The sequence below is a fragment of the Phaethon aethereus genome (genome assembly GCF_964289735.1).
Source record: "Phaethon aethereus genome assembly, chromosome: 4".
Taxonomy (NCBI): Eukaryota; Metazoa; Chordata; class Aves; order Phaethontiformes; family Phaethontidae; genus Phaethon; species Phaethon aethereus.
This window is the reverse complement of record NC_138578.1, coordinates 54,476,375-54,620,553: the sequence shown is the minus strand read 5'-3', so window position 1 is coordinate 54,620,553 and position 144,179 is coordinate 54,476,375. Positions and strand designations below refer to the sequence as shown.

The window sequence follows — 144,179 nt, the reverse complement described above, 5'->3', positions numbered from 1 at the left end:
CCTTTCAAAACCTTAATTTTCTACACATCTGTGTTGGTGCAGAGGTACATTAGCGATCACAATCACTTGCAGATGCGTGTTTCATAGCGTGTTGTAAAGATTTTTTTCCCAAACATCCTTTTGCTCTGCAGCATGCGTCAACCGAACTGAATGGATTTCTCAGTGTCTTACTGGGCTCAGCCATTGAGGGTAAAGGCTCTTCCTCTGTCTTCGCTGCTGCTTGTGCATTGAGCATTGTTGCTGCATTTCTATCTTTCACAGATGGATTGCTAGGAAATGTGTGAAACTGCCTCGGGCACCAAGAAAACAGGGGCATCAAGCCAGGACGTTAAAAGACTATTTCCAACAACTGCAGCTGCAACGTGCCTTGCTCCACACTGAGCTCCACTCTCCTACCCTGGCTGGCTGGCTTCTCCTTTATCTAAGAGAGAGGACACATTTCAAGCACAAGCAGGTTGGGGAATTACAATAAAAATGCAAAATGCAATCTCCTTTAAAGCATGTGCAGATTCTTTACTCGGCGCTGAAAATCTATGTATTCCCACACATGAGATGAGCCATGAAGGTGCTTAGACCTGAGCACCTTTCATCAGATCCCTCCCTGTTCCTGCAGAAGCGCAGAGAAGTCAAAGGGCCCTACATAAACACCAAAATTAAATAGTAACTGGATTTCAAATTTTTTTTAAACCCTATTTTTGATTTCTTATTTCTCATCACTCAACTGGAGTGATTCGCCCCAAAACACTTTGAGAGGAGAAATTTGGAACAGGAGAGCAGATGAGCCAGCTCAGCATCGAGCGGTAAGGAAAAGGCAGGAATTACAATGCCATCTCAATGCCCAGCAGACCTGAGGCACCTCAGAAGCGGACGCAAGCAGTACAAATTTGGCTGTGAATTAGAAGCGTGGGGGGCTGCGAAACCAGCTGATAACAGGCTCTAAGAGGCGTACCTGTCCCTGGAGAAAAACAGAACTGGGATATAAAAGAAACCTTGCAAAATGGTAGCTAAATGACAAAATTACAAATACTACTTGAGCTTTTAAGGAATTCTTAAGAAGACAGAAAAGGATATATACGATGCCAATAGAAAGGGCATAAATGCAATGTATATCCCTGTAAATTATACTGTAGCAAGTCCAGGGCATCATTTGTCTGTCTTACAATACCATCATCACTGTATTCTCTGCATATTGCAATTCATGTCATCATTCTGCATCTGGAATGCAAAGAAGCCAAGGATACCAAACTGGAAACAGATGGTGTTCTCCACCTAGATTAATATTTACATTTCTAGCCACTTAATCTCAAAGAAACATGACAGAAATAGAGGGACCACAGAGAAGTGACAAAAGTGAGAAGAGTACAGGGAAAACTGCCCTGGTAGGAAAGCTGGATTGTAGAGGAAGTCAAAAATATGGAAAAAAAAACGGGTAAATCCTGTTTCATGTTACAAGGACAAGAGAGGGAGCCAATGGAACTGAAAATCAGTAATCAGAAAACTAATTAAATCACCACGCTTTGTCTTTACACAATGCATAATTAATCTATGTCACAGATGTTCTAGAGTCAAGAGAGATTAGATGATTGTATACATAATATGAACATCTGCAGCCATGTGATATAGGATGGAAGCCCTCATGTTGCACGATATCACCCAGGTACTCACTGCTGGAGTTTTGGATCAAACTTCTGTTACTAACAGGTTATTTTCCATCTCCTCTTCACTGGGTTTGCTGTATCTTTAAAGCAGCTGGCAGACAGCTGTCACACTGAGTTCCTGATGTGCTAAACTATTTGGGTTTTTCTGACCTGTGTCATTTATTCCACTTTGATTTAAAGTCAAATAAGTATGTATATCAGCCTCACGTCATAAAAAACAGTGTCCTGAAAGAAAAGTAAATATGACTTATTTTTTGGTGTGGCTTAAAGCAAAGATTGCATTTTAAAGACTTTGATTTAAAAAACTATATATTAATTCTGCATATATTATGCAGAATTAATCATACGGATGCAGATCTCTTCCCTCAGAAGGCTGGCTGCCTTTAAGCAGCTTTTGACTTTGAAAACCCTGAACTCTGGATGTGACAAAACCATTAGTTTGTATTTTAAAAGAATTACAATGAATGCTAAAGAGAGACCCCCACTTCCCACATACAAACTTTCTAGCGATAAAGAGCCTTTTCAGACTGTATAATCCTATTTACTGTTCTTAATTGGAGAACCGTGTTTGTCAAAAAGTACAGAAGTCTTCAGTTGTTTGGAAGTGAGTTTGGCTCATCAGCTCCCAAGGGAAGAAAAGAACTATTTATTTTAACCGTTAAGCCTAAACGCAAACTGCACAATAAATCTGTCTATCCAAATACTGACCTTTTTCATGTAATGTCAGGATGAGGCTAGCCTTGCTGTGTAAGGCTATTGTTGCTAATAAGAAAAAGGAAACCCTATTACGGAGCCCTGGAACCAACTTCTAAGGAGGTGGCAGGGTGAATGGGTGCCAACCCCACCGCCTCCCTCGGCTCCTCCGGGACCCACAGCCTGCAGGAAGGCTGGAAACGAACCTCAATTACCCAGCTCCATCTAGTGTTTGGGAAACAAAACACCCCTCGAAGTTTATATTAAATGCCACTGGTTTTCTATTTTCACGAGGAGAAAGAGTTTTGCGGAGCAGGCGGCAAATAGTGGTGCGGGGATGGGTACGGGTGCCCACGTGTGGATGATCATGGCCAAAATCACAGTTTCTCCTGTCTGGCAAACCCAAACCAATTATGTTTCTGTGCCCAGGAGCTTACTCTGTGACAGTGGCGTTTTGCCCCGGTCTGTAAATCCCTGGATATCTGTAAAATATTTCCAAGGTGAGCAGGCAAAGCTAGCTCATACGAGGAACATATCGATCTGGGCATGCTCAGCTTCTTAAGGGATCTGCATTTCCACTGGAAAATTTATGAGGGTCAGCAACAGAAAACCGCTGTTCCACATCCAAAGAGGTGGTCAGGAGGAGGTGGTTTTGAAGCTCCTCAGAAATGCACCGAGGTGTGGTCTCCAGGAGGAAAATGCCTCTAGATTTCTAGACAAAAGGCAAAAAGGTCAAACCCAGCCTTATCTCCCTTTAATTTCTCAAACCGAGGCCAGCCTGTAGAAAGCAGAACCTGAAGAAATCACAAGAGAAAGGGTTTCCTTTGGGTCCTCCTAAACCCAAAGATCTCCTTTCTGAAACTGCCAGTAGATCCCCTCTGCCCACTTTCTCTGGCTCACAGGTGGTTCCTCTCTGACAGCCACTAACAGAGTTCCCAGAAAATGTGCAACAGCTCAGCTGCCAGTCACATTTCTCTCATTTGACATGTTTCAACTGTATTTCTTTAAGAAGAGACAACTTAGGAAAAAGAAAACCATGGCACATCCCTGTCAGCTCTCCAGTCTGAGCACTTTGAATAGTGCTGAGATAGAGCAGTTTTAAATAAACAACGTGACACCGTTTTCAAGAATGAACCACCTGTAAGGAGTTTCCAGCAAATACTTGTAAAATCTAATTAAAAATCTCCATTTAAAGCCGCCAGTCCTCGTTCTGGTCAGCGCAGAAATGAAGTTTCTTGCTTTTTTCTCTCCTTAACACTTTTATGTGGCTTGATTGGCAATGCACTCCTGCCAAATTTCCTGGGAGATCTGTGGTTTGGTCCGGCAGAAGCAGGACTGTCGCTGCTCCAGCTCTGCAGATCTGCTGGCCATCACGCTGGCCTTCTGAAGTGGCTGCGGATGCTTCCGTCAAACCTTGCCCTCATGCTGCGGTGGGGTTACTTCACTGGATGCAGAGATGCTCTTTTCCTGAGCCATAACAAGAGTTGTAACTCCACAGCAGCGGTTGTGTACTCTTTGCTTCAGGGTATCTGATTTGCATAATAACTGGGGAGATTGTTATGGTGGAAAAAAATGGGCCGTATGCAAATCCCCGTACTGCGAGAGGCCGGCAGCCTTAGGAACCAATTTCAGAGGAGGGATTTGAGTAACGGCTGCACGTACATGTATTTTTTAGGGATATGTGGCCTGTGAGTTATTTTAAGGTGGCACAGCAACAGGCCACCAACTCTCCAGCCTTCTGTTGCCTTCCCAGGCTCTCTTGCTGGTCCTAGCCCCCATGTTGTTTAGGAAAGCCCAAGGAAGCCCAAGGTTGCTCCCCAAGGCACAGCTGGCTTATGCACTCGGTGAGCCTGGGTGCCTCCTTGCCTCATGGAGGAGCCTCTGAGCTCCAACTCCCAAAGGCCAAGAGGTGCCGGGGACCCCCACCCCACCTCCAGGGCTTACATGCGATATTGCAGGACTATAAGCCTCTTGCCACAGCAACACGTTGCTCAATCTCCTGCAGCATGGCTGGATCTGCAGCACCTCCTCCTTCACCCCACACCGTCCCCCATTGCCTCCTTCTCTGTAGTCTCCTTTAATCAGCCTGCAGCTAATCCCATCCCTGCCTAAATAAACGTAAGGTAGTATAAGCTGCTTAGGTTTACTTAATGGCCCATACCTCCTCCTCCTCCTAGCTTCCTTCAAACTCTCTCAGCTAAAAGATAATTCTCCTCATGGTGACCCATAAAACAAAGCGTGTTTACAGTTCTTTAGTAGTTAATCTTTACAGATTTCCAGAATTAATATTTTGCCTCTAAAAAGTGAAAATCAAAAGGGAACATTCTTTAAAAGCATAATTTTGCACTCCTGCTTCTCTCTAGGATTAAGCTAGCAGACAGTATTTAGTCCGGTGAGACAGTAGCATGGGACATTTCAGGAAGGATCTTTTTTTGGCAGAGAATATGGAACAAGTTGCAGATGTTGGCATCTGGACTTGCATTTAGCTTTGAACTGACCTGCCATAAGCTTAAGCAATGTACAGCTGAGGAACAGTCAGCATTACTAAGCTTTTCTAACTATTATATCTTTCTGCAGATACAAGCATCAGTATATTCCTTTATCTAGCAAGCTACTGTAGGTATCATGAGACCTATTGACTCATGATCATTAGTAAAGTCACAAACCCACAGTTACATTTATCTACAGTAAAACATTTTGCCATCTCTGCTATCAAAATATAGCAGAAGTCAAAAGAAAATATGTAAATCATTATCAGAATCCAAAATGTTTTGTAGTAATTACAATCCAGTGAAAACCAGGTTGGAAAAAGGCTCCTTAGGTTGTTGGGAATTAACTTGCTTACACAGAAGACGTCAGAGCATCATGTTAACGTGGAATATGATCATTCTTGGGGACAAGTTTCTGCAAATTTGTAAATGATAGCAAAAAGTGAAATGAAAGAATAAATCCGAACCTTTGACCGGAACATATTCAGAAGAATTTCACCTTTCACTGTCCCCCCACTGTAATTTTCTCATTTCTACACTTCCTGGTTTTGACTAGCAGTGGCAAAAGCACACTGAGAGGGAAGAGAAGTGGGTTTGCTGGTATTTTGCTTAGAACAGACCAGAAATCTAGATAAAAAATAAAGTCTGAATGTAAGAGATTTCCAGACAGATTTCTCAAGCTTGAAGTTTCAGATCAGTGCGGCTAACCTTAAGATAAGTATGTCAGCTTGTCTTGACAGATAAGGTCTCTAACCTGTACCCATTAAAACTGAATGGAGTGTTTTGGTGTGTTTTGGATTTGTCTCTGGACTGGAGAATAACCACTGGAAAAAAACACTTCATCGCACTAATCAGCATGAAGGGTACATTTATTGCTATTTTAATAATGTTTCCTAAGATCCCCGCTTTCGTATAACAAGGTGTTGGGATAATGAGTCAACTGAAATTCTTAAACAGAACGAAATATTCTCCTTTTAATGAGAAAAGTGAGGTGTCAGGGTGGCTGCCTGTGTGCCAGCGCAATCAGCCGGGCTGCCTGGGGGCTGCTGGCTCTCCTGCCTGTCCCTCTCGGCCCCTGAGCCGGAGGCACGGCATCGCTGCGGGAGCAGGGGCAGCCGCCCCAGCCTTGGGCTACCTTCATGCTCTGAGCACAGATCTCAAAGTACAGCAGCTTTTCCAACATTTAAAAGAAAATTGAAGCGTTTCTAGACACCCTGAGGGGCTTAGTCACACTCCCAGGATCCTCCAGGCAAATCCTTCAAATTCTGGCATGTGGCACCATTTCCCAGGATGTTTCTCTAAGCAGAAAGGAGGGGAGTGCTCTGCTCTGCTTCTCTCCTTGGCAGGAAGGCTCATTAGCTGGACATGAGGGGAAGCATCATCCCAGTAACATCTGGAGAGTACCTCCATAAAGGAAGAGCAGCTGAATTCATGCAAGGTGTAAGGTCAACCACTGGATAAGATTTTAGCTCTGGCAGCCAAAAACTCTGTCTGTAGGTCTGATGACTGACTTCCCCGGGCTGGGTACCAGAACCAGCTGATGGGGTGAAGTTTTCTGCCGTGCCAGTGAGAAGGATCGGCGGCCGATGCCAGAAGGCAGGGAGACACTTTACCAGATTTCCAGAGGGCTCAGACCCTGACTTTGCAGCGTTGTACCTCCTTCCCCCAGCCTGCCATTCTCCAGGCTACTCTAGGAAATCATTGAAGCAGCATGTGGTTGGGAAGTCACCGCTGAGTGCTGTGCTGGCGTCGTGCAGTAGCAAAAGCACCAGAGCTTCAGCTACTACCACTCCTAAGCTCTGCCAGAACGAAACTCTTCAGTGAAAACTATGGAAAGGCTGAACTGGCCATGAGAGGATGTTTGTCTATTAACCATCCTTCCAGACTTTGCAACTTCCTGCAATTGCTGCTCTGATGCAGATGGCAAAGGGTCAGAATAAACACCCATGCACCTGAGGGCCAGCAGAAGTTGTCCATTGTTGCATCGTAGCATGTTCATTTTGTCCTGGTTCATCGTACCCACACTGAGACGCCGACTCCGCGAAATACTCGAGGTTCAGAACAGAAGCAGAATGTGACTTTGGGAAGCTACAAGGAAACTGGAGGTGTCTGCTCGGTGACTAATGTGCTGATTATAATATCTGCCTGCTGAATTTTGCATAATACATGGGAGAGAACTACAGAAAAGGAAGTCAATAGATTTGGATCAATTTGTATGCAAACAACGAGGTGATCTGTTGCCGCTGAACTCACACAGATTTGGACAAGACAAGGGCATCGTGGTGCTAAGCTGGGCTTGTTCCCTACATGTATTTTCAGACCAGTGCTGGAAAACAGGAGATACACGAGTGAAATTAATGTTACATTTGGTTTAAATGGGAAAAAAAAAAAGAAAAAAGAGAAGGAATTATATGTTGCTGGCTTGATCTATGCTTTACAAATTTGCGTTTATGAATTTTTTTCTCACAATTAGCAATTTCTATTTGAAAGGGTGAGGAAGTGCTTGGAAGAGTGAATTACTGCTCACCACTGCTGCCAAGTCTCATGTTTTAATTTCAAGTTTCATGATTTTTGATGCATTTCTTAAAACTCACATTCTTGGAATAACGATTCTATAACATTTCCAGCTTCTTTAACATGTAAAACATGAAGCAATTTCACCTAGAAGATCAGATCCTATCTAAAAGGCAAATAAAAAGAATCCAGAAGGTATTATTTTAAGCATGCTTCCCGATTTTAGGTCAGTCTGATGGGATCTGGGAGGCATGATTCCTGAGGCTTTAAGGAAATTTTATGTTTTATTCGTATGAAAAATAATACATTAATTATACAGATACTTTTTCAAAACCAGTTACGCTATCCAAATGAAGCAAAACATTTGCAATAAGTACAATGGAAGTGTTGTTTGGTTTACATTTCCATACAGTCCATTTCAGTTATCTCTCAATTTTCCTCTTCAGTATGGTAAACTGTCTGAAGGAGTGGACCTGATATGGTCAGAGAGCAGCGGTTCAAGAATTGTCATTCTGTACTTGTTCTGTACTTGGGCAGGTGACGACGGACCAGTTGGGTAGACAAGTTTTATTTTCCATTTAACAAATCTTTGGAATTTTGCAATTTTTCGTTCTGGAAGCACTTCTCAGCTAGTTCGCTCTTTTCTGTCTAAAGCTCTTTGTTCTTGCAAAAATGGCTTATTCAGAGAAATGCTTTTGATCTGAGCTCAGGTTCATCCTGTCAATGAATAGATAGGAATTAGGCTTTTATTTTCCTTGGATTTGAGATTTCTTTTCTCCTTCTGTTAACAGATCCAATTTGTCTACTCAAACCAAGTCTATTTGTCAGTGATTACTACAATGCATCAGGCATTACCGTGTAACTGAATAAATTAATGCAGATTAAAGAGTACATTGCCATAGGAATATTCCATTCAGTCCTAGAAGGACTAAATGAGTGTAATAGAAACAGCATCTTCAGGCCAGTCTCAGTTTCTTGCAGCTCCCTTTTCCATTTCATTAAAGGTAGAAGAACATTTAGTGTAGCATATGCAAGAATGCAAAAGAGGTTTGCAAAAAATAAGATGAAAGGAATGAATTAAAGGAAAGAAATAAGATGGGGGAGGCTTTCCTCTTATCTGGGCTGGTTGTGTGAACACAGCATGGTGTGTTATGAGAGTCAAATGACTGTTAGTGTTGCAAATTTCTCCAGTGTGTGTCAGACTGAGGTCAAATCCTCAGTTTCTAACAGACGGTTTGCTCTAGCGTTGATTCTTCATGCAAACAAACTCAGATCTTTTTTCTTCTTTTTATTCTGAAAGGTCAAATATAGATACTGTAAGCTTTGCTTCCCTATGTCCTTAGTATAAAAAAAGGCTCTTCTGCTCCCCTCCCCGTCCATACCTATTTCAGCAAGCTTTTCCTCTAACTTCCTAACACTTTTTTTTTTCCACAGCAATAGCGCGCTAGCCCTCAAGCTGGATGCTGTGCAAGCATGTGATCTGACGTGATCCTTGTTCCCAAGAGCTTACAGTGTAGGTAAAGCAGAATTATGGTACAAGAAACACACTTTGGAGAGCAGTTATAAAAAAAACAAATTCAAGTTCTCCTTCAGTGAGGGATGACTGAAGTGAAAAGGACGGTGTGTGGACAGATTTGGTCCCTGAAATACATCTGTCCCGTTTGCTGGCTCTCTTCTGAAGGCTCAGAAGGGAGGTCACTTGCTGTTAACAGGGCTGTATTTTGCCATGTGATTAGGCATGTCCTGAAGGCTACAGGTTTCAGGCTTTTCTTATGAAAACAGAGCTGTGATCTTTGTCATTTGGGACCTGAAAGAAAAGAGATATATGTGTGGTAAGAAAAAACACGGTGAAATACTGTAAATATGGAGATTAGGACACATAAGGCTCATGGTCACATGAAGACAAGGATGGTTCCATTCGAACCAGGTGCAATGTTTTCTGCCCTGTTTACAGGGAGTCACCAAATCCAGGCTTTTACCTTGGAACTAAAAAGTCACCAAGCCTACGGTTATTTAAAGTCCTGTGTCATGAAAGCAGTAGTGAGACTAAAACAAACAGATTTTAAGCTTGTTGGCTTCTCACCTCCTCTGTTAAATTATGAGGCTCTATATTTTCTTTTCTTTAAAGGCTCTTTTCAGGCCCCTTTTTTGTTGTGTGAAAGACCCACACAGAGCAACAGGGGAAAACACGCCAGATAACGGATATACAAATAACACTATCTGATGTGCAGATATAAAAATTATCTTTTTATATCATTTCTCAGAATAGCCTAAGCTTCAAGCAGCAGAATGAGGTTTTTCAGAAGTCACAGGAGGTCCTGTGAGGGTGGCCAGTGCAGAGCCTACTTCTCCTGCCGTCCTCTCGCTATCCGGAGTGGGAACAAGGCCGATGGGGCTCCCAAGTCCTTCCCCTAATTTCTGAGCTCCAGCAGCAACCCTACAACGACAGGCAAAGGAAAGAGAGCTAACACCATTTGATATTCTTAATGGAGAGCTTATAAAGCTAGTAGAAAAATATATCACAGAACAAAGGGGTAATAAAGGAATTAAGTCTTCATACCCGTCTCTTTGGGCACCATATTCTGTGACCTCGGGATGCTGCTTTTTTCATCCCCAGCATAACTTTCCAGACTATATCTTACATTGTTAAGTGTATAATTACGATGGCAAACACAAATAAAAAATTTTAGCGGAACTAGTTTGGAATTGAGCATTATTTTTTTTTAAACTTTGGTGCCTGCATGTGCTGGGGTATGCGTTGTGCTTTTGAGACAGGGAAGGGGAGATCACAGTTCCTACACAAAAGGCTTGTCTGTCATGTTTACACTGCTATTCTTGCCTGCAGTTTGCTTTATGTTGGGGTGTAATAGCAACAGCTAAACTTAAAGGTCACTTAACACAAAAAAAATACAACAAAAACCCCTACTTGGAGGATCCCATGGTCTAAATGGCAACTAGGACATGGGAGGTAGAAAACATCATTGTTACTCACAGCGTGTAAGCATATTTATAGACAACACATTTTTAAAACAGTGAAATGTCAGAACATGGCATTTCTTGCTCTAAAATATATTTGACCCCTATTTTGCAAAGTGGATGGAAATGAGGGATGTTTCTCCACTGGAGTATCCACACAGAGAGATCTCAAGTAAAACTGATTTTTACAAGGTAGCAATAGTCAGAGTAGCTTGAATATATCTCCATGTCAGCATCTGGAATAGCTCAGCCTGTCTTACCAGCTTTCTGATGTCTATCAGCAGCGAATATACTTCTCTCATGCCTGTTGCTGCTGATGGTATTAACACTTTACTGAGCTGAGCAAAGTTCACCTTGTTTGGCCTACGCTGCACTTTACAAGCTGTTGGCTGCATAGATGTCAGATAGCAATGTGAAAAAAATCATATCTTAACTTAGGAATAGTGCTGAAAACTCCACTGTAGATATAAGCCCACAATTACAACCGTCCTTTCGCTAGCACAGTTTATTCTGACTGGCAAAAAAATATGGCCTGGACTGACACAAACCCTCTTTTCTGAACATAAGCTGACCCACAGCAAGGAAGATATACTGCTCTAATGAAACAATATTAAACATTTTCTAATGTAAACAGGGTTTGGAGGCCAAACGCAGAAAGATGTCTAGGTACTCAACTCCATTGAAATTAGGTGGAGGAATTGTTTAGCATCGTTTCGATCTGCAAAGTCTCATGTGCTAGCTAAAGAAGGCACGCCAAAGGTTATTTCTGCAACCAGAAAATACTGTTAAAGTAGAGATAGCAGAACACATACAAGCTTAAGGAAATTCATCAGGAGACCTTAAATCTTCTGACAACACATATTTTTCGAGCTTGCAATATCCTTACAGTATCCGCATAGGCTGCTTCGCATCCTGTTAAAGACAGCGTCGCAGCCTGGGTTTGCCTGATGGGAATAATATCACGGGTACCTGCGCAACCTCAGCAGAGTCCTGTCGTCTCTTCTGCTTATTCCCATTCCTGCCCTAAGACCGCATTTTCCCTTCTCTGTCACTGCAAGTCATGACTACACCAGGCATGATTTTCTGGCAAAAACCCAATCCCCAAACCAACATAAACCAGCAAACAGGGTGAGAAGAGGCAGCACTTGCGCGCCTGAGGCTTTAACCCCCTGCTCCGTGAGGGTTAGTGGACTGAGCGGAAATGCCACGTCCACCGGTTTCGGAACGCGGACGAGCATCTCCTCAGACTGCGCTCCTGCAGCCGCTTCTGATTTGTCAGCCATTTCGCCAAAATTGCCTGGAGACCCTGAGAGGCAATAAACTCAAAGCTAAGCAGGAATGACTGAAACAGAGAAATGAGAGTAATCGTGCACTGTGGCTAGGAAATCCTGGCTGAAGTTATATCTGAGTTTATCTGATGACTCTCTGTTTTCAGTGTTCAAGTGTAATTTAAATGGGGAAATTCAGGTACCTAAACATAATGCCTTTGGAGATGACGGCAGTTGCTGGAGTCATCTAAATGTGTTGGCAGCTTTGACACAGGATTTATGGCAGGATTTGTGCCCTGCTGGAGCAGCAGCTGCAAGCCAGACGGGCTTCTCGGAGCGTCTAAAATGACATTAGACAGCTCTTCTTATATTTAGGCACCTGAATCTCTCTAAATGTTCCTTTCTTGGAAGTAAGTGTTTTAGAATACGTTCATGGTTACTTCTAAGTTACAGGAACGGTGCAGTTCTGTAATCAAATACAGAACAGAAAATGACTGAAAAAAGGCACCTCAGGCAGACTTAACATCTCTTCTCACAAATACGTCTCTTGACACAGTCCTTAGGTTATCAGATAATTTTTCCTACAAATCTCACGTTGCATTCAGTCTTCGAAATAAAAAGTTAATACTTGTTCAAACCTTTCCATCTTTTAATTACTGTGTACCTTTCAGACTCTGCAGCAAATATGAAATTATTAATTTCCTCATGGAAAATTATTAATGAATACTAATGAATACAACTTTACAGCGCCTCTCCCCAAAAAATCACCTCAATTCCCAGTTTACTGTGATAGTTGTGACGTTGAAATCTTTAAACTGAAAACAGGGACAGGTAGTGTGGACAAAACACCTTGACGTTGCACCTGTGTTGTGTCCATATGGGTCTCACTGAGAACTCACTGGAGTTCATAGATTAACAGGAGGCTTGTCCGATTAATATGTTTCACAGTTGTATGCCGAATGCTATCGCAACTTAATAAAGGTGTTATATCACCTTATCCTAAAGAGGGCTTCTAATAAAAAATTATAAAGTTCAAGTCATTAAGTTTACATTTGCAGCATAAGCAAACTAGGAGAGGGAAGACAAAATAGTGCAATATGAGAGCTAGGACAGAGATAAAGGATTCAGGGGAGAGGAGGTGGGCAGGGAGAGGGGAGGACAGGAGGTGGATGGCTGTGGGAATGCCCACTTCCCATCTCCGCAGCCTGGACACGTTAGAGGACTTGGCGGTGAGGCACACTGAAACGGCACAGAGCGGGTTTAAGTGCGGAACGGTACTGTGTTTTACCTCTGATTCGATCTTGGAATCTCTCTTCCTAATATTAAAATGATTAGTCCTAAAAGCCTAGCCTTAGGTCTACGATGTGTATTACCCTTAAACGTCAGGGTGAGTCTCAGGGAAACCGGAGGTGGTGGGGTGCAGTGGCTCAGCGGCAGCAATGAATCAGCAGAGAGGCAGAAGCCGAAACGCCTGCTCCTGGTGAAACAGGAGAACCTGCCGGGCATGGATGCCCCCGCGTTGTCCCCGCTGCTGCCAGCGTGAGGCACTGAGACCTTCTGCAAGGCTCTGCATGAAGCCCGAGATGCCACAAACATCAGGGCCGGGGGGCACGGACATGGTTAGTACACACAAGTTTGGAATCTTTTGTAGGCTCAGTCCCCAGTCCTCTAGGGCAACATCCAACCGCTTCAACCATAAGCCTGTCCTTTCTGCCTGTAAACTACTGTCTGCTTCACAGTATGTCTTTCCAGTATCTTCAATGAATGAATAGGGTCCCGTGGGGTAAAAAGAGTGTTGTAGAGACCAAGTTATAAAGTATGTGCCTAAAGGGAGTCAAATGAAGACTGTATGGGAACTCTTAATTTTCCTATTTCCTAATTTTTTCACTTAACTTGTTTGTAATGTGGTACTTGAAAGAAAAAAAGCCGTTTCCTATTTTCACTCAAAAAAATTCCAGGCAAACCATAGAAAAAAAATTAATTCCATGATGTGACTCCCATAGCAAATCCTCTGCCCTCTTCCTGCTTTTACATTAGGGTGAAGGAAGGCATGTTTCGTCTGCCTCTGTACACCTCTGAGGCAGGAAAATATTTCATTCTGTGTCCATGAGGGCAATATGGTCTAATGGCCATAGGATCCTTGTATCTCCCCTTCTCCCCCATCCCGCCTACCATTCCTGCACGTCTTGCACTCTCCCTGCCAGTGTCTACCCCATCCCTGTTTTTGCTGGTTAAATTGCTCTGATAATTTTTGTTGCATTTGTGAGGATTTTATGCCTATTGAGAAAAGACTATTTGTTAGATTCATGTTTTCTTCACAATGCTACGTTGTTGGCTTGGCGAAGGGCACGCATTATTTCCTCCAGAAGCACATCTCCTGTGGCAAATTTAATATTGAATTAACAGGGGACTAAATCCATGCAGAGGCTGAAGCTTCCCAATGCTCAGTGTTGCAATGACTGACCAAATCCCAGGCTTTTCCCAAGACCCGGAACAAGGGTCCAAACTGTTTCCGCAGCCCAGCATGCTCTTAGACTCTGACGGCAGCCCTGGAGTGGTCCCCCAGACCCTTGCAAGGAGGGGCCATCTCTTCTGCCTGACGTGAGTGCACTGGGATGTGGGAGGGCTGGAGGCTTTGCAGGGTGTCAGGGCCATTTATGCCACCTGTAAGTGTGCATTAGTGAAAGGCAGACGGACACACCGCAGATTGATCCTGGGAAAGATGATGCTGCTTCTTGCTTTTAAAAAATGACAGTGCTGGAGATACATTTCCTTGTGGCTTTTATCAGACTCTCCTTTAGAAGCTTAAAGAGGAACTGAGCTCTTTAAAGCTACTGCACGTGGGTGTTAGGTGCCTTCTCCTGCCTTAGCAATTTTTCGCTTGGTCATGCGTCGCAGTGGTTGCTGGGGTCCTCCAGGGCTACTGCCAAGAGGACCTCGGAGCTAAACCACCTCCCAGTGCTTGCCTCAGTGTCACAGTATGTGTAAAACTATAGTTGCAGCTGCAAGGTTTGGCACGCACATCCCTGAGCAGTTGGGGAACTGCACTTATTGCATCCTTGAGTTTAGGCTCCGAGCCAGCTTCCTCGTCAGGGGTGGCACCCTCACCACAGGGCTGCACATCCCTCTGCGTCAGAATACAGCCCTTTTGGTGGAAGAGGTTGAGCAAAGCATGCTCCAGCCACCCTTCACTCATGGTTGGTGTGGGAGATGTGGAGGCATGTCTCACCCAAAGCAGGGTGGGGATTTGAAGCTAGTGCCTCACTGCCTCAGTGGTGCAGATAAAGTTATGTTCCTTGCTGTCATTTATATGTCACTTAAACCTACCAAGACAAGGTAGGAGAGGCTCTGCAGAAACTCTTGTTGGGACTTTGCTGTGAACTAGGGCTGATTCTGGGCAACTTCTGGCAATTTGTACATGGCCAGTGGGAAACGTGGCACTGGCAAAAGCTGAATGTGGCTTTTGACATTCATCAGCAGGCTTCAAACTAGTAGATAAATATGTAATAAGATCCAGTGGCAGGAAACCGATGGTCAACTTGGTAAATTTTGAAATGTGCAAGCTTTTAAAGGTGAAAGTAGTAATGGCATCATCAGCTGATCGTAGCAGTTCTCACTATTTGGTGTTGGTATACATTGCAATGCAGGGGACAGAACAGGGCAGAATGCCTGAACCATTTAATTAGCTTTCTTGCAATCATGCAGTCACATTCAGAAATGTACAAAGTTCTTTTTTAAAACCAGTTTCCTCTTTCCCATCAACTCAGTTGCTGATGGAGGTTATTGAAGAACCTCCCTCTGCCAAACATCAGCTTTCTTGCCCTCGTTTAGCATCTCTACCAGCCGTGTCAGCCTTAGCGAGTTGGTGTGAAACAATAGTACAGTTTGATGTGAATACTCTGGTTGTTCCCATTTACTTGGTGTGACTTTGGTTCCTAAAGGGAACCAAAAGCATGTGAAGGAAACGATGCATGAGAAGAAACTTAAATGAAAAACTCTGTTACAAATGTATTCAAACACTTGTGCATCTTTGGTCCAAGGTACGTGCATGAACTACAGCATCATGAGAACCTCTAGGAGGTAAGTTCTTGAGAGTTGCTGTCACAGCTGATAGCATGTGCTACAGCACAAGGACCAAGAGCCCCCATGCACTTTATTTGCTCCTGACTGCCAGACATCAACTCTTCATTGCAGTTGGGTTTGCTCTGTCACATTTGCCAACCAGACATTGAACCTAAGAGAATACCTGCATCATGCCATGTTTCTATGTGCGGTAAAAAGGCACACAGGCACATTTTAAAATAACAAATTCCTGTTGGTTGTCTAGTGTTGGGCAGGCTGGAGAGGCAGCCTGTTGCGTACAGTGAGATGTTTGTGTGTTACCATTCCCAGCCCTTGGGCTAGATGGCCAGCAGCACAGCATGGATGAGATGCACAGCAAACACTAGCAGGGTTCCCTTGCTGCGCTCAGAGGCTCCAGTACCTTGCTGCCTTGCAGCAGTGGAAACAACAGGAGATTCTTGACTTCGTCAGTGCACGCTCCAAAAAAAAGGGATCAATATTGCCATGGAGGCATCTCTCTGGCTTCCCTATCTAGACCCAGAACTCCATGATCACAGAGAGGACATGATGGATGGAAAATCTAACTCGACCCTAGAGGCATTGGTATGTGAGTTGCAAGTAAAAGCAATTACAAAAGGGGGTTCGGGTTCTTCCAGGAAAATTGCTGCTTTACTTTCTGTCGGGCAGTTCCCCAGGACAGAGTAGAAGGGATGATCTTCTGATCCTCTTGGAGGGACTTCTGGTACATATTTACAAGAAGTGAGTAGTGAATACTACTACCGGAGTAGTAGGTGCATAGTGTACTCTAATGCCATCAAGCTGTAAAGGGGCAGAACCCATCTGTATTTCTGGAGTGATGGGGAATCCCAACAGCTGACTGTACTGGAGGCCGAAGTGAACCTAACTGGGAATGAGTGGCAGAAGCATCCCATTGTGACTGGCCCAGAGGCCCCGTGCATCCTGGGCATAGACTGCCTCAGGAGGGGGTATTTCAAGGACCCAAAAGGGTACCGGTGGACTTTTGGTATAGCTGCCTTGGAGACAGAGGAAATTAAACAGCTGTCCACCCTGACCGGTCTCTTGGAAGACCCTTCTGTTGTGGGGCTGCTGAGGGTTGAAGAACAACAGGTGCCGATCACTACCACAACAGTGCACCAGTGGCAATATCGCACCAACAGAGACTCCCTGATCCCCACCCATAAGCTGATTCATCAGCTGGAGAGCCGAGGAGTGACCAGGAAGACTCGCTCACCCTTTAACAGCCCCATATGGCCAGTGCGAAAGTCTAACGGAGAGTGGAGACTGACAGTAGACTATCGTGGCCTGAATGAAGTCACGCTGCTGCTGAGTGCTGCCGTGCCGGACATGTTAGAACTTCAATATGACTCAAAGGTGGCCAAGTGGTTTGCCACAACTGATGTCACTAACACGTTTTTCTCAATCCCTTTGGTGGCAGAGTGCAGGCCACAGTTTTCTTTTACGTGGAGGGGCGTCCAGTACACCTGGAATTGACTGCCCCAGAGGTGGAAACACAGCCCTACCATCTGCCATGGATTGATCCAGACTGCACTGGAACAGGGTGAAGCTCTGGAACACCTGCAATACATTGATGACATCATCATATGGGGCAACACAGCAGAAGAATTTTTTGAGAAAGGGAAGAAAATAATCCAAATCCTTCTGGAAGCTGGTTTTGCCATAGAACAAAATAAGGTCAAGGGACCTGCACAGGATACCCAGTTTTTAGGAATACAATGTCAGTAGATTTGATTTTGGGTGACAATAGCCAATGATTTGAATTGTGTGATGTTAATTGCTACACAACACTGTATGTCATCACTACTACGGTTGCTATATGCCATATCAACAGTATTACAGTAAGAATCACCCAGATGAACGAGGAATGAACTTTAATGAAATCGAGCAAAGTGCAGCGATGATGGAACCAGAACTGGCTTCAGCAACTTGTGCCTTAGCAACTTGCTCCAGATCAACATCTTCAGCCCGCAGACTGCAGGCATGGGCTGCCCCAGATACACCAGCTACGAGGTCCAGATGTAGCATGCAACAGTACAACACCACACACCATCTCCCCTGCCCTGAGAGACCATTATGACAGATGGAGCCCAAAGTCATGGACCAAATGAACTTGACAGACATTTTAGAGGGACGGCCCATACCTTAAGGGAGTGATGTCAGGAAGAGTGGCGATGATTAATTGTAATGTATTGAAAAGTGTAGGACCTGGGCATGATGTAGATGGTATGGGATAAGGGGTGGATAGTGTCCTACTTTCAGCTGGAATAGAGTTAATTTTCTTCCTAATAGCTGGTATAGTGCTGTGTTTTGGATTTAGCGTGAGAACACACTGATGTTTTAGTTGTTGCTAAGTAGTTGCAGTGCTTATACTAAGTCAAGGACTTTTCGGCTTCCCATGCTCTGCCAGTGCAGGGGTGCGCAAGAAGCTGGGCTGGGGCACAGCCAGGACAGTTGACTCAGGCTGGCCAAAAGGATGTTCCCTACCAGATAACATCATACTCAGTACGTAAACTGGAGTTGGCCAAGGGCAGGAATCGCGGCTTGGGGACAGGCTATCGATCACTGGGTGATGAGCAACTGTTACATTGTGCATCACTTGTTTTTGTGTATTCCTTAAAAAAAAAAAAAAATTATTTCCTCTTTCTTTGCTGTCTGATTAAACTGTTTTTACCTCAACCCATGAGTTTTTATTTCCGATTCTGTCCCCCATCCCACCTGCGAAAGAAAGGGCGAGCGAGCAAGCGGCTGCATGGTGCTTAGTTGCCAGCTGGGGCTAAACCATGACAGATGGGCGTGCAGGGTGTGGGCCAGGCAATTTTGGGAAGCTAGTTCTTGATCTTTGCTTTACTGTTACAGTTTTTTTCCTTACCCGTTCCTCTTTCTTCCATGCAGCTGGAGAACCTTTTGCTTTGTCTTTTAATATCCTTCACAGGTCTGACTCAGCTTGACTTTTGGCAATACTCCTTTTACTGAACACAGATTTCTTTGTTGATCAAATGCTTTTGCAATACTTCTGAGCTCTCTGCTACTCTTAATATGACTTCTGAGATGCTGACTCAGTTTGCTTAGTCTGGAGCCCTTCCTGAAAAATTTTATTTCGCTTGCGATAAAAGTTGAAGATACTATGGCACCTTTGGCTTTAATGCGTTTCTTTCCATTCATGTCTTCTATATTCTTCAGCTGTTAGACTTCATTACACAAAAGTATCCTTTAGAAATTGAAAAAATTTGTGTCTTCCACTGAATTTAAGCTGAATCAGGTTGTAATCATGAACCATTTTATAACCAGAGAATATAGAGGATACTCTACATTTTCTGACATCTTCCCTATTATCTGAGCACCATTCCTGAGCAAAACATGAGGATCTCCCTGGGACCCCCTTTCCTCCTTTCCTTGCCCCATTGCGAGTGGTCCAGGCTCACCCATGATTGCTCTTTGCTTTTCCCAGAAAATCCTGCCACACACACCTGGCCATAAAACCTGATGAAAAACCTGCTGTCCTTCCCGCTGGCTGTAAACTGGGAGCATTTGATCGTTCACCTGTACGCAGAAAATCACGTCTCTCCGTAACACACCTCGCAGTTGCACGGGCCAGCTGCAACCCATACTTGCACGCTGACCCAAGCCCACCGGTCTTGGAAGGCTGAGCTACAGGAACCGCCTTCTTCCTCCCCGCATGTCTCCGACCCAAACATACCCTTATCCAGGCTTTTCCTGCTTATTTCCTGCAGTCCAGTACAACAAGGAACGTCCCTTCCCACCCGAGGTTGGACTGGAACCGGGGCTGGGGGGCACTGGGGACGAGCGCTCCAGCTGTAAGACAATGCCGAGGGGCGCAGGACATTTTAATCTTATTTCCTGATGTGTCTACTAAGTCCCGACGGAAGATTGTGATTCTGAGGATGATGTCTCATCATTAGCAAATTAGATGCTGTAATCTGCTTCTAAATGAATCTGCTTAGGGGGCATTACTCAGGGTCAGATTAAAATTAAGTGAGGGGAAGACTGATTAAAATGTAAGGTGAGCTTCCGTTCTTCGCTTCTGGCGGGTGTGACACAAAACCCTTGAAAGGGCAGAGGTATTTTTAAACCACTTTTTTGTGACCTGCCCCTGAACCATCTCTAAGTTACGATTCCTCACAGATCCCATGGTGATATGCATCTCCTCCTCTCCTCCGGATCCCGCTCCCCAGATCTGTAGGAGACCAGGTCTGAGCAAGACCATACCTAGAGAGGAAAATATCTTCACCACTGAAGGGGACTTTGACAGCTGCTGTAGACACTTGTCCTGGGGTTGCAATCAGCAGCAAGAGTCCTTCCCATACTTTTCTAGCCACCCCAGCATTACTGTGCAGGGTTGTGAGAGCTTGGGTGAGCCAAGGATTTCAGCTGCGCTAGTGGTGTTTCCTTTAAAATACAGGATCCCAAGTTAGATGATGCATTGCTCAGGGAGAAAAAAAATCTAATTCAACATCTTCCTGGCCTAGCTGTTCATTTGTTCAGTCTTGCTCTGATTTTTGAGAGGGAAATTACCCAAACCAGCAAACAAGAGGCTGTGAGAGGCCAGTTGCACTTTACCAAGGACCCAGCTTATCCGGGGGCGTCTCATGGCAGCTTTCATGCTCCCTGACCTAGATCAACCTTTATTTACCTTTTGTAATCTCAGATTAGCTCTGACTGGGTTCAGATGACTGGGATGCCACGCTGATGCCATTAGAGTAACATGGAACTCTGCAAATGGGCCAATAAAAAAATATTTGCTTTTAATTTTGACTGAAATAAATGACTTGGTGAGCCACTGTATTTCAAAGCTTTGCTACGGTAGATCAAAACTGTCCTGTTAATTAACTGCCATGTTAATTAATTAGACATGTGTGAGCTGATGTTTAGCTGCAGTCGAACAGCAGTGTATTTATTTTTCTCATGCTTTACAAACGGCATTACCGTTTCTAGCTTCTTGTCTCCTATCTGTTGCCTCATTTCATGACTTGAACATCAAGGGTGTTCATGACAAATAGTGGTTTAGACTGTTCTGACGGGCTCTCCTTTCCACTCCTTCCCTTTCCACAAGCACCAGGCTTGTGGGCTATTTCTGCTCCATGGCCACTGCTCATCCCACATGGCCCCAGTGCCACCGGGACGGCCTTACTGTGTGTGCTGAAGGAGAGCTTCCCCAAATGCCGGAATACAGCATCCTTTCCCCAGGTTCATTCCTCCAAGGCACCGATTCCCACTTCGGTTCTTAACTCTGCACTTTGGTTTTCGATTCTTCCGTTCCAGCCACTAAAGCTCCTTGTAGTCTTGGTAAATGTGGGAGAAGCTGCCTTTCCTCACCGCCGGCCGGTCTGCACGGGGCTCTGCCAGCCAATTACTGCTGCCTTATTTAAAGCCCACTTAATCTAATTAGGTGTCTCTCTTGAACGTACTAACAACAAAGGCCACACATCCAGAACTATTATTCGATGCACAGAACAAAGCCTGTTTGGTGATTTTTCCATTCAGGGCTTCTAATAGCTGAGCTCCACATCTTCTGGGTGATACATTACATTTTCATGCCAGGGAGCCATGATCCAATTCCTGCCGGAGACCATGAAAAGGCCCCTGCTGACATTTGGCTGGGGCTCACGGCCGACATCTTTATCAGAAAGCTTTGTTGTCTGCCAATTTTTTTGAGCCTAATGCACAAATTCAGGCAAATGCAAGGACAACTGTGAGAAGCATGCTAAGGAAACCAGGCAGGTATATCAATAATGCAGTTTCATTTTTTTTTACCTGAATATTTGATACAACAGATTTTAACCTTTTCTCTGAAACCTCTGAAACCTCTGAAACATGGGTTTAAAATCTGACTAGTGTTCTAGACATCATGACAGCATTGCTATTTACTTCCAGGCTAGAGGATAATGTTTTTGCATTTAAGAAAAGGCAAATACTTGAAAAATTTCTGTGTTGTCACTTGGTCTGGTGCTGAAATGAGGTGTTGGAAAACAAAAGCAAGATCTTACCGAGAAATGGTGATAGTTATTCGATATGCAGTGTTTCCTTCTCAGAGTCTGCTGGAAGTATATATCTACATTGGGGAACGCCCAATAGTTTCTGATATTCCTGTTGTCTTTCTTTTGAGTGTGGATTTGAATTATATTAAAAGTTAGCTGTATCATAATCATGTATATATGTATGTAAAGTACATGTTATAAGATGGCATCAGAGAGATAACTAGAGGTGTAGATGTGTGTGTACATCATAAGCCTCTCTATAAATCAATTTGAAGTGCAAAAAAAAAAAAAAAGGCAGGGATATCAACTATCAGGATAGGACGAGGACGGGTTCAGATGAGCCTGTGCTCATGAAAGTGGGGAATAAATGGAGAGGGACAAAACAGGCTGAACTCAAAGTACGGAAAAGTAGTTCTTCTCAATAATTTTAATGGTGAGCGAAATGGGTTGCAAACCTAGTCCAGGATGGGCAGTTATGTCCTGCCAGCTATATGCAAAATGGCTATGGCTTTGAAAAAAGCCCATTTTGAATGTTTTTGTTTGATTGCATGTTTTTGTGAATATATGGAGGAAAGCAATTGGAGAAAACATGCAAGAAGCTTTCATGGCCAGGTAATAAATGTTTCAGGATAAATTAATTAACTCTGGTAAATAGTTGGAAGAAATGATGGATTGGTTCACCTCTGATTTCCACTGGTATGAAATAGGAATAACTCCATGAATGTCAGTGGGCTAAATTAGTGAGAATGGGAGAAGAATTAATGCCTCAAGAACATTTCTCAGTTTCAAAGTCCTACTACATTTCAACAGTGCTTTGGGATCCAGTGAGATAAAATGTGCTGTACAAATGTAAATGTGGTTTTTTATTAAGTGTCTGCTGATTTTATTCAGGGAAATAACCCTTGCTGCGCTGCGTTCAGCAGTGATTTGCATAATCTCAGGTAAGTCAGTCAATCAGAAATGCTTTTTAAGAAGGAGGCTAAACTCTAAAGAATTTAAAACTAGAAAGGACATTAAACTGTTCAAACCCATCTGAATTGCCAAGTGTTTTTCTTTATATTTTATCTTTCCAGGGACATCTTACTTCAGCTGGGTGAAGGGAGTGGGGGAGGGGGGAATATAGAAAACATAAACAAAAACCAAACAGAACATTTGAAGGAGAAGTGGCACAAATGAAGATTGAAGGACTACAAAGTAAAAAAAACACCTCTGAGAAAAAACATTGCTAGCTGAGTGTTTTAGTATGTCACAAGGAAATTACTTTTACAGTGTCATGGATAGATGGAGAATTTTTTTTTAAGGCCAAAAAAAAATCCTTGAGCTCCATTCTAATACCATCACTTTTGTTTTGGCATGTTTCCTGTTTTTTAGGGCATAAATACCCCTCGATCATCCTACCAGGTTCTGCCTCTTTCTCGGAGACTTGGTGACTAACAGCATGCATGAATGTGTGAGTGTCAGAAACACTGAAAAAAAAAGCTGGAAATCAAGGACAGTACTCACCTTGACTTCACTGAAGCCAGGTTTTCATCCAGGGAGTGAGATTACTGAACACAGTACAACCTTTCATGTAATTGCTTTAGATTGTTTCCCGCAGATTTTACAAATGGCAAAGAGTATCTATGAAAAGCCAGAGAGGAGCTGTCTGGCTTCAACTTGTTCTTTGATGGTGTTTGAGAAAAAGAAAAAAAAAAAGAAAAAGTGTGTGTGTGGGTCTAGATGAAAAAGAGTGTCCCTGTCTTCAGGCTCTAAATATGCATGAATGCTCTTTTGGGTTACTTTTTCCATCATTGACAAGTCCTTCTTGTCAACAAAATGTTGACCTTTCCTTTTTGCCTGTATTCTTTTAAAAAGCAAATGCAGGATACACTAGGAAGCTGTCTACTGTCACTTAGTCACAAGCCCATCTTAAAAACCTTAGACATCTTGCTTCCCTACTGCAACTGGAAATATGTTGTAGGGCATCTGAGGATGAGAACGTGCTTTTTTATTCCCACCCTGTTGTGGTTTGACCCCAGCTGGCAACTAAGAGCCACGCAGCCGCTCGCTCACTCGCCCCCGGTGAGACGAGGGAGAGAATCAGAAGAGTAAAAATGAGAAAACTCATGGGTTGAGACAAAGACAGTTTAATAGGTAAAGCAAAAGCCGTGCACACAAGCAAAGCAAAACAAGGAATCCATTCACTGCTTCCCATGGGCAGGCAGGGGTTCAGCCATCTCCAAGAAAGCAGGGCTCCATCATGTGTAGCGGATACTTGGGAACACAAATGTCATCACTCCAAACATTCCCCCCTTCCTTCCTCTTCCCCCAACTTCATATGCTGAGTACGATGTCATATGGTCTCAAATATCCTTTTGGTCAGCTGGGGTCAGCTGTCCCAGCTGTGTCCCCTCCCAGCTTCTTGTGCAAACCCAGCCTGCTCACTGGTGGGGTGGGGCCTTGACTCTGCGTAAGCACTGCTCAGCAATAATGAAAACATCCCTGTATTATCAACACTGTTTTCAGCACAAATCCAAAACATAGTCCCATATTATGAAGAAAATTATCTCTATCCCAGACAAAACCAACACACAGTCAAAATTATTCATTCATTGTCACTTTCCTCTCATTTGTCCTTGAGCCAGTGTTGCCATCTTACTTAAATAATTCTTATTTTTTAATGACTACATGGTGACAAGCCGTTTAACAGATACATACAGAGCAATTGTAACTTGATTTTCTAGTCCAAGCTACCCATGCTCTTTTATTCTGTTCTTGTGATATGAGTGCTCCACCTCTCTCTTCTTTTTAATTCTTTCTCCTACCTGGAATTCATATTTTTGCGTGTGGACTTGTAGCATAGATTGGATCATAACAGTCACTTGTATAACAGCATGAGCACGTCTCCATCTGCAAGAAATACTGAGTTAATGCACCCCGCAATTACATCTGATTTTTCTGTCTGCATCACACCGATTGATCGCATTCATCTTGTGACTGCCTAAATATGCAGGACTTTATTTTCCTCAGTCTCTTCACCCTGACAGTTTTGGTTTTGTGCGCCCAGCCATTTCATTGGGGATGAAATGAAGTGTGCAATCACTGAGTTAGCTCCTTCCATACAAGTCACCTGCCAGTAATGTGGGTCTTGAAAGTTGAATCCAGCCTAAGGAGAAGCTGACTGTGGAATATGGCATTTCCTTGTTTTGCTGTACCTCTCATAAAGACCACACACAGTTCCCTTTTCTTGGAGCCATACGTGGAGAAATCACACACCAGAGGAAAGTTTCTGTGCTGGCCACTCCCCTCCTTGCAGAGTTCTCTCCCAATGCTTTTGCTGGGTTTGCACATCAAGTGTTGTTCATGGGGCTTTTTTGCAACTCTTCCTTGATTATTTTGGCTCCTGCTGTGCTAAACATGTAGCTCCACCAGAACAATATCCACCTCCTGCACTTGCATGCATCCTCCCCCCAGGGAAAACCTCCTGTCCGTCTAGATCTGAGTAACCGTGTCCCTAACCTGTGTTTGTGTCTTTGGGTCTTAATGTGATGCAAAGAGGAGGTTTGTTATTCTGACTGAAAAAAAGTCTATTATGGGAAACCATAGAGGTCAGCCAGGCTTCATTTAACTTTCACAAGGGCAAATTTGCAAACTTGGGGGAAGAACCGCAATCCCTGTACTCAAAATGCTACTACTGAGCCTCGTGTACCTGGAGAGGAACTGACGTAAGACCATGAAGAACTCAAGATGTTACAGTATCAGGCTCTACTGGTCATTTTAGAAATTGTGTTGGCACTCAAAGTGCCAGTGTAGAAGTCCGGGGCTTTGGGGATGGAAGTTGTCACTAGACTAAGAAATAAGAAGAGGTTCTTGACTGTAAGACACTAGCAACACGGAGGTTGCTTCTACAGCTATCTCTAAATCCTGCTGCCTGATACAATTCTCACAAAGATTGGCAAGTCCCTCATTTACATTGCCAGCGTTCACATTGTTTAAAAACCCCATGCATGCAGAGACTGTACGCTATCCCTGTTAAAATCCCGAGGCAGTGCCCCTGGAACTGCAAGTGATAGATACTTGGTAGTTCAAATATGTTTTAGAAGATTTCCTGTTATCATCCTTCCTTGCTCCTGTGGTTCTGCTACCACGCTCTTAAAACACAAGAGGTTTGGGTTCTTAAAAAATAAGGAGACGGTTATTACACTTTGGAAAATGTCCAGCATTGCTTCTAGGAATGTTACTTAGAGTGAGCCTCAGGAGCCTAGTCCCATCCTAGTGGAAGTCAACAGGAAGCCAGATCTACCGATGTACTGATGCAAAACCAGGTTGGTAACTTGTAGTTAACACCACACATGTTGAAGTTTGCAAAAATGTCAATGAAGAAGATAATCTTAAGCTTCTTCAGCATAAATCACAGTAAATGATAACCTAAGCAAGCCACAGCCACAATCCAAAGTCCAAATCTCAAAAGAATAGCTGCTGTTTTTTATAATGCCTTATTCACCCAACCATTATAAAGACAGTAATGATAAAATCGAAATTATAATTCCTTCTACCTGAAGCAATGCCAAGCTTGAGTTTTAGGGAAGATAATGAGCTTGATGGGAAGGATGTTTTGAAAGGAGCTTATGGATGGAAAAGCCCATCTGTGAGGTCTAAAGTACTTTCCAGATCAGAAAGAGTCCACTGGTGTGAACTTTATCTGACCAAATGTAGATGGCCACAATGAAAACATCTGTATCTGAGCTGTTGTTAAGCATATTTGTTGGAAGAAAAGAAGCACTTCGGGTGTATGATTCATTTAATCCTAAACCAGATGTCTACAATGCTTCTGATTAATTACTCCCTAAAAAACCCTGTTTTTCCTTATCGACTCTTAGGTGTTCCTAAATTGGTAGCCAGGAGGAACACATCTGTATTGTATATATAGAGATACATGAGAAAAACTTACCCTGGTGCCTACAGCTCATTGACAGTTTGGGAAACCTAGAATCGTTATTGCTGTTCAGCAGATAATCTCCTGCACTCTCTACCTTGTGACCAATAAGACTGTAGGACTTGTGCAGCATCTTTCCACTGTTTCTGCTTCTTCTGCAAAGGGACAGATGTGCTACAAGTCATCAGGTACCATGACCTAATTTATTAGTGCATTGTACTCTACATGCTTTCCTATCCTTCATCCAGGTGGTAGCGTAAATTTTACACGGGAGCAAAGAAACAGATAATATGGGAAAGGCAAAAAGGAGTTTATGCTGCTTAAAATCAAATGGTATTTTGCTTATAAAACATCATGTGCATTTTTTCAAAGGATCTCATGCTTCTTCAAAACAGCAAATTAAGTGTAATTTCAGATGGGGAAACTGAGGTTAGAGACAAGATTTCCATACCAGGTGGCCAGTTTGAGTACTGCATGGAGAAGGACTGCACTGGAGTCACCAAAGCATGTTCCTCAGTTGGGGTGTCGGTGCAAATCTACCACAAAACTTGCAGGAAAAGATCGAGTTACCTTCCTGCAGCAGAAATCACAAAAACAGTTCAGCTCTTCAGGAGACCGGAGTCAACTGTTACACCGCAGTCCGAAAACACAGGTACCACGGCAGGTATTGCAACTGCTCGGGCTTTGCGGGGCCCCTCTGCACAGGAAATAGCACAGGGGAAAGAATACACACAACCTGCCGAAAACAACGTCATCGAGGCAAAATGGGCAAGGTAAGCCACCACAAGAGAAATCCGACTGAGAACTACTGGCTGAACTAGCTGAACGAGGGTCCAAATGGTGCATATACATACAAGCTTTTGTCACGGGGAAAAGGAAGCTGCTACTGCTTAAGGGAAAACAAAATGGTCTGTTTTCAAGTGGTGAGCACACAGCTCTCCTATCGACTGAACAACACGTAGTTGTCAGGGGTGGACCAGCAGCAGAGCAGGTGCTTGCAGACAGCATGCATGGTGCCAAATTTTACCACAAAAAAATAATCCACACCCAGAGAGAAAAAATTACCCTAAGGAAAAAGAAGAGGTGTTGAGAGGATGCTAGTGCCGAGTCTCTTGTACCAGCAAAGCGGGGGCATATGGTCATTGCTAATGGCGTGCTAGATCAGGCAGGAACAAAATTTGCCTCTCCCGCGCACTGAGACATGAAGAGCCGAACTGACTCCGGCAGCCTTAGCCCCAGAAGGAGGTCCATGTCCAAAGGCAGGACTGAGGTCCCACCATGGGGATTTCTCCAACTGCTCCTTCAGTCCCAGAAGGTGAGAACAGCCTCTGTGCTGTGTGTACTGAGGAAAAACCGACGGTTCACAATCAACTAAAAATGGACATACAGACACTGGTCTACTGGTAGGTATAAAAACATAGGGTTCCTGTTAATTGTTATCCTCCTTTTTTCCACGCTCTGAGGCTTACAGTATATGCATGGCTCATATTTGAGCTTTTATCTACAGCCATTAGGACTGGAACTTTTCTTTTTTAAATGAATGTTGAGATTATCATATAATGACAAGAGCTGGGGAAAACATCAAATATCATGAGACACGTGAAAAACATCTTAAGTTGGCAGTACTGCACATAAAAAGAGACAGCTCTTCCCTTGAAGAGCTATGATCCAAGAATGAGACAAAGAGTGGTAGAAAGTAGCGTTACCACAATTTTACAGATAGAGCAAGATTAAGGAATAACTCATCAAAGGTGAAACTGAGCACAAATCTGCTGCGGCTGGTTAGAGCCTTAGCTATAGGGATACATTTCTACTTCAGCCTTAATTGTCACAGGGAAAATAAAATATTTTGCATATTGCCAGAGGACTACGTTTTCCTTCCTAAAAGAGGAAAATTAGGCTATTGTTGTGACAAGTCATACTAACATATTGCTTCAGCAGGCCGTAATCTTCACAAATAGAATTTATTGCCTTATGGCATATCAGTATTTTTCAGTGAAATCAATGAAAACAATGTTATAGCACCCAGTGAAAGTAATTTTGAAATAGATTCAGCGAGTGTTTCTTGGATTATTTGTGTGGGTGCATGTATCTGTGCAAAACCAAACAAAATCCCATGTCCCGCAATTCCTCAAAGCATCAGGAAGGCGACCGACCGTGACCCTTCTCCTTGCATTGCTCTGCAGAATATTATCTAAGCACTGACCAGGGAATTGCACATAAGCAGCCGCTTTTATCCATTGAAGTGAACTCATCATTTGCACTACAGGGTTAATTTGTTTCAGTTTGCCAGATTATTTTAATCAGAAACCTAGCCAGTTCTCAGCTGTAGCTTATTTTGACAGTCAATGACAACAGAGTGTTCCTTCAAGTTGTGGGAACATTGATTATGGTGGTTATAGAGATGAGATAAAGCTATATGTATTTGTTCTCTATTATTTAATGAGTCATTGAAATTAATAACTGTCGTGTTCTTATCTTGCATTACAGTTGAGAAACACATTGGTTATAGCCAACAGCAAGTTGAAAAGCTGGTTGTTTGTTGCACTTGTGAGCTGTACAGTCATCACTCAGTCCCTAGAATTTTACTGTCTTTGTGTTCTTTAAAAATCTCCCAATATCCAGAGGCTATTTTTTAATTACTTGATTATACTCTGTTTCAAGTTAATGGAAGTGCATGCATCTGTGTTAGTATTAACATAATACAATTAATCATATTTAAATTTATTTGCCGGTATTTCCATGGAATAATGAATTGATTAGCATGGCAGCATATGCCATCTTCATTGATGACTGACTAACTTAAAAAATAAAACCAATACTGAACTGAGGCTTTGAAGCTTTAATTTGTATAAAATCTCAGAACGTTTTATTGATCAATGACATTACAATAAAACTACGGAATTAAATACAACCTAACACTAATTATACTGTAGCCCTTCACAGCACTTACCACTGCAGCTTTTGTTGCAGTCTGACCCTCTTCCATGTAAGCTTTTAAGCGTCAGATGATGAGTGTGTGAACTAAAACCATGTATTAATTACTTCATGCTGCTTTTTCTTTGTTCCTATTGAAAAACTGCCTCTGAGAGTTTGGGGTGACTATGCCAGAGCCTGTGCTGGCAGGACATGGTGTGTGAAGCACAGAGGTCCTCCACTCCCCCAGAAGTTTGGCTTGGGTGACACTGAGTCTGCTTTGCTGGCTTCACTCAGGGGAATTAGATCTTTTGAAACATGCCATTGCCGTATTTTCCCCTCATGCACTGTCCTGCATGAACAGGACTCGTGGCTCCACGCTAGAGTCCCTGATAACAGCATGCAGGGAAAAACTTTTGAAGATGATGGAGCACTTTAAAGTCCTTTTTGAGGTTGGGTTCGTCTTTCTTTTTACACTTAATGGCTAAGTACGTTTGCAAATTGTGTCTTCAGTTGCCTTAGAAAAGTACCATAGCCCCCCCGCCCCGCAACGGGTAAATAGATATTTTCACACCAGCGTTCACTTGCCATCCTAATCTGCACAGCCCAGAGCTATTCCCCCCTCCCCGTCCCCTGCACACAGAGCAATAATCTGGTCAGTCAGGAAATTTCATTGCTACAAAGAAGGCCAAAGAATTCGCTTCCCTGAAGAAGTCAATCTGATTGATTTTTCTTTCCATGTCTATTGATTACAAACCTTAAAGAACATTGCTATTGTCATGGTTGCCTCAATAAGCGAAGATGGAAAGGAGATGTAATAATGGTCTTCAGATATGTAAGAAGTAAATGGAAGGAGGACAGAGCAAACTCTCTGGGTGGACAGAGCAAGACGTTCAGGGGCTTAAACCTCAGCAAGAGGGATTTATGTTTGGCAATAGGAAACCTGTTCTCAGTGATGAAACACTGGAAGACATTGCTAAGGGATCCCCATCAACGCGCCTGGGTGAACGTCTCTGGCGAATCGTTCAGGGAAAGCGGAAAGTGTCTTAGGACAGTGGGGTGGTGTAAATGACCTCTCAGGTTTCTTTCCAAGCCCTGGTGTCCAGTGGGAGACAGGCTTTGTCCTTGGACTCTCCTGAGGTTCCACTACAACTTAATGTCAAAATGGACGTGGCTTGCTTTCATCACCTGCAGCTAGAATAATTTTTGCGGAGTCACCACCGGCGGCTACAGCAAGCAGCGGCGCTGGCGGCAGTCAGGCAGCATGGCACGCAGGCAAGGAGGCGGCTGCAAGAAATTCTACCTCCTCTTCTTCCTTCCCAGGGACAACCTGCTCCTTCCACAGCGCCCATCCTTCCACAGCGCCCATCCTTCCACAGCGCCCATCCTTCCACAGCACTCATCCTTCCACAGCGCCCATCCTTCCACAGTGCCCATCCTTCCACAGCACTCATCCTTCCACAGCGCCCATCCTTCCACAGCGCCCATCCTTCCACAGCACTCATCCTTCCACAGCGCCCATCCTTCCACAGCGCCCATCCTTCCACAGCGCCCATCCTTCCACAGCGCCCATCCTTCCACAGCACTCATCCTTCCACAGCACCCATCCTTCCACAGCGCCCATCCTTCCACAGCGCCTATCCTTCCACAGCGCCCATCCTTCCACAGCACCCATCCTTCCACAGCACTCATCCTTCCACAGCACTCACCCTTCCACAGCGCCCATCCTTCCACAGCGCCCATCCTTCCACAGCGCTCATCCTTCCACAACGCCCATCCTTCCACAACGCCCATCCTTCCACAGCGCCCATCCTTCCACAGCGCCCATCCTTCCACAGCACCCATCCTTCCACGGTGCCCATCCTTCCACAGCGCCCATCCTTCCACAGCGCCCATCCTTCCACAGCGCTCATCCTTCCACAGCGCCCATCCTTCCACAGCGCCCATCCTTCCACAGCGCCCATCCTTCCACTGCGTATGCTACCTCCCGCAAACCCAGGTTCCTGCCCTCTGCCACCCCTCGAGAGCCGCGATGCCCCTGCCCGGCTTCCCGTCGCGGCCACGCTCCCGTAGCCCTGCATGTACGCACCCGGCCATGGACCCTCCCTGCGGGGGGCTGCTGACGTTATAAAACAATTGAGCGGTACTAGTCAGCACAACTTGTTGCAAAGGAGGCTCTTGTCCACAATAGAGAACCCTAAAGAGCATCCTACCACCTGGCATTTTGCCATCGACCTGCATGGAGGCAGGACAAGGAATCTAGTGGAAGTCACTACTTTTGTGGTCTGAAAGACAAGAGAAAAGCTCACTTTCCACACCAGGCCGTCCCAGCCCTTCTGAGGCAACGTGCGGGGCACCTGAATTTTTCACTCCGCGGTGCGGCTGGGGAACCTTGGGACCTACGTGCTTGGTGGCATCGGCGCAGCTTCGTGGACAGCATCAGCTGGCAGCTGGGTGCCTGCTGCTTTCCCGAGAGAGCGCAGCGCTCTCCCACACCCGCAGCCTCCGGACTCACATTTTCTGTGTCAGACCGTGGGGTGGATGTTTTCGTATTCAAGGTGTCCTGGTTCTGGCAGTGAAAGAAGCTCTAACTGGGACGGTGTAGCGGCTGTTGTCAGACGTCTCAACGCCGTGTGTTGAAATGACATCTCGTCATCACATGCAGACAGGAAGCAGCAAGCAGGCGAGAGAGAAAATATAACAAAAAGGATTCCTCTCTCTGCCAAGGGAACAGTCCATGCGCAAAATTCTGGCTGCTAAAAAGGTAGACAGCAGTGTCAGAAACGACAGCTTTGATTTTTGGTGCCGTCGTCTTATCTGAATTTTAATTATGTATCGATTAACTAATAACCTGTAGGCGGATGCAAACATCACTTGAATATTTTCATAGGTTTCCACCCATTAGCTTTTTCTAAATAGTATAGTATTTCTACATCTGCTTCTGCATTTATGCATCTAGATGTTAGTTACCTCTATCACACTGGGAGCACATCATATTTTCTCTCGGTTTTTCAATGGATATGTTTTTTAAAAATTAAGTACATCAAAAATCACTGCTTTTTTACTTTACAAGTGGAATAAAAATTGCCAACATCCTCCTCCATTTCTGTTTCACCTCTGGATCTAAATTCACACATTCCTTTTTTGCTCTTAAAAAATTTCCATAAATTTACTTTGTGGCACTTGTAGTAAACCGTAGCACTTTAGAGAAGACCTTCTGTGTTTTCTTTTTACATGGATCCTGTTCCCAGTAAGATTTATGCATAAGCAAAAAAGAAAATCACACTAGGTTTTTTGGTTAAAATTTTGCCCAGATTTTAAGCACTAAAATGATCATAGCCTGAAAACTTCTGAAAAATGAAAAACTTGTGAATTTTATCCAACTTAGAGCCTTCCAAAAAATGTTGGCGTTTTTTGAAGCAGCCACTTTTGCAAAAAAATTCCTATGTAAAACTCCATTTTCCTGATGCAAAAGATTTGGATGTTATGTTTGTCACCTGCTTACCCAGTTCTGCAGGTGCATTAGAAAATTATTCCATTTAGTCAGAGATGCTGAGGGTTTTGGAGAGGAGTAAGCAAGCCCATTGCAGAAAATACTCCATGGGCTGGGACTCAAGACTTCTCTCTGAGGAATGCTTTATGGTGCTTCGTTGTTGTCTTCTGTATCTCTACTCTGTATCGCCTTCATTTTATTTCAAGATTTATTTGAAGACCTCTTTTGTCCCAAATAAAAGATTTTTTTTTTTTTCTGTACAGAATAGTTTGTGTGGATATGCAGCTCTTTCAGTTACAGCTGGAGGACAGAAAATGCAATTTTGTTTTACACAGAGGCGTTTAGACACGATGAGCTGGTGTGGGGCCATGGACAATATCTGCAGCAGCAGCAGTGCAGCGCACTAAGGGCGAACTGCAAAGCAAAGCAGTTCTGGCGCAGAGGACCCGAGGTATGTGCTATACAAGTTTACAGAAGTTTTACTTTAGACTAGCTCTAGTCTGGTCCATTCCCCCTTTCGTGTGGTAGGACCTCATGGGCGTGCTTCTGATCTACACTGTCTGATTTAGGTTGATCCCAGAAGAATCCGGCTTGTGCTTTCCAACACTGCTTCACAACACATGCTAAACTGGGACATGCAGTTCAACAGCACCCTCCTGATCTGAAGGGAAACACTAGCACAGTTGCACCCAGAGCTACCTCGGGGTACACCTCAATGCAGGAGTAATGGGACCACTGGTAGAGTCCGGTGGCAAGTATAGGCCATTTTATTAATTTAAACTATCCTGGCAAAATATCTCTTTCTTCCAAAATAGGCTGTGACTCTCTCACTAGTGTTTGCTAGCACACCTGTCTTGGCTGTACAGCTATGTTAGTGACCCTTTCTTCTGCAAGTAAGGAGCGATCCTCAGCAAAGAGTGGTTTGGCTCCATGTCCAATCTCCATTGACACCCATGGGAAGCTTATATGAGGTAGGTGCCCAAGTACCTTTGTAGATCTCAGACGTGTACCCTTTGGCTGGCGTTAGGTGAGAATCGGAGATGTGACCACCCTAAACCTCGGCTTTCCGGACTGGTAAAAAGTGAAATAAACTCCACATCTCCCACCTTCATGGTTGCAAGTCTCAGACAAGGACTGGCAACTTTTTACATGTGATTACCTGATCCTTTATGTTCATTGGACTGTGGCTGCATTCCACGGGGTCATCCGTAATGGGAAACACGGGCATCAGCTAGTGAAAACTCTCAGCTGAGACTGAGGGGTGATCGCTACACCCACTAGTGAATTAAATCAAAATGCAATAAGACAAACTTCATCCCATGTGGGAATGTCTACATGGGATTTTAACAAGGATTCATTCATTTTTCTCAATTTACAGGTCTGGTGAGTTCGGACCAACATAAACCCAACATCTCTACGTAAGTATGCACGCAGGCTGGCTCCCATCCTCTTCAGTAGGAGTGAGATCATACTAATTCCTTCCACTTTTTCTGGCGGTGGGGAAATGCAGCCATTCTGCCACAAATTAAATGAATCCTTCATAGATAAGACAGTCATTGCAGCTTCCTGCATGGAGCCCAAAATTTTGTCCTATTTAATAACCAGACACTGTAAAATGGCATTTAAAATGTATTCGCAGCTTTCAAACCTCTGGTGCATACTGCTGATGTGCAGCAGATGACTAACTTGTATTTATTTTGGAGCATAATGCCATAGCCTGACTATTTAAGAGAGAATATATGAGAAAGAACATCCCAAACAAAGGCTTATTGGTGAACTTACCTGCCACTGCCCTTTACTCATCTGTTGAAACAGTATTTGTATATTTGCATAACTTGAGCTGCTCAGCAGCAATCAAAGCCATCACTATCCTGCTATCATTAGGTTTTGCCTCATTTATGCAAAAATCCACTTACATGGGTGAGCAATATGGATCTTACCTTTTCTTATGTTTCAAAATTGATAGCAAAGCAAACAAGTTTTTTCCAGCAGTGTTTAGTCATTTTGGAATCCAAGAACTATTTCTATAAGTTTTGGCTAAGCAATTTAAATATTTCTTTATCTTTTTCAGTCTCAGTCTAAACATGAAATTTCTGATGCTTTAAAATTTCTGCAAAAATAGTAGTCGTAGTAGTCTTCTCCCTTTACTTCAATAACTTGTCCCCAGCAATGGCCAGTCTCATTACAAAAAGATAGTATTTTAGTTTTGCAAGATTTGTTTTCTGTAAACCAATCTTGATTTGAAACAGTTTTATTTCTATCCTTAAAATCAAGTCCTATACTCACAATTCAACATTTTCTTTTGCTTCCAAATAGTTCTGATACGCTTGTAATATCCAAGCTTCCTGCTACAGGTTTTTAAAATACTGACATGCCATTGACTTTCTTCCAGTCTTCTGGGAACTGCTGGAAGTTTTCCAGTTTGCTGAAAATCACCATTTCTGCTCCTCAGTTCTCTTCAGTTAGCTGTCTTAAAAATCACAGGTGCAGATTATCCAGACCTGCTGATTTTAAATGTTTAATCTTTGTGGCTGCTGTTTAACATCAGAAGATGCTCCATGCTTGGAATGACAGTCCACAGAGAGAGCTGTGATATCACCAGGATTAAAATAGCACAAATTTGCACACACACTGGACCAAAATGCTTTATCAGAGGTAGTCCAGTTTCAAGATAAAAGGCTTAGCATTATTTCTGAGAGCTTAGACTGGGCTGGTACACTGATCTACAGCATGTACACATCTCAAAATCTAGCTTGCCTTTCATTTTTATAAACAAATAAGCCTTTTGCTGTGAGAGCTGGAAGAAAATCCTGTGATCATGAAAGGGATGTGTGCCTGAAGCTGAAGGGAGACTTGGACAACTGCTTGGAGAAGCCAGAGGTATTTTTGTCTGTTGTAGTAAGATGTGACTTGTGATGGTGAGGGACACTAACCCTTATCTCAGCACAGATAATGAACTTGCTCTGGAAGAGCAGAGCCCACTTGACTTTGGTCAGAGTGTTAATATAACTATCCTGGTAGTACTTTCCATGAAGATAAGCCATATAAGAGTTATGACCCAGTGTACCTGAAACAAAAGTGTGTGACCCAAAGATTGTCTCCTCTGGCAGAGTGCCCAGCCACCTACCAGCGATTTTCAACAGACATAGCTGGACAATTTCAAATGACTTGCTCTGAAGAGGGTACCTCACTGCCATATACCTTTTTGATGATGTTGTACTTCCACCTTCTCCTCCTGCTTGCCTTGGCAGGTATATTTTCCTCCAAGGCATGATGAGGACATGGGCAACCTTGCACATGGCTGTCTTTGCCTCTCCCGTCGGAGCGGCTAGGTCCCTATTTGCAATGTGATGTGGGAGTCAGCGTGTGTCCAGAACATGAGCCATACCCAGCTTTCTAGACAGAACAAAACATCTTCTGTACCACCCCTACTCAGACAAACACACCAACAATCCAGCATGTTGACAGCTCACACCACCCTTCCCCAAAATATACACTGTTTTATTTGCAAGCAAATAAGAGGAGTTAAGTAGGTATATGGGTTTAAGCACTATTCTAGACAGTCAACACTTTGGTGACCCCATAATTCATGATGAGATAAAAAAAACCCCAACAGCTCTGGGTCACAGTTCAGGCAGACCTAAATGTTACATACTGTTGATGCTATTCTAGTTTAATGTGGTTTACCTCAAATATTTAACGCTGGGCATTATGTGTTGTGTGCAAAGACCAAAAAATGGCTCCTTTTAACATTCAAGACATAAAAACTTAGAAATTTCCCAGCATGCAGGTCTTGCCATAGTATTTGTCTTTGAAGTGAAACAAAACTGCAGCTGACAGAGAACGTTTTGATGAAGCAGTTTCTCATGAGAAAATGCGGATTCATAAACGTGGAAAATTTTCATGGAAACACATGGGGCAAGAAGATAGTTTAGGGCCAGGATAGAAATTCTGGGTCAGAGGGAGACTCCCACAATAGCTGAAGTGTCGGCTGGGATGGGAGGGATGAGTGTCTTTCAGGCAGTATCCTCAAGTGTATCTCGGGTAATGTAAAACACTCAGGCAGAGCCAGCACAGTCAAGCCCTCTTTCAGTGCTTGAAAACGGCAGTTAAAGTATTAGATGGAAAATTTTTCAGCACAGAACTGGCTTCAGGTGTTGCTGGTCAGCAGTGGGTAAATTTCTGGGTCTGACGACTGAATTCTGGTGAGAGTGAGTATTATTGAGCATTTCCTGTGAATAAGGTGTTAGTCCTAGCCTAGCTAGGGAAACTTACCACATCAAGTAACGTTTGCCACCTACGAGAAAGCAGTAATGCATTCCTTGTCCACGTTTGCATGTCATTCAACCACACATCACCTCAAAGAGGCTGCATATTATGGAGCTGAAGACCATCAGCTGGAATCAGTGAAGTGTGATTGAAGGTATTCATGGAGAGACCTAAAAATTAACATTACCAAAGATGCTGTGGGAAGAGGGGTGGGAACAAGCGTCTTATGATTTTGCCTTGTCATGTCTCATCGAAGCAAGCTTCTCCTCCAGCCAGGCTCCTGTCATGCATGCTGGTTCAGCCCATGAGCCGCTCGCTTGTATCCACGGAGGTAGCTGAGCCCCAGAGGCATAGCCAGGACTGCACCAGAGCAAATTAGTCCCTCTGAAAGTCTAGCAGATGGTGAAATGACTTCTGTAGTTGAACTTGGTTCAATTCCCACCAGCTCTGGGTGCAGTCATAGCTAATGTGTGACTACCCTCACCAAGCTAAGCCCACAGATTTTCATCAAAGGGTATCTGTGTTATGAGTCCCTTCTGATAAACGCTAGAGCCATGGAAAAATCCATCTTCAAAGCTTTCCTCCCAGCTTTGTATCAAAGATAGTTGGAATAGGAAGCACCCAAGGCTGCACGTTTGTGGGATCTTGATTCGAACAAGTCTCAGACTCCATAAAAGCAGGGATAAAGCTTTTAGTAACTTTTCTCACAGTTGGCTCTTATACACATAGGATCTCATTGCTGGACAAACTTCAAACAGGCGTTCTAAAAAATGTCCATCCAGATTCAAAAATCCCTCAGTCATGGCAAACTCCTGTTTCCTGAGACATCCCTGAGATGTTCCTGAGCATCGTCCCTAATCTGAGCAGCCTGAGTTGGCTCCCAGTGAGGTCTCCAGGTGGGCAGAGGGGCAGATGCAGCTCCATTTCTGGCCCCGCCAAACTTGTCCTGTATCTGAATGACAGGCCCTCGGGTGAGCTTAAAACACTGAACTGCCTCTGGAGGTCAAGAAGTCAGTCCCCACTTTCGGGAAGAGTCGACCCCTTTGGTCGCTGGGCCTCACGATGCAAGGGCAAAAGTATTGTCCTCTTGACAGCTTCCCTTCCTCTCTTTTTTCTGGGAGGATACTTGTTTAGGAACAATGTTTGTTTTCTCACCTCTCCAGACAAAGCAGTCAGCCTTTTCCTCTAGGTAAAGCCTCTTCAATTGCAAGCAGTTCACAGTAAGTGAACTTTAAAGTTACTTTAGAAGTAACTTTAAGTTACTTTAGAAGTAACCTGCCCTTTACCTGGCATTGGGAAGTTCCGTCCTGTTTGCCCTGTACCAGGTTGGAATGTTGACTATCCATATAACCTCTTGCCTTGTTTATTTACATTACAGAAGGGACTGAGTAATTCTGCAAACATTTTGAAGGTGAGGAATATCTCTTTTATTTGCTTAAGTCATGATTACCGCATTGCATCACTGTCCGAAACAAATACATCTGAAAATACATATCTAATTTGATATATGTTCTTAATACAGTGTATTTAACTCCAAAGATATATATGTCTGAAGGTATTATTGCTACTGGAAGAACATCTGAGCCTTAGTGCCACAGACTCTGGATATGCAGAAAATGCTCAGCAGTCCAGTGGCATAATAGTGATTAATAATACCTGCATTTCTAAAGTATCTATCTTGAACATACTTCAAAGGGGATTGCTGGGAAGGCTTTTCCTTTGGAAAATAGGGCTCCTTTTCAGGTATGTAGATGGGAACAGAGAAGAACATGGCTAAAAACTTGGCAGCCTGTGCACACAATGTATTTATTTATTTATACTAATCAAAAATTATATAAAAAATAATTCTATTCAATTCACACAGGATCAAGTAAAAGAATCTGATGTAGGGGATTTTGAAACAGCAAGAAAAATGAATGAGAATAAGCTGTGTGTCTGTCAGAGACCTGAAAGTTTTCCAAATAACAGAGTTGTGGCAAATCTATAACTCCCAAAGTGTCAGGCAATATTGATTTGGCTGAATTCATCAGTGTAGGAAACCATACTGTGACTGCATGTCTAGAACAGTTACAGAGTCTATAAACTCTTCCTAAAAAGTCTTGAGTTCTCATGTCAGGACCACAGCTCTACAAACAAAGAATTACTGTGTTTTGGAAAGTTTTTCCCATGGAAGAGGAAAGGCTTTTTGGTTGTGAAAACATTATAAATGTCCAGTTTGATTATGCTTAAGGCTTGCAGCTTTCAATTTGCATAGCACTTTTTATGCCCAAGCTATTCTGAATTAATTTTGAGAGTAAAGGCTTTGTAAGGCACTGTATCAAACGTTGTTGCTGTTTTTAATTCAAATTACCACTACCATGTTTTCTTCAGTTGCTAATTTACCAAAAGAATTAAGAACCACCGAAGAAAAGCTATCAAGTTTCCCAAGCGAGATTTGATCTTTATGAGAAAACGCGTGCATAAGTTGCATTCTTATTAAACACTGCTGAGCATCCAAAGATAATGAAAATTAGGCTATGTCTTCCTGATTTCAAATGTGTAACTCAGAGGTGAAAGGCGCTTTGAGGAGGTATCATGCAGACACTGGATCTGTGAGCTTGACATTAATCATATTTTTTACGTCATGCTTCACGCTTGCTGTATCGCTACATTATTTGCATTATGCAGTAAGCCCCAGTCATAAACAAATGTATCTGAAAATCTGTATTGTGAAGGCTCAAGAACTGCTTGAAGACATAATTCACACTGCAACACTTAGATGCATTGCAAACCTGCTAGTAATTGTTGGAAATGTTTTGAACTTTACAGCAATTTCGCTTTTCTCCCACCTTTTCCTTCGTAACCACTTCCCTTTGATTGAAACGCTTATTAGTTTAGAGATGCCTGCGAAAAGCATTCTGCAAAACCGTATTATAAAGTTCTCCTCCAAAACTAGGTCTGCTGGAGACACACAACGTATGCAGAGAGAAAGTTAATAAATTACAAGATACCTGAATCCAAATACGACAGACGGTGCCTGAAACGGCTGCGAAAGCCCGGAGCATCTTCCCCGGCACGTTGCGATGCTGGGTATGTTTGAATCAGAAGTTCAGTGCCTTTTCCAGACAAGTGCAGGAGAAAGTTCCTTTATAAAATTTTCTGCAGGAAATACACGCTGCAGAATCAAGCCACCCCAGATGTATGGCAGCTTAACGGGCAGGAAAATGTAAGAATCTGGAAGCTAACCAAGCTTTTCTCAGGTCCTGTGTGGGGATAAATGCGGGACTCGGGCTTGCTGCCTTCGTGTCAAGACTTAGAGGGCCAGGGCCTCGTGTAGCATCGCATGGATCTACCTGTGCTGGAGCTCTGAGAAGGGCTTTTGGAAAGAGTCTCTCCTCACTAGTTTCTATCTAGGAATTATGGCAAGTCTTTCAAAACGTGACCTTTCCGGTGCAGGAGTTTAAAAAAACAGTGAGGAAAGACCCTGCGTGGTTCACACACACAATTACTGCCACTTTTCCATGTAGGCATCTCTGCTCCTGGCAGCAGCCACCGGTGCTATTCGTTAAAAAGACTCCATAAAATTTAAATCAATTGGAGCAAATGAGATTCAAGCAATACGGCTGCCCACAGGCTCCACCATCACATCTGGAGGAACAGATGTAATTATTGGCTTCCTTTATTCCACCCTTGCACCAGGGGTATATGAAAGGCCAGGACGAATGATCAGCAAGTCATTCACAGGACGGCGCTGCTTTCCAAGCTCGAGCGAGCTTGCAGCAGCTTTTTGCAGGGTCACCAAACCTGGCAGAAACTCAGCTGTTTATGCTAATATTTGAGGTTGCAGTGGGATTCCCACGGGGAAGCTCCCTCAACTCCGTCCTATGATATTAACAATGAAACAACGCTGCCAAAGTGCATCAGTGAGAAGAGTATCTGCTAGAATCGTTATTTCTATAATCTGACATCAGTTTTAGTAAACTTTGTCTAATGTGCCCAGTGGGATTTTGCGGAGGTTAAATCCTTCTCACACGCAACTGCGGCCTTGGGTTTTGTTTGCAATTTAGAAAAACGGGATGAATATAACAGTTTCTTAATTAACAGCCTCCTAAAAATGGGAACAGGAGTTGCACCAGATACAGATCTATATTAACGTGATCATAACTTTTATTACGTTACTAAATTATTTTTTCTTCTTTTCATCTGATTTGTGTGTTATTGCTTTAAAATGTGTGCTGTGTGTTATTAGTATGCAACTTAATCTTTAGCGTATTATCCGTAAGATTTAAACACCATGCATGTTCTCTTAATTTTGGTTATAGCTTCTGTGACATTTATACTTACTTTCCCTTTTTCCTATCCTGGTAAGTTAAGAATGCCCCCAAGCATTTTGCAGTTTATGCCTGTGTTTGTTTCTATGGAATTACACATTTCGTGTTGCAAGGTAATATATTTTTCTGGAGACTTAATAGCTGTGTGTTGTTTTTTTTTTAATCTTGCAGATATTAATAAAACCAAATCTCTCTTTCCATTTTACATTAAAAAAAAAAGTAATTCTTTTGCTGTTAATGAACATTATTAGTGGTGTTTTCAGTCCCTCAATTTAACAGTCACCTCCTCTGTTTACAACTCTTCACAGAACAAGGGCTCAAAGCATCTCATATAGGGAGAGTCTATGACAGATTGCCCCTTTGCTAATGGGGGCTCCAGATATATGACTGAAACATTTACATCAGAAATGGATTGCCTAGACCTAAATTTTTCCCACTTCAAAGCCTGAGGGTGACCAGATCAATTCACAAATATATCTTCCTTCTTTCATTTCCTTACTGTGTCATCGTCACATGAAACTTTTAAAGGCTTAGATCAGAAATAATTAGGAAATTCTTATTTATAATGGAGTATAGAAGTCAAAAAAAAAAAAAAAGAAGAAAAGATGAAAGAGACGAAAAAGAAACTGGGGGGAGTCCCCTCTGCTTAATAGATAGGAAACAGGTCAAACAAAGAAGGCAATTCATGTGTGTCTGGGAGAGATTTCCTAGGGTTAGCAGAGATGCAGATTTGCTATGCATAATGGGAATAGAAGGATTTACTTTCTCCTACTTGGATGTACACTCCAAGTCAGGATGGGGAGCAGACTCTCACATTCAGCTCACAGCAGCATCCTGCCCTGAATGCCTGCAGAGTTGTTCCTATTTACCAGGCGATGAAATAACCCGGGAAAAGTCCTCACTACTTTTAGCTTGTGGAAGTTTTAATTGTCAGTGAGGCAGCGTGGCAGGAGAAGGGGCTGGAAAGGTGGATGGGAGGCTGGGAATCGTAGAATAGTTTGGGTTGGAAGGGGCTTTTAGAGGTCATCTAGTCCAACCCCCCTGCAACAAGCAGGGACATCTTCAACTAGATGAGGTTGCTCAGAGCCCCGTCCGATCTGACTTTGAATGTTTCCAGGGATGGGGCATCTGAGAAAGGAGAGGCTAGAAACAAGAAAAATCACAATAAAGTAGGGCAGCAGGTGGAGGAGAATGGATATGTCCTAGCCATCATTAGCATGAAAGACTGAACTCAGGTCTCACCCCACCACAGAGCACGGCTCTCCGAGACAGAGCCGGGAAGAGACATCCTCCTGCAGCAGGAGCTGCGGAGACCTGGAGTAACGCAAGAGAGAGCTGAATGACCCTGTGAGCCTCCCCATGAGTCATGGATAGCACTAAAGGTAGAGATCTAAGACTATAATTTTAGGCTCTATTTGACTCCTTCTCCAGCTAACCAAGCACAGTCGTGTGCCTCTCATTTAGCTCATATCCAGTCTTTAATCAACACTGACTAGTGCCTGAGACATCAAAGTCCCAGATCCTACAGCCTTCCCCTGGGTCACAGGTAATGCTCCATTTCTTTAATGCCGTCTGGGGGAGGAATGCAAGGCTTGACTTTTTCTGAGGCCCTGAGGTCTAAGCATCGTGCTGAAGACAATACTTCCAAAGGGGCTGAATTTTTGCCCTGGGTCATCACTGGCTGAGAAATCCACACAAACAGTTTTTGGAGGATTTTAGCTAAATGCAGTTTAACCTTTCCGTGCCAGCTGTGTGTGAAAACTGCAGTGCCAGCTACTGTAAGAGACACTGGTCATATGCTGTTTCTTTGTCTGGCAAACCCAAAAAGCAAGCTGCTTTTCAAAACTTCAATTTTGCCACAGGCTGTATTCTCCAAGAACAATGATATGTTTGAAGAAATAACAAAGATATATATAACATATATACATATGCAGTGTGTGGCCCTTTAAAGGCATACCGTAAAGGAATTTAGGCCCATCATGTAGTATCGTAAAAACAACTGGAACATTGGTCTATCTACAAACTTAATATTTGACAAGAAAAAAATACTTGTTGCACATTTTCTGCATACTGTTTCCATTGGTAAAAACGAATGCCACTTCTGCACTAATTCTGTTGGCTTAAGCTCCTAATTGCAGCATTACCTGGCTCCAAAATTCTTGCCGGAATGATGATGTCCAGGAAGAGTCAGTAACACACAGCTCCCAGCAACACAACTGTGCTCGCAAATGCTGCTGGACTGGCAAAATTGTTCTTGGTATTGCTGCTTCTGTTCAGAAAACTGGAACAAGCTCTAGTGGGAAATCACTTTATTTTGGTCCAAGTAGTGGCTCTTCATGAGGCTTTGCTGACATTTCTCTATCAAAAAAACCCTCACTTTTAGCGTAGACAAAGACTTTGCAGTCAATTCATTTTTTTTGTTGCAGAGATGTCTTACAATTCTACATTGTACTTACATGTCTGGACTCTAATGACATTCTAGTTAAAAGAAAAAACATTCCCCACTGCCTGGTTTGATTTAGCACAGAAATTAGATACAGTTTGTTTAAAAAAGAACTTTTAATTGTAGCTCAAAATAGAGTGAAATGGCATAAAAACTGATGTCATGGTCCAAAAATATGATTCTATTTTGAACATCTAAAAGATATCTTGTCTTATAAATCATAAAAGAGACTCAGAAGAACACTGAGACTGCTTTTTTATAGATTGGGCAAAATCTATAATAATTTGCTTAACAAAAAGATGCCCTGTAAAGATACGTTTGCTGTTAAAATCGAGATACCGTTGCATACTTGGCTAAAAAGGAGTTAGCAAACATTTTCCTTTTTATCCAGCTGCAGTCAATCACATAGTGCAAAAAGGCTACGAATGAATATGAATTAAAGTCATCTGCCGAAAACACAACATATAGGTTGAGTCTTTTCAGAAACGTCATACCTGAGCATGTCCTAACCTCTACCAGCAATTTGTGCACAAATGGTTCGTTTCCATAGTCCTCCCAAGACAGGTTTACTTCTGATGATGCTGTTTAATGTAGTGGCATCAGCAGAAATAGGTCATACAACCTGAGGTAACAGCTTTCTGGCAAGACTCCCTGCAAAGGGGATGAGGCGGGCAAGGCACAAGTAGCACCAAGGCTCTGCTCCCAGCCCGCCAGTGAGCTGATACGGATGTGAGAGCTTTGGGCGCACGCTGGAGCGCTCTCAAGAGCTAGTGCCAGGAGGAAATCCCTTTCCGAAACATGTAATGCTGCCTGTCTGTTGTGCAGAGCTTCCTGAGGCCAGACCCTTGCTGCGGCTGTAGGAAAGGTAGTCCCGTAGTATTTTTGACTGCTTGGGGAGCCGTCTCCAACCCTTCTCCTTCTCCTGCCCAAAGCGCATCCTGCCTGGGGATGCTCTGCACCTGCTGGCAATAGATTCAGTGCAGATGAGCTGAGAAGAGCATTCCCTGTGTCTCCTTTAGTAAGTCTCCTTTAGTAAGTCAGCTACAATTTATCTCAAACATCTTTGGTAGAAGGAAATTAAAAAATCTATGTTGAACCACACTCCAGCTGAAGGAACTGAAAACTTTCTCAGCGGCAGCGGCCAGAAGTTGTCAGCTCTAGGAGACAACGAAGACCTAGGAAAACAACTGTATGGGCTGCAGTCCACGCTGCACCTCGATGACAGTGGTGTTAATTTAAGCAACCCTCTCCTCCACCTCCCTTTTTTGTATTACAGCAATACTTCATCCAGGCTAGCTCCCCGCCTGGATCCACGATGTGGCCACACACACCTTTGCCCAGCGCAACGGAGCGGAGAGAGCTGAGCATGAGTAAGTCACAGACAGGGCAGCACAACCACTTTGAGAATATGTGGTGTCGGGGCATCACAGTAATGCAGGGATGCAGAAGGCTCTGGTACCTACCACTGCTGCTGGTCCAGCTTACCAACACCCAGCTACACCCTGTCTCACTGGCTTACAAGTACTCCTAGAAGATTAAGCATGGCAGCGTGCACCGGTAGAGGAATTCACCCACAAATACAGTTTCTGGGCTTGCTGACTCCAGCTGGAAATACTCTTCACATCACCGTTAATGGAAGGAAGACTGCTCAGGCAAGGTATTAGTTGGAAACTGAGTGGGAGGGCGCCTGTAACCCACAGCCTTTGTGCTATGTTGGTTTTGGGGCAAAGAAAGGAGTGGACCTTCAGGGAGGAATACATACCGTCCAGCTAACGAGGCCCAGAGGCATACTGGAAATGAATGTGGCACACACTGGAGATGCTTGGTAGCTGCTTTGGGAGGCCAATACCTAACTCTTACGGTGCCCTCATTAGCCACAGAGCACAAAGCATTTTGCAAAGGAGGTCAGTGCACTTTATAGGTGGAGTCACTGTGGCACAGAGAAACTTCACTGAAGTTCTCCAGTGGGGCAGTACAAGGGGATCCCAAATCCCAGTGCCATATGGCAGCTGCAGGGTCCTTCCTTTCCCACCGATCAAGGAGACCTGCAGACGTGTTTAAGGCTGTGCCATTCACAGCTGAAAATGGTGAAGTGATACGAGATGTAGCTAGTAGTCATGCAAGACCCAGGCAGATCTGTGCTTGTGATGGATTCTCCATGTCTAAATATTTTGTTAGTACTGCTTTGGATTTATTTACAGAGGAAACTCCTCATTGATCGTATTTGTCCACCTTATTGTTTTTTAGGCATCTAAAGGAAATGGCTGTTAACCTTTGAAACTAAACAGCATATGCAACTCTCACATAGTTGTCTAGGTTCCCTCTGAGGAGGAGAGAGACATCTCCAGAGGCTGATTCATCCCACCTTCAGGCTGGGTGACTGTCGCTCCAGAGATGCCTGCATTTCTGCACTGGATACTAGTCATCGGGCTTAGACCCAAGTGAATCCCAGTCTCAGCTGGCTCATTTCAATAGGAGTCCTGCCTTCATTAAAGAACTAAAAGAGAAACGAAACTCACTGAGCTGTCAATCAATAACATTTTATCCAGTGTAGCTGACCACATGATACTATGACATGAGTACAAAATGATTGGACACTTGACATGCTGATACAGGACCCTGTTACCACTTTGAACATAGGTTGCAGTTTTCTATTTTATCCGAGGCTGATAGTATCAGCCAAACCTTAACCCAAGGGTTGTGATGTGTTGCTGGTTCCGGATATCTTCAGTGTTTGTTTGCAGAAGGATTTCTGAAGTGTTTGGAAAGGAACTTGAGATGCTAATGTTCTTCCAGGCTTTCAAGGGTCAAAATGACACATGCTTCATCATATGATCGTGTTAGAGAAACTGAGAAATCATCTGTGAAAGAAGATGAAAGAAGAATTCTAAATACTATTTACAACATTTTCAGCATATTTCTGCTTATCAGCTGTACAGTGGTTGTGCAGCGAGAATTATTAACATGGCATTGAGGTTCTACAGATAATAATGCCCCAAGATTTAACCCCAGGTTGAGACCAACTCAGATTCAGCAAACAGCACCTGTTAAATTTGCCTTTGAAAGGAGCTACCCTACCGTGTTATTTTGACTCCTTGTCACTGTCATAAATCCAGTGCACATTGTCATAGGCTAATGAGTGGATGCTTGCCACAGCCACATCCTAATCTCTATACTAATTTCATCCCCAAAGCCCCAAACAAATGATCTGCTTCTGACACATGAACTCGAGCAAAAGCTGGGAGGGAAGAGCTGCCCGCTCTCCGAGGTGTAACGAGATAAGCAAGCTGCTCCTGGGCTGACATCTGTGTTAACAATGGGCCATATGTGGGCTGTACGGAGAGGGACGGTAACACATCAGAGATCATGCATTTAACAGATTGTACCTATAACCGACATCTTGTATAACATTTAATATCAGGATAAATAAAGGCGGCAGCGGCAGCAGCCTGGACAGGGCACAGAACAATCGGGCAGCTGGCGTGGGGCAGGGGAAATAGCTCCGAGATAACCAAGATATCCACTCCTCGGAGGAACCGGCTGCTGCCTTGCATTGTTTAAACCACCCTGGTTATTTAGGTATCCGTCTACAATGGGGAAATCACCTGTAAACACGTTCACACCTGGCTTCAGATAGAGGCATCATGGCATTTACTTTGGTATTTAAAGGCCAGCTCCTGTAGAATAAAAGGTTTTGCTTTTGTGAGGTGCTGGCTTCAGCAGCAAGCCAGCCTAAGTTCCTTCTCGCTGCTCATTCTCATCGCTTTTCCTCCCTCAGCTTGGCAGTAGACCTGTTTGCAAAGCCACACAGTAAACTAGATCATGGACTAGATTAGGGATGAAAAATAACCTTTTCTGCGGTCCCTCAAAATAGCTGCGGCAGCAAAACAAAGAGATAGCAAGTTAAAGTGCCGCAGCAGGGGGACAGAATTAGGGAGAGAAGGGTCAGGACCTTCCTAAGCCTATTTCACAGCCAGTGTCTTGCAAACCGATGTGACAAACGCAGGCCTGAATGACACAGGAGTAGCTCAGGATGGAGGCAGACACAGAAACCACGCCATCAGCTGTGAAAGCCGAGTCCCCGTGGATGCGCAACCCTCGGCCAGAGCGGCCGTGTGCCTAGAGGGGTCACGGGCTCGTAAGCTGCAAAACTGACATTTACATTTGCATTATTTCCAGCATGGAGCAGATGGCAAAGGGATGCTCTGTATTTCTTATGTGAACCCCAAAGAATCCCAAACCTCAGCTTTAGCTGGACACTTTCCTGTCCCAAACCCATCCTGTGTGCTGCCAGGTGGCAACAGCTCCCTCCCCAAAGGCAGCTGCCTCTCAGTGGGGGATGGCTCCATAGGCAGTTAATTAAGGAACCTGGGGCAGGGAAGGGAGGCTTTGACACAGAAAGGACAGGCAGAAGCGATGGCAGGGCTTTTCCACTGCAGGTGCAAATTGCTGGTGAGCTGAAGAACGCACCTTGGTGCAGCTGCTGGGGGTCACCTCCTAACAGCAGAGTCCTTTGAGCGCGGGAAGCCGTGCACAAGCAGCAGCCTGGCCTTCTGCAGGGCCGGCAGCTGGGATTAGGGCTTTGCCAGCAGTGCTGTTGAATTTGGGAGCAGAAACAACACGCAAGAGGGAATCGGCTCAACACATCAGCACAAAACCAGATGTGGTCTTTAGGATATATTTTTTACACTAATGCAGTCGTTTATATTGAATATTAGACAGTTACGTACAGAAAAATGTGCAGAAACATCGAGATAGACATTGCTCACCTGCGTAATGCGTCATTTCATTATCAGTTCCCTAAAAGAACGGAGATAAAATAGAAAAAGGATCCCAGAAAACATATCCTAAAACCCATTTGACTGAATTTGAGCATACTAAACTGATTTGGCCCCACTAAATCTGCTTCAACTCAGAACAGGAGGAGAAAAAAGGAGAAGTAGCCATCTCACTTAATAGAATATTGCCTCTCCGTGTCCAAATTCACAAACTTTCTAACGCTAGATGATTTCATTAGCATCAGCAGGCTTTACAACACCTGTCTCACAGGGACAAATACCATTTTTATTCCTGGGTGTCTTCATGAACTGATTTTTTCTTTCTGGTTATCCAGCCTTGACAAACTAAGTCAGCAAAATGCAAATTCATCAAGGTGCAATCCCAGGCCTTCCCAGGATGCCAGGCAGCCAGCATCCACTGGGGAGGTGGTTGAAAGTGTCTGCAGAAGCTCCCTTAACGCTACGTAACAGCCTACATACGGAAATTTCCAAAGGTGACTCCACCATCTCAGTTTGAAAACTCTTATCAAAAAGATTGAAAAACACTTCTACAGGTGAAAAAAATAGAGGATTGGATGACAAATGTGATGGGCATGACCTTCCTAACGAGAGGCATCCCTGACTGCCCTTTACTCTCCCAGAGGTGTGTATGTTTTTTCTGCCATCTATCAGCATGAAGAGGGGCTTGGGGTTTATAATATACACTGCATTAGCAAATATACATAGCTGAAAAAAAAAGCCCCAAAGGTCTCTGGCAGTACAAGATAGCTGTATGAAAATGGAATAAGACTGATAGGACAATAATGTCTTAGAGACTGTTGGTTACCAAGAACTGTGAAGATAGATTGTAATGAAAACGTAAATACGTGCATACCTGCTGCGCGGTCCCCTAAGACATCGCAGCATCACCTTGGTAAAGGTTACCTACCCCGTACGGAAAGGGCAACAACATCTACAGCATTTTAATTTAGTAGGGGTTACTCAAAAAGTTGTAGGGGCAGAAGTGAGAGGCGATGGAGAAGTTGTTAGCTCTGGGGATGCTTCATCTATCTGCAGCAAACTGCAAGCCGTGCTTTACCAAAGCTGGGAGTTACCTGCTCAAAGAACGAGATGCTAACTAAAAGGTGCCTTGGTCTCTAAGCAGTTCAGTTGCCCGTGGCCATCCTGGGAATTGAACAAAACCAAGCAGAAACTGAAACAAGCTTTGTGAGCAGCAACTAGGAAGACCAGGCTTCTTGGTCTTTCTACGAAAAATAGTAAATCGGTCACATGTGCACTGTTTACTATTTTAAGAACTGTCGTCTCTGAAATGCTTTGACTCTAATAAGTAACAGCTGGTTTTAAGGCTGGACACTGATATCCTTGTTCCAGGCGAGGTGGCAGGGTTGTGACAAATCTGCCTGGCTCTGTACAAGGAGACGGGCAGAGCGGGCACTGAGGATGGGACTGGGAGAGAGTGGGAGGCTCATATGATGCTCCCCTGACAAAGGCTGAGTGCTCCAGGCCAGGCATGTGAGAGAAGCACTGGCAGGAGGAGTCAAGAGAGGCTGCTTGCCCATAAAGTACAACCCAGGTTAGTAATGACTTTTAAAGCTGAATAAAGGGGAACCGACACATTTCTGCAAACCACACAAAGATGTAAACAAAATGGGACCTAAAGAACTCCGAAGATGCCTTGCAAGACTAAAAAGGACCCAAGCACTTTCTAACACAGCTAAACCATGATAAATTAAAATAGGTTAAAGAAAGATACTTTGAGACAAAAAAAAAATGATAAAACAAACAAGCTTTTCAGTTTATCTACTCAGGGAACACAGACAAGACAAGCACCCTGTCCTCCACATCACACTTTTGACATGTATCATCTCAGTCAAGGGGGTTCTTTTGCTTTTCTTTTAGTCTCCTTCTTATTTGATACCCAAATTCATACACAAAATAGTGCAGTTTAACAAAAATGCCAAAGAAGTCAACTGGATCTCATGTGGCTTTAATCACCTCAGAAGAAAAACGCCTGACAAAACCCCTCTCTAGCCATTTATTTAGATTTCAGATATGACAAAGCACTGAGAGAAAACACAGAAGGACTCTTTATGAACGGCAAAGCAAAGTTAGTTCTTGTCATGAGATGCAGAGCCTGGATATGTTTTCAGCAACCAAGTCATTAATATCCTGTTGGGAGCAGGCAGAGAGGGCAAGGATGAGGCTCTCCAGGTCCGCAGCCCGAAGCTGCCACGGGTGGGAAGGCCAGAGGAGGATGGGAAGACCAGTGAGCTGGGAAAGTAGAACACTTCTGAGGAAGCCACATCAGCTGTTTCTACACAATTATTTTGATATGTGAAACGTGTTTAAAAAAAACTTCAGAAACAAAATGAAGGAAGACAAAACAACACTTGAAAAGACCTAAGTTGCTGCATGGAGTCAGCTCTCAACAGTGGCCTGTGCAAATAAAGCAGCAAGTGATAAGGGCAAGAACCGTACTTGGCAGTTTATAAAGAGAAATCTCTTTTCTTAGTAAGATTGCAGGCTATAAACTAACAAAAAACACTATCAAGAAGATCAGAGCCTTTATTTTCCACTTAAGCTTACATTGATAAGAGAGTTTTTACAATAGTGTGCTGTGCGTGTGATAATACAAGACGTCTTTAAAAACAGCATATATTTCAAGCTTCAGTGACGATTATATCTCAGCTCTTCATATTAGATGCTGGAAAAGTCTTTAATTAACCAGGATGGCAATGCTGATTTAAGATCGTGGGAACAATGGGATTTACTGAGTATTTTACAAAATTGGATTAAAAGTGAATAAGAGATATCTCCCACTTTAGTGACTGAATGGATTCAGCTCGAAGGCTCATATTTCAGGAGGAATGAGACAAAGGTGTCCACTTTACCTGCATTAATCCCTGCTAAAAATAGCAGAAGTTGCTACAGTTAAACTGCATGGAAGACATTATAGTTCTACCATCTACACATGAAGTCTTAAGGCAACTCAGTAAGTGTGCAGACAACACCAATCTGAGTGGTGTGGTTGACACGCCTGAGGGACAGGATGCCATCCAGAGGGACCTGGATGAGCTAGAGAACTGGGCCCATATGAACCTCATGAAGTTCAACAAGGCCAAGTGCAGGGTCCTGCGACTGGGTCAAGGCAATCCCCAGTATCAGTACAGGCTGGGGGGTGAAGGGGTCGAGAGCAGCCCTGCCGAGAAGGACTTGAGGGTACTGGTGGATGAAAAGCTGGACATGAGCTGGCAAAGTATACTCGCAGCCCAGAAGGCCAACTGTATCCTGGGCTGCATCCACAGCAGTGTGGCCAGCAAGTTGAGGGAGGTGATTCTGCATCTCTGCTCCACTCTGGTGAGACCCCACCTGCAGTGCTGTGTCCAGCTCTGGAGCCCTCAGCACAGGAAAGACATGGACCTGTTGGAGCAGGTCCAGAGGAGGCCACAAAAATGATCCGAGGGATGGAACACCTCTCCTGTGAGAACAGGCTGGGAGAGTTGGGGTTGTTGAGCCTGGAGAAGAGAAGGCTCCGGGGAGACCTTATTGCAGCCTTCTGGTACTTAAAGGGGGCTTATAAGAAAGATGGGGACAGACTTCTTAGCAGGGCCTGTAGCGATAAGACAAGGGTTAATGGTTTTAAACTAAAAGAGGGCAGATTTAGACTAGATATAAGGAAGAAATTTTTCACAATGAGGGTGGTGAAATGCTGGCACAGGTTGCCCCGAGAGGCGGTGGATGCCCCATCCCTGGAAACATTCAAGGTTGGGTTGGAGGGGGCTCTGAGCAACCTGGTCTAGTTGAAGATGTCCCTGTTCACTGCAGGGGCGTTGGACTAGATGACTGTTAAAGGTCCCTTCCAACCCAAACTGTTCTATGAGTCTATGATTCTATGACATATGCCTAGCAAATATACCAGTTTTCTCCACTCACCTAACCTTACATGTCACTGTGAGGATGTAGAAGACTGGAAATTAATAAAACTAAATGCAATGGGACGTCCCACAATCTCAGGGCTCCTAGAAAACAGGTCCAGCTGGATTATACCTTGCCATACCAGCAGTTTAGACCAGCAGATTTTACACTTTTTTTTAGTTATAAACAAGAGGCTCTGAAAATTCGCAGCTATGGTTTTGTCAATTAAAATTAAGATACAGCAGAGTGCTGAGTATATATTTTTTACACGGTGGTCATATGACATTCCTGACAGCCACGCTTCAGAAATGTTGTTTTAGATGAGTGCACAAGGCAGAAATTTAACCGCTTTTCACTTTTAAAAAGCTTAACAAACTTCTATGCCAATGATTAGATAGCTTTTACAACAACACTGGTAAATCGATACACATTTCAAACTCTCATAATTTCTCAAAGCCTTCAGAAATCACAGAGGACTTAATTCTGGAGCTGTCTGGCTTGCTGGGGCTGCCCGTTTATATGCAACAGCAATGCCCCAGACTAAGATCTATCAATCTGCAATTTAGAAAAAGGAAACTCTAACCTTATAGAAGAAGTTGTTGTCGGAGGGTTTATCAGGAGGGGTTCTAGCCGGCATTGATTGGCTGTATCAGAAGGGTATTTGCCTCTCTTCTCATTAGATATGTCATGCCATAGATAAAATAGATCCCACTGATTATTTATGTTGTAAAGATTTAGAATAAAAAGGTTTTCATAGCCCTGACAAAAAAACCCAACTGTTTGAAGCCGTCAAACTAGCTAATTTCCAAATGCATTTTCATGCAGATACAGAAACAACATAAGTCCTTCATTAGGGCACCTGTTGTTCAATGACATTAGCTTAATCTTACCAATATTATTGATCTATTCAATGTTTACTCTAGAAGGCAGTCCCATGGATGTGTAAAAGCAATCCTTTGAATTGACTGTTCAAAGGAGCTAGTCCATAAATGTTAAAATCGATTCAAGGATTTCAAACTGGAGCGAGATTTCCAAATACAGGATGTTATGTATTTCTCCAAGCTTATCATTCTTATCTCCAGATCCATATCCATTGTCTCCAAAATCTGTAAATCTCTCTCTTTTTGTTCCTGCCCCCTAAAACGTCCACCTACCACAGGCTGGTTCCAGCAGACAATGAGGAGAAATGTTGCTAACTGTCCCAATATACTGTCACAGTACCACAGTGATGACTGAAGAGAGCAACATGTGAGGCTGGCTGCGAATGCAGAGATGATCCTTTTCGGCTTAAGCACGCGTATTTTGGAGAAAGGTAGAAAAAAGACCCAAGAGAATCCTCCACTCCTTAAGAAACTTTCTTTTTCTTCTGTAAGGCAAACAGAATATGGATGAGAGAACTTACAGCATTTGGTGCAATACACTGGACAGAGGTGGAAAGGGCAACTGCATTTATCATTATGATTATTAAAAATAAATGAAGTGGCAAGGTTAAAACCAATTCACCTTTGTTTCCCACTTACTGTAGCTATTTATAGCCAGGCAAAGTACACGGAGAATATTGTTGCCACTCTGATTTTGAGATGTCTAACATTCAGCTAATGCTCATGAAAGTGAGGCACATGATGCAGGGCCATGCGGAGTTTGGCTTCATGTGATCAGGGATGTGCAGGACGAACAGGCAGGCCACTAACTGAAAGAGCACTAATCAAGAAGAACAGGGAGCAACCTGTCAGAATAACAACATCACATGTTCCTTGATAATGTTTCAGTGGAAACCTCTCGTAGCATATTGTGCACTGCCTTTGCGTCTCCAAGAAATTAAACTCATCTTTAAGAAATTAAACTGTAAATGCTCCAAGTATTTATACAAAACATTTCCAACTCCCTTTATTTCTCCTACAAAAACAAAGCCCCAACACATCTGGAAAACCTGGAGTGCGCTAAAAATTTCAGTATTTAAGCTATTTTTTTCCTTTACCTAGAATTAATTTGATGAGGCTAGCACCTCGTGAGAAATATGCTTTTTAAATGATGTTTGATTTTGAAATTGTTGGTGCGCTAACAAAAATTTATTCCGTTTTGCAGCAGAGGAAAGATTCACCCATCAAAAGAGACCGGCTGTCAGAGATGAAAGAGAGTAAAGAAATGGAGAGAGCCATTTTAAACATATAAGACAAGACTTTCATCTCATGCTGGACCATATGGGACAGTGCTATTAACCTTGGAAAAAATATGACAGGACTGCGAAAGAAAAGAAGATGAAGAAAAAAAAAAGGAATAATTTACCTTCAATAACTTTTCTGATCTGTACCAACACATTTCAAAAAGTCTGCATTTGTGCTTTTCCACGGGTGAAGGCTTTGCCTCGTGTCCTCTACATCCAGAAGTGTTGTTATGCGTTTTCTGACAGTCTGTGTGTCCTTCCCCCACCTGCCTGCTAGGGTGCTGTCTGTGGATAGATACCTGGGCAGAGCGCAGCTGGTGAATGCATGGACCACTCCTCTGCCTGGGTTACCTATATACCTTTCTTCTACCTCAGCAGCATGTGACACTGACTGACAAAGCAGTGTTAACGGCAGACATTTCTGTCGTTTGTATTATTTCTGCCTGAGGAGCAGCTCCACTCCAGCTCTGTTGCTACAGAAGCAAATGCTCCCAGATCCTCCTTCGTCTCATCGGTGCTTAAAAAACTCCCTCTGAGGGATTCCACCTCTTCTCTGCAATGCATTTGTAGACTAAATCCTCCTTACTCTTTGCAAGTGCTTTCCTAACATTTAAGCTATTTCTCTTTTTGCTAAAGAACTAAATGGATTACTTTTTATCTTGCCCTTGAGGGACATGAAAAACAATTGCTCACAATCCTCTTTGTAAGAACCTTTTCCATGTTTAAGCCAGTTCTTTCAATCCTTCCTTTTGTGTCACGGGACGTACTTTTAAGTCTCACCTATGATACTCTGACTGACCCTTAAGAGGCGACGGCCCGGGGTGGGCACAGTTTGAGATCTCGGTGGTGCCGGCCAGGGCAGAAGTGTTACCTTTGGTGCACATGGCATCTGCTGTGACACCTCCAGGAGCTATGGGTGAGGATTTGAGAGCTAGACAAATGGCTTTGTACCTTTGTACCTTTTGAGGATGCTCCCTCTCTTTCCAGGCCCCGTGCCCAGCCTGGCCCCGGACCACGCTGCCCCCAGGGCTTGCCCAGCCCCACAGCCCCGACCCCTCCCCGCAGCACTTGCCGGTGCCCAGCCCAGCCGAAGCGCTGCCCCGTGAGGAGGGCGATCTACCCTCCACGACAGCACTGTCTCCATATCCGGCCACTGGGCTTTCCCTTTTTAAAATTATTTTATTTTGTGGGTATTTGAGGTCTTTAAGGTTAGCCCCACCGAGGCAAACTAGGACGCTCCCCCTCCCCGGGGTGGCGGGGCGGCGGTATGCTTCTCACCTGTGCCCATCCCCGTGCCAGCGGGGCGGGGCGGGAGCGCGGGGGGCGCCGCGGGGGGCCGCGCAGAGCAGCGCGGGGCGGGCGGCGGAGGCGGAGCCGGCGGCGGCGGCGCGGCGGGGCCGGCTGTACTCCGCAGCCCTCCCGCGGGGTCTCGGGCATCTCTGCGCGGCGGGCGGTGCGAGCGGCAGCCGCGCCGGGGCTCGGGGGGCGGCGGCGGCGGCATGGAGGGCGCGTACCTCGCCTGGGAGCTGGCGCACGCCGTGCTGCTGCTGAGCCTCTTCCCCGCAGGTGGGAACCGCGGGCGCGGGCGGGCGCGGAGCCCCCGCGGGGGCGGCGGGGCCGGGGCAGGCGCGGGGCGGCCGTGGGGAAAACTTCGGCGCCGGCGGCCGCTGCCGCGGGGACAGCGCCGTGCCGGGGGTCGCGGCGGCGGCAGCCCGCTGTTTGCCCCGGCATCGCCCGCGCCGCCTTTGCGGGACGCCCCGCCGGGGAAAAGAGAGGGGGCAAAAAAAAAAAAAGTCCTTTGTTTGCTGTGCGCGGTTATCCGGGGCTGGGAGAGGGGCCGGCAGGCAGCCCCCCCCATCTCCCCGGGCCGGGCTGTTTTGACAATAAACTATCTGGTAATCAGTACAAAATGTCCCCGGGGTTAAGCGCTCGTTGAACAATAGGCAGGGAACCAGCCGCCGTCAGGTGTCCGGCGCTCCCCAGCAAGAGGTGAAGCCTCCCCGGCGGCGCTGACCGGCCTGGTGCCCCGCTGCGGCCCGCAGGGTCGGTGCCCCGCGGCCCCGGGCAGGCGGCTGACCGCGGGACAGGGCGTCCGAGCCCCTCTGCTCCGGCACTGCCCGAAGAGGAGAGCAAGCGGTGCGGCTCGGGCCTTCGGGAGGTCTGTCGGTGCTAAAACTTCGGTGTGCCGGGTATAAATTCAAGGGTGCCCTTCCACTTCCTCGGTACAAGGGGGTTTCCTCGCCTAACCTCACAGCAGGGTTAATGGTTTTAAACACAGGATCCGGCGGCAGCGCTGGGCAACTTTGCACAGCGGCTTGCAGAGTCGCCGCGCGGCTCGTTGCACAGTTTGTAGGCTTAAGAGGCGTTGGGAGGTCTACAGAGGAAGGTGCTGGAAGGAGGTCGCTGCTAGTGTTCGAGGAGTTGTACCCAGGGAGGAATTTGGCCCTGTGCCCCCGAGTCTGAAAGCGGATAACGTGCAAGGTGATTTCGCTGCTTGCCGAGGACCCGGGGAAGGGATGCACCGCGCTAAGGTGTTTAACGTCTGCTGCCACCAAGAGAGAGGAGCCTTGCAGAGCACCCTGCGTGGGAGCAGCCGCGGAGGGCTCTACAAGCCCTTGCCCATGCTGCTGGGAGCAAATAAAAACTAAAATACCGGGGGCTAACAGTAGTGGAAGTTTACGCTGCTTCATTGTAAGCACTTTGGGATGTGGGAGGGGGCGGTAGTTGGTTTATGAGCATCTGGGTAGTAGTTTTCTTCGGGTAACTTTTTGGGTTTGCTTCCTTTTGTTTATTTGATGATCTGAACTAGAGTGTGATACCTGACAATTTGGACTTTCCTGTTTAGAAATACCTACATAGGTCTGCAAAATGCTAGTGCTGCGGCCCCAGGGATGGGAAAGTCTCCTACCAATGGGTTACTCCACGAAATAGATTTAGAAAAAACGTTGAAATTATTAATACCCACCAACTTTCTTTACTTCATGTATTTCTTGCCTGCACTTGAAGGTTATCTTTCATCATGTGGTTAGCCTGTCCTTAAGGAAAGCTGGAGAAGCAGGTCAGACTGACAGCGTGTCCTGGAAGACATGAGATGCAGGCTCCAGAGTACTGGAGAGGCGAGGAGGGAGCCTTTCTCGTGATCCTTCCTCTGGTTCTGCGTTCGGACACTTACTTGTGGGAGACATTTCACCTCAGGGGCACATCAGACAAACTTGTGTAGACAAAAATACACTGTGTAGTAGGCATAAATGACTTGCCCTTGCAAAAGACAACTGTCTTGAGGTATGTATGTGCATCATCTGTGTATTGCACAGACAGAGGAATATTCAGGGCTAGTTTTGTGCTGGAGGAGGTATCGGAGTGACGGCTCGTGTCCCGGCAGGGGTGCAGGGGACATCAGAAGTGACAGGCAGGACAGAGCTGATTTGGAGCTAGCGTGACTCTGGGTTACTTTTGGGCTTGCCTCAGTGCAGATGCTTGGACTGGATGATCTCCCACAGTCCCTGTTGAAACCTATCCTGTTCTTTATTGGTGTACAAATCCTTGTCAAGTATCTTTGGCCTTTAGTGAAGAGCTTCTTCCTTTGCCTGCAAATAGGGAAGGAGGATGTAGAAAACAGCGTAATGTAGCTTCTCAGAGGGTAAACCATTCATCTCCTCTGTCCACAGCCCCTTCTTACTTTTTGTTTTTCTTGCATCCTAACATATGCTTCCACTTTTCCTTCCATGTGGGGTTGCCTAGTCCTCATTTTATGCCATGTTCTGGAATGATCTTTTCTCTGTGCATCTCCTGTCCTCCCCCAAGGCTCACCCGTCCCCCACCCCCCAGTAGTCTGCCAGAGTCTCTCTGGTATTTCCATCCTGTGGTCATGGAAGACTGGACATGGTTCCTTTCAGCATCCATCAATACAACCTTTTTTTAAGTCAGATGCAGAGTAATGGGAGGCTCTCCCTGTGCCCAGAGGGAGGAATGTCTGTTTTCATGATGTTTCCTACTACCTGTCAGCCAGAAGGGAGGAGGCTTGAAGGAAGAAGACTGAATTTGATGAGAATTCTGATTGCTGTCAGTCAGTTTCTGCCTTGGCCCCCTCAAACCATCTGAGTATCCTGCCCTTCCTACTCCCCCATTTCCGTCTCTGCTCTCTTCTCCTTTTCCTCCCTCCCTTGCAGCAGTGCAGATTCTCCTGTGCAGAAACGTGGCCGAAGGCCACTGCCGGGAGCAGAATGGAAATGTCAAGCTTGCTCAATATTCAACTCTTTTTTTTTTTTTTTTTTTTTTAACCCCTTCTGTTACAACTGGGAACTCTTGCCCAGCAAATGTGTAAGTGATTTTTCTTCAGACTTTATAATAAAGAATGTGATAAATTTGGCAAGAAGTGTGACTCCCATTTGCATTCCGTTTAAGTACCATTCATAGAGACTGGAGGCATTTCCGTGTGCTCATTTTGCAAGAGAGAGCCTCTCATTGACAGTTGACTGCAGCTGTAGTACTGTTGGGTTATACTGTCTCTCCATGGGCTTTCCACCTTGCTTCATCCCTCCCAGAGAGCTATCGTTGGTTGTCCAAACAGTAACGCTTCTTTGCAGGTGCCTGGATTGATCAAAAAATCCTGAGTCACCTCCAGAAGGGACATGTTGCACCAGGACACGGGTGGAATCGGAAAGGATATGTCTTTACCATATGTAAACACGAGCTAGGACAGGTGTTAGGAGGAACATCTGACTCATGTTCCAGTTGGTAGGAGTTTCTCGTAGTGAAACTTGTCCTTTTCTCTCGCTGGTCTGTTGTGAGAGACTCTGATGATACCCTCTATATCTTTGGATTTTTCTGAACTATAATTCGTTGTTAGTGCAAGGTATTGGAAAGATTTTTTTTATTATTAGAAAGGTGTATCTGGAGCTGTCAAACTAAATACCAAATACTACTCATTTGTAGTTTGAAGGAAAGCTGCTTTCTAGTCTGAACTTTCAGTAAACATTCTGGTATAATCTGAAGGTAAGGAATAACAAATTCTGGACGAAACAAGAACCACACAGCATCAATTAGTTTCAACAACGTATATGTTTATCTACAATACACGACAACCTATCTAATCTCATATCCATCTTGTAGAAGAGAGGCAGTAATTGCTCAAGGTTAAGCCACTTTTCAGCTTTTTCTCTCTGTCCATGAGTATGAATGCCATTGCAGAGATCAAGCGTTGCACATTGTCTTGCTCTATGTCAGTGACATATGATTTTACAGATGTTGTTTTCTTTTTCATCTAGTACAAACATCTTCCAGGATTTTGACTCATTTCCTTAGGTCTCTTTCAGCTGTTCAGAGAATGGCTAGAGGAAATGAAGTCTAATATCCTAATGCATTGCATTTACTGTAAGTACCCTCTCACTTAAAGTATAAAACTCTGCCTTTTTGTAATTTCTGAATGTCCTTCTGAATATTTCCCTGCACAAGAAACAACTTGCACTTGTTTCTATCTTTCAGAAACTCAGCTCCCCTGGTTGAGGCTCTTCAGCCTTAATAGAGCTTAAGGTGTTCATTGTAACCTTAGGCCAAAGAGGAGAGCTGGTGCTAAAGGCATCTAATGGAAGTGGTGATCCAGATTTCAGTGTGTTACACCTTTTGGACATTTATTTTAAAAAAGTCGGAAGAGAATGCACGTACAAACTACTAGGACTTGGCATAAAAGGAATTTTAAAATCATTGTTACTCCTCTGCATTATTGTGCTGTGCTTGGCTTTTTCAGTGACTTTCAGGAAACTAGAAGGGCTTTTTCCAAAAGGACCCTCTTTGACAATGAATCCTGCAAACAGTCATAAATGAACGTAATTTTATGCATGTGAGCAGTCTCCTTGGCCTGTTGCCAAACCTAATGGCAACCGAAGCGTATTGTTTGTCCACCGGCCAAGATTGCTGCCGTTAGTGATAAAAGCATAAGGGGAGTGTAAACATCTGGGTTTGAAGGGAGAACGCGACTCCTATTTTCTAGGGTATACCGATTAGAAAGCACAGTATGTGTTAATCTCTCAGTGAATTTACTCTTGGGGATGATATCGATTTATTCTGAAAACATAGGTTTTTAGATACACCTTTAAATGGATTTTTAATGATCTTTTCATGTCGCAACAGATTTTTTTTTTTTTTTTTTTTTTTGTACAGCATGTAAGTCTCTTGGTTATATTACCTTTAACAGCAAACAGGCATGTAAATAACAGAAGAGTTTCTAATGTTGCTACCATGCTATGCAACTCCAGGGCTGCTCCATATGGATCATTTCTGGAAATTGTAACTAAAATGAAGCATCAGTTAGTAATATTGTCAGCTACGATACAGGGGTTTTGTCACTGGGGAGCTGACAGCATTAAATGTCTATGATTTTAAATGTCATCTTGACAGCTCAGTCTTTAATCATGTAACATAATCATTAAATATCTGATACAGAGAAGAATTTGCTGGTCAACTAGGCACTGATGCTTGTAAATCTAAGTGATAAAAAGGATGCATGGGCTGATTTAAGTTAAGAAGGGATGAAAACTGTGGCAGGCAAATTTGAAAGTCAGAGAGATGCGTCTCAGGTTCTTTGAAAGCCTGGCAAATACTAGGTTAGTCCTACATCTCCTTTCTTTTCCCATCAGTAATTGTCTTAAGCTAAGTAGTGCTCCTCCGCTGCTGCCGGGTGAACATGCTCCTCATGACATGGAGTGGACTTCTTTTAAAGAAAGCTTTTGTGCAAAAGCCACACGGGGAAAAGGAATGGAACTTGTTGGTTATAACCTGTCATTCAGAGCCTGCATGTTTCAGGGGAAGGAGAAAAGGTCCCAATGAGCTGTGCAATAGAAGTGTTTTGGGTATTCACATACCTAGGCCATTCAGAACTAACTAGGTTCCTGCTGAAGGGTATCAGATTAAAAACTTGCACTTGGCTCTCTTAATCTGTTTTTTGTTCAGGAGTTAATGGCTGCACTGACGTCATGTGTTGAAGGTTTTGTCTGCAGCCCTCGGGAATGGAAACTTCATTCCTTGCTGAATGAAATCTGACTTTCTCATGCATTCACCTGCCTCCTGCAGCTGGGTTTCTCAGAGACCCAGCAAGTCTTAGGGAGCTCCCACAGAACTGCAAGAGTCAGGCTGGAGGAGAGCTGCAGAGGTCATCTGGTCTGTCCCCTGCTCTCCCCTGGGGTCAGACGGTGCAGATATTCCCAGGTAGACTTGTGTCTAACCTGCTCTAAGGCAGACTTGTGGTGCAGAGTCTACCATCCATTTTTTCTAGTACATAACTAGTTGCTAAAGGTCGAAAGCTTCTCTTGATACCTAACCTAATCTCCCTCGCTGGTTGCTTGATTCCATCCTTTTTTTTCCCCCTGCTTTGGTGGATATAGTGAACTGCTGATCACCATCCTCTTTATAATAACGTTTTGCACATTGGCAATTAATGTAATGTCTTTGACTTCTCTTTTCTATGATAAACCTTCTTCAGCCTTTTCCTTTGGTGCATCTTTTGTAACTCCTCCTCCTCTTGTTCTTCTCAGCCCTCTCCAACTTGTTTGCAGTTCCTCCAGATACGATGTGTAAAATTGATGTCTGACTCCGAGATAAGAAATGTAGTGCTCCCAGATTTAACAAAATACCTCCCCGTGTACTCTCTGCTTCAATTTGATTCAAAGCATTGTAAATCTGATTTTAATCATGACTTAAATCATCCAACAGTAAGCCTCATTTTAACTGTTTTGCATTTGTACTTAATCATTTTGTAAAGAAAGGTTTAACCTCCTTTATTACCATTGAGATAAAGTTTTAATTAAATATAGCCTTTGCACTAAACGTTATACTTACTTTGATTAATCACTGTGCCTGTATTTAAGCAATTAGGTAGCTTGTTATATATATTCTTGTTCTGATTCTTCATGTGTATGTTTTAGTATGAAAATAGAAAGTGTTGACGTTTCTTGTATTAGATAATTGAATTTTACTGATGATTTGCATCGATTACAATGAAGGAAACGAGAATTCTGAAATGATCTGTTAGATAAATAACACCACATAGAAGCCAGCCAATTCAGAAGAAGAAACTCATTGAGAAATGTTTTGAAATAAAGAATTAATGTCTGAAAGGACTATCTGTAGTCAAAACTGGTGGTTTCTAATCACTGTGCTGTAAAAATTTTAGAACTGGTTCATCTCATCCTCTTTTTATTCTTAGAATGGCAATGGAAGGAAACATTCATGCTTTTTTTTCAACTCCTGATCAGTAGCTCCTCTTTGAATGGAGTAGTTGCTTAATTGAGTTGTACTGGATGAACTGAAATAAAGAAAATATTTTCTTCTGCACCTGCTAGGAAACTCCAGGTGCCAAAGGCTGGTTTATTGCTGTGGCATAACCTGCCTAGAGGTGTTCAGCGACTGACTTCCATGAATTCAGTAGTTTGATTATCTCTAAAATGTTGGCAGCAAATGTATGGCTTGAATAATTTTTTTTTTACCTTTAATTTTTTTTAATGAATAGAAGATTTGTAAGTTTAAGTTTGTGATGTTGTATTTTCAAAATTACGGTTGCATATTTTTACTTTTTGAAAGGAAAATGTGCATTATAAAAATGCTACATTTTTACTTCTAATGTAATATTAAATTTTCAGTTCAAGAGGGTATTTTTATCTGAAGTGGTTCTGTTTGTATGTCTTAGATGCTCTTCTGCACTAGGACCTGGCACTGAGGCATTCATTTACTGCTGCTCAGCAACTGCCCGATTCTTTTCTTTACTTTTGCTGCCTAACTCTTTGTTTGCTATTTTATATGGCATGTAAGTGCTTTCTATGCCTGGATAAGCATAACTTTTTAACTTTGAAAAGAAATTATGTTATTCAACAAAATAAAAGCTTCCTCCCAGTAGTATTCATTGTAACACAAGCTGTCAAAGTTTCCTATTCCATAGCATGTCTGACTTCCAGGTATTATTCATAGAATTGCTGACTCTGCAGTAATGCTAGTATCATCATACCTAGGACTTGAGGTAGGCAGCACAATAAAAGAGGTCAAATGAAAGGAGCAGAAGTAAACCCTCTATTTCTGGTCTCCTCCCATAAACTAGATACCATCAGAAGCGATGTTGAAATGGGATTCCCTGCTTTAGGCAGGTGCTCGGACTGTGCTCACAGTGCAGTGCCCTCTTGTGTATCTCTCCTGGGGTAGGAAGGAGGACCGCCTTTTCCATAAGCAGCTACCTATGTATTTGCCATGTATATGCAATTTCTGATAGGGTTTATTAGTCAACTAGGAAGTACAGTACAATTTGCAAGCAGAGTGAATAAGTGGGTCTTCTGCTGACGTTGGAGGTTTAAGTTCAATGGCTGAGGTATGTATCTCCTTGCCAGAAGGTGACTGGAGGAATGAAACTGGATTTTCAGAAAGATATCTAAGTCTTTGTATTCAAGGTCCTTCCAAGACAACATCAGTGACAGATTTTGCTGGGTGTTAGTGTGATTACCTGAGGTGAGATTTGTTCACCCCAGGAGGTTCTGAAGAACCTGCCAATGAATCCTCTATGAGTTGTCCTAGTCACAGTTTCAGAAGGCATGTACAGAGATACCTCTCTAATACTAACACATGAAAAATGCGTTTATTAGATTTGGTGTTGTCTGTAAAATTTTGCTTTCACAAGAATTTTTTAACATCTTAATTAGCAGCCAAGTTTGTGCACTAGTTAGACAAAGGAAATCTAACTTATTGCAGGTGTATTAAAAATCACTGCATAGGTAAAATTGATTTATATGGACAAATATGAAATACTCCAAAACCTGCTTCTTAAATGGACCTGTGTGCCATGTGGATGCATTTTTTGATATGTGATGCAATGACCTGTAAATACTTCGGCTATCTTATTACTAAAACCAGCATTTTTCTCATTAATCTGTCAGTTCTTTCAGTGGAGGAAAAGAGAATACAAAGTACTATGGACATAAAAGATAGCTGTGTTTTTTCTGTAAAATTTGGTGAACATGTTTATTAATCTGAAAGTCTTGTTTATTGCTGTGATCTTCTAGGAAAAAGTACTGAGCTAAATATCTAGAGAAAGCAAAAAGCAGTGATCCTCTTTGTGGTATTTAATGTGGTCCATCACAAGAGCAATGATAACATAATTATGCAATTATTGGTATATTTTCCCCTCTGGAGGCCTTATGTAGATGATTACCAGTGCACCTTGTAATGAAATTGCTACTATTTGATAAAATTACTGCCAAGACTTGAAATAATTAGAATTCTCATTGCCAAAAGTCTTACATCTCCTTCCTCAGTTGAGCCTTTTCCAAATAGGCATTAATTCAGAGTGCAAAACGATTCACTGTTCTCCAGCTTTCTCATTTCTCTTCATTAAAACTACCTTTTCACTGCATTTCGGAAAACATGCTTTCAAGCCCATGTTGCTCATTACAAGGAACATTCATTCAAAATGGAAGTTGAAAGGTACTACACCTTTTAATGTAAATGTCAGCAAAGAGAAGTGAGAAGAAAAAGCCATTAAAGGAATAGACTGGGTGAATGACAGCTGAATTTTAATACACTATGCATTACTGCGCTTTTTCATTCCTTCTAATCGTTCTCCATACTTACTTTATAATTTGTTTATTTATGTGTCTAACAGCTGATAAAACTAACTGTGGGAACAGCTGGTTAATAAGTAATTTTGGAAATTAGAGGGAAGAATGCTCCTTCAGTAGGAGTAAGAATCAGTCTAAATCTATAAATCTCAATGCTGACAAGTGTTGTGGCAAACAGTTGCTCTTTTTTGCAAATTCTAGATGTGTGTGTGTACATATATATATATATTTATCTGTCCTCCGTATTTTTCTTTGAATAAGAATTAGCAGGTAGTTGTTTTAAGATGAGACCATTCTAGTTTAAAAAAACCTGATCAGTCAGTCAAGCTTTGGGTTTGGTTTTGTTCATTAGCTCATTGTAGATTCTTTCTCTGTTGGGAAGTTTAGCTATAAGAGACCGTAGCGTGTCAATGCGCTATGATAAAATGAATTAATCACCTAGAATAGGTTGTTGCTCCAAGATGAGTTGACTGGACTGCTATAGTGCATCCTTCAAAAAACGAACCCAAATACCCCAAAACAACAAGAAAAGCCCCGAAAGCCATGAGTTCCCAGAAAAAGAGGATTCAGAAAAGTATCATACGCAGCCAAGGAAAGAAGCATGGTGTTTGATCCTGCTGTGGCCAGTTGGTACGTATGCTAAACTAGAACTCTGTTTGGCTACCTGTCTGCTTTGGGCAAATGCCCCTATTAGCTGTATTAGCGGGGCAAGGCGTGCCAGTCGGAAAGGGCAAGCTGCTTGGTAGGCAGGAAGGAAAAGGGTCCTGTCTGCATGGCTGGCGTTCCCGCGCTCCAGCAAGGGAAAGCACAGCGGATGGGGGAAGAGGAAGGTGCAGTTACTTCCCCCAGCCCCCCGCTTCGAGGGAGTTTTGCACTTGCATGGATAGGGCAGCTCTCTCGTGTGTGTTTTGGAGGTCACCTGCCGAATCTGCTCTGCCAAGCCTGCTTCCAAAATGAGGAAGCAAAGTACGATTAGCTGCATTGCTAATTGCTGTGGCAAGGCCCTCTGCGGGGGGACCTGCTGGCTTTCACCCACAAGCAGGGGTTCAGCCCGGGTGCTCACGCTTCTCCTGCCTGAAGATCCTGTGAACGTCTGTCTTAGAGAGGGGGATGCGTGGGTGCTGGAGATCTGGCTGGATTTGTCATCTTGCCACCTGTCTCTGATGCTGGCTGTTTCTGCTGAACCGCATCTCACTCGGAGGGGTGTGTAACCCCTCTTCAGGTGTAGCTGAGTGTCTCCTCAACTCACCTGAGCTGTTTTCTCTGCAAGAGGTAAACACCAAGTGCCTTTTACTTGTCCTGTGGAGTGCCCTCCCAGGGCATGAGGTGCTTAGTGAGGCAGGTCCGTGTAGGAGCAATCCAAAACTGTGGAGCTGAAAGCTTCCCGTGGGGTGTCACACAGCCACAGCCAAGGTCCAGCTGCCTCTGTGGTTCCCCATGCTCATGCCTCCACGTATGATAAAGATAACCTTTGTTCCAGCCTCCTTCCACTTCCTCTCTTGTGTTTGCTCTTTGTGTTGGGAGATCCCCATTTCTCCTTTACGCTGCCTGCAGATGGAGTCAGTCTGGCTGCGCCTTTGGGTGCTGGGCTGGCGAGCGCGTGCCTTCTGCCCTCCAGAGTGCCCTTCCTTTGCCCCTTTCCCATCCGGGGTGAAAGATCTGGTATGGGGAGGAGGCTGCCCCAGAAGACAGTGATTGCCCTCATGCTGATGGGTAAACATGAAAGCCCCCGCTAATCCTCTCCTCTGGTTTTCTGCTTAGTAACATCAGCCTCTGAAGATCCAAGACTTCAGAGCAAGTGCAAGCACAGGAGCTCGGGAGAGCTGTGTTTCTGCTTGGGAAACACACGGTGTTGAAAAGAGTCTGTTGGTCAGCAGATGGCACTGGCTGTGTTAGATGGGTCAGAAGCAAAACACTTTGTTCTGCGTGAAAGCCTAATTAGACCCTGTAATACATGCCCAGTGACAGTTAAGTTATTTTTCAGTCTCCAAGATGAAGTTAGGGCAGAGGAGCTGGTCAGCATTTCTATCAGCAAGGGTTTGTGGCCTGAGAGTCCGTGATGCTTGCGGGGGACAATCATATCTTTGGCCTTTTTTGGTCTATGTCTTTGAGGAAGACACTAGCATGGGTGTTGGCGTGGACAGCTTTCTTTTCCTCCGCAGCCTGGCTGAAACAGGATCTAATGTAGCTTTCAGATCAAATAATTTAAAATTGACATTTGCCACTGCTAAACTTTTCATGTAGCATAAGGGAGAGTGTCTGTTTAGTGAAGTGGAACAAAACAAGTAAGCATATGATAGCATCTCTCCTTTGAAAAATCTGGGAAATTTTATACATCAGAGTAAATTAAAGTTGTTTCAGTGAGATTAACATGCGAGTTTGACACTTTATTTGTTTCCTTGGACATGAAATGGCAGGACAAAGAAAATATAATTGAAAAGGTCATAAATTCACATCCATCATAGCATATGTCTAGTGTCGTAGTGGCTTTAACAAATATGAGACCGAGTTACAAAGGCAATACTCTTCAATGAGACCAGCTAATACTGTAAAGAAGATGGGGCAGGCTTCTGGCTAGGACTTCTGCACTTGTGTAAAAGAGACTCTTTTGCTTCTGCTTTTCTCTCAGACCTGCAGGAGAATTGTATGTCTGAAAACATGTTCACTTTTCCAGCAATGCTGGGTATGCTGAAAGAGGATATTACCTCCCTGCAAGCCATGTCTTGCTGATATCCCCAGACCATTGCATCGACAACAGTGCCACTACTTTAACTGATAAAGCATATCTCTTGTTTCTGCTTTCTTATGTTGTTGTAGATGAGAAACAGAAAAATGCGGTGAGTGAGGTCTGTGTGATAGCCCTTGAAATGAACTCAGTGCCCAGAATGAATAGGCACTGCAAAGAAAGTAGTCTTTCTAATTGCATCCAATTGCCACAGTCTTACACGAAAGTTGCAGACGTGTTATCCCTTGAAGTTTAGCTCCTTGGTGCATTTGTCATAGAGAAACGTTAACTGGTTTGGAAATCATGGCCAGGATCGGGTCATGGTCAGGTCATTGTTTTCGTTGTGCAGTGTTTGTACAGCTTACAGAGGCTGCTGATGACCAGGACAGTTACGGACAACCACACGGGGAAGAGGCAGAAGCTCGAAGAGGCTGCCATGCCCTTACAGCGTGTCCTAGCCCTGGGAGAGGCGGGGAGAGGGATTTGCTCTTGCTGGGTAGTGAGGAACACGCTGGCAGGTCGCTACCAGTCCCTTGGGCTTGGCAGAAAGGCTGGTACTGGATGTGAGCGGGTTGTGGCTGTACTGTGAAGCTGCGCTGTGCCCCTGTCGTGGGAGATGTTTGAGACAAGTTTAATGTTGCGAGGGAGTGGGATAGGGCACAGGGTTTTTTTGTTTTGTTTCATTTTTTTTTCCTCAGAAAGCAATCTGTTGTGCTATAGAGCTGCCACAAAGTTCTTGTTCCTTTTAATGTTTAGATAAGAGTTGAAAAAGGAAATAGACACAGAGGGACTAACCTGTTGTCCTAAGGTTGTGCAGGAAATCTGTGGCAGAGCTGGGAATAAAATCCACACTGCTCGACTTGTCATCTTATTCCATGGCAGTCCCACATCTTTTGTTTGCTTGGCAGCTGGAGATGGTCTCCAGTTGCTTGTGAGCATGGTGTGGACTTGCACCTGACATGATTTTCTGTGCTACAGCAGTGTTGTGGCTGAGGCTGAAAAGCTCCCACATAAAACATATTTTTTTTCCAGGATGGTGCACTCCTTAGCCAAAGCTTTTTTTGTTTGCACATCCCTTAATTGTTACAGGAACATTCTGCTGTCCTTAATCATATCCCTGCAATTTGACCTGCATTTCCTATCGGTATTATCTAGAGCTGTTTCGTTTTCTAATTCTTCCAGCCTGTTTTTCCAGATGTTCCTTCTGCATGCAGAAGTCACAACTGCTCTACTCCCCCTTTTTCCTACCTCTCCCATCATTTTTAGGGCTTAGAAAGCTGCTTGTAATACACTAATATATTCTGCTTCTTTTTTCAGTTACAAAGCCTTGTTCACAAGTGATCCCAGCATTGTAGCTGTAAAGTCAAATTTGTTATATTCCAAGGAGTAGCTAGGGTAGTGGAAGTGACTGTTCATCTGTGGGACACAAATTTAGAACATCCAAAATGGGTCTTGGACTATCCAACTTTGAGCTTTGCAATTTATTTTATTGTTGGTTTGTTTATTTGTTTCTTCTTTTCTTCATTGTTAATTATTAAATATTTGCCATTATCAACATATTTTGTTAGCATATAATAATCTACCTTCTAATTGCCCTTGAGGACAACTCTAGAGGATCATCCAGAACGCCAGTGTGATACTCTGGCTATGCAGGGTATGGGGAGTGTTGGATGTTTTACAGTGGGATCCACAGTCTGTGACTGACAGTAGGATCATCTGCCCCCACTAGCCCACAGGAGCCATGGGGGCTGAGGATGGGTTTCCTCTCTTCCCCTTGTCCTTTGTGGTCCCTGTCAGGTGGTCAGGTGGACTTCACTGAGGGACACTCAGCCAAATATTGAAGTAGTGGTCCACCTCCTTTTCCAAGGTGTAAGGAGGTGGAGAGAGAGTGGGGGCATGCCCAGTTGTGGGTCAGATAACAGAGTACAGATGCACACCTACACCTGGAAATCTTCAGTGGAGACGTAACAGTGGGTTCCTTCATCCTGTTGCTCAGAGAGTTTACAATCCTGCTGGTGACGGGTAAAGTCATGGTCCTACTCAGGGAGCTACCTACTCCTACCTACATGGAGCCCTGGGAGGAGACAGCAGACGCCATATTCTGTAGGATTTGGCACTTGGAGATCTCTTGGCCTCCCTGGCATATATCCTGCCAACACAACCAATTCCCAAATTATTAGTGTTACTGTCATGGTTATGATTACATGCTCATGATTTGTGTGTGATTTGTGAGCAACAGTGAGCTGGGAGGAGTCCCGTCATGCCTTGGGTGCGGTACAAATGGAGCAGTCTCGCACATGAGGCATTAGCAGTCTGAGGAAAGATCAAGAGATAGCAGATGGACACATGCTGTGGGGATTAGTACACTGGATTACAAATTGTTAGTTTAAACTCTCAGATTTCTGTTACTTAATTATTCCTCCAAAAAGAAGATACAAAGTCATTCCTATCTTTCTAAGCACCGCTTTAATTCTTCTTTTTTGAAGACAGGCAATTTTTAGGTGCACCATACCAAGTACATCTGATAGTCTTTGCATCTACAACCTGTTTACACTGCCATACTTTTCTTGAAGATACGTTATTTTCAGAAGGCAACAAAAAAAAAACCTTTACATTGAGTGAATTCTGTGCACAAGGCATTAATTCAATTTGTAAATTGTTTTTCTGAGAATTTGTAGCTGCATAAAAGGAACCATAGCAAGATTGTCTCGAAATATGTGTGATGGTTTCAACTGGAATATTGTGGCTTTTGTTGTGGAGTGCCACAGTGTGCTTGTTCCCTCTTCGCCTTTCTTTCCCCATGGTATGTAACGTATTTCTTGTGCCTCTGGACAGAGTCATGCTCTGCTGTGTTGTTTACCACCTTTAAAAAATTTCCAGCAACTCGCTAGGTAAGTCTTGATAGTAAGCGCTACAAAATTTTGAACTCCTAACTTGAAAGGGTATGATGAATACTAGGTGAAAGTCACAAATGTTGCATAAAAATATAAAATTATGTTTTTCTTGATCTTTCTGGCAATTATTATTTCTAGGATGGTTGTTTATATGTTCAGTCATGTGAGTTTGTGTAGAGTGTTAGTGGAATTCATGGAAAAATTTCATGTAGTGCTGGAAAAACAGGCACTGGTAAACCTGTTGGGTATAGCACTGATAAATAAATCTTCATCCGAGGGAGATGGGGTGAGAACAAGGGTTGTCTCCAAAACCCAGGCCACAAACCAAGTAATTAGAGTCTGCAGGTGGTCTGACCATCCTTTGCTTCCTGCTCTGCGGTGGATTTGTCAGGAAGAGGAGCAGTTACCTGACCTGGTCTTAATCCAGTATATACCTTAAGAACAACTAAAGCTGTGAGATGAGTGAATTAAGTCTGGAGTATATAACCTCATCCCAGCTAATTAGCCAATTGTTTTGCTTGAAGGTCTGTTGTTATCTGCATGGGTAAGGAAATTCCGCCTCTGAACACAACCGCAGAGTGTGCTTTTCCACACAAGTGGTGTTGGTTTTTGAGAAACGTTCCTCCCGCGGCTCGGGCATGGCTATTACATCAAGTCCAACGGGGCAGTACTGCGCTATGCGTTAGAGGGGCGTGAGGCAGCCGCTGGTGGTGGAGCTGAAGAGCCAGCCTTCGGAAGGGGAAGGGTGTGTTGCTGCCACACCTGTCAGCCTTTGCATGCGTCACAGCCATGGGTATGGCCTGACAGGTCTACGCTCATTTAGTAGGTCAGTTGTGACATTAACCTATGCGCTGCTACCTCCGATCTGTCCCTTTCCTCTGCAAACGTGTCGATGAAGCCCTACCTTTGACCTTCGCGTGCCCTTGTGCCCTAGGGTTGGGTGGTTAGGTGGTGGGAAGGAGGAGAAGCCCAACGCCTGGCTGTGCGGTACATTACAGGCTGCTTTTGTTTGGGCAGTTCGAGCCTACGGTTACCCCACGTGTCGTTCATGTGCTGTATAAGTACCCGGGAGAGCCGTGGAGGGAGCAGTTCAGCAAGCCAGGCTGGGGGGGCAAGTAAAGGAGTGTATTCTCCGCATAGCTCCGGGGCTCTTTGAAGGAAGTAACCCCTCGCTGCAGCCGAGCGCGCGTCTGGGCTAAGGCTGTGCGCCATGCGGAGGCGGCAGGAAGGTCTGGGGACGGAGCATCCCCTGTCCGTGCGCACGCGTAGGTTGTGCGCTGGGAGTTTCTGTTGGCTGCGAGGGCACTTCTGTTCCTGCGTCCGAGGAGTCCCGTCGGGTTTTTGTTGTTGGAAGGAGGGCGTTGGGTAGGGGCCGCGTTGGTTGGCTTTGTGCTTCTAGAGTCACCATCCGTCAGCGATCCCATGGCGGCGATGCTGCCGAGGCTGCTGCTGGAGGAGGGGGTGCGCAGCCCGGGACAGCGGGCTGGTGTGGTTCCCCCCGCTGCCTGTTTCGTGCCAGGCATGAGGAGCTGAGGGTGGGCCACCACCAGCATCGCCCCCAGTGCTGATGAAGGAGGGCTGCCCAGCGTCGTGGTGAGGGGTCAGGTTGGTGTTTGCCCCATGGCTGGGGCTGTGTGACCTACCCGGTGCTGTGATCCTTGGCGGTGGGGCAGGGGGTGGGCAGTGGGAGCCATCCCAGCCCAGCCACATGTGCACCTCCCCTGGCAGAGCCCACTCTGAGACCTTGCTGGCTTCAGGCAGGGAGTGATGCCAGTGAAGGGTGTCCCGGCCTTCCCTGGCTCGGCGGAGAGCCTAGCGCCATAGTGGCTATTCAGCATTGCACGTTTGCTGTTTTGTGCAGCTCGTGTCGTTTGTCGCTTGAAGCACCCTGTGGCCTGTGGGAAGCAGCAGAGAAGTCTTCCAAAGACATCCTCGTGAAGGACCTGCATGCTCTTTTCTGAGACCTTCTCAGAAGCCTTTGCCATCTGCCTTCTCAAGTGCTGGAAGCTGGCTTGCTCTGATATGAGGGGTTTGCAAATCAGAGATCTCCTTGCCTCTCCTTACCTTGCTGTCAGGCCCTCCTCTGTCCTGGGTTTTTCCAGCTCTCCTGTCTGCAGAGCCACTGCTGGCTGGGACCTCTGCTCCTGGGATCTTGAACTTTTGCTCTCCTTAGTTGTGCTGCTATGTCCATGGCTCAGGCTCACACCTGCACTTTGAGGTAGCAGATTTGAAATTAAAGTGGGTTTGTGGGTTTTTTCCTGCCTTTTTCTGGCAATTATTATTTCTAGGATGGTTGTTTATGCATTTAGTCACAGAAGCGTATACGCAGGTTTAGGGGACCTCATGTGGAAAATTTCTGGTGAAGCTGGAAAAATGACTGCCTGTTGGGTTTAGCGCTGATAAATAAATTTTAATCCAAGGGAGATGGGGTGAGAACAAGGGCTGTCTCCAAAACCCAGGCCACAAACCAAGTAATTAGAGTCTGCAGGTGGTCTGACCATCCTTTGCTTCCTGCTCTGTGGTGGGTTTGTCAGGAAGAGGAGCAGTTACCTGACCTGGTCTTAATCCAGTATATACCTTAAGAACAACTAAAGCCGTGAGATGAGTGAATTAAGTCTGGAGTATGTAATCTCATCCCAACTAATTATCTGATTGTTTTGCTTGAACGTCTGTTGTTATGTGTGTGGGTAGGGAAATTCGGCTCTGAAAGGAGCCGCAGAGTATGTTTTTGAATGCAAGTAGTATTTTCAGTGGCATGACTCTGCTACTACATATGGATATTGTACAGTCTTGTACAACTGTGCTTCACGTGGGAGGGACATTAACAGCTAGCATCACAGTATTGTAAGATAAGGATAACTTGTAGGACTAAAGAGCTGCTCAGAAAGGGGAAAGGTTAGTTCCTGCAAGATCACCTCAATATTTGCGTATGTTCTTTTGATGCTCAAGTAGGTCCATAGTAGTGAGAATTGGTATCTATTTTTGTTTATGAATGACATTTTGTAGGTTCACTAAGACTTTCACGATGGGGGTGTGCTAACTCAGCAACCCTCTGCTTGACTTATCTTAACAGTGAATCCAGAGAAGCGTGAATGTGCTTCTTTCTCCAAGTACACAGTGGAAGGTGGGAGGCAGCTGGGAATTGTTGGTAGTTGGAAAATTGCTAATTTTACACAGCTTTGTTGTGTTATGGCACAAGCTAAGAGGTCATTTTGAGCAGCTCTGGCGACTAGGAGATTGGTATCTCAATAAAAATAATTTGGTCGTGTTGGGATGGAAGCTTGAAGAATATTTTGCATTAAATTTTTTTGGAGGTAAGAAATGACAAATTAGCACTTCAACTGACAAAATAAGCAAGTATGGAAAGTATGTACTGATGCCTTCATTAAACTGGACACTTCTAAGAGTGTGAGTGGAGCTTCTGAATACATGAGCGAGCAGTTTAAAGAAGATAAATGTTGAGAAAGGAAACTTTAGTTCCTGGCAACGAACTGAGTAAATGACAAAGAATGATTAAAAGTGCTGCCATGTAGAATCAGGCTCATATGTTCTTGAATTTAATTTTTAAATAGCTTGGGTCTGTTCCCATTCAAAAGCCAAACCATTGCAGAAACTGGTACATCTGAAAGTAGTTTCAAATGGTATTTTAAAGGCCAGTTTCCATCTGCAGTGGTTATTTGCTCTGTGTGCTGAAGATCTTACAAGCCAAAAGGTGTCTGTAGAATTGCACAGTGCCATTGCAGCTTAGTGTTTTTAAGAAAAAACTCACAAAATATTAACTGCACATGTACAACTATAAATAACAATTTTGCTGCAGAAAAAAGTGAGAATGTTGTATTGACAGGCATTGTACGTTACGCTTTTTTTTTTTTCCAGGTGGTTCACTGCCCCATGAAGAATCTTCACTGGTTGTGAATAAAGGGGAGGAACTAAGGCTAAGGTGCAACAAGGATGGACCTGTGACTTGGAATTTCCAGAACTCGGACCCATCGGCAAAAGCAAGGAGTTCCAGTGAGAAAGAGTGGTACACCAAAAATGCAACAGTCAGAGACATAGGGAGATACATATGCAAAAGCAAAGGGAGTATTGTCACATCTTTCTATGTTTTTGTTAAAGGTAAATATCAGTGAAGAGATTATTTTTGCTTTCCCTGCCCCTTTTTCACTCCCAAAATAATAGAACAGTAAATGCTGGAGGAGGGCATGAATTTGAGGTACAGAGGAAGAACACTGTCTGATAGAAGAAGTCTTGTTCCCTATCCAGTAGAAAGAAAACTCACTCCCAGCTTTGCTTGCAATGGCCGTTGTCACCAGAGCAAAGCTCTGGATGAGCTTCTCTTTACATCCCTGTTGTTTTGTGGTGAAGCACACCTGAGCTCTTTCTAGAAGCTAGACAAGTGACCTGAATCAGTTGTGTGAGTCAATTGTACTGTGAGGAGGCAAGCAGTATGTAGAAATGTCTATTTAATTCTATGCCATCCATCAGTATGGAGTCATGTAAGGTTTGGCCTCAAGCTCTCGATTTACTGAGGGAGTTAACTAAAGGATTTGGCTTTTTGAGGCCGTGCTCTTAGGCTTAAGCCAGCAGGCAGCAGTGATTCCTCTGCCTCCAGCCCCTGATCTACCTTGTGCCTGATCAGAAACGTTTCAGATAGGGGAAAAAAAGTGCCTGTGCTCTGACACATGTTCCCAGTCTTTTATTAACCTTCCGTTTTGTCCAGTGCCTTCTTCAGATTTCTTCTCTTCTTTTGTTGGGTCTTGATCTGTGGCTTCATCAGCTGTCCTCAAGCTGCCAGTTTACCATGCCTGGCATTCCCTTTTCCTTTCCAAGGAGGACTTATTTTGCTTCTCCTCCACATAGCTCTGGTGGTCTTTTTTCCCTGTTGATGGAAAAAAGTCCTACAGCATCCACTTTCTTGGAAACAGCATTCCTTGTCCAACAGGGGTTGCCTCAGAGAGCTTTCTCTGAACCCTGCCAGTCCTTTGAGAATTATTGCAAGGTTGTTTTCCAAGACAGGGAGATACCAGCACAGCACAGCAAGGAGTATTTTCCCAAGGGAAGAGATCTGGCATAGTGGCCACACAATTTAAAGAGTGCTCCTTTAACTGTACCTGAGTTGTCCAAATAGCCATGCAGCTACCACGGCTGAGTATTCTTGACATTCTGTGTTTCTCTAAGGCTATGTCTAAAGGAAATCTGTCACGTATTTTACGTAGATGTGACAAACGTTGTTGACTTTATCTACCATGACTGTTTTCCTGAAGGTCATGGTAATTATCGTAGAGAGCTGTGATCATAGAGATGTTTGTGCCTTCCATTACATGAGTGACTCTTTCACCTCAGGATAGCTGTGTCCTGTGCCGCTGAGCGTGATTACCAAATCATCAGAGAGGTTGTGTGGCCCTCATGCAACATGTTGTTAATTTCTTTGTCTTGTGTGAAGAATGTGCAAGCTTCTCTTTGACAAGTTTCTCCAGTAAAATAAGTGTGTTTGTGAGGTTGGCCATCATTTTGCAATAGGGTAGCCTTTACAGCTGTGGCTCAATGACATCTTACAACACTTTGAAGATGCTACCATGAGCTCAGCTGCTTGTGGGGTTGTCACAAGCACCTTACATGCTTTCTGCTTGTGAAGCTGGGAATGAGGAAAGAATAGGATCAAGAGTAACTCACTGGAAGGAGAGCTTCGATCCTGCGCAGTCCCAAGTGGCATATGAAATGGTGGCAACTGTTTATCTCTTACATCCATCTGGATCTGCTAATAATGAATTTTCTATGTTTCTGTGACCAAGGATGACACAGTGGTGACAGACTGTAAGCGCTTACCTCTTTCACCTTTCTGCTTTGGCAGAAAGTGCTTGTGTTTTATCTGTAGAAGCCATTTGTGTCCCTATACAAGTAAGCTTAGTGAAGATCAAGCTAGTTCAGACACCTATGTAGGAGAGGAAAATCTCTTGATTTTGATCTCAAGTCTTTTCAGACACAAGCAGTGATAAACACCACCACATCTTGTGTTGGAAACCTGAGGTATGCCCAGAAAGCAAGTGCTACCCGAGTTGTACCTGGGGTGGAAAGCCATGAAGGGAAGAACCATGACCATGATCAGCCTTGTTTGTGCCTGGATTCCCTATGGCACATCCTTTCATGTCTTCTCACTGTGTCATCTCCCTTCCAGAGGTGGATGGGATAATGAGAAGGAGAGCATCTTAGCAATTCTGCTTATCCCAGCAAGGCCTTCCCTGCAGTTTCAGCAGTTGGTCAAACAGGTCTTTGTTCCTTTCTTCTACTTTCAAGAGTGTCTTTTGTTTTTTGCCTGGGGAGCCATAATATCTACATAGTGAAGGTATCTTGGCTCTCTCCGTATTGGAGGAAAAGTGGACTGAGAGGGAACCAATCATTTAAGTCTCTATTGGCAGGGACATTTAGCTAAGCTCTTCTAGTCTGTGCTCTTCCAGCTCAGGAGTCACAGCTATTCATAGCATTTCTCTAAGTATCTTTGTGTGCAAAACATCACACTTTGGTTCTGTTCAGATGTGTTTTACTTTTTCATTCGTTAGTAGTCTCCATCTTTAGTTATAGACTGATGCTTCAAAGCACTTAGTTTGGGGCGGCTTCTTGGGTGGCAGTATCAAGTGAGGCTAAAATTACATCCTCACTCTAAGCTAGAAACCAGCCAGTAACTTCTCTGTTCAGCATTTCGTAATTGTTTACCTAAATGTCCCATGCTTAATTTTCAGCCTGGTACTTCCTGTCTTAAACCAAATGCACATTGTTCATCATCTTAACCAAATTCTCTGAGTGTTCCTTGTTAAGTCATGGTTGTTTGATCTCTAGTCATTCAAGTTGTATGAGGACAGTTTGCAAAAAGAATGAAAACTTTTCCCTCTGTTTCTACATTTCTAATTCACGCTGCTCTGTAGGGAGGGCAGATGGGAGCTGAAATAAGCTTTTACAGAGTATTTGTCACTACACCATCCTTTATTTTTGTGTTCGCTATTAATGGCCAGGTTCTCAGCATTTCAAGGTCATCACCTATCACGGGCTTCAACTTTGCTTGTAAAAGTGTTGAAAGTACTGTATGTTTGCATGCTGTGGTTGGCTGAGATGAAATGCTTTAGAAAAGTTACCCTGTGAACAATTACATGACATTTTTTCAATGAGGTACACTGTTTATATGCCCATTTTTTTTCTAAGGAGGCTAAAAATAACCCCTGCTTTCAGGGAGGGGAGAGAGAGAGAAGTTGTTTGGTGCTTCCTCTGATAGCAACGTGTGTTCATTGAGATTATGTATTTTACAGAAGTGAAAACCATAATTTAGGTGCTTTTCAACTTCCATTTGCTCATAAATTTCTTCAAAATCCTCCTGTGGGCATGAAACCTTACAGCCCTGCTACTAGCTAAAAGCAAATTACTTTTAATGGTCTGTGAAAATCTGTTTACTACTGTTGAGGGTGGAGTATGGAGGTTTTGGAGCTAAACAAGGCCAAAAAAAATCTCCATCTCCAAATAAAAAAGCAGTAAGATTATTTTTAGCGCATACGATTCCTTAGTCTGTCTAGATTAAATGCTATTGCACATCTCCTGTTGTGCTGCTCTTTTAAGACAAAATTTAATGTCTCTTGGTAAACTTGAATTGGGTAACACTAGGTTTTACTGGCTGAATGTAAAACTTTCTTTGATATACATGCCCACTTACAGAGTTAGGGTCATCAGAAGTTCCCTGCACAATGTCAACTTCTCTGACAGGTCTTTGTGTTTCTTCACAGATCCAAATGTGCTCTTCCTTGTTGATTCTCTGATCTATGGAAAAGAAGACAGTGACATCCTGCTCGTGTGCCCACTAACAGATCCAGATGTTTCAAATTTCACGCTGAGAAAATGTGATGGCAAACCTCTCCCCAAAAATATGACGTTTGTTCCCAATCCCCAGAAAGGCATCATTATAAAGAACGTACAGAGGTCGTTTAAGGGCTGCTACCAGTGCTTGGCCAAGCACAATGGAGTTGAGAAAATATCGGAGCACATTTTCCTGAATGTGAGGCCAGGTAACACAGGATTTTCACCTTCTTGTAGAGCACCTGATTTTCCCCTTTATCTCCCAGGAGCTGATAGGAAGTGCTGTGAAGCCTCACCTTATGTCTTGACCTTGTCATGGGGAGGCTGGAGGTGGTGGTCTCCTCTGGAGGCTTTTGGAGCTTTGTCCTACTCAAAGCCAGATGTGCTTGCGCACCAGGGGATTGCTCTGTGGAGTCTGTGACTGCTGCAGGCAGCCCAGAGGAAGGTGGTGGGCTTAAGAAAGCTTGTTCTGGGCAAGTTTTGTTTTTCACAAGTTGATCTTGTGACATTTGGCTTGTGGCTGTGTTGAGCAGGTTTGGCCATGATCACTTTTATTTTCTGTTCCTGGTGATTTCCAGGTGTTTTTTTCACCATTCTGAGAAATGTGGTTTGTGCTGTTAAACTCTGAGGACAAACCAGTGCCCGAAGGTCTAGACAGGTTTGTGCAGGCAAGATGGAGATTTGGGTGCCTGACTCACCTGTCTGATACCTGCAAGTGATTGATGACATCTAAGAAGAGGGATTCAGTGGAGTGGCAGAGCTTGGGGGAGCAGAGGGTCCTTGTTTGTCTCCATCTTCATGGGTGAGGATGGTCACAACAGCAACCATGTGCCCACACCATGATGAGGAGTGTGTTGCGGCTGAGCTGCCAGATGTACCACTTCGCTCTGCAAACCTGTCAATGAAGCCCTACCTTTGACCTTCGCGTGCCCTTGTGCCCTAGGGTTGGGTGGTTAGGTGGTGGGAAGGAGGAGAAGCCCGACGCCTGGCTGTGCGGTACATTACAGGCTGCTTTTGTTTGGGCAGTTCGAGCCTACGGTTACCCCACGTGTCGTTCATGTGCTGTATAAGTACCCGGGAGAGCCGTGGAGGGAGCAGTTCAGCAAGCCAGGCTGGGGGAGCAAGTAAAGGAGTGTATTCTCCGCATAGCTCCGGGGCTCTTTGAAGGAAGTAACCCCTCGCTGCAGCCGAGCGCGCGTCTGGGCTAAGGCTGTGCGCCATGCGGAGGCGGCAGGAAGGTCTGGGGACGGAGCATCCCCTGTCCGTGCGCACGCGTAGGTTGTGCGCTGGGAGTTTCTGTTGGCTGCGAGGGCACTCCTGTTCCTGCGTCCGAGGAGTCCCGTCGGGTTTTTGTTGTTGGAAGGAGGGCGTTGGGTAGGGGCCGCGTTGGTTGGCTTTGTGCTTCTAGAGTCACCATCCGTCAGCGATCCCATGGCGGCGATGCTGCCGAGGCTGCTGCTGGAGGAGGGGGTGCGCAGCCCGGGACAGCGGGCTGGTGTGGTTCCCCCCGCTGCCTGTTTCGTGCCAGGCATGAGGAGCTGAGGGTGGGCCACCACCAGCATCGCCCCCAGTGCTGATGAAGGAGGGCTGCCCAGCGTCGTGGTGAGGGGTCAGGTTGGTGTTTGCCCCATGGCTGGGGCTGTGTGACCTGCCCAGTGCCGTGATCCTCGGCGGTGGGGCAGGGGGTGGGCAGCAGAGGCTGTCTCAAGTGTGCAGTTTGCTTCAGCAAATTGAAGAAGTCTTTTTCCTGGTGATTTAGAAACTCTGGTACAGTGAATTTTAATGAATATTAAATTTCAGTTAATGAGAAGAAAAGTTTAATCAGTACAGGCATCTCTGGCATTCCCCTTTGACGATAAAAATCAAGTCCGTTCTTGCTGTCTCTGTTGTTTGTTCTGTAATAAGGTTTTTTCAACTGTTTTTTCAGCAATGGCCAAAGACAGAAAGAAGTTGATTGACATAACTGACATTTCTCGACATAGGAGAGTGCAAGTTGTCGTATTGGACTATTTCATTTTTTTATGGGATAAAAGTCTGTACTTGCTTGATACAGTGGTGACTTCAGATGGAGGGTGCTGACCTGGCAGCCATCGCCAGTGGTCCACTGATGGTGGGCAGCGCAGGTGGCCTGCGGGACCTGGGTGCTCTGCCTGCATCCTCCATATGGGGGAAAGCGTGCAGAATAAGTGGAAGCATCTGATGAACGCCATCAGCGGTTAAAGCAGCATTTTCATCCTCAGTGTTGCAATTACCATGCTGTAGTGTTCAGTCCTTGTTGAGTTCACTGGATAAAATGCCTACCTTCTCCTTGGCTGAAGACTTAAGTGTTTTGGAGACCCTTTGGTGGGCATTGTTATTATAACCGTGGCGCTCAGACTCCCAGGCTTGAGCTTCTGGTGCAGAAAGACAGAAGAGGCAGCGACGAAGTAGGGAGCTGTGCAGGCATACTGGAAGACATATACCAGCCTTGCTACGGTAGCACACAGAGTGTTTATGTCCAGCCCTTCTCAAAACAATGAGGGGCTTTATGGCCTTATGGCTTCTTTTCTGGTTGTCTGTAGATGTTGCTTGTGGGTGAGAATACAGCATGCCTTCTGCACCAGCTTCCTCCAGTCTCTGGGGTACTGCTGAATGCTGGGGGGGATTTTTATGTGAGCTTTTATATCTGAAGAGAGGAAACATGTTTCTTTGTTCCCTTCTGTGGAACATGAGGAAGACATTATTGTTAAAGTATGAATGGCTGAAAAGCGTGGTGTTTTCCTAAATGTCATATAATTTACCTAAGACAACTATGAAGCCTGTGTCAGAGGCAGGAAGAGAGTCTGGAAGGCCTTATCTCATATATGTTCCCTTCGCCATTTGAAAGTGAGTCTTCCTGCATAAAAACCCTAGTGGGAAGTTCACTGGAGTCTCATAAATCAGGAAAATTTGAAGAAAGGATGAAGAAAACAGAAAAACAAACTGTGGAGGGAACAGAGGAAAAGCTGAAGAGCTTTGCGGAGATAAGAGACCCTTCACTTAACAAAAGACACCCCAAAGCAGAACAGGGGTACAGCTATCCCACAGCTGCTTGTAACCACCTACCTCTTGGGTGACAAACTTGTCCACGGTTTTGGCTCCAGCCGCCTCTGTGAACTCTGACCATGAGCAGAGGTTGTGGTGCTTTCAGAGGCGGCTGTGCTGAAGTCCTTGAGCTGTACCTGTTCTTCCTAGGATGTCCATCAGGAGCTTTTCTGTCATCTGTTGGACAGTACTTCGTGGCAGGTGTAGTAATTTGCGATTAAAAGTTGCAGTTAACGCTAGGCTGCGGTTCTTCAGTGGCTGATCCTCACCATGTTTTTGATTACGGAGTGCAACTTTTTAACCGCTGTCATAGAATGAATAGTCTCATTGACGGTTCAACGTCATTCAAGTTTCTTCATGGAAGTTGCTAAGCTCTAACAAGTATTATCTAACTTTAAGTGTAATTTGAAGGGAGATTGAAGCAGAAATGTGCTTGTTGTAAAGAAACAACTGTGTAATACATTGAAGAAATTTGAATACCTCTCTAAGGCCTGAAATTTTATTGGAAAGTTAATGACTGTTGATTTTTATCACCCCTTGGAAGCTCTGAAGCTAATGAAAAGTAGTGTACTTCTAAATTGTTTTCCAGTTCACAAAACTCTTCCTGTCATCACCTTATCTAAAAGCTACGAGCTTCTCAAAGAAGGAGAAGAATTTGAAGTTACATGCATAATCACGGACGTGGATAGCAGCGTACAAGCTAGTTGGATTTCTCACAAAAGTGGGGTGAGTTCCTTTAATTGTATTATGTGTGCCTCAGTGCAGTACACAAACTCTCAGACATTCACATGCTTGTCTTGGATTCCTGATGCTTTATCTGTTTGGATTTGTTGCATTTCCAAAGGTCCTGCATCCCACAGACTAATGAGGGGCCAGCAACAACTGTCCCATGCCCATGCGAATGTCTCTGAGGAAAAGCATCCACAGAGGCTTCTCTTCCCAAACAGAAATTAAAGTTAGGTTTTTCAGTGTGAAGTTTAGGTGACCTCTGTTGGGCTGCCTAAATACGGAAGCACGGAGTGCCTACACATCACATCGCAATCAATGGCAGCTGCAAATACCAACACATGGACTGCAAATTACATATTCTAGTTGTTATCATTAACAGTAAAATACCTGCTAATTAACATGGGATTGTATGTGACAGGAATAGTAGTAGGCATTCGCAGGAATGATTAATTCATTTAAATTATATGGTGTGCCTCACTAACTGGGAAACTTCTGAAAAATGAACCAGTGAACTGCTTCTGTCTGTAGTGATAGATGAAGTTACTGCCTGGCATCACCAAATTAAATTATTGGCAGGCTAAGTGCTCCAGGAGAGTTTGTTACTGGCAGCACAGCTATTCTGCAGACAAGGGGCGGAGAGGTCCCCTCCCCTGGTCAGCCAGCGTGGGACCAGCTCTGCCTTTGAAATGAACAGCAGGCACTGGGCTGTTTTTAAGGACACTTCTTGGTCTTCTGGGTATACCCTGAAACTTAAATGAATTAAAAGCCTTTGTGAAGACCTCTTAGTAATTCCTGCCTTATAAGTTCCCCTGCTAATTGACTGGTCTTTTACTGCTAATGGTAGTGACCAGAATACGTAATTCGCAGTCCACGTATGTATGGGAAAAAAGGCTTCTGTGATGCTGTGATGTTTGTATAAATCACATCTCAGGCAGATAGGGAACAGGAGGCCTGTTCCCTGGGGCTGGGTATGCCACGCTTAGCTAATCCGCTGGCTCTGGCAGAGCTGCTCCCACTAAGAGCTTGCTGCTCCAGAAATCACACTTCACAGCTCCAAGGGCTGAGGAGGTCTAAATGACATGAAGGCGACATGGGATGTGCAGATGGGGCTTTGGTCCTATGCCAAGGTCAACTGCAAGTCCTTCATCTGAGAACTTAATTTCTTCTATTGTTCTCTCCCTTTTCTTTATTACAGTGTGATGAAATCAGGGTCTTCCCTTAACTTTTTGTGCTTTATCGTTTTTCATTTTATGAGTAAAAGCCACGAGGAAAATATTTTTGACCAAATAAGTTTGACCTTTCTGTCCTTTCTGGTAAATAGCATGTGGTGCTATCTTTTAAATATTGACTATCAAATTAAATTTTGTACTGAAACAGAATACATAAAATTCACCTTTATATAGATGCAGAATTACATTTTGTCCCGAACAGGTCGAAGGAAAAAATAAACCACACTTTCCTTGTATGAACGAAGTTATCACCACTTTTGAAAATTAGGAAACTTGTTATAAGCAAACACATCCATACAAACCAAACTGCTTTTGTGATTATTATAGTTCAGGAGAAACCAAAAATGTGTTGAGAAGATTAAATTTAATCTAGAACTTCTTGGCACCTCCAAGAATTGAAACCATTCTACTAGAAAATCACAGGTCTGCATTTGTATTAATCAATGTAAATTTATCAGTCTTTCCAACCACACCAAGCTTTCTCACAGAAACTAAGGTCAACACCTCAAAGCATTTATTTTTTCTGTAGTTCCAGCATGCATACATAGGCATAGAGTCATGATATGCTCAGTGCTTTGGAAAGAAAATGAAGTTTCCACTTGCCTGTAAGATTAACAAATATGAATTGCTATGGACTGAGAAGCAGAGTGGGTTCTAGAGCAGAGATGCCATGCAAAGCATGCCATGAGCAGGCCTCTCTGCAGTATGTCTGCAATGAGGAGATGCCATGGACTCAAGGTGTAGAGCGACCCGGTTTAAAATGAAGCTCCAGCACCTTAAATTCTCTCTCGTCATTTACTGAGAAGCATTGCAACCATTAGAGAGTTCAGTGATTTTTTTTTAGGCACCACTTGAGAGTGGTGAACCACATTTGAGAGTTGCAATAGCGACTTTTTACAATAGCTGCAGCTTCTGAGCATGACGAAAGTCAAGACCCAGTGTTCATTTTGCATCAAGCCCTACAGCTAGAAGCATTGTTGGTGCCAATAAAACCTCCTGTTGGTTCCTCACCTTCGTCAGCATTAGAAATTTAGCTGGAGTGAGCTGGGTCTGACGTTGTGCACAGCACCCTTTTCTCCATATGACTAAAGTATTTGAAGAAATTAGAGTTTCAGCTTTGTGGAGAGGGCTGATGTCTTGCATTTGGCTCTCTCAGGGCAGGCGAACACATGCACACAGATGCACGCACGTGCGTGCACAACCACACACACCTGTTCTTGCCTTACAGTGGAGCAACAAGGGGAGGGCACAGGGCTTAGGAGAAGACATTATTTCCTAAAAACAGCTGATCACACACTTGTTTTGCATGGAGAGATTCTAGTGACAGGTTTGTCATGCTGGCTTATTATTCCGGTTTAAAGTTATGAATATTAATATAGCAAAGTTATAATTACTTCTATTTTTAATTTATCTATGAAAGATGCTGCATACACAGTGTTTTAGATGTTAATTGTTTTTTACTGACAGATTGTTACAAGCAAAAGCAGAAATTTGGGTGATTATGGATACGAAAGGAAATTAACATTGAACATCCGTTCAGTAGGAGTTAATGATTCCGGAGAATTCACATGCCAAGCAGAAAACCCTTTCGGAAAAGCCAATGCCACAGTAACCTTGAAAGCACTAGGTAAATAGTTCTTGTAGAAATACTAACATTTCTAAGAGCAGGAGGTGGAAAGTGAGAACACTGGGGAGCCTTCCCTTCCATCTCTCTCCTTTCCCCCAAACCTCAGTGAGTAAAGTTGCTTTATTAAAAGATTATTGCTGACTGGTACCATATGGGATGGCTGAGGAAGTGTTGTGTGTATGACTGCTTCAATTTCTATAACCCTTTGCATGTTATTGGAATGTGATGTTAGAACAAACATCCAACAGTGTTTCCATCTCTCTGGTTTGTCTCATCCTTCCTGGTTTAATTTTAAATTGAATCCAGTCTTAATGAGGCAAGTAATTTACCTTTGCCTGGTACTATCCCAATGCTTAAGTAATTTGGCAGCTCAAGCACAAAGCGTGTCTTTAATACCTGCCTTCCAAGCATGGGAAATTTCGCTGACGTTGGCATGTCAGTGTTTTTTACGTAGAAGCTATATATGTACCTCTATTTAAAGTACTGCTGTGAGGAACATTGCAGTGTGCATAGGCAGCATGAAATTGTTCCGAGTTCACCCCCATGGTAAATCCACTATCCATCACTTCCACGGGTTTTGGATCATGTCCCTTAACAGTGAGCGAACTCCCTCCTTCACTTTGTTTAATAACAGACTCGTTTAGAGTCTGCTGTGTATTATCTTGGGTAACACATAGTGCCTTTTGAATTTTAAAGCTGCTGAAACCTCCTAATTTGATAAATTAAGGACAATTGAGGACATGTTGGTAAGTTAATAAGATCATTCTGAAGAAGTCTGCATAGTCGGCTACAACTGTTTCAGTTCCGCGCCATTCCAGGGTGTAGTAACTGAGGGAAGTGTAGCCTTGGATCCTTTTTCCTTTTCAAATCTATTTTTCTGTTGCACAGATACTCCTGCAACATTGCTTGTTTTGCTTTCGCCAGTAACTTAAAAGAAAACAGAAGTATTTGACCTATGTGGGTCAGATCTTCAGCAGAGCGACAGAGGTTTGAGTGCCCTTAACCTTGCTCCGCCATTTGAGGGGGTAGGGCTCATAGCAACGGGGATGTTTTCCTCAGTTTTTTACAGGAGAGACTAAATTCGTATATAAAAGAGTGAAACAGTGTGAAGTATCAAAGAAAGTCTTTTGCCTAAAGGGAACAATATGAAAGCTTTTATTCTAAGAGGAGGGAAGCTCTTAACTACAGAAATTCTTAGCGCTACTACATGTGCAAATGTGGCTTTAAAAAGGATTGACTCTGGAAGGTCTGGGGACTAAAATAAAGCATAACTTTGTAAAAGTAGAAAATAAAGTAATAAGTTTGTGTTTAGTAAAATGCAAGGTTTGTATTTAATAAAAAATACCAGAGAAAAGCTGGAATCTTTCCTTTTCGAGATACTTTTCTCTCCCCACCCTCTCAAATTTGACTTAACATAAAACTCCTCTTGTCTTCTGGATGCCAGTTTTGCCATTCATTGTCAAACTGACTGTATTTATCTGAACTGTGCCAGCTCCCAGGGTCCTGGGAGGTAGTGTATGGCATGTACTGGAGAGATCCTGGGACTGTGACAGTCTCTAAATAGCTGTGGCTTTAACATTAGCCAAAAGGTTTACAAGAAATAATGGTATTTTTTGTAAATTTCCTAATTACTTTTTTAACAGTTGATTTATCTAATCATAAACAGTTTCTAGAACTGTTTCAGGGACTGATAACCAATCATAAAAATTTATTTACAGGCTCTTGGGTCCAATTTTGAATCTAGGTTGCATAGGGGATCCTGTATTTGTACAGAAAATAGAAAAAAGCTCTGCGAAGGAACTAAAAATCTTCACTTCCAGATTTAAAACCTTTTTTTCTTTTCTATTGATGGAGAGCATTTTAGAGCATACCTGCCTGCTGTGAGTTTACTTCTTCCTTTCTTCTCCAAAGCATCTATCAAGTGCTCTGGCAGCTCCATATGCTTTCACCAAGCCCCGCTGGCTTCGGTTTTCCTGAGCTTAGGTGCCCAGCTGGCCACAGCAGTTTGATTACTGGAAAGTGGAAAGAAGCAGGGACCTGAGATTGACTTTTGGTCTAAATTCAAGCTCTCTCAGTAAATGTGTTTCGTTGTAATTGCAGTCTGCCTGTCAAACGGATAATTCCCTTATGAATTTGTGTAATAGGACTGAAAAATTTGTCTTTTCAAAGTGAATAATCCTGTAGCTGATGAGTTTATTAATGAAATTAAAACCACTGCAGTAAGGATGCTGCTCTACATGGTATTTTAGAACTGAACTGCACAACGATAAATGGTATCTGCCAAATAAAAGATTAAAACCCAGCAGTAGATGAACAGAAATGCTTTAGTTTAAGACAATTGGTATCCAGGCCTGTGGACTTAGCACATTTTGCTCTAATTACAGTTTTTAATGCCTTCATTTGTAATGTCATTCTTAATTACATTTGACAAAGAAACCTTAAATACTCTAGTATATTGTCATAAATGATCAATTTGTCTTGTTTTCTTCTTTCTTTTATCTTTCTTTTTCTTTCGTACTATACAGTTAGCAATTCTGATGTTTGGAAAAATGTAAATACTTGAGTAGAATCAAATGTGCACTTGATTTTTCCAAAAGCAAATAGAGCGTATTTATCACCAGAAGATGGAATTATTTCTGTTGAGGTACTCAAGGCTGCTTTAAGTCCTCATTGCTATGTATAGCTCGTGGCCTTGGTTTTGGCAGGTGAGAGTTCAAGTTCTGCTTTGTAGATAAAGTTTCCTGTTTCACAGTTGGATGTTTGATCACTGATCTTGAAGTAGTCTAAGTGTGGTTAGAGTACTGACAGTCTTCTAAATGGCCCTGAAATTGTTTTTCTTCTCTTATGGCCATCAGCGAAAGGATTTGTCCGTTTGTTTGCGACAATGAATACCACAATAGATATAAATGCAGGACAAAATGGAAATTTAACAGTTGAGTATGAGGCATATCCAAAACCGAAGGAAGAAGTCTGGATGTATATGAACGAAACATTACAGAATTCATCAGACCATTATGTCAAGTTCAAGACTGTGGGCAGTAACAGGTAACACGAATGACTTTAAGTGCTATTGATTTCACTTTGGAACAGCAAAGTAGACTCTGCTCTGGAAAGAGGAAAGTAGGGATGGTGAGAAAATTGTGATTATAAAAGACCTTGTAGTACATGTGGCTTACCACAATACCTGATGCAAAGTCTGCTAACCTAGATTTGAAATAGCGTTGAGCTAACCACACCATCTGAGGGACCAGTGTGCCACATACTCACCACTCACCTATAAGATGCCATTCCTGCACAATAAGCAAAAATAACATTTTGAAGTTGTTTGTATGCGGAGACTCCCTCCACCACTGCAGCAGAGCCTAATGCCCTGAACAAAAGCTTATGCTTTTATTTTTGCTGTGCACTGTTCTCTCATGAGCCCTGGTCCTACAAAAATCCAGTGTAGCACCTAGCATGTGTGGCCTGGGTTGTGTACCCAGGTTCTCTCCTCAGCAAGAAAAGGAGCAGGCGGCGGTGCATGCAGGAGGTCCAGCCTGGTGCGGGGCTGTCATCGGGGCACACATCTGGGTGTTAGAAGTAACAAAACTTTTGGGTGCTGTATAGTGCAAGATAATAGTGTCTGCGTGGACAGTGTCTGCAGAAGACGGTGTGCTAATAATTCATTCCTTGGCTTCCATGCAGCAATTGCCTGTTCACTACAAGTTGTGAGCATCAGTAATGCTTAATTTTTTCTTTACAGTTACACAAGTGAACTTCACCTTACCCGATTAAAAGGAACAGAAGGAGGCATTTACACATTTTTTGTGTCCAATTCTGATGCCAGCTCCTCTGTAACATTTAACGTCTATGTGAAAAGTAAGTAAAGTGAACAGTCTGAAATATTTCATTATCACACTCATTGTATTTTATACAACATAATGTATGCACAAGATGTCACAGTGTGGTTCAGCATATGAGAGGCTTTCTGAAGTGAAGCACATGCTGGAAAACTATTTAAATGTCAGGATATAAAAGTGCAGAGTACATACACAAATCCACGTACCATCCAGTGTGACCTTACATTCTAGTGAACATATTCCAGAGGTTACCAGAGAGCAGCTAGATAGTTTATACAGGAAAAAAACTGTAGCACCTGGAAACACAATCTCAAAAATAAGCACGTACTATAAACCTTTGATAATTTAAGGTTTATAGAGCAGGATATACAGGGATTATAATTTGCATTTTTGGCAGCCAAGCTAAGCTATTAATTGTCTTTAATTTGTTTGAGTTGGATGCAGAGTTTGAAAGCTTGTCAGGAGAATTATTCACTTGTGCCTTTTGGCATCTAAATACTTCTGTATAATAATGTAGATCACCATTGTTTTAGAAAAATCTGCATAGCTTTACTAACGCATGTACTGTCATCTTTAGGATGTGCTTTTTAAAAAAGAGCATCGGTCTCAGTTCCAGACAGCATTCTTCAAGACAAAAGCTAAACTTCGAAATGAATTCAATTAAACCTTCAGAAAACCCTGTCCTTCTTAGCAGAGCCATCCTGTTAGAGAATTTAATGCTCTCAGCAGACAAATATTAACAGATGCTAAAGGCCAAGCTTAAGGAAAATTAAACCAGGAGGGGACTGCAGGCAGACGGGAAAAACTAAGATGAGTTAGACAATGATGCCTTCAAGCCCAGCAGGAGGAACTGTATAGAAAGTGAGTGAATGAAGTGAATGCAAATACACTTCTGTGTTGCTGCTGTGCTTCAGCAGCAATGTGTCCTTCTCTGGGTATAGGTTAATGCAGAGGACTGTTGAGACTTCCACAAATGCACAGAATCCTAGATATTAATTTCTGAATTCTTCTCATATATCACTGAAGGTCAACATTTGTAGTGTCACTATTAGCAATGCCATAGTTTGGATCTAGAAATGTCACTTAGGCTCCTTTCAGAACATGGCATTTCTTCCTTCATCTGTCAATGTTGTAATTTGTATTCTTGTGCCTTTTCCGTTTCCTAACTATAAGTTCTGAGATGAGGGCACTGGCAATCTCAGATGCCCTTTGCCACTGTGGTTCAGCGTGAGTTACCGTCACGAGGGGTAATTCTGCTGTTTTACAGATTAATGGAGCAATTTGTTGAGCCAGAAGCTTAATTTCTGGGAGGGAATGGGTGAAATTGCAGGTTGCCCGTGAAGCTCTCAGTTCAGATGAGGCTGGACCGCGTTTTCCAACCTGCAGCATCATACATGTGCTTGGAGCAAGGGGCTGTTCATGGGCCTCCCAACTCTCCCAGGCTTCACAGGCTGCTTGGGAGCAGTCTGGGCACAAGAACTGAAAAAAAACCCCAACCTACAGTTTTGTCATCATCAGGTGTCAGTTCTCGGTGCAGAGCTCCATGTTGCTACTTTTGAGGAATCTGCAACTTGATAAAAGCTGAAAACCCCTGTGGGTCATGGTTAGGAAACCAGACTAAGAGCAGCATGGTGAAGCAGTATGGCCAAGGCAGGAGGGAGCATGGATGGCTTAGTTCTTCTGAATGGCTTGTCTCTGCAGCTGGCAGCATTCAATCTTCTTCCCTCTTGCTTCAACTGCTAGTCTTGTAAGCAGTGAGATCAGTCTTGGGATGCAGTGAGGACATTTAAGCCTTCTCAGTAGAGCCCAGGTTGCCATGCACAGCAGCCCTGGGTGGACTGCAGACACTGCTGAAGCAGATGGATTTGACATGCTTGACTCAAAGAGAGTTTTTTGGCACTTTCACTAAGATCCTGCAAATATTTTTTTGTTTTTGGAAAAAGGAGATGAAACAGATTGATCCTTCTAGCCATTTGTTTTTAAGAAAAATAACCTGTTTTCAGTGGCTTGTAAAATGCTCATCATTTAGGTATGAAACACAAACTGCACGACAACGTACCATATTATTTGACATAGCAGAGTAACTGCCAGACGTGAGTCATGTGTGGGTGGGTCAGATCCTGATCTAATGGTGCGTCCTGACCTGGCATTGTTGTCAGCAGGAATTTTGCATAAATCACTGGGATGTAGCTCGTGATGTTTACACATTTGGCTTGGGCGAGTAATCAGCAGAAAGTAATCAAACAGGTAAAACAGGATTCATAATCAGGAGAATGTCTTCACATAAACAAAAATTGATGCCGAAGCATTTGCTGAAAGACGTGAAAAACCCTGTGCATAAATACTGGGATTTAAACACATTTACTGATTACATATGCTAATCTGAAACAATACTAAATTGCTTAAAAAAAATAATGTGCTCAGTCATAGTAAATGTGACATAAAGTAAGGAAGGAAGGAGCTCTGAAATTAGGAGCCAAAAAGAAAATTACAACTTGACAAGCAGCATACTGAACTGAGTTACAATTAAATTGTAGAAATCTCCAGAGTGGCAAGGTACAGCACATCTAGCAATTAGTGGCGGAATCTTCCAACTAGTATCTGAGTTCAGCGCAAAATAATAGCTGGGCTTAATTATAGTCAACAAAATATTACCTATGCAGTTAGGGCTCATGTGGCAGAGAGAAAACTGGTCACGGTATTACAGATCTCAGCAGTTTTCCTGTCACTGAAATACACAGTGAACAAACGAGGAGTCGCCATGATATTATAAAAAGATTCATTCTGATCCAGAAAATGTGGCTCCAGGAAGAAAGCCCTCTCTCTTTGATTGTGATGACAGACAATACCTATTAAGTGTTACTTTTTAGACATTTACTTTGTTAACGATGAAGAAAAGGAAGTCAGTAATAGAAAGGAATTAAATGCACAATGTTATTATACAGATCGTTGAGATGAGTGGCCTCCTATTAAAGAGGATAAATCCTTTTTGCCACATTCAGAATCAACATTAATAAAAGCTGAGAAGCAGTTAATAAACTTAGTGAAATTAGAAGTTTAAGACATCTAATGACTGATTATGGAAGGCAATATGCATATATGCCAAGCAATGTAATGAAACGTTGAATATTTAAAGAGTTAAAGCCAAAACAGTAAGCAAGGTCTAGTCATTAAGAGCCTGTCTGATACCAGGGGTAATTAGGCAGTAAAAGTCAAAAATCTAGCACAGTAAAATCTCTTTTAAAGAAAATGCTCGGTGGCAGCTTGGCATCTGTTTGCCAAAGCCAGTCCATCTTTGCTCCAGCATCCCCTGGAGCACGTATGCTGGTGGATGAGGAAGAAGCTCCGGCTGCCAAAAGGGGTGCAGGTGCTGAGGCATACTGCCCGGGGTGACGATGGTAGCAGCCGCCTCCGTCCCCTTGGGTATGAAGCTGTGAGGGGCTCTTTGTTGCCGCAAGTGAAACGCATCCCTTAATTTCTCTGAGTGGGGGAGGCTTGGGAGCTGGTGTGCTGGTGGGGAGAGGCTGATCACGCTAATTGCCACATCAAAGCACTTCGCTAGGGACATCGTGGTAGAGCTGCTCTCAGGTCAGCTGTTCTCAGGAGGCTGCTGCAGCTCAGCTTCCCATGGCACCAGGGCTGGACCACCCTGCCCAGGCTCTGGAGGTGTTAACCCTGCGTGGCCTCTTGTCTCCCTGTGCTGCTGCAGGATGAGTCCCCATGGACGTGGTTTTATTGCAGTAGGCTTGTACAGTGGAAAAAGCCTGACTAATGTGCGCATTTCCATTTCTCTTGTTCAAAGTGTTAGATGCAGCCCAAATCTGGCACAGTATTTTGGCAGGGGGGCTTAATGTTCATTTTCCTCTTATATTTGACTTTTCATTTCTCTCATTTCTTGAATTACATTGCATTGTAACATTGCTTAGAACATAGAACATACCTAAACAAATTGCTTGCACATGGGTAGTAGATTAGCCAGTTACAATTTCACAATCCATCCATTCTGATAGGAGTTTTGGAAATGTGGATTATTTGTATTCCATGAGCACTGAGATGGGTGAGTGAGGTGCTGTGCACTCTCAAAAAGTTCTCCACCAAATGAGTAATGCTGAAAATCCATCTCAACATTCTGCAACAATGTTTGGTCCTTGGTGCTTTGCATAAAACGCAACATGTGGATTTAGAAACGAAAGAACATTCGGTTCCTGTAACATGAGTCATGAGGAGATGCTGTGTGATTGAGAATATACGTGCGCTTTATTGCCTCTAATTTAATCAGCAAGTAGCATATTCATTATATATATATATAAAGCTGTGCAGTCTTTGTACATGGATTTTATCTGAAATAAATCTGCGTTTTCCCACTGTAGTCTATACAGCTTCACAACTTTCGAGAGTATTAGAAGTTCATCTTACATTTCTGTAAAGTTGTATTAACCGATAATGGAGTCTTGTACCTGTCAGGTGAGCAGCATCATTGCAATATAGTCTGGGGTTTTTTCCATTAATTTTTTTTGGGGGGTGATTTTTGCAAGGAAGCTAAGGTAGTTATGGGAAATAAGGCCTCTAATTCAAGTTTCTCCAAGAAAAACATCTTGCTAATATTTGCCAGAACTGTGTTGGCAGTGCCCTTGGCTGAAGCCTGTGACATTGGACTAATGACTGTTAAGTCCATCTGATTGCTCTGGTTTCCTGCCATACTCAAATCAGCAGCTCCTTGGATCACCAAGGGCAGGACCAGCTCCCGTGCAGGAGGCATTGGCTGGCCAGATTGCTTTCTAAACTACCAAAGCAATCATGAATTATTGTTTGGAAAGCTTATACATTCAGTGAAATATTATCTTCCTCTGTGTGCAATGTTTCAGGGAGTTAGGCAGTAGGGCATTTCAGTAGTGGTATCTTAGAGGGACGTATGTCCTCTGTGGGGACTCTGTCTGTATTGGTTGCCTTGCACTGTAGTTCCTTTTCTGTCTGTGGTTGTCGTATTTAAGATACAGGGCAGATGTAAAACAGATGTGGTTTGGCAGATTTAGTATGCCTGTAACTGTGAAGAAACTGTCCTTTTTACAGGCGGGTAAAGTCATGCTGTACAGGAACTGCACTATTGTTCCAAGCATACACTTCTCTGGGTTTAAGCTCTGGGCTTTGCTAGTTTAGGATCTTTCATCAAACCGAATAGTCAGTGGAGGTAAGGTATTCTTCTGAAATCCAGCCCAAGCTTTTAGTGTAAAAACTGGTATTTTCACACATGGTCAGTGGTTGTGGGACGGACACCAATTCAGACCCGGGCACCCTTGAACATGCGAAGCTCTGTTCACCTCAGTAATTCCATGGATGATGATGCACACAAGTTGTTGGGGTGAAGAGCAAATGGCAATGCAAATTCTGTGTTCCCCTAGTGTGTGACCCTTGCTTTTGTTTATTGCAGCAAAACCGGAGATTCTCACTCTGGATATGCTTAGCAATGGTATTCTCCAGTGCGTAGCAGCTGGATTCCCAGCCCCTACCATATACTGGTATTTTTGCCCAGGAACTGAGCAGAGGTGAGTTAAGTAAACCAGAGTCTCCAAAGGTTATTCTAGATGCAACACACTCAATTTATAATTAAAACCTAAGAACATAAAGTGATTCGGTAACAGTTATGTTCAAACATTGCATCACTGTTTTCATGATTTTCAGCATTGCGTTATTTGCAGTGGTCTGAGGGGAAGGCAGGGATAGGTTTCATTATTCGCCTTTGCGTTCTGGCTTTGAAAGGGGAATAAGCAACATTTTCTGCTGTGGAAAAGTAAAAGCCGAACTTTCTCTCTGCTGCAAGCTAGCTAAGGTTTGTATCAGTTTGGCCCCAAATGACACACATTCTGTGTGCAATTTCACAGAATGACAATCACAGAATCACATGTGAATATGGCCGTTATCTTTTGTTTTATATCGTGTAATGATATAATCTTTCAAGACATAAAGTAGTTAGATTTCTATTCACATGAAGCATATGCCAAGTAAACAAGTCCGGGGTTGTTATGGATAAAACCTGATGTCAAGTTACCACACTTCTAAAAAGATTGTAGAGTTTCACTGTGAGGTGAGCATTTGTGAAGCATGTTTTAAGGTTTTGGTTGACTTCCACTGTGGTCGTAGATCTTGTATTAGCAAGTCATGGGTCTCTCACCTGTGTAATTTGTTTTATGCCTAAAATATTGTTACTTCCCTAATTTTTTTAAATAGTACTTTTTTTATCTTAACTGTGTGCCCATATAATAAATATGTGACATATGAAGGAGAGGCAGCATCTTGAGAGAACAAAACTGGGTGTATTCTGGCTGCATATAAGCTTGGTGGTGTTGTATATACATCATAGATCTCTTCTGTGCTGTAATAAAAACGACGCTTGCAGAAAGTTTTCAAGAGCAGGTAATAGACCACAACTGCTCAAAGCTGAAGTTGGAGATGCAGGTTGAATGGTACAAAACCCACAGTGGACTTACGGACCTGTAGGTATCTTTAGCCAAAAGCAAACGCAAAGACCTCGTTGTCCATTGGGTCAGGCTTGATGTTATGTATCCATGTCACCCACTATGTAGAAGACAATGAGACATTGTGAGTAGGCTAAATTTTGAGGATAACATCTTCACCTGAACCCCTTTGTAGAGCACTTTTTAGTTATCTGATGGTCTCGCAGTGACTGTCTGCCTCAACAGCAGGACCTGTCATCCATTCCAAGTAGCAATGCATGGCACGTAACTGTCAGTATTGTTTCTCCCAGGTGTTTCGATTCACCGACCATATCCCCCATGGATGTCAAAATCAGTTACACAAACTCGTCAGTGCCATCATTTGAACGACTCCTGGTTGAAAGCACCATTAATGCCAGCATGTTCAGGAGCACCGGCACCGTGTGCTGCGAGGCCTCCAGCAATGGGGACAGGAGCTCTGCTTTCTTCAACTTCGCTATTAAAGGTAATGGCTAGAGTGAATGAGACCATAAAACCTGGGTGCCGTTCGGCTCTTTCTGTAAGAGGATTTTACGTGGTTTACCTTTGCCATAAGAAGGTTTACGGTACTGTGGCTGAGCATATGATAATGTATTACACTACATATTCTGCCTGTCAAAGCATTGTTTTAATTTTTCAGTGAATGTTGTGGTATCGTCTTTTTACGGCTCCAGATCGGCAGCATGGTAGTTACCTATTTTTTTTCTGTCTGTGCAGCACAGGGGCAAACCACCTACATCATTACACTGGGTTTCATTCTCTCTCTTCCTTTTTCTTTTCCTGTCTAAACATTTTTACAATGTCTCAGCAAAATGTGGTCCTGAACTTGACTGAAGCCTAAGGGACCTGCTGTTGTAAAAGAAGTAAAAAGAACATACTGCAAAAGGGCTTATGAGTTTTGTAGCACTATTTGTGGGTTTGTGAGGGAAAAAAAGCACTAGAACATAGATGACTCGAAATATGTTTGTAAAATCGGTGCTCTTCTTTGCAAAATCAAATGTTCTGCTGCTTTTTTTCTCTATTACACGCAGATATAACATATAAACAAATAAGCCAGATTTGGGGCAGATGGGTTTTACTGGAATGGTATTCCTTTGCTATTCGGCACAACCTCTAGTTGTAAAGACTGCGCTGTAGACATCATACTGGGGCGGGAAAAAGAGAAGAAATTAGGACTTAAGAAAAAAGTCTTTCTTTAACCTAACTGGACTGAGATCATGCAGACCCCTTGCATTAATTGATCTTGGTGTCACGCCTCCTGAATTGATGAAGCTCAGACTCCCGAGGCAGCAAACTGGATGGTTTCTGTGCCAGCCCTGTTCCCCACAGCTCATTCAGGACAGCCGTTCTGATGTACCCGAGTGCATCTGGGAAAGCCAAAACCCCAAACTGTGTTTCACAAGGAAGAACCAAGGAAAGGCTTTCACCTGCATTTCTTAATATAGTTTTCTTGTTCAGTATTTAAGCAGAATTTTCTCTGTTTCTTTCCAGAACAAATCCGTACCCATACCCTTTTCACACCTTTACTAATCGCATTTGGAGTTGCTGCAGGACTGATGTGCATCATAGTCATGATCCTGGTGTACATATATTTGCAGGTAAAATCAGAAGCACCTCTGCCTGAGTTAGGAAAGCGTGTAAGCTGCCTGTGGAGGCTTCGTTAGTGACAGCCATTCTCTTTCCTTTCCAGAAACCCAAATATGAAGTTCAGTGGAAAGTTGTTGAAGAAATAAATGGAAACAACTATGTTTACATAGACCCAATGCAACTTCCTTATGATCACAAATGGGAATTTCCTAGAAACCGGTTGAGTTTTGGTTAGTTTAGATTTATTTAACTTCATCTGCAAGGTGACACCTTCAGGTCTCATATGAGACTTTGGTCAAACACAGCAGGGTTTTGTCAAAAAGATGTTGTGCAGTAATGCAGATAGTGGTAAATGCTCATACTTACCTTGGGACAAAAAGCAAGCAGGCGTATCTACAATAGTTTCCTTGATAACATAAAATAAAATGTTGAACCCTTCAGGAAGAAGTGCTCCTAGTCATTACAGAGTATTTTGTTTTGCTTTATTAGGTAAAACCCTTGGTGCTGGAGCTTTTGGGAAAGTTGTTGAAGCTACTGCTTATGGTCTGTTCAAATCTGACGCTGCTATGACAGTAGCAGTAAAGATGTTGAAACGTAAGTTGCTGTAATACACTGTACAATTTCTTCTCACTCACTTCTGGTCGGCGTGTTACGTACTGACCATTGTGCTTTGCCTTGCAGCAAGTGCCCATTTAACAGAAAGAGAAGCTTTGATGTCAGAGCTTAAAGTGCTGAGTTACCTTGGAAACCACATTAATATTGTGAATCTGCTTGGAGCTTGCACTATTGGAGGTGGGGTGATCAACAGATTATTGATTATTTCTGTTCCTTTTTTATTGCCAGAAGGAGGAACCTTGTGAAGAAGAATCCAGTGCCGCTAAGTATAGAAATCTTAAATACATTTCTTGTTTAGGCAGGTTGCAGATCATCATGACTATCACCTGCGAATTCCTGAATCTAGATTTTTAGGCTCATCCTAAAAGCAGTAATAAGACCACTGTAGCTGCAGCTAAAAAGGAAGGTTGCTGTTACTCTCTTTCACATGAGCTATTATACACTTTCTTCTTGGGAGATGACAAAATGTAAGGCATAAGTTTTTTCCTCAACCACGCTGTTTCTCAGAAATGAGAAAAGATACGTGAACTGGTTCCTTGTTGGTATCCAAGGTGAAGTCAACAGGCCTGTCTTGTATAGTCTTCCAGCCTTTGTTTAAACTGTAAAAGTATCTGTTAAGACACCCCTGAAGTTACAAATTCTAAGCAGCAGAAAGTTGAGAAAAAGATTTTTCCAAATAAACTATTCCACAACCCAAATGTTTCATATTTGATGCTAACTCAATAAGGTTTTTTTATACATAGTAAAAGCTGCAAAACAGCTGAAGTGTCAATACAGAGTGATACAGTCCTGTATTTTTAATTTATGTGCATTTTAATATGAAAGATGGTGTTGCTTCTTATACAAATACTTGCTCATTTTTCAAAGAAAAGGAGCTTGTAAAAATTCATAGTTTTAGATGGAGGCAAAACATTTCTCACTTTCACATTTAACGATTTAAAAATAGGATGAAACAATTTTGTTTAAGCAGTCAACAAAGTAGGCTCGCTGGCCTGAGTGCATGTCTGTCTCAGCTGAAAAAATGTGGCGTCTGTAAGACAGTCCCACCACAAATACTGCTTTTGCTATTACGAAAGCTATAATTTTTAACTGCAGAAAAATGGAAATAAACTAGTGAGGTTAGGAAACGGTGGTACAGAATTACCTTACAGATGAAATAACACGCAGTGCAATTACATATTCAAGGGCCATAGCTGGAGTCATTCACTCAGAAAACATATATTTGATCTATAAACATCCGTGCTGGAGATGACTTGATTCTCCTTTCTGATTTCATTTTAATATTCTAAGACCTCATGCAATGTAGTTTTCTGTCGCAGCAGGCTGTTCTGTTTGAATGATTTTTCCTATTATACTGCAGAATATAACACTACATCATTTCCAAAACATTACTGAAGGAGTGTGAAGCTCTACTGTAAACAGAAGTGAATCAAAAGGATTAATGTTTGAAGCTTGAATTACTCTAACGTTTGGAACAAATAACTTCCTTCAGGAAGTGAGCAAAATCAAACAGATGTGTCTGGCCAGAAACATTATCACATGGAGAAAGAGAAAAGAACTTATTTGTTTAATTTTTGTACAATGCAATGCTATTGAGATGGAGGGGGAGAAATTAATTGGGAGCAACACAGCTTTAGCTGGACAATAGTTGCTGATCTGTAAAAGGGAAAATGCTGGGTTACTTTTCTATAACTTTTCAAGTCGAGACACTGCTAGGCAGTGTGATTTTTAATAGCCTAGCCTGTGTGCTCGGCTGAATGCTATCTTTATGTAAGGTTTTCTGCTATGAAAACAATACTCACCTGCTTTCTAAACTTCACATATATCTACAGGTCCCACTCTGGTCATTACAGAATATTGCTGCTATGGTGATCTTTTAAATTTTCTGAGACGGAAACGGGATTCATTTATCTGTCCAAAACATGAAGAACATGCAGAAACAGCAGTTTATGAGAACCTTTTGCATCAGGCAGAGCCTGCAGCGTAAGTATGACCTGCTGAAATGTACTTGTGTTTTTAGAAGATTGGGAAAGAGGAGATATCAAAGTTTATTAGAGATAAAAAATGTGGAATTGAATGGAATTGTGGAATGAAAGAAATTTCATGCAGCAGGCTTTGAGGATTCTTTGCTGTGCAAGGATACAATTTAATTAAAGAGACGATTTTTACAGTGGGTGGCTTATTCTAACAGAGCGCGATTGATTGTATACACTCTCTGGTTTACTTCTTTATCAAATTTCCTGTAGTTATTTCATGCAACTCCTTGGCTCTGATCTTCGTACGTATTTGTGTTTATCGTTTCTGTTAAACATTGGCAGTGCTCATTTAGCAGCTTGAATGACAATTCCCCCAGTGTTGGGGTGTTAATACTCGGAGGTCTCCTAAGTTCCTGCCTTCAGAAATGACTTCTTACAAAATCAAACCAGCGTCTTACAGTGTCAGAGGCAAGCTGCCACCAGTAGCTCGCTAGACTTCGTGGTGACACAACTGGTGTCACGATTCTGAGATTGTTTTTGTACTTTGTTTTTTTTCAGTTACTTCATCTGTATATTTTTAACCACTCTGTTTTAGATACAAGCCCAGAGCTCTTTCCAAGTACGTTTCCAAGCAGATTTCCTGCTTGCTCCTTCCTTTTGCAAAGTGAGAGAGACATAACTTACCAAAACCTAGAGGCTATTACAATAACCGCCCGTTTTTATTTTTAGTGTGTTTATTGCCCCGGTGGGCCCATTACTTTATGTTGGCAGACCAAGAAGAACCAGGCAGACCCTTAAGCGGTGGTAAAGTCCTTTGTGCCAGCAGGGCGTACTGGTGAAGCTGTTTGTGCCGTGGCAATATATGGATAGCTATTGATTCCCCAGAGAGGTTGAGACCACTGAGGTGATGAATACAAATCTGTGATTGCCATTGGAGGTGCGCCCACTTTTCAGTGGAGGAATCTCACTGCTTGAGCACATTTTGTAAATGGAAGTATTAATGGTGGAGTATTTACCAAATTCTCATCTCACTGTTAACTGTAAAGTTGCAGCTGCTAAATGTGTCAGATGTGTTTGTGGTGGTGACTAAAGCTATTGGTGATCTCATTACTCCTTTCCATGTTAGCTCTGTGGCTGCATTTATTGTTCGTAAACTAAACAGATATTTCAGGCTAAGGAAGAGCTATGTATATGAGTTCTAATGGCAATGAAAAATGCCAAGTACATCCATCATTTCTAAAGGTCCCTCACTGTATATTTTTATAAACCATATAGTATGAAAATCTGTACATTTGAATTATATATAGAAATAAGAAAACTTTAAAAATGTAGCAGATGGCTGTCCCAAGCCTTGGCTGATTCTTTGAAATACATACAAATCCCCTTTGGAACTCTCTGAATTTAACATTTTTTACCATTTGTCTTCTGCGTTTCAATTGCCACTTGAGTTGGTAAAATACTGTGGTAGAAGTTGGCCTAAGCAGAAGAAGGAAGCACTAACAGATTCTGTGAAACATGTGGATGTTAATTTATAGAGAGTGAAGTCTGTATAAACAATATACATATGAAAGGTTTTGTTTGCTCACCTGAGCCAAACTTTGAGATGTATCATTAGCTGTACTGACAAACCTCTCTTTCTGTACAGGCCTTTCCTCATCTTTTTTACACACCCATGAGTTTCCAATCTACAGATCACTTGTAGAGCATTATATTCAGAAGTTTGGCATAACTTTGGCTTTTTGTTTGGATGGCTTTTGAGACCTTTTTCACTAAACTGTATTTCATTTCATCTGCTGCCTCTACAGTGATGTTGCCAATGAGTACATGGACATGAAACCAGGAGTATCGTATGCAGTCCCACCAAAAGCTGATAAAAAACGAGCAGTAAAGTCTGGTGAGTACAGTGACAAGGAATTCTATTTGCAGCTGGGAGTGCAGAGAGAGGGGTTTCATGGATTTTTTTCAGTTTTGTCATACTTTTCTCTCATGGATGGGGACAAGTAAAACTCATTAATTGGTATGAGATGGCTTGAGAAAGAACAACATGCTAAATTACAGTGTCTTACATTTCTCCACACTTAAATGGAGTATCAGGATTATTAATACGTCTTGTACTTATTCAGATCAGTGTTTTGTTTAACGTTAAGACAACTGTTTCGAAATTATTACACTTGCTCCACTCAAAAACTGTTGTTGTTTATATTGCGTAGGATCCTACACCGATCAGGATGTTACCCTTTCTATGTTGGAAGATGATGAACTTGCTCTAGATGTTGAAGATCTACTAAGCTTTTCTTACCAGGTGGCAAAGGGCATGAGTTTCCTTGCTTCCAAAAATGTAAGTTAATAATTTTTCAGAGCTGGACAGAATCGGTAGATTTCTGATTGCCTTTAGCATCACTTTCAGTGTTTTAATGTGATCCACGTATTTAAATGCTGAATATTTCTGTGTTCTTTTCAACAAGCACTGCAAACTGATATGCTGCTTCTCATTCCTGAAGCTTTGGCTAAGAGTTCTGTACTGTGATCATTGGCCAAAAGTGGTGGTTTATATCCCATAAAACAGAATATAGGGTGCACAGTAGTCAACGTGAAGCAGTGCCATTGCGTATCCACAGTTCAGGTTCAGGCTAGTAGAATCAGTGGCCTTCCTCATGAACAGAACTAGAATTGTCAAGAGAAGAAGGCAGAGGAGAGGAATTCCAGCAAAGTGTGTTTGCTGCACCCCAAGGCTCCACTGATTAATAATGTCATGTGCTGGGAGATGGCAGGCACAGCTGAACCCTGCTTAGCGTGGGTGGTGTCTCTTACGGGTTTTATCTTCAGCCCTTCCTTTGCTTCTTGGAGCACCCAGGTAGTTTCTTGAGAGCTCCTGATGTCTTTGAAGGCACTGGATCCCATAGGAACCCTGAGTTACTTCTTCAGACTTCTCTGGCGTATGGGAATTAAATGAAATTCATGAAAGAAAGAGAAACCTAACATGTGGACACCTTCAAAAACAATTAATTCTGGAGAGTTTAAGACTTATTCTCTGTGGCACTGCTGGAGAGTTTACAAACTAAAGAACAGTATGAAGACAGCTGAAAAGCTATCTATTTGCATGAGTTTTAAACAATGCTGCACTTTCTACTTCTCTCAAACAGAATACTGCCTTAGACAGGGGAGCTATCACATTGCGTGCTTTTTTTAATCATTATGGCTTAATGTACAGGATATGTCTTGTTTTTTAATTTTCTGAAAAGATAAAATCAGCCTAGAGACCCACAAATGGTATTTGTTGGCTATCCTGAGCATAATAGACATTTTTCTGGGTTTCATAGGAGAAGTATTGCATAACTGAGAGGGATTTATATGGAATAGAAATCTTAAGCACAGCATAATTATGATCTTCCTATGGTTGTTCTTATGTTTTATTGGAAAAATGCCATTTAACATGTAAACATTGTAACTAATATAGACACAGGATAGTTCAGGTGCACCCTGGGTAAAGCGCAAAACCAAACTTCTGCAATTTAAGGAAAATAAAGTAATCCTGGGATCCTGTGTTAGTAGTGGGAAATGTGGCTCTAATTCTGCTCCAAAGGAAGTCCATGTTAATATTCACTCTTGCACTTGTTTTTTTCCCCTGCTGTTCTTCCATCCAAGCCCTTTAGTCTATTTTTCATCTATCAGCTTCAAAATGGGCCTGACAGGCAAACACATTACATTACATTACATTACAGATTTTAGTGGTTTTCACCAGACTCCTGCATCCTTTGCTATTCAGGACATCCAGTGCTTTGCGCACATTTTCTTTATTTCTTCTTATTTTCCTATATAATAGCCCCAGGATTCACTATGCATCATTCACAGTGACTGTTTTCTTTATAGTCTTTCCATTAATACAAACAGACACCAAGGCATTAAGTAGCAAAGGCAATAATGAATGTAACACCCCCTCACTGGGAGGTCAGGAGCTAATGCGCAAGTATCGCTGTGGCAGTGCAGAATTAACGATTGTCACAGAATTAAGTTGCACTGTGCTAACACGTTACTGTGCTTGGTCCTCTTTGGTCATTGTGTACATACACACTCTTAGCTCTAGCTAAGTAGTGTGGGCTGGTGGATAAGATGCTTCAAATTGCCTCATGCCCTGGCGCGAGGAGGGTCAGCGCAGAGTATCCAGCAGTGCCGAGTATCCAGCTGCTCTTCTGCAACTTGCTTGTGTATCAAGGCTCGGAGGCATAAAAGTGCCTCTGTGCAGGAGTCGGGATAGGAGCCTATCCCATGGGGGATAATTCCTTTATTAAGCACACAGTGCCTGAGTCGCAAGACAGGGCTTCCTCCAGTGGACGAAGTCTTTATTCAATGCAAGCAGCACTGATCCTGGAGGAAAAAGGCAGAGGCATGCTGGATGCTTGGCCATTCCTTCATTTTACGGCTTCAGTGCAGTTGTGCTCTCAGCTTTACATATGCAAAGTGAAGAATATGTTGGATTGGGAGGTGAATGATAGTCCCCTGAGACAGTAATTGTCATTAAAAATAGTTCCTCATGTAAGCATGGAAAAGGGACAGAGATGAAGTTGCTTATGCAACCAGCAGTTACTATTTTTGGAGTATGATTTGCATAATTCTTGATATTTTAAGTCATTTTCTGTAGGGTTTTCCTGAAGTTTTGTATTTCAAGGGGAAAAATGAAGAGAAAAATCTTCAGCTATTTTTTAGACAGCTGTGGCCTGCGTACAATATACCATCAGGAAAGTGGGAGCCCAATGTTGTCCTCTCCAGACGGAAAAAGAGATCATTTTGTTAGAGAACGACCTCCATTCTCTAACAAACACGCATGGACTCCACATTTGCATACAACGAAAACGCGACTGCTAGGAAACTCAGGCACCCTTCTGGAGCTGCAGCTACAAACACATGCACACTTCACAAGTGATAACTGGAGTATAAGCTAGCTAGGTCACTGAAAGCGTGACTGTTCATTGAAAGATACTGGCATTTCCAGTATTTTCAAATACTTAAGTCTGCTCGTAAAACTCACCTGGGTACTTAATAATTCAGTCTTCCAGAGGAGTATTTTTGAAATGGGATTCAGTTTCCTGACTTGTGTGCTTTGAAGTTGTTGCCACAATTTTCCCTATTTTCAGCTTTTCAGCCCTTTTCCCTCAACCACAGTAGTTACTGGAATGACTTTAGAAGCAAACCGTATTTTCCCCTTATTTGTCCTGCATTAGGAAACAGGCCAGTGATTTTTTGATAAAAAGGCAGAGAAAAAGTACATTAAACTTTAGCTGCGAACGTGAAACACAAGGAAATTCAAAGTGACTGCAAGTGGACTTTTCTAAAATAAATGCATAGACAACCTTAACTATGAGGATCAATGTCATCATAGTAAAAATACTATACCAGAGTGTTTAGTCTGTTTAATCATCTGAGTGTGCTTATTAACACATGACTTCATTATGACTTTCAGCTTGCAATAAAATGCATAATGCAGTAAGTTATATAGCTAAGTAAACATGTAACCAAGCAACAGCCTGTTAAGGATATTATAAAATAGCTTTGTTTGTTTTTCTGTTTGTTACTTAGTGCATTCATAGGGATCTGGCCGCAAGAAATATTCTTCTAACTCACGGTCGGATAACAAAAATCTGTGACTTTGGCCTGGCAAGAGACATAAGGAATGACTCAAATTATGTGGTCAAAGGAAACGTGAGTATATACAATACTTTATCCACCTGTTTTAAGTTAGGGGAGTTCCTGTTGTCTTGACTTGCAAAGAAAAGTCTTTCTTAGGCAGAAATCTAAATTTCCCAATTCTGTTATATATCCATGCTGGTCAGGAACGTTAGGAGGGGCAATTCCTGACATAGATGTGTGTGCTGACAAAACCCTTGCTATATACACATTGTTATACTGCAAAAAACATGCTGGTATCTGAATGTATGTTGTAGTGGAGGAGATGCTGTAGTGGAGGAGATGTTTTCGCTGCACTAATACAATTCCCAGCCTTTCAGTTATATCTGAATGTGCTCGGAGTTACAGCTCTGTGAGTCATTGCAAGTTTTGCCACTGGAATATTCTGGTACCCATTCCTAAATATAATTATTTTGAAACTTTTTCTGTGGGCATTGCTATATTTTTCCATTACTGAAATAGTTTATTTTATAAATATCTAAATAATCAGGGCTTTGCATCCTGTTCTTTGCTACAAAGCATCACGCAGACAACAGAAACTGGATTCTGAACTGTGAATTTGATTAGGGCATAGTGGGGGCCAAAAAAGCCTTAGCTTTAACTGTTTCCATGTACAGATTTTAACCTCGTGTGTCTAATGTACAGCTTTAACTTGCAGCTGTAGTTCAAATGCTGTAAGGGTTGGAACAAGACACTATTTTGATGAGAAAAGTTTAAAACTTCCTATGTAGAAGGGGTACTGATTACACTGGTACGTACTAGACCTCTGCAGGTGTACAAAGATGCTTTGAAGTGATGCAGATTACCTTGGCAGTACTCAAAGTCCCCTTTAAAGTGCTAGTGCAGTAAAAGGAGGTCTACTACAAAGGAAAATTGAGTCTATCTGTGGTTAAGCTGGAGAAGTGTGCTACAGCGTATAGGTATTCTGCATCTCAAACTCGTATGCACTGCCTGGATTAATATTGTAAGTCTGCATCAGATACATGCAGCCACCCAGTGCCTTCAGAGTACACGTGTTTTCAGTTGCACCATTTTTCAAAGGAGAAAAGATCCATGTTCAACAAGGCAGCCCTCACCCCCAGCCCTGCTGAGAGCTCCATGGTCAGAGGCTGGTTGGAGGTTAGGGACTTGACAACACACAAACTGAAGGTTGCCCATCCAGGCTTTGGGCAAGCTGATAAAGAGGGAAAATCCCACACCTGAGCATCTCTCACTAAAGTGGTTTGCCACGCTTTGTTAACCTCAGTCAGTCCATGGCACCTTAGGTATCCGAGACATCTCTGCTGCTTTGCTGTAACCTAGCAGTCCCTGATGGCCCAGGTACCTACAGCATCCCTGTTTTAGGCTGCGGGAGAGAAGGTTTTATAGGTTGTCATCAAAACCAATGTTGGTACCAGCCACTGGGTGCCTAGAAATTGAGGTTAGGGAACAACAGGAGCAGAAATAATTCAGGAATGGCTGTCCTGGCAAAACACTGAGTGGCATTTAGTCTAAGAAAGCTGCTTTCAAGCTCAGGGTCAGGTCAGGAGCTGCTTGATCAGTCAAGGCTCCTGGGAGTGGGAAGTGCAGACCGGCAGCTTAGGAGGGAAGTGGGCAGTAAGTAATGAACTTCTACATGTGTAGGCTACCCTTTAAGTTTCCTGAGTTCCCTGACAATAGGATTTTACGTAGCCTTGAAGGGGTCAGAGGAGGATAGGCTGCAGCTGCCTGGGGAGAGAGGAAGCAGTGGCTGCAGGAGGCGTCTAGTGGCATCTGGCCTGATCTTAAAGCAGATGGGGAGCGCGGGGGCATCGCTAGCCGTGGACGCTGCTGCGAGGCAGCGCTGCCGACAGCGGCTGGGGGCTTGGCCAGGAAGAGTGTTTGCTGTCTGTGGTGTTCAGGAAATAAACAACTTTGCCCCTCTGGTGAGCCAGCCCGTGGCAAAAGCTTCCTTTCCTCCATCTCATTTCTTTTCCTTTCCATTTACCTTCTTCTCTCTTGGGTCTCCCTTCCTCAGAATGCTTGAAGGCTCGCCTCTATAGTATGGTTGAAATAGATCTTTGGACATATCGTTGTGAGACCACTTCAAAGGAAGAGGTCTCGTTTCTCCTACAGCACAAGTGCTTATGACAGAAGCCTGACTGGCTCCTGCAGTCAGGTGAGGAAAGGGCAAAGCAGGGAGAGGAAGGTGGAAGCAAATCTAAAGGCTTTCTGTGCCCTTTCCTCTGCTCCAGTTAACAGTTTGTCTCCACACAAACTTATGAAAAATGTCAATATATATTTATTTCATATGAATTTTCATTTATTTTCTGATACACTGTGGAGGTAAAGCAGATGTCTTCACTGTTGATTAAAGCCTTGAAGCATCTTGACTATGTGAATCTCATCTGTGTGCTTATGGTAGCCAGTCCATGGAATTAGACTTGCGTGTTTGCATAAAGAACCTTGTCATAGCCATATATATGATTTTGCACTTAATTCCTGCCATCCCTTATAAATGAGACAGAAGGAATCACACAGTACACAGAAAATCAGAGAGCAAGGAGCTGCACGAGTTTGGTAGACCCACAGAAAGATGGATCAATAACCATGCAGCACTTGGAGACTCTAAAATGCTGAGATTTTGATTTTTCATTGGGTACTTTTATTTCTTGATTTAACAAGTATTTAAAGCACATAAGAAGTAGAAAAGGTTAATTTTACCTTGTGAATATTTCTATGTGTTATGTCCATTGTCTAAATTTATTCCCTTTTCCCTGAAAGGCTCGTCTTCCAGTGAAGTGGATGGCACCTGAAAGTATTTTCAATTGCGTCTACACCTTTGAGAGTGATGTCTGGTCTTATGGGATATTGCTTTGGGAGCTCTTTTCTTTAGGTAAGCTCCTTCAAGGTCTTTACTTCAGGGGATTTCTGTTTCATCTCGGGTTTACTGCAGATGCAGAAATCATGTTGCTCACGTGCTATCTCAACAGGAAGCAGCCCATATCCAGGGATGCCCGTGGACTCCAAGTTCTATAAAATGATCAAGGAGGGATACAGGATGTTCAGCCCTGAGTGCGCACCACCTGAAATGTAAGTGAGCAACCAACACCTCTAATCACCAAACATCAGCAATGATGCAAAGGAAGGGAAGCTGCGCTTCTTGCATTAAAGGCTCATTTCACTGCCTCATTGTCTTTTTTTTTAAAGTTCTTTTCACATATTAAATAATTAATGTACTCTAACTAGCAGAATATATGCCTGTGTTGTTACTAGGAATGAAATGCACTCATGCCTTGTACCATCTGATCACTTTGTCATCGCATCTGCTCCATGTCAATAAATTATTGACAGATCACAGAACATAATTAAACATTTTTAAATCAGATAAAGCAGTCAATGAGATGTATCACCAGACTGTACAGCATCTGCATTTGTGCTGTACTTCCTGACAGCAAGAGGACTGGCTTCTGATCTTCTTTACAAGCCATCCCTAATTCACTGTTTTGTAAATGATTGGCACTTAGCAAGCTGTCAAAGAGAACTGTGTCCAGAGACTCCCATTAGTATTGAGTCCTTTGTTGTCACAAGCACAGGTGTTAGCAGCACTATTTCTATTCTTAAAAGTCGTTTAAAGATGGTAAACTGTGGGACTGGGTCACACTTTTCTTTCAAATAATAATGGAGGCAAGATAAGAGCTCTAAGGTTTTCCTCATGAGCAGCACTTAATTTCAGTATCGTTGCAGGTATGACATAATGAAGAGTTGCTGGGATGCTGATCCTTTACAGAGACCCACATTTAAACAAATCGTACAGCTGATAGAGCAACAGCTTTCAGATAATGCCCCCCGGGTAAGTTATGGATCATCAGGTTTTTTGAATCAAAGCAGTTTCAAGCAAGACGTTAGACTAGAGCTGTGAGGAGCAAACAGCCTGAGTACTTCATTAGTTTTCCAGAGGTATTTACGTAGCTTTGCACTGTCAGTTTGGGTGGTAGGAATGATGTCTGGGCTACTCACTTCTGCCCTGTTGTGCCATTAGACAGTAGCTGTCAGCCCGTACCCAAAATGTACCAGCTGGAGAAGGCTCTTGGGATGGTTGATGTTCCTCACTCAAAATAGACCTGGCACAACAGTTTGATGTTACAAAATGCAATGGTACTGCATAAAGTCATCTTATCTTAAACTATGAAAAAATTTATTAATCTGGGAAACATCTCAGAAGCGAAGTATATCTAGCTTTTATTAGAAAAGCTTTCTGGATGAAGAAGTTGGGTTTTCTTTGCTCTTCTGCCTTTTCTCACTTGTGCTTTGCTTAGCTCTATTTATACAACCTTGGAGGCATGTCGTGACTAACTGTATTCACTGCTCTTTTGACCATTTTTGACCCTAGTAAAAGCATTTTCTGAGAGGGTAATTGGACAAAACAGTCCAAAGAAAAATTGGAGGCACAGCAGAAACTTAGATTTTCTCTCACAATAACATTGTGTGTTACTGGGGTTTAAAAATGTAAGTTTAAAACCTGGTTTAAAAATAAAGCTTCCTTTTACCTTCTGGATGCCTTCTTTGGGCACAGAGTACATGGCTTCCTGACAATTTGAGAAAAGAGGAAACTGAAAGCTGCTGGTGTTCGATTGCATCCTGTACAGTATTTTTGGCAGGTGCAGGCATTACTAAAACAAAAGCAAGAATGCAAAGGAAATATTAGTGAGGTTTCTGGGGGAGTTTAGTAATAACTTGAGCTGTGTTTTTTCAAGCGCAGTTGAAATTTGGCGTGCAGTTGGAAGCTGCAGTGTTGTTGTTAACTGAGCTTGAGGTTCCTGACTCTTTAAAAGATCAGTTAAGCCCAAGACCTTTTGAAACTCTCTTTAGATTTGCAAAGAAACACCTGAGCTGGAACCCTTCCATGGCATGTGCAGTACACAGTGGGAAAAGGCTAGGAAAGGAGAGCTTTCCAAGCATGCATGAAGGGACTGGTCTGCAGAATATTGACACCGGTCTTTGGCTTCTGCAGGTTTATGCAAACTTCTCAACTCCACCTTCCAGTCAAGGAAATGCTCCAGATCACTCAGTGAGGATTAACTCTGTGGGTAGCAGTGCTTCATCTACTCAGCCTCTCCTGGTACGCGAAGATGTTTGAGTGGCATCTGGAAGAAGAGGAGCCCAGATGTATTCGCTGTTTGTATTGCGCAGGGAGTGAGAGAGGGACGACTTCAATAATTTCTCTTACTTTTACTCGCTACTACCACTGTGTAGCTGAAACGTTGTTGTAATACTGTCCTTTACCACACACTGTTACACATAAACTTAATCTGCTGAGCACGGTTACAGGCATCATTGCAATGTTAACTGAAGCTGTATATATTTTGCTATATTGTGTGTATTTGCAGTAGAGAGCCAGATCTGAAGAAAAAAAAACAACCAACAAAAAAAATCCTGAGCCAGGGTGTGGAATGAGATGACTGCAGATCAAACCAAATCTGCAGTGATCCTTCTCTGGATCTGTGCCTGGAAGGCGTACAGCCATTTTCTAGTTCATCTTGTTTTGCTGAATTTAAGAAATAAACGAATACGAAGCTAATGGCTTTGCAAACCCCTTTCCACATCCAGCCAAGCCTGGGAAGGTTTCCCAGGCAGGTACTGTAGATGGGAGATCAGCAAGGGTGCTGTATGTACCTGGGCAAGAGAGGTGAAAGGACTGGAACCCTTCCAAAGTTGGTCTGCGCCACAGCAAGCCCTCCCGGGAGCACTAGGGTTTGAACCAGAGGAGAAGAGCGTGGATCTTCATCTTTATTTCCCACCCATGCTGTTAGCCTTGCAGACCGGTCACGAGGTTTCCATGGGTATATGCACTACTTCGCACTGGCCCGTTCCCTGCCAGGGATGGAGCTGCCCATCGCTGGGTCTCACCCCACCACGGAGCCTGAATCGCTTCTGCGCTCCCCTGCCCTAGGAGCCCGAGGGCTTTGATGCTTGTTTTGCTAATAGTTACATCCAAAAGTGTTCACCAAAGATAGGTGGGCCCTGCCAAGTTGGTCAAAATAGAGGAGGAAGGCTGCTTCCAGTAAACTGTATCTGGAGGAGAGGCCGTTTAATGAGTCATCTTATCTAAGCAAGAGCAGAGGCAAAAAATTCTTTCCTGGGGGCCCTTTCTTTATCATGTCCTACCCAGGTGAATCTTTCCCACAGGCAGGCTTGGACAGTGCTAAGTGGAAAGGGCTATTTTCCCTTGCCCCAATTTTTTTCATCTTTCTATAGTAGTCCAGAGATCATAATGGAAGAAGAGCCTAACTGGGAAGCGCTGAATTTGTAAATGGGATAAAAGAAAGAATCTCTTCAGTCTTGTTTGACAGACGTAAGGCTTTGGGGTCGGTATCTGTTGAGCCCAGGGTTGTGCTCAAGGATCTTCTAACCCCTTCCCATCAGAAACACTGCTTGTTCTTTTCTCCCTTTGTTTCTGTCCCCTAGAAATTAGTAAAGGCATTGAGAAGCATTTGTAAGAGGCAGAGTACTAGTTAAGTACCTATTTATTTACAATGCACTTAAGCACTCTGTAACTTATACTTTACCAGGATTTTGGTTGAGTTTACATGCAATTTAAATGTGTAACTAACTGCCCAAATGCAAGGTAATTGTAAATACACACACTGGTAGTATATTTTGGGTTATGTTGAATACCACACTCCTCCTATGACTGTGCATTTGGTTTATTGTTACAGGAATCTGTCTTTCAGAGTTAAGTCAAAAACTAGCCATTTGCACTGAACTTACTTAGGCTGTTGCACCTTTCCAAAGTTAGCCAGTTGTTTGGAGGCACTCTTATGCATACTTGTTGTTGAGCATTTTCAGTTTAACGCTATAAAAGCTCTTTTGTAACGTGTTGGCTTTCAGAGCAACTGTAGACAAACTAGTTGTTATAATTATAGATGTCTCGGTACTTTACAGACACTTAGTTGAAAGAGATTTGGGTTTTTTCGTTCTTGAAATTTATATTTTTATAATTTGGGGATTTTTGAAACTTATTTTGCAAAGGCTTGGTGTTTTGAATGGGTTTATGCATTGTTTTTGTAAATATGGAAATGTAGCAATAATGTCCTTTCGACTATCCTCAGTCCTTGAGTCTCAAAAATATTTTTTTATATATATATGCAAAAACTATATGTATAAATATGTAAGTGTTTGAAAGTTTATGAAACACTTATGGATATGTTGCTCAGCTGTAGAATTGCAGTTCAGAAAAGTTCAAATAAATCTGTAAATATGTATTCAAATGCTACTGATGTGTACTATGTTAAGATGGAATATTTTCATGTAAGTCTTAAATAAATTCTTGGGTTGACGCAAAATCTTAGTGTCTGGCCACACAGAGGTCAAGTTTGGCATTCTGAAATATTTTTGCAAATGTGTGCCAGAAAACCTTATTGTTTATTTGTTATGAAAAGTTCTTTACCTGTGAATATGTGGGACAAATACTTGGAAACTTGGATGCAGCTTTATTCTGGAAAACATCGCAACTAGAAGATCGATCCTGTAGACTGCTGATGCAGTCATGAATAGTATTACCTAAACCTGAACAAAAATATCTCTGTGTTATTAAGGGTATGGTTGCAGAGGCGGTTGGAGCCACTCAAAGTCTGCAACGATGCTGAATATTCCCCCTTCGCTCAAACACGTGCACGTGCGCACGCTCTTCCCCTCCCGCACGCTGGCACTAGTGGGCCAAATACAGCACTGCCGGGGAGGCAGCATGAGATCCCTAGCACTGCTTGGGTTGCGGGGGTTATAAAGAGAAAACGTGATGCTTCCCTTGCTGAGCGGGTACCCCGCATCTTAGTGGGAGACCCTCTGCTTTAATTACTCCAGGTTTGAAATCTGTGACTCGCTGACACTGGTTCCTCAGCTGCGTAAGGCTTTGCATCATTGGTTCGTGGTTTAATAGTAGGTACACAGCACATAGGCAAAAGTTTCTAGAACTACCCTACTAAAGACCCCTACTAACTCATATGAGACACAGACCTTGACTGTTTTGGTCCTTGAACATTTCGGTTCTGTCAACAGGCCTCCATGAAGAGCTCCCCTCCTTCAGAGTGTCCTTTTTAAAGCAGCTTTTTTTTTTTTTTTTTCTTTTTGCTTCTGCCCTGATCTTGCCTCTGTTTGTTAAAACTAATTAAGGAAATTAAAAACTAATTTTGTCAGGAGGCAGGAGGTGCAAGCTTTGCCACAACTAGCATTGTCATTGTTTTCCAATAGTGCTTCAGAAGATACCAAGATTGTGGCTGATTTTGAACCATTTTTTCTCCTGTCTTTTCCACCCCCATTCAAGTTAAGTAGACTTCATAGTGAGGCATCTCAGTAGCTGAATTGGTACAAATAATCTGTGAATTCTCATTTAGCATAGCCAAAGGAGCTATTTTATGTATTTATTCAGTTAGCACATCATTAATTTTATTTTCCTGAAATGTTTTTCCCTTCTGAAGCAACCTAGAATACAGCATCTCTGCTTTCTGAAAAAATCTTTCCCATGTCTTCTTATTACAAGGCTCGCAATGATTACTGCCTCTGTTCCTGTGCATGGTCACACAGACCATTTGCCCCCGAATTATTTTATTGTGCCAGTTCTAAGCAATAGCTTACATGGAAAAGCACATCAGGAAGGCATGTATTTTATCCGTCCTTCAAAGCACTATTGTACCCAGATATAAAGAGAAACCAACACCGTGTTATCAGCGTGGACCATCAGGACCACAGACCATCATGGACCAGATATCTGAAGGGAGGGTGCAAAAAGGAGCTGGGCTCTTTTCAGCAGTGCCCAGTGACAGGACTAGAGGCAGTAGGCACAGGAGCTTCCCTCTGAACATCAGGAAACACTTTTTTTTTTTTTTTTTTACTGTGAGGGTGACTGAGAACTGGCACAGGTTGCCCAGAGAGATTGTGGAATCTCTGTCCTTGGACATACTAAAAAGCCATCTGGACATTGCCCTGCACCATTGGCTCTAGGTGACTCTGCTTGATTAGGGGGATTGGACCAGATGACCTCCAGAGGTACCTTCCAACCTCAACCCTTCTGTGATTCTGCCATCAGCAAGGGCACGTTGGAGAATCTCAGGTGTAACGTTCACTTAGCCAGAAGTAGAAAAGAAAATTCCACCTTTGTACTGAACACTGTAGAAGGATTCTTCCTCCGATCTCTACTAGCTAGAGATGAAAATACTTGTAGGCTCTGTGGGAGAGAAGAAGAAAGATTGTGGAAACACAACGGTATACATGGAGTTAGTGACCAGTATCCGCAGGGTACTCAGCCCCCTGAACTGGAAGATGGGGATGGAGAGCACAATAACCCGCCCATAATCCAGGAGGAAGCAGTTAAGGACATGTTAAGCCACCTGGACACCCACAAGTCTATGGGGCCTGATGGGATACACCCAAGACTACTGAGAGAGCTGGCGGAGGAGCTTGCCAAGCCACTCTCCATCATTTATCAGCAGTCCTGGTTAACAGGGGAGGTCCCAGAAGACTGGAGGCTTGCCAATGTGACGCTCATCTACAAGAAAGGCTGGAAGGAGGATCCTGGGAACTACAGGCCTGTCAGCCTGACCTCCGTACCAGGGAAGATCATGGAGTGGTTCATCTTGAGAGCGCTCACAGGGCATGTGCAGGACAGCCAAAGGATCAGGCCCAGCCAGCATGGGTTCATGAAAGGCAGGTCCTGCTTGACCAACCTGATCTCCTTCAATAACCAGGTGACCTGCCTAGTGGATGAGGGAAAGGCTGTGGACGTTGTCTACCTGGACTTTAATAAAGCCTTTGACAGCGTCTCCCACAGCATTCTCCTGGAGAAACTGGCGGCTCATGGCTTGGAAGGGTTTACTCTTCTCTGGGTAAAGAACTGGAGAGAGTTGTGGTGAACAGCGTTAAATCCGGCTGGCAGCCGGTCACAAGCGGTGTTCCCCAGGGCTCGGTTCTGGGGCCGGTCTTGTGCAAGGTCTTTATTGATGATCTGGATGAGGGGATCGAGTGCTCCCTCAGTAAGTTTGCAGATGACACCAAGGTGGGTGGGGGTGTTGATCTGCTGGAGGGTAGGAGGGCTCTGCAGAGAGATCTGGACAGGCTGGATCGATGGGCAGAGGTCAACTGTATGAGGTTTAATAAGGCCAAGTGTTGGGTCCTGCACTTCGGCCACAACAACCCCACACAACGCTACAGGCTTGGGGAGGAGTGGCTGGAGAGCTGCCCAGCGGAAAGGGACCTGGGGGTGCTGGTTGACAGCCGGCTGAACATGAGCCGGCAGTGTGCCCAGGTGGCCAAGAAGGCCAAGAGCGTCCTGGCCTGTATCAGAAATAGTGTGGCCAGCAGGAGTAGGGAAGGGATCGTGCCCCTGTACTCGGCACTGGTGAGGCTGCACCTCGAATCCTGTGTTCAGTTTTGGGCCCCTCACTACAAGAAGGATGTTGAGGTGCTGGAGCGTGTCCAGAGAAGGGCAACGAAGCTGTTGAGGGGGCTGGAGCACAAGTCTTATGAGGAGCGGCTGAGGGAACTGGGGTTGTTTAGTCTGGAGAAGAGCAGGCTGAGGGGAGACCTTATCGCTCTCTACAACTACCTGAAAAGGGGTTGTGGTGAGGTGGGTGTTGGTCTCTTCTCCCAAGTAACTAGTGATAGGACGAGAGGAAATGGCCTCAAAAGTTATGCCAGGGGAGGTTTAGATTGGGTATTAGGAAAAAATTCTTTACGGAGCGGGTGGTCAAGCATCAGAACAGGCTGCCCAGGGAGGTGGTGGAGTCGCCATCTCTGGAAGCGTTCAAAAAACATGTGGATGTGGTGCTTCAGGACATGGTTTAGGGGACATGGTGGCGCTGGATTAATGGTTGGACTTGATGATCTTGAAGGTCCTTTCCAACCTTAGTGATTCTGTGATTCTGTGATTCTGTGATATGCATCATCACCACCACCAGATTTTTTTGTTTCTGGTTCTCCTTCACATCTGTATGCTGTATAGGTCCTTGGGGATGTTGTCTGTAAATGGAGCCACGATGTGCTTGGCCAAGTCGCCAGGGAGCAACGAGTCACACCCTGGACTGAAATGTTCACAGCAATCGCTGGAGTGGTTGGACAACAGCATCCTTAATTCTACTGCGTTGTAGGCTGAAACCGAGAGAGTGAAACGTTTGCTTCTTCCTGTACATGGATTAGGAAACTTCCTACTTGTCCTGTGGGGAAGTCTGAACCTCAACAGAAGGCAGGGAGCAGTTGCATAGATCTTTTTGCCCCTGGTTTAGAACTGAAGCTATGACAAAAATATGAAAGCATACTCTGCAGTTCTTTTTGTAGTTTCCAGAAACTTCTGTAACTATGAATCATGATTACAGATGACCTTCAATTGCCATGTTTCTTGAGCACTAATTTCTTAAAAGATTATGCCATAACTTGTAAGTTTATGTCCAAAAATTGCTCTGAGGCTGTGTTTTCTGAAAGATTGTCCATATTTCATAAATTGATTATCGGTCACTATTTTTGGTAATAACTATTATCTGTCAGCTGCCAACCAGGCAGCAGAGATGATTTACAGGCAGTGATAGATCCAGTGACTTGATTTTTCTGTCCATGCCCTGGAAATCATTTTAGCTCAGTTGTGACAGGCAGTAGAAACCAGCTGACGCTGAAGGGCCCGTTGGGCTTTGAGCCTGCGCTCCCCACGAAGCGATGTCAGCAGCATCAGATAAGGGTCAGCATCAGGTCGCCACACGGGAAGGCACAGCATATAGCTTCCCCTATAGATCAGTATACATCAGTGTGCAGTGCAGGTTACCCCAGGGCTTCCTCTAGCTGCAGAAGGTGCAAATAATTTTTGGCTTCCCCCAAAAATGCATATTTTGAGAAGTACCAGCACCAGTGGCTGGCTGCACTTCCGTGAATTATAGTGCACATGCTTTTGGCCGGTCTAAGTATCGTTACTGGGCAGGAGGCCTTGCTCTTAATGTGTGTCTGGGGGGGGGGGTCTGGTGTGCTCATCAAAAAAGAAATTGGCTTAGTGGCACATCTGAGCACTCACTTTTGGTGACTGCAATAACATGTGACATTTGACTTGCCTGCTCAGGGTGGGAGGAAGGCTGCTGAGCAGGGCAGCCGACCCGGGTCTAGCTGCGTGGTGGGCTGGGGATGGAAGGAGTGAAAGCCATTCCTCTGTCCCATTCAGCGCCTTAAAAGAAAATTTTAAAAGGGTCATAGCAACCTCCCAAATGCTGTTTTTGGCATTTCCTCTTTCAAGTTAAAATAGCAAAACAATTCAAACTCATTACGAGATGAAAACATTTTTGTATTTTCCCCTTCGGTCTTTTTACATTCAAAAGCTGTTTGCATTTTTCTTCTTTTGCTGGGACCAAAACTAGCTAACATTAGCTAGTCATGTTGTTCCAGAAATTAGTATAATTTGGAAATTTCCAGAGTTCTTGTGCAACATGTTTTGGGTTTCAACTCACACTGGTAGACAGGATGTCTCTGAACCAAAGCACCAAATGAAAGACTTGTCCATGGACTAGAAACAACAGATCAAAAATGGCAATTGCTCCACCAAAACCAGTAAGCAGTTGCACAGCCCCGTGACTGCCTGAGGATAACCTGGGGTTGCTGCATTTCTAAGAGCAGCAGAAGTCTGCGACGAGCCTTTCATGCTGGGTACCAGCACATGGCCAAGCCTGGCAGCAGCAGAGAAAGAAACATTGGCCTTAACCCTTCATAACTCAGACCTTCAAAGGTGTCCTCACTCATCCCGGTGCTTGCAAGTGGCTTCATTTGGAGGGAAGGGAGGGAAATTACTGGTGTAATACATTTTAGCTATTCAGCCTGAGAGAACTAAGACTCGGGGAGGTGTCTTAGAACTAAGACTTAAGGGGGATTAAGTATGTTTTCAAATATCTTCTCTTTTAAAAACAATAGAAATAAATGTAATGAGTTTGTATAAGTTTAAAATTAATAAGCTTGTAGATCATGTTTGTCAGCACCCTTTGAACTATCTTGATGAAATAATTAAGTGGGATAAAATCAAATCGCTTCACTACAGTTATATGACTCATTTTGGAAGTTTTATTCTTTTAGAGCTTCTGGCATTTTCAGGCATGGGGAAAGTATACAAGTAGTTGTGGCACTTTGGGACATGGTTTAGAGGGCATGGTGGTGTTGGGTTGATGGTTGGACTTGGATGATCATAGAGGTCTTTTCCAACCTTAATGAGTCTATGAGTCTATAATTCTATGATTCTGTGAAATATGAGAAGTGTCCCGCCCCGCCCCCCCCCCCCGGGAAATTAATAGAATCCCGGGATTATAATTACTTTTCAGAAGCTCGTGGTTAAGCCACTGGAGCTTTCAGAGGCCTGGGGGCATTGTCCCGGAGTGCCTGAGCCTGGCGATGGGGAGCTGCCGTGCAGAAGTAGAGCCCTCGGCTACAGAGAAGTAGCTCCAGCAGCAGACCAGAGAACACGGCCGACCGGCGCCTTTCTGCATCCCCTCTGGCCATTGACTGTCAGCTCGTTAGAGGCTTCCTAGGATTTCTCAGGCTCCTTTGAATGGCAGCAGTTGTTTGGGTTTCGCTTGTGAAGTTGCAGCAAAAAGAGCCAAGTTGATTTCGGCTACTTAAGTGGAAAAAACCCCAAACCAAACCAGTATTTTTTTAATCATAAAAATATTATTGCAAGGTCCCTCCAGCGACTGCACGTCGTGCTGCGCTGCCTGCACGCTGCTGCGCGGCCCCTGCAGGGATGCATCAGCAGGACCAGGGCAGCAGGAGCACCGGGACCCCCGCACGGGGACAAGCCCCCCCGCGGCGCTGGCCCTGGGTTCAGCAGCCAGCCTTTCTTTGGGGCCATGTACGGCACTTCAAGGGTCAAGGAGGATGTCTGCACTATATCTTACCCTCCTCTTCCAGAGAAACCACCAGCACTTGACAGGGGACAGGAATTTCTCTAGGAGTGGTAGGAGGTAACCCAGAGGATTTGCCTCCCAGGTGGCCTCTGTTACTCTGCCAGTTAATCCCAGCAGGAAGCATATTACCTGCTGCCTTGCAGCCTCTGTGCCAAAGAGCTGGGAAGAAAAAAAAAAAGAAAAATTACGTTTTTTAATGCTTCTTTGCTTTTCTAATTTATTTTTTTTTATTGCTGCTTAATAGAGTTGCCTCACCAGTCTCAGACCTTGCTGTGGTTTATATTTTTTATTTTTCTATGAAGGCCTAGCAGTACAACATCGGGGAAGATCCTGTTTTTAGGCAAACTGCTCAAGACTCTCCCCAGCAGCGGGGAGGCCCCGGCTCCCTCCTTGGGTTGTGTGTGTGTGTATGTTCGTGTAGGGCAGCTGCAGAAAACACCATCCCGCAGGCGAAGACGCTGCTGAGGCAGGCGGCATGGTGTGACAGAAGCCCCTCTTGGCCTCCTCTTTAAAAACGGCTTTACGAACAAATCTCCCTTTAATCATCTTTGTAAACTATTGTCACGGTTACGTAGGCTCGCCAGGCCGTGTGATGGTCATGTGTGCCAATCACCACCCCGGCACTTTTCTAATCGCAAGTAATAGATGGATTTACCTCCTCGGGATCAGACCGGCGCTGGCTGCTCTGCCCCGAGCAATGCCTGTGCGAATGACCATGTGACGGAGGTTTGGACCTGCTCTTGTCATCTATTCAAAGCAAAGAGCTTCAGTTCCTGAAGGGAAGGAGGGGAGGGAGAGGGAAGGCTGAAGGAGAACCACGTTTTGTCATGTTTTTCATGGCAGACTGGAAATTTTATTAGGACTAAATACATCACACCTGCTTTCTCAACACTTTACCCTTAGTTCAGGGTTGGGGAGAGAAAAATGAGGGTCCTGATAGAAGGTCAAAGTATTTGCATCATACAGTGCAGGGCTGTTTGTTAGTAATTTAATTACAAATGATGAAGAAAATATCTGTTAAGCAGTTGGAAAGTAAGAATTTCAATCCCCTCATTCACCATCTAATGTGTAGACAGCCCAAAGAGCCATTTATATTACGTGAGAAACATCTTGAGCCGCTTACATTACAAGTGAAATATCTTAAGAAATAACAGCACGGTATCGCCAAGGATATTTTCTGGCCTGATGCCTGCAAGTCTTGTAGCACAACACACAGCCGGAGTCACCAGCCCAGAGAGCTTGGGCAGGTTCGTCGTCTTTTTCAAGATTTCTTCTTCCGATACCCAAAGCCTCTCTGGAGCAGAGCCTAAATTTTCACCTGAGCAGACGGATATGCAAAAATTAGGACTTTGGATGAGTATCAGCGCTCCTTGCTTGCCCGCCCAAGCCTTCTCCTTCCAATGGAAGAACGGATACAAAAAGGTTGCAGTTTTATACTTGCGTGCGGCCAGTGTGAAAGCAAAGAAGATGGCACAAAAAAACGTGGACCCCACTTGCGCTGTGCCGTGAGATCGTTACAGTCATATGACGAGCTATCTAGATTGTTTGGCACCCGAAATGTAATCTGTGGTTACATACAAGCCTAACCGCAGCGATACCTGCAAATATGGTTAAAGCTGATCTACAACATATCAGCTGGAGAAGGAAACGTCTCTGCTTCTTTGCACAAGGAACTTGAACAAAAGCTGTTTTGTTTCGCCTCTGTGACAAAAAGAAAAAAACAGCCTCTGGGGCTCGGTGGAAGTTTTAGAAAACGGGCTAAAAACAGCATTCCTACACTGAACTGTTATTCTTCTCTGGGATGGCTCTTTCTCCAGTTATAACTACTAAAGAGCTTGACCATCAGATAGATGGTTATTTTAAATTAAAAAAAGTATTTTTTCTGGTGGCAGTTTAAACTTGAATTACACACTGTCCCATATTTGTCTAGGCTCAAATGCATATCAAAACACAAAATAGCACAACGTGTCAGGAAGTGGGAAGGAGAGGAGGGAGGAAAGCCAAATTTTGCGACATGGGAGCCGACTCGCTGGGCTGAGCCTCCCTGAGAGGGCAACGGGGATCCTCCATGAAGGGCGGACAGCTGACCAGCCCTACAGGCACCCCGTACGGGGCCAACCGGTTGTGCCTCCCCTGAAATCCAGCTGAAGGTCTTTCCCACTCCGTGGGGAAGTGGGGGCGAATGTTTTGTAAACCCATGTGGAAAGGGAAGCCACCACAGCAGCAGTTTGCAGGAGTGATGGAGCCCTGCAATAAGGCTGAGTTGTAGGAGCCATACTGAGAATGGGGTCTGTGGTGTCACAACACCCGGCAAAGACCCAAAACATGGGGAGATCCAGTCTCAGAGCTTATCATCTATATAGACAGGTTACAGTGATCATGGGTGGGGGAGCAAACTCAGAGGGAAGGGAAAAGGCTTTCCCAGCATCTGGGAGAAAGTCAGGGCTCCTGTGCCCTGGGCACTGCTGTCTCAGCCCCTTCCAACAGCAGCCGCCATCCTTCAGGGTGGACATGGTGAAGGGTCAACCAGCATAAGCAAAACACAGCTGCAGATGGTCAGTAGGAGCTTCATATTCAAGAGCTGCTGCAATGGCTCAGGCTCCTTCCCTGGCTGCATCCTACTGCTCGTAGCACTGGGCTTGGCACTGCGCCTGTCCTGTACTTCATGCTTTGTGCTCATCCTTGTCCCTGGTAGGTAGCCCATGACAGTGACAGAAACTAATGGAAGCAGGAGATGGCACTTTTGGCTGCTAACTCCAGCAATCTACAGCACACGATGCCAAAAATACGGAAGTGTTATCAATGAGCAACCTCTCTGAGTGTTGGATCTTTGGATAATTACCCTTATCTGCATCCCTTTTGGCTGAGAAGGAGGGATGGTCGCATTGTATGACACCAGGACACTTATCTAGCGACATCTGAGACTCCAGCCATTTCCCTGGAAAATGAATGGTGGTATTTAGTGTTGCAGTCATGGGCAACGGCCCCATCAGCTGCTTCAGGGGAGGCTGGAAACAAGTCACCCATCACACGTACCTTGGGAATACCTGCCTCATGGTGGGGATGTGTCCTCTTAACCCAGAGACTGGCGGTTGGTCCCCTGCAGCATGAGGGTGGGTGTTTCTTCCAGCTTTGCACCCTGCCAAGTGTCATGGTGGATATTTGTGATTAATATCTTCCATGAACTTTCTTTTCTAATAGACGGAAAGTAAGCAAGGCCTTGTTCAAAAGAAAATGAGTCAAATATTTTCTTACTTCCCTAAGCAGTTTTGTGCAGACTTGATGCAGTTGGTAATGAGGTTCCAGGTCATTTCTTATTTTGGGTACCATCTGCTGCAGTGGGAAATAACCAAATGTATTTTACAAACACCATATGAATACGGATCATTTTGTCTAATAATATCCAAATCCTCTCTTGGCTAAGTAGATGCTGAACTTGAGAAGACCATTCCTGAACATCAGTACAGCTTCAGAAAGTCTATCACTTCCAAGCAGACACGCTCAATATAATTCTTTTTTAATAGGTTTTAGCATTTTAACCCAAGTGTATAAAGTGGGCTGTACAGGGCTGCTATGACAGGCAGCTACAAGGCTATGTGTTATGACTTACGCATATTATGCATATTATGACATGATTATGCATGATAGACTTACTGTGGAGACTCTACAAAAAGAAGAGGTACTTCAGAATTCATATTATTCTTCCACCCAGCCTTTGTGCCGCATTTTTCATCCTGGTGCCCACCAGTGCTTGCCAGCACCCACCTGTAGCCCTTGTGCATCTGCTCCCATTCTCCTCCGTGCCTGCCCCAGAAGTACGTGGGAAGTGTATAGAAAGATGTGCTGAGGGCTCGAAAGGCACGTATTCTGTACTGTTTTGTCTGTGCAGTCAGAAGAAGCAGTGTCACACAGTTCCAGAGACAGCCTGGCACAGGCGTCGCCATCGGACATACCACCCCCTTGGGAGGCACCCTGCGGGGTCGATGGCACCCAGCTCCACCACCTGAAGGAGTTGCTCCAGGGGCAAGGGGACAGAACAATTTGGGGTAATTGCACTGCTAATTTTGGCTGGAAGCAAAAACATCTTCCTCGCAAAGAAATAGTTGACTTTAACTACTGGCAACAGCGTATTAACGTACCTTACAGTTTTGTTTCTTCTGCAACTGTAATTAATTGACTCTTTTGTAAAATTCTAGATCATGAATAATGAAATATATTTAATAAAAACAGGCCTAATACTGACGCCTGTGCTGTTCCATTAAGGGCCTTATTGAAACAGAGGTGGTTCCCATTACATTTGTTTAAAGAAGGTTTCAGTTCATGAGGCAATGCTTGGACACAACACAAGCTAGCATCTGGTCCTTTAGCAGGCAGGATTGTGTGCTGCGTGGTACGAAGAACCAGCTGAAATCAAGAAATATCATAACTCTTGCCTCCCACTTTGTTTCCTAACTCACATTTGCCTGTTGTTCAGGCAACAGCAACCTGTGCCTGTTACTGGAGGCAGCTAATTTAAGAATTTTTTTTAATGGTATTTCATTATATTCTAAGATTTGAAATTGGGTAGATAATGATTGAAAAAAATCACCCTTAAAATCAGGCAGTTAATAACTGCATAGACTGCCCTCTTCTCTCTTTTCTCTCTTCTCTTCTCTTCTCTTCTCTTCTCTTCTCTTCTCTTCTCTTCTCTTCTCTTCTCTTCTCTTCTCTTCTCTTCTCTTCTCTTCTCTTCTCTTCTCTTCTCTTCTCTTCTCTTCTCTTCTCTTTTCTCTTCTCTTCTCTTCTCTTCTCTTCTCTTCTCTTCTCTTCTCTTCTCTTCTCTTCTCTTCCTCTTCTCTTCTCTTTCTCTTCTCTCTCCTCTTCTCTTCTCTTCTCTTCTCTCTCTTCTCTTCTCTTCTCTTCTCTTCTCTTCTCTTCTCTTCTCTTCTCTTCTCTTCTCTTCTCTTCTCTTCTCTTCTCTTCTCTTCTCTTCTCTTCTTCTCTTCTCTTCTCTTCTCTTCTCTTCTTCTCTCTCTCCTCTCCTCTCCTCTCCTCTCCTCTCCTCTCCTCTCCTCTCCTCTCTCTCCTCTCCTCTCCTCTCCTCTCCTCTCCTCTCCTCTCCTCTCCTCTCCTCTCCTCTCCTCTCCTCTCCTCTCCTCTCCTCTCCTCTCCTCCCTCCCCTCCCCTCCCTCCCCTCCTCCCCTCCCCTCCCTCCCCTCCCCTCCCTCCTCCTCTCCTCTCCTCTCCTCTCCTGTCCTCTCCTCTCCTCTCCCCTCCCCTCCCCTCCCCTCCCCTCCCCTCCCCTCCCCCTTCTCCTCTCCCCTCCCCTCCCAGTTTTTCATTTTTATTTCAATATTTCCTATGGTCCTGGGGGACAGGGCAGAGGCAGCACAATGAGGCGTCAGGAGGCAATGACGGGCACCACACCCCGGTGCAGCCAGGCTGGGAAAGATGCCCGCAGGAGCAGGGGTGAGAGTGGCTCCTCCTTGCCTCCCTTCCAAAACATGGGAGGCCTCCTCCCTCCCACCCAAAAATATACACGGTCATTTCTGAGCACTGACCTCTTTCACCTGCCATGCACAGATTCTCTTTTCAATGCTCTTATCTTTAGTCTGCATGCCATGACTGACCATACCTTCTGGGGTGTTTTCTTCTTTTCCACCCCAAGTTCCCATTTAGAAGCAGATTTTAAGTAGCCTCTGGCTAACCAGATTAGCCACTTCTTTCTTGCATTTTCCTCGCCACTGCAACATTGCCTTGTTTTCATTTCAATGTCTTATTTATAAAAAAATCTTAGAACAAGGTCATTCTCCCTCTTTTAGTCTCAGACATTACTTCATCTAATTGCAACCCCCTGAACAAGGATCTAGTAAGTGGGGTTGAGTAGAAGGGAGCCCATTTACACTGCTGGCTACATCTGGTCACAACTCTCTTTCCAAGCCCTAAATTGCCTCCTACCTCTGGCCTGGCCATGGTGAATATACACTTGAATAAGGGAGCAGACAACTAGGAAATAATGTACCCATATCTACGCAAAAAATAAAGCACTTTGCCCATTATTTAAAAAAAAAAAAGAATAGCTGGCAAAACCAAGCAGGAGCTGTCAGAATTCAATAAAAAATCAACAGTCCGTAGTGCAATTTGATTTCCAGACAGCCTCCTCCTTGGGGCAGCAATGCCTGTAGCAGGAGGCTCAGCTTCGCCAGGTGATGTACTGGCCATGCTGGCCCTCGGCATGATGGTGGCTGTCCTCTCCGGGTGGGTTTTGCCCACCGGCAGCGTGTTCTCCTTGATGCTCTTGCTGCACGGCATCAGACCAGGTGTGGGAAAGCCTCTTCTGCAAGAGAGCTTCGCCATTGCATTAGAGCAGTGAAAACACATTTAAGCACTTAAAAAGAAAGCTGGATCTGGATAAGGCTGTAAACTGGGGTCTTCACCAAGCTTTGGTCCTCTCGGTGTTGAAGCAGGTGGAAACAGTCTGTTCAACGGTGATGACTTTTGAAAACCTTAGGCTGGGTATCTTTTATAACAGCCCAAAAAGTGAAGCAGATAAGCTAATCAGCTGCAGCTTTGTCCTGCTTTCTACTGTTGGATTTTCCCCTTTTCTTTTGGAGAAAAATCACAAAAGACAAATTTTTCTCTTTTTTTGTCTAGTACTTGTTTATCCCTTGATATTTGTTTAAATTGTTCCTATTTTGCAGGTCAGGTTTTGCACAGTCCATTACTTTTCAAATCATTACCCAAACAGGTTTTCAAATACATTTCATCCTAGGCAAGATCACAACTTATATTTATTTACTTTTATTTATTTATTTATTTACTTATATTTATAACTTATACTTACTTACTTATATTTATAACTTATACTTATTTACTTTATTAATCTATGTATATTTATTTAGGAAAATAGGCTCATACATAAAAAACATACATAAAATACTGTCATGTTAGGGCAAAGAAGCAGAATCAACATTAAAGAAACAGATTTGAAAGACAATGCACATATTTTCATACTCGTGTGTGTGCGAATGTGTAGTCTCTGGCTGTGCAATTTGTCCGTCTTGGCGTGGTGTGATGCTAATTGCAGTGCACTGAGTCTTCTAAACATGGACTTTGTGTGTGGATTTTCCCCTCCTGAGTATAAGATGATTTAGGCTGCATGTATTTTTAAAGTAAAATTAGATGCTTGCGGAAGATTTACAGTAATTCACTTTCAATTTAGAGCTGTTTTTTGAACCAGAACAAATAGACGAGCATTGAAATGATACAAAATGTAGTCACCAGACAAAAATCAAGCATCTTTGAAAATTATTATTTTGGCTACATAATCAAGCAAGCAATTATTGCATTATCCACAAAGTGTGATCATACATTATTAATACATTTTCAGAGAAAAAGGTTTTAGTAAACGCCATTTTTTCTGGCTTTTATGATACTTGAGACCCAAATGTAATTCCAACTGATTGTAAATACTTCATGGCTTGTCATTTCCCAGTTTAAGACGCAGTTAGGTTGGGCATGAGAGACAGCAAGGAAGGAGCGGGAAGAACAGAAGGATATGGACATTTGTGTAAGCGATTACAGACATCCTTCCTACGTGTCATGCATATCCCAAGCCAGAGAGCCAATTTTCCAGTGGAAAAGGATTTAATGAACGCACGCGCTATAGTGCACTGTGCTACATGCAGGACATTGTATTCACAAGTTCAGAGGTACAACTGGGCAGGCAGTTTTCACCGAGCACCAGAGTTTCATGTGATGCAGAGAGAACGTTTTCAGAACTGGGAAAAGAGCCCGAGTGAGGTGCTCATTGACCTTTGATGTTCTGGGCTGCTGTGACTTTACAGACTAATTCCCATCTTCAAAAGCATCTTAGAGTGGGATTAATTTCTGTTAATTTTGGCTGTCTGAAAGTTGGCATCATGGACAAGCTCCCCCCTCCAGTTTATTTCTGCAGCCAACAGCGAGGCCGTATCACCTGTCTTGGATGCTTACCCTGTGACGGGATGAATCGCTCAAGCCTACAAAGCCGGCGTTTATGCTGCTGAAGCTATGGGCGGTGAATCCTTTAATCATTAGAAGTTTCAGACTTTTAATGTAGGCTGTAAATGACTTCTGGAAATGGAAACTAGGTTTCCAATTAATTTTGGGAAGTGAGTGTTACTCTTCTTGCTGAGCTGCATGCCATAACCTAATGCCACCAGCTGGAAGGGAGATTCACAGAGCCTGGTTTTGGGGCAGGATCTCTTGGGTTCCTACTTCCTGTTCTAAAAGGTGCTTGAAAGTGTGTCCTAAAATGCCAGCAGGAAATACTTGTGCCTTATGGGCAAATAGCCCAGACTGCTTGGGGACTCATCAGTCAAGATTGCTTTACAGATACATTTCTCTAGAAGAAAACATGAGCAAGACCTATCTGGAAAAGATCTGCCCGAAACTTCTGCCAGTGCCAGAAAGTCTACTAGAAAGAAGTTAATGTAGAGTGTGTGCATGTGTGTGTGTGAAAACATTGGCAGTCAGGCCTCACAATAATTAGTTATACAAATTACCACTAATGGGTGGCAGTACCAAACTCCAGGGGGTAAATTCATCCTTGGCATGAGGAGGGGTAATTAATCCTAAATGCACCCTTGTGATGTAGGTAAGTATTATTATTACCCCAGTTTGACAAACACAGAGAGGTGGTGTTTCGCCCTTGGCAATTCAGCTTTCCAGAAGACTAACTAACATCATAATTTATGTTAGAGGATTACGTTATGCTCTTTAGATGACATTTCTTATAACAGCACAACGCTGTCCCGTAAAGAGATGCATGGGGTAATTAGAGAGTTTGGAAAGCTGATTCCCAGCTAGAAAATCCAGCAAGCAGGTTCATGTTGGGGTGACCTAAAAAACCTTTAAATAGGCAACACGGCAGTTTATGTGCTGGCACAAACGCCTTGGTAAGGAAGATTTTCTCTTCAGCAACGGAAAATTTCTGAGTGTCTTTTTTCCTTTGAATATTCACACTTTTGTTACATAAACACCAGCTCTGCTCAGCGTTTGAGGTTTTCTATAAAACGGTCCCTTGCTGGGGCTATAGGGCTTTCCCTGCAGCGTGTAAACCATGCTAAGGCAAGGGCTTGAGCCTGTCCCCCTCCCCAGTTAATTTGCTGGTAAAGACAGAGACTCGGTGGCCATCGTCTCAGCGTGCCCGATGAGAATGCTGCTGTGCGTTGGTAGGTCTCCCAAGCGAAGGAACATTTTAAAGTCATGCCTTCAAAGATGTGCCATGCACAGCGCGAGGAGACTTAAATCATATACCATAAGTTTAACATATAAAGGTTTCAACACATTGCAAGTTACAGCTGGACAGGCAGATTGTATGTTGAAGGAATTTCCTCTATAGCGATCTGTAAAGCCCACAAGCTATCTGCATTTCCTATATGTTTTCATTAAGTGCAAATAATTTTAGACCATAATAATAATCTGCTAGGACACAGAAATCTAACTTTCTTGGCTGAGAATGAAGCTTCGGAACAAACAAGATCAAACAATCTAAATTGGCTGGAATCTAAGTGTTGCTTTTGGTTTATGTTTCTAATGCTAGGATGTTGTGGAAAAAACAGCATCTTATGACAAGACAAAACCAGAAACAGCCTGAGTTATGGCTGCACAATCTTTACGTGATTACACAGGAAAAAATATTTTAAAAATATATTTTCTATGCACAGTTCAGCTTTTAATGGATCTGAGCCAAAGAGTTTATCCCTTAAATTTTAAACATCCTTAAATTTTTAAATTACTTCAAATGTAAAAAATACAAACTTCTGGTTTCTTTTCTCTGAGAACTGTTGCTTGAGACCATTCTGGAGTCCCCAGAGGCAAATAGTCTTCGAATGCTTTCTTAATTTTGAAGCTCCAGATACAGGATACTATTTTTTTGAACTAATGCATATTATTAGAAAAGGTCTTACCAAAAATTAATAAAAAGGCAAACCAAGAGACAGCTTATCATAACTTCCTCATGAGTATGTTCCCTTCTGTGGAACAGTGTGATGGTCTTCATGTACGACGCAAAAGAAGTTTAAAACTAGGAGCTGGAAGTGTTTAGGTATGTATTAGAATACATTAAAGTAAAATGCCTTTTTATACATGAAGGTATCCTAAAAAACTAAACCCTGGCATTATACACTTGGGCAAACGACCATGCCAAAAAACAACGCCCCCGCCTGCTAGGCTCTCCCCTGTCCCCAGAAGGGCAGGGGCTGAGCGCCACAAACTCAGGCTGCGGCAGATGAGCGTGATGAGCAAGTGCCGGGGACTACCGGCGATGCCGGCTGCCGGCACCCTCCCCGTGAAACGCGTGGCTCCCAGCAGGAGTGCCTGGGCTGGCCGCAGTGTCCTACGAGGAGCAAGGCGGGCGCTGGTGCCCAGGGACCACACCACTTTAAGGTTTCACAGGTAAAAGCCGTCCCTCGAATTTCTCCTTCAAGAAGCTGCAAGCCGGGCTTTGCGTGCCAGAGTGGAGCACCTGGCAGAAAGCAGGCAGGCTTTGCCCGTCTCCGGTCAGGGTGCAGCCGCCAGCTCTGCCAGGGGCAAGGTGAAAGACCCGGCATCGAGAGCCTGCGGAGCAGAAGGCAGCCCAGCTCCGGCTTCTGTCATCCCCTCTCTGAGCTCCCTCACATCATGGGGAAAGGAGCAGCTGGAGTGCCATTTCTGTCCCGTTCTGAGCCCCCGTGGGCATGTGGGGGACACTTTGCGCTCTGCAGTAGCAAAGACTCCGAAAGTGTTGGCTTTTCATCCATGCTCACAAAAAACCGGGATGCAAAGTACTCAAACATCTTCGGGAACCACTGGGAGTAAAATAATTTAGAGTCATTACTCCTCTCATGGAGGCAGTGGTTGCCTCTGAGCTGCGTTGCACACCAAGGAAAGAATAAATGTCTAAAAAGTCTGCTGAAAAAAGAGAATTACAAAAGATTTCAGACTGAGAATCCTGTGAAAAAGAACGTAGGAACTGCACTGTCTCTTCATAAAATTATATACTGCCACTGAGAAAAACACCACTACGCTGCACTCTTTAGGGTGTGTTTGCATGCACACGCACGCGTGCACACGAGGAGAGAGGGAGAAGAGACCCCCCCGCCCCCGACCCAGGCGGTTTCAGTTTAGCCCCGTTGCAAAATGTAGGTGGTTTATTATATTTTCATCTCGGCGGAAAGGAAACAAAAGGCCTTTGCTGGGAAAGCTGCGCGAGCCGCAGATGCTCAGGAAGCCCAGGCGCTGGTGCGGCTCGTGCATAGGAAGCGGCTGCCCGCCCCCCCCCGCCCCCCGCCCCCCCCCCCGGCCCCCGGCTCCGGCGCCCGCCGCCGCGCCGACCCCCGCCGCTTATCTAAGGTACGGCCGGCTTCCTCGTACCCCGCCTGGCATGTGGCAACCTGCCGCTGTTGGAATTGCATAACGAAGCGGTTGCATAAGAGGATCTTAAGAAAGGATCAAATAATTGACAGCGAATAACCACCACTGCGTGCTTTGACAATCTGAACCCGGACAATAGTTATGGGGGAAAAAAAAAGCAGCACGAGAGAATCTGTTTCCTGAAACGGTGCAGGGCTGATTTAAATCCCATGTCACTTTTCTCAGCCAAAGACTCATCCTTAATTAGTCCAGATCAAACCAGCTGGGGCTTAATCATTTGCCTATTTTAGGAGTCATTCTCTGATCTTCAGGGATGGGCTTTTATCTAATGATGGGTTATCTTTCACAAGCCCAAGGAAAAACTCAGCTCCTTGCTGTTGCAATCTCTTGCACATCTTCTGGGTCCTGGCCCAGCCCAGCCTGCCATGGTCCCATGCCATCCCTCACCGCAGGACCAAAGTGATGCTCAGCTGGCCCACTGCAAATACATCGCTCTAAGGGGACTCAAGCAAGACTCGGTCAAAACCAACTCTGTACCAAGTAAGAGATACAGAAACTTGCCCAGAGATGGGATAAATGGCAGAAGGCATCAGGAGGGTCTTCTGCCTCTGAAGTAGCTGTAGATGTGAGCTGGCCCTGCTCCTGCCGAGAGTGTGTACGAGCACAGGGGACATTTTGCAGGAAAGCTGGCTTTGCAGTTAAAGCACGGTGATGGGATCAGCAAGAAAAGGTTCCCTTGGGTGTCCTCACCCTGGTGTCAGAACTGAGGACAATTAGTCACAGGGCAGTTAGAAACCCTGGGACAGAAGATATGTTGAAAATAAGAAGATACCTCACACATGGGCATACTTGTCCACTACCGTGTTATACCAGCTCCCACTTGCAAAGCAAAAAAATTTCACCTGGCAGAAAGCAGTCTAGCTCACACAGTTGTTGATAATCACTGCTGGCCTTCAGCAGAAGGGAGGAATGCTCTTTTCTACTGATGAAATCCAAGTCTTTGGATGGGATGGTCAATGGGGTCCACCAGTAGCAACCCAAGAAGGCTCTACCTCAGAACGCAAAAGTACGTATCAGTCAAGAGCCTCCTGACGTCGCAATCGCCTCTCCCATAACATTTGTCACCTGAGGCTCTGGCAGAGGACCAGTGTACATTTGGGAGCTTTCTTCCGTCTTTTGGGAAGGGTAGGGAGAACTCCATAAAAACCTAATGCAGGACACTGCCCTCGCCTCAGTGCGAGGGGGGAGTTGTGTGCCGAGGTCTGGCCAGTGGTGCTGGACAGGATGAGTACTCACTCCTTCCTGGGTATCCTAAGGTAGCGCTCAGACATGTAAAGAAAATGTTCTGTTGTTATTCATCATCTGTAATAAAATGGCATTAAGTCAGAATCTTCTATTAACTCTTTAGTGGCTGTACTCAGATTCTTCCAGCATGAGTTACAGGCTAATGCAAAATGCATTATGCTTTTATGGTAAAATCCTAACGACTGCACCAAGAGGTTAATTAAACTGGAGAGAAGAAAATAAAGAGGCTTTTAGAATGAATTATTCAGGAGATCATTAAAAATCAGGCACACATGAGAAGCATGATAGTTAGAAATCCTGAACGTAAACACACATTCCTGGCTTAATGTAAGATTAAGAAAATAAATAGAAGTTATCTATGCATTGCTACTATCTCTTGTTAAACAGCAGAGTTAGCCTGCATGCCTTTAAGAACTACTTTTAATTGTGAATAACATTTTTGGTGCAGAGGGCTAAGGAGGGTGAGATGGATGCTCTAAGGAGAGAAGTATTAAATCCCAGAAAGCTCCCTCACTCTGTGCTGACCATTTGGGTTTCCCTTCCTCTCAGACCTCCTCCTCCTCGCCTCAGGTAATGCAGGTTGGGCTACGGCAAATCTGGATCCTAGCTCTAATGACACTGTGCCGTGATTTTTGGGGCACTGCCTGGCAGAGCGGTTGTGGGATGTTAGCAGTCACTTGCCAGCCTTCACCCACCGCTGGTCCCTTGGTTGTGTGGACTAAGATGTTCGTGCAGCCCAATGCCACTGGCTGCTCTGTGATCGAGAGAAACAAAAAGTCTGGAAGTCCAGATTTTCCAGGAGGAGGCAAAGGAAGCAGCGGCAGCCTGCCCACCGCCTTGGCCCCAGCCTGGGCTCAGGGTCAGGCGGCATGGCTGTAAGAAGGGAGAGGTTTCTCTTTCTTCCCGCTCATCTCTGCTCTCAGAGCTGGTTTTGACCAAAGCTGGCCAGCTTGGCTCTACACCAGCCCCCCAGTGCCTGAGTCACCTCCTGAGCTGTCGGATGTATGAGAAGTCTCAAACACAGATGCTTTTTCTCCGAGAAGACTTTGCTTGATGGATGCCTGGGAGATCAGCAGATGCACAGAGGCTGGCCCTTGTGGTATTTTCTGAACACTGAATGCTTTATTTGTCTCCTCTTGTGAAGCTACGGTGCCGCCACTGGGATTTTCAGCTGTACAACTGCCATTTTACACTTTGAAGAGACAACAAATGCCTGAATTAATGTGAACTTTCTGGGCCTGAGTCTCAGTTAGCAAGGCTCCACCGGGGCAATGAAAAGTGAGGTTATAGTATGTATAAATTATACTTATGCCCCATTTGCGGTCCCTTTACACAGTCAGAAAGATATCAAAAGGTACAGGAACATTAGGCCTCCAGCCTAGATTACATCTATTTGAGTCAGGCAGGAGACGGAAGGAATCTGCAGCGATAAAACATGGTGCTTATCTCTGGCTCTGTGAGACCCTTCGTCTTGGGCTGTCTTGAGGAGCAGCCTGCAGATCTATTAAAGCTGTAGTAGAGGGGGAACCGGGATAATGCTATATCACTGCCCCAGCCTGGAGCCATGCTCTGCAACCCTTCTCTCTCTACATTTAGCAGCAGGATTTGACAATACAAACTCTGACATGCAATTACTTTTCATTATTAACCAGCTGAAAACAATTATTTCTTTGCCTTAAAAGCAGTTCCTTTCTATTTCCATTAAGAAATGGCTATTGTGGAGATGAAAAGATCCTGCTTTCTCCAAGTCAGCTCAGATATTTGAAGATAAATACCGCAAAAAGTTTACTTGAATTCTTCTAAACAGACTGGATTTCGGGTTGAAGAGCAATTAAAGAACAAGGCTTGGGGATCCCAAGGATTATGAACTCTTTTCCCAACATGGCCGTTCAGAATGACAAATGCTTTGCAAATTCGGACCTCTACGTCAAGTCTCTCCCATCGTGAGGGAGGCATTCTTGTAAGGTCAGGTGCTGTCATGAGATGTTTGCTGTGATCCTCCCTCTTATAAACAGGTTAACGTGGGCACTTCCTCAGTGCCCAGCCTGGATTTGGCCTGGATAAGCAGCCAGAGAGATAAGTTTCTAAGGGGAAGCCTGAGCCCAATGTCTCCGATGTGAGATTTTAGGGTTTAGCCTTCTCTCGTTTATGATAGTGTTTTGTGATGTTTCGCGAAATCTATACTCCACAGAAGAATAATCACCTACTACTAGAGAAAAACCTGCTTCTCCATCAAGCCAGAGGCATGACCTTTGAGTTTTGAAGAGTCTTTCTTGCTGATCACCTTTTCTGGTTTCATCTGTAATTTGCAAGATCAGCCTCGTGCTTGAAGCCAGCTAACGCATAGTCCCTGCTACAATGACCGGCACTGTCCTCTGGGAGGGAAACCACCAACTGCCAGATAATCTCCTTGGAAAACACTCTCTCTGCTCCCGAGTTCAGACTTCTTCGCTGACGGTGGCCATGCTGCTGCAGAGCTGGCAGGCTCCAGTCCCCGCGTCGTGACTGACCGTCCCGTGCAGGGTCCAGCCACCACGCGAGCCACCCGGGCAACCTGAGCCAAGGAGTGCGCATGGGCATGGAGGGTGTTACGGAGGGTTTACAGGAGGCATTTCGGTGGCAGCTGCCTGGGCTTCTCCCGGGTGAGCTGGGCGAGGGGGACCACTGCCAAGGGCTTTCCAGGCCTGCAAGTGAAAGCAGTGGGTAGGGTGGAAAAGGGACTCAGCTCTGGGTGAGCTCCCCTACAGCTGCCACCCTCCCCACAGCCCTCGCTTCGCACTAACAAAGCGGTTGTTTCGCCCCACCAAGACCTGCACCTCAGAGTTATTTCCGAAAAGGAGTCCGGCTCCTCTGCCAGCCTCCCTGTGTCCTGCCCCGCCTGGCACAGCCCACTCCTCCGTCCCCTCTTGCTGCACTTAGCCTGCTCGCCACCTCGCCCCACAGCTTCCCAAATGCGTCCCACTTTTACACGGCTGCCCCCAGAAATCCTCTGGCAGGTGTGAACTGCTGATTCGTACGCACCACCCTGGTCCTAGAAAGCATTTCCTCTAGGAAAGGAAACTCACACAGGCAATTTTAGGGGCATTATTAAATCTCTGCCATCTCAGTTACCGTTAGCTTTTCTGCATCTTAATCCAGAAATCTTTGCCTAGTGTGTATGTAATGCTTCTGCCTTAATCCATGTGACTGTGGTCTTAGGACTCCCTGGTCTAGCAAGGGCAGGGCACAAAGCACTCTGAAAATATGCCCTGGGATTTATTTTTTGAAGGGCACAGTCGCGTACATTCTGTGCTACTGTGGCTTTAAATGCAGATGTCTCAGAAATGCGCAGAATTTTTTCGCTCTTCCTCTGAAAGAAAAAAGGCAAGTGACACGACGTGTGCTGTGTGCCAGGGTTTGTTTTACAGGAGAGGATGGGGACGTGTGCCAGGACAAGGTGTCACCGTTTAACTAACTTTCCTGAATATTCAGATGAAGCTGGTGGCACATCAGCTCCCTGCTCGCTCTTGGCATCGAGCTGTCCTGCTCGGTAACTCCCCATCTTCTGCTCGTTGGCTGCCGAGTCGTCTAAGCTCATTTGTCCCCTCAAGACGGTGTGAACCACACTCACAATGTTTTTTCTGTTCTGAAAACTTAAAATCTTAAAATCACAGAATCATTAAGGTTGGAAGGGACCTTCGAGATCATCAAGTCCAACCGTTAACCCAACATCACCATACCCCTAAACCATGTCCCAAAGTGCCACATCTACACGATTTTTGAACACTTCCGGTGATGGTGACTCCACCACCTCCCTCGGCAGCCTGTTCCAATGCTTGACCACTCTCTCCGTAAAGAAATTTTTCCTAATATCCAGTCTGAACCTCCCCTGGAGCAACTTGAGGCCATTTCCTCTCGTCCTATCACTAGTTACTTGGGAGAAGAGACCAACACCCACCTCACCACAACCCCCTTTCAGGTAGTTGTGGCGAGCGATAAGGTCTCCTCTCAGCCTCCTCTTCTCCAGACTGAACAACCCCAGTTCCCTCAGCTGTTCCTCATAAGACTTGTGCTCCAGCCCCCTCAACAGCTTCGTTGCCCTTCTCTGGACACGCTCCAGCACCTCAGTGTCCTTCTTGTAGTGAGGGGCCCAACACTGAACATAGGATTCAAGCTGCGGCCTCACCAGTGCCGAGTACAGGGGCACGATCCCTTCCCTATTCCTGCTGGCCACACTAGTTCTGATACAGGCCAGGACGCTGTTGGCCTTCTTGGCCACCTGGGCACACTGCTGGCTCATGTTCAGCTGGCTGTCAACCAGCACCCCCAGGTCCCTTTCTGCCGGGCAGCTCTCCAGCCATTCCTCCCCAAGCCTGTAGCATTGCATGGGGTTGTTGTGGCCGAAGTGCAGGACCCGGCACTTGGCCTTATTAACCCTCATACAGTTGACCTTGGCCCATCAATCCAGCCTGTCCAGATCCCTCTGCAGAGCCTTTGTGGCCTCGAGTAGATCAACACTCCCACCCAACTTGGTGTCATCTGCAAACTTACTGAGGGAGCACTCGATCCCCTCATCCAGATCATCAATAAAGATATTGAACAAGATCGGCCCCAGAACCGAGCACTGGGGAACACCGCTTGTGACCGGCCACCAGCTGGATTTGATGCCATTCACCATGACTCTCTGGGCTCGGCCAACCAGCCAGTTCCTCAGCCAGCGAAGAGTAAACCTGTCTAAGCCATGAGCCGCCGGTAGAATGTTGTGGGAGATGGCGTCAAAGGCTTTACTAAAAATCTTAAAAGAGTTAAAAAACCTTTTAGCTATTCTTTTTCACTAGTGTCTACTGTTAGCACAGTGCAGTAATTAAGCTAAAGCTTTTACGTCTCCTTACACCACCACTGATCACAATGGCCGTGGGGATGATGGAGTGTGATGGAGGAAGAGTTGAAATTCAGTCTCTGAAAGAGAGTTTTCTTTGCTCTCCTTGTGGGAAGACAATCAGTCCACTTTGCAGGCCAAGTGAGATGGACTTCTCTCACTCTTCCAAAATGTGGCTCTCCACGCTTGGTGACTCAGCCAAGTCAGTGCAGAGCAGCAGATGCTGGATGCACTTGAACACGTTGGAGTGCAGCATAGCTGGTTCTAAGGTGTTTCGCTGTGCTGCGCGGCAGCCGCAGCTGCGCAAGCGCTGAAGCAGAAGGATAATGTGGTTCCGCCAGCGAGAGGTGTCTGCAGCCAAGGAGGAGATGAGGATGCACCTTGCACCCTGAAATGTCTCTGCTGGAGCCGCTGCCGGTGGCACTGCAGCCAAAGGCCTTGCTGGAGGCCAGCTGCCATGCCACCACAGCCACTCTCCCCAGTGGTGATGGCCAGGCTCTTCTCTCGGATGGCTCGGTGATGGTGTGAAACAGTGGCAAGTGCTGGGGTCCAAACAAGGCATGCTGCTCGACATGAGATTTGGAAGACCCAGCAGAGCGCCAATGAACAATATGTGATTCTCTGGGAACCCCTTTTAAACTGGGATAGCAGACCCGTTTCTGGTGTACAATGGGTTATAGAAATGAATGCTAGAAAAGAAGCACAATGCTGAGGGCTCATCCAGTCTGTTCTTCTACACCCATGAAGGATCTGCAGTTCCTAATCTGTTTCTGGGAGACATTTTCTAACCTCTCCTTAAAGCCCTCCAGGATGGCATTTCCACAGCCTCCCCCAACAGTGCTGCAGTACTTCACTGGATGGGTAGAAAATAAGGAATAAAGTTAAGCCTCCGTTTCCTTTGCTGATATTTCTTGTCTTGACAAGGTATTTTTTATTACAGTACCTTTTGCAATGATCTTTTATTTGGCATTTGTTTGCCATTTAACTAAGCTAAGCAAAAAGTCCTCTGTGAAGAAATACAGCTAAGAACCAGCGTGCACAGGCAGTAGGACAGTCCACACAATCTGGAGGTGGTGGGCTCATTTCAAAATGGCTCTGAATGAGGTTCCTGCCATTCCTGCATTAACTTGTCTGCTTTGGGTTCACTATTCAGTCTGGTGATCAGTCTGAAGCTGCTTTTGAGAAAGAAAAAAAAAAGTATGTGACCACTGAACCCCTTCTGCGCAGCAGCAGTCCTGGCTCAGCTGCTGGGTTGGTGGTGTGTGGGGCACGCAGGAGAAGGGGAAGAAGCTCTTGCCACTGGCTATGGTGCCTGGTCCTTGCTTAAGGGAGAAGGTTGTGGGGAGCACATGAGTCCAAGAAGCCTTGATGCTGCAGAATGTCTCAAAGGAACCTGTAACTGAGGCTCACCTCTCCCCAAACTATGACCAACGTGAATCTAGAATAGCTTTGAAAGAAATTTCACTTACCTTGGTATAATCCAGCTCTTAGAATACCAAATATCCTTCTTTGTGTTAAATAGATACTTCTAATTTCCAAATAAATTGTTCTACCACAGTGCTGTGTGGGCTTGTAGGAAAGACAGGAAGGTCTCAACCATTGGATATTTTTAAGATAACAAAAGGGGCATCCAGTGTACTGTAGAACAGAAGAGAGAAGCTTCGCCTCCTCCACTCCAGTATTTATAACTAAATCAGAAATACTTGAGTCATGTGAAAGCAACTCACTAGGCAAGCAGTAGCATGTACAGAGAAATAGTACACAATCCTATGCGTAGGGTCAACATCACAACGCACACAAAACCTCCCCAAATACAAAATGTATTGGTGTAATTCTGGCATTTCTGACCTTTTCCATGCATAAGTTTGCCATCATAATAATGCCATTTAAAATAATGCCATTTAAACATGGGGGGGTTGTGTGTCTGAAAGTTAGCCATCTTTTCAAGGCATGAAGGCAGTAAGTTTTCTTGAGGGACATCGCCTCTTTTCAGTAAGAAGGGCAAACATTTCCTCTCTTCCTGCAGCCCCTCCAAATTCGTTTGGAGAAGGTGGACTCCCACACTGGAAAATAACATCCCCAAACTGACTAAAATTCAACAGTCTTTTAAGGTACCGAAAGCAGATATTAAAAATACAGTTCTTGAATGGCCCCAGTAAAAGCTCATGCTATGGGCTATAACTGTAATTTAGAGAATAAAATAAAGTCTTCAAACTTTGGAAGAATGGAAAAAATCACCCGAAAATGTAAGTATCATCTTAATTGCTAATTATTGCATGTAGTCAGTGCTGATGGGACTAAGAAACCCCAAAATTCACTAATAAGTGAATTCACTAATAAAAGCTGTCAAATCATAAAAATGGTTTCAAAGCAGGAAATTAAGAAGACAACATCTGTGTCCTTTTTATCAGTCCAGAAATGTTTTAATGCACCCACATCTTTCAGAGTCCTCTTTTTCCAGGAACTGCAGCTCCAAGGAAAGTTTGAAAATTTAATCCATGTATTAGGAGATTCAGAATAAAAATAAAATTTTTTACATTACTTACAATGGTGGATGTCTGCACCGCAGAACACTGGAGTAAATTGATTTTTAATAACCAGCTACTGATTACCTCCTATGCCTTACATACCCATGTGATAGGAACATTAAAACAGCAATATCCTGCTACATTTCAACCTTACACTCTGCTGAAGCACAGCTTGCAGTCATAGCTTTTTGAGAAGTGCTGCACAAAATTAAGCCTCTGGGCTGTTTGTTGTACACAAACCCCCAAAGTAGCTGATATAACAGCTCTTAGTCAGCTTGAGAGAGGGAGCCTAGAGAGATGCAGTATCTTAATAAATATTTCAGTGCATGTTTTAATTAGTATACAACTTTGCAAATAACACATGAAATATTTTTGAAAATCTTTGAAATAGAAACCTTTGGATAGTAAGCATTGCTGTTTTCTTCATGACAACCTTCTCCTTCTCCTCCCCTTTGCTGAGATCACAGATATTAAACGCAAGATCTTAATACAATATTTGTATTCCTGTTTTTTAGCATAGAAATACAGACTTTTCCAAGCTCTGAGCTTCTGGGCTTCCTGAGTGTCAGACAACACCACCATCCAAGGATCCTGTTCATGTACCTTACTTGAGGACATCTTTCATACAGGAGCTGCACGCTAGGATCCTCCAGTAGAGGTATTGTCTGAGACTTGAGAGTGCTGAATGAACCGTAAGGCATAGGGGTTTGTGTTGGGATTTCACCAGGGCAATGCAAGTCATCTGGGATGAATTCTTGAAAAGAGGAAAGAAAGTGGAGAGATGCTGCCTTGGTCCACCCTGTGAGGGACCACGCTCAGGTTCATGTGTGCCACAAGATAGGGTGAAAACGTGAGGCAGACACACAGAAAAGCCCACTCTTAATCCCTCCACTGCTCGTGAGTTAGAAATCTGCAACAGAGCCCCACAGAAGTGGTAAGCCCCATCCTGCAGACGGGGCTCTGACTTTCCACAGACTTTCTCTGATGCACTGATGCTTATTAGCTAAAAGAGCAGAAGACACTCACATTAACAGGATGTTAGAAAGGCTCTGCTCTACTTGGGTCTGGGCCAGTAATAGGGATGGTGAATAAGCTGTGTGCTCCAGGAAAGCTACTGAGCATCTCTGAGTCCTGCTTGTCCTCTTTGGAGCATGCCTTACATTTGGCTATGTTTATAAATCTCTGTTTTAAAAATAGCTGGTTTCCTTCCTGACCGGGTTACATTAACAACATTTATTGTCTGTCCTGCATGTTCTACATTTGATTTCTCTAGTCATGTCCTCATCAAGTAAATGTGTATGTATAGGGTGGCAGGGTGATCACTCCTAGAGAGAGCGTGCTTGTGTTTCTGGGAACCCATTTGTTCACGTGTCAATACATTCACTTCTGCGTGAATAATACGTATTCATGTGGATAAAAGACTCTTCACAAATATCTATACAAACAAACAATTGTGTGAAGGAAGGTGAAAAGGATGTAATCATGGCTGACTGAATTGTGAATCCCTGGGAAAACCATTTTCCATCAGTCACCCAACTCCATCCACTCAATACTTTGAGGAGCATCTATCAATGGACATGGTAGCTTACACTCCTGTCGCACACGCTAACATCAGCACCTTCTGGCCACCGTTATTCAGCTGCGATTTACCAGTATCCCTGTGGCACACAATGAGCAACCACCAGTATGGTCCTACAGCAGGTGTCAGCACCGAATGACTTCGGCCCAGAACCATCCAAACTTGGTTGTTTCCTGGGCGCAGGAGGATGCAGCCACTGTGCCGCTTACAGTGTGGTCCTCAGCTTTACAGGGCTGGCTTGAAACAGGGGTCTGCTCTCTGGTATGCTGGGCACTATGTGGTACAACTCCATTAAGCTGCTCAGGGTCACCAAAACGTTCAATCTTCCGTGTCTCTGCGCAGAGCTGGGGCCATCCGGCACGGTACCACCATTACCAGCCGTGGGCCCAATGGGAACTCCCACAGAGAGCTCCTGACTGTCCTGTTAGGAAGCTCCGTGGTTTCTCTTGACTGGAAGACTTGCTCAGCCCAAGCATGTATAAAAGCATTATTTTAATTTCCCATGCGCTGCTCTCAGAAGTGATTTTTAAAACCACTCCTCTTGATTCTTTGGCGCTGTGGCTACTGTGCGCTCTTTTACCCCCCAAAAAGCGTGCACAGTATGCTCCTGTTCTTACCCAGCTTTTAACTGTTGTATTAATTCTGGGAGGGGAAGATAGCTGAGAAGGAGGATGAACAGAATGATAGCATTGAGGTCTGTAGTGAGATGCCACTTCAATTTTAATTAACTTGCAGAGTGACACAAGCTTGGAGCCCCAACCCAGAGAGCTTGTCACCAATTAAGTTCAGCCCAGGCACAAACTAAAATTTCAGAGGAGGGAAAACAGGTTTAGCTGTTCCTTAAGCTCATGTATGTACCTTTGACATTTTTTAAAGCAAAATTGTTATTGTAGAATAAAGATTCCCACTAACTTAAGATCTGGGAATAGGCAGGCTCTACCCTTGGTAGAAGAGTGCAGATTTGCACCATTCCAACCTCAGATTTCTCATTAAAAATCTGACATATACCACAAAATATAAAGATCCACAATGGATATAGTTTGCTTGTTTATAACATTTTAGGAGCAAAGGGGAATTGTGATGGATTCAGTACAATTTGAATTAAAAAGCCAGATGAAGCCTCACAGGCCTTTCAGACTGATAGTTAATCCCTGTGAAAAGGGCTATGAAATGAAATGATAGTTTCAAGGCTTGTTCCGTTTGCTTACTTAACCCAAAAGCCTTGTTAATGCCTATTAAAATGAAATCCAGTGAACAACAGGCTCTCGTGTTTATGGGCTGTCAAGTTGATTTCCATATAGCTGTGCTGTCTTCCTTGTCATTGCTGGCCAAGGGTTAATTCACTGCAGGAAAAAATGTGACAAAATACATCACTTTAATCCCTTTCTTCTGTAAAAATGAAGCAGTAGAAAAGGAAAAGTAACAACTGGGAAAATGTTAAGATCCGGAATTTTTTATGTAAACTTGTCAGCCGTTCCCGACGTCCGCAGTAATAAACACTCGACAATAAACAGTGAGGACTTTTCTTAAACCTCTATAACGTAACAACTTTGAGGAGGAAAAAAAAAATGTTCAAAGGGTTTTTCTGAATGCATTTGCATTTCCAGGCTTTGTTGTGTTATCTACGTAAAATGAAGCAGTTGTGTTTTTGCCACTTAACCCTTCACAAGACACCCTTCAGCACCAAAACAGAGTTCCATGGCTGAGCTTGGCAGAGGTTGTCAGAAACCGTGATATCCTGACTGGAAAAATCCTGGGTTTTGGAAGCTTTCTGCCAAAATCATCCCAGAGTTTTTGAGTCCACATCTGATTCTCCATTTATTTCTTTCAACCCTGTAGTCTTTTCCTCCAACACTCCTGTACTTTGTGCTGAACTGAGGCTCTCGATAAACCAGTATTTCCAAAACTGCTGGATTCCTTATCCCCTCGATAATCTCAGTGTTCCACGTCCCAGCCATCCTCCTCCATACTGATTCTTGTCATACTTTGTAGAGCCTCAGTCCCTGAGCAGTTCCTGTTTTCCAAGTCTGTGTCCTACCAAATAAAAGGCAAAGGACCTCTACATCAACATTTGCCTTTTCTATTATTAACTGAGACAGGCTGCTAATGCTTGGGCACCAAAGAAACCAAATGAATGAATGAAATGTTCAGAGGCCCAGATGTTTTCAGAATAAGATGGGGCGTCGGGTTCACACAATTGTTCTGCCGGGTTTTTTTTTGTTTTCCTGCATGGTTCTTTCCTGTGGAGTGTAGGATATATTAACTTGCAGCCGCAGAGTACTTGAAACGCATCTACTGGATCAGCCTAGTGCATCAGTGAAAGATGGCTAACAGTCTTCCTTTTCCTGTGCAGCTGTTGTTTGCAGAAAGGGATAATTTTTAAGTTGATTTATTTACCTTGGACTTTTTTCCCCCCTTCTCTTAATCAGTGAACATCAGCATGCTAATTGTTACTAGTAGCTTTGAAACAATGAATAAACCTCATTGATACAATTAGGATTTTAATAGAAAAACATCCTTGACTTGCAGGTGGAGAGCTAAGGACTTTTGTCCTCAGGAATGTTGATATCACAGAGTTTCCCTGTTAAAAAAAAAAAAAAAAAAGGAACAAAGGTCCATATATTCAGTTAGGGGGAAAAAAAAAAAATCAAGTCCCCAACTTGGTCTTTTAATATAAGGGGTGAAATTTATATATGGTTTTCATGGTTTTCGTAATCACTGCCTGCTGTAAATTACTGCTCATGCTTTAGACTGCCCACCCTGCTAGAATGGAGTGATCTCCACCAGCAAGGTCCTTTGGATGCAGAAGGTGGGCTGGGGAATCCCCCAAGCTGCTCGTCCAGAGCACAGAAACCGTCAGGATAGGTACCACTGCT

At 43.9% G+C, this 144,179-nt stretch overlaps 1 protein-coding gene across 1 annotated transcript; it reads left to right on the top strand.

The window, feature by feature from the left end:
• Positions 1 to 56,292: 56,292 nt before the first annotated feature.
• Positions 56,293 to 110,881, top strand: KIT (KIT proto-oncogene, receptor tyrosine kinase; the record flags this gene model as incomplete). Its single annotated transcript, XM_081998771.1, has 21 exons — positions 56,293 to 56,464; positions 74,986 to 75,225; positions 78,876 to 79,154; positions 82,598 to 82,734; positions 85,434 to 85,593; positions 88,449 to 88,638; positions 89,336 to 89,451; positions 94,861 to 94,975; positions 96,196 to 96,389; positions 97,415 to 97,521; positions 97,614 to 97,740; positions 98,000 to 98,104; positions 98,192 to 98,302; positions 99,958 to 100,108; positions 101,907 to 101,995; positions 102,312 to 102,439; positions 105,676 to 105,798; positions 108,526 to 108,637; positions 108,735 to 108,834; positions 109,489 to 109,594; positions 110,756 to 110,881. The coding sequence occupies exons 1-21, from the start codon at positions 56,398 to 56,400 to the stop codon at positions 110,879 to 110,881; spliced, it is 2,883 nt and encodes a 960-aa protein (XP_081854897.1). The 5' UTR covers positions 56,293 to 56,397.
• Positions 110,882 to 144,179: the final 33,298 nt, after the last annotated feature.